Source organism: Hylobates moloch, unplaced genomic scaffold (assembly GCF_009828535.3).
Source record: "Hylobates moloch isolate HMO894 unplaced genomic scaffold, HMol_V3 SCAFFOLD_18, whole genome shotgun sequence".
In the NCBI taxonomy this organism is placed as follows: Eukaryota; Metazoa; Chordata; class Mammalia; order Primates; family Hylobatidae; genus Hylobates; species Hylobates moloch.
The window spans coordinates 59,508,088-59,650,723 of NW_026652293.1; the positions used below are offsets into that span (position 1 = coordinate 59,508,088).

The window sequence follows — 142,636 nt, forward strand, 5'->3', positions numbered from 1 at the left end:
CTCAGAGTCTATTTAAAGCTCTCCTTGGCAGGCCAAGAACATTTGTCTCACAGATAACAAATTCATGTCAAGCCACTTGCAAGGTGGGGTGGGGAACGTAGTCCTTCAGGTGGAGAAGATCCCAGCTGTGGAAGGGACTCTGTGGATTGGGAACATTCTTCGTGCTCTCATTGATTGACAGCTGCACTGGGGTTGAGAGGGCGGGACTTCCTGTCCCAACCAGCCCTGAGGGAAACAAACAGGAAAACGTGACAGGGTCCTGGTCAGCAGCGTCCAAACAAGCTTTCCAGAAGTACTTCCGCTCCACACAGCCCTTCAGGGGCTGCCAGGGAACGAGGAGGCAGGGGCGGGGGAGGGTAAGGGAGGCTGTCTGGGGAGAAGCCACTGACCTCCTTGCACTCCTTCAGAGCAGCTCCACTTTTGTTCTTGCAGACTGAGTTTTCTTGTGAGATTTTTGTTTAAGGAAAATGTTCCAGGGCTAAAATTAAAAGCTTTAAAACTACTCAGAGCGATTTTATCCATGAGAGACATTAAGTCAGCCGAAGTGCCCTGCTGCAGGTGGGGACCCTGCATAGCAGTGGAGGACGGGAGTAGGGAGGCAGCCCTCCAGGCCTCTGGTATTGAGGGAGGGCAGTGGAGGTGCTCAGGGTGGGGCAGGGCTGGGGCCGGGGCCAGAGTCAGCTCCTGCACCGAGGTGAGGTCTCAGGGTACAGTTTCAGGGGGCTTGGCCCTTCTTACCTGGGGGTGGCCCCAGGTCTATCTAAAGGCGCTAAGATGCCCACAGATGACAGAGCCAGAGCCAGGGATGCTGGGACGACCCCTCCTGGGGGCACTGCGGGAATGTGAGGGCACCAGTCCAGCTCCAGGTCTGACTGGAAGATCTAGAGTTCCCCTAGATTTGGAGCCCGCCCTACACTCCCGGCAGCACCCTCTCTGGACAAGCCTGGGAGCCCGGATCCTTTTGCTCCAGAGCGCCTGGCACGTCCTCAGTCCTCAGGGTGAGGCATCCTGGTGGCGTGCTGAAGGAGGATACCCTCCCATCTCAGCTTCAGGCAAGTGTTCTTAGGGCTTCAGGTCTAAAACACGACCCCTTTCCACCTCCAAACAAAAACAGAGTGGGGCCAGCAAGGTGGTCAGGATGGAATCTTTTGGACAAAACCAGTGCCCCCTGGAGTGAGAAGCAGACCAGTGTACCATAGCTGGAGCCTGTCTTTGGCACCTCCCACCTCCTGTTCCAGGACACCCTCCCCTCAACCCGTATATTAGTCTTCTATTGCTTTGTAACAGATTGTCACAAGTTTAGCAACTTGAAAAGACACCCATTATTCTGTGGCAGTTGGTGGGTCAAGAGTCTGTGTACGGCTTCACTGCATCCCTTGCTCAGAGTCCCCTGGGCTGTATTCCCCTCTGGAGGCTCACCTGGGGAAGAATCCACTCCCAGATTCACTCAGTCTGTTGGCAGCATTCACTTCCTTGCAACTGTACCAAGGGTGGGGTTGGGGAGGGTCCCCCTGTTTGCTGGCTTTGACTGGAGGCTTGCCCTCAGGTCCTAGACTGCCAGCTTCCTGCCACAAAGGCCTGGCCACTGACTTCATCTGCCCTCAGATGAGGCAGTATGGTATTTTTGTACTTAAACATAGAAAAGGTACAGTAAAAATATGGTATTATAATACCACTGACAGTCTCTGCCCTGAGGAGGGACCCAGCCCAGCCCTTCTCTTTAAGGGCCGCCTGCCTGATTAAGTCAGGCCCACCCAGGACAATCTCCCTTTAGATGAACTCAAAAATCAACCAATTTGGGACCTCAATTACCTCTGAAAGTCCTTTCATTTTTCCCATAGTCCACTGGCTAGAAGCAAGTCTCAGGTCCCACCCAAGCTCAGGGGGAGGGGGATATACAGGTTGTGAACGGCCAGAGGACGGGAATCCTGGGGGGTGTCTCCCACACTCCTCTTTTGGAGACCTCAGGATCCAGTACCCTAATCCCTTCCCTCACTTGTGAGGACCCACACCCTGTGCCCCCCTGCCGCCTGCCCCCACCGTGCACAACTCTTCCAGTCCAGACCTGCTTGTACCAGCTCAATTTTCTGTCTTATCCTAACACAAATTTTCTCCCAGCTGTCAGACAAGATAGAAATAATTGGATCAAAGAAGTCCCCAAAGGGGACTCTGCATGGTCTTTGGGGCTTCTGCCTTATTCCAAAGAAGTGACCGGGGGAGACATGTTAGGGGTCCATGACTAGTGAATCATAAAAATGGTTTACAGTTAAGTGTTGCTTAATGACAGGGATTATGTTCTGAGAGATGTGCCATTAGGTGATTTTGTCCTTGTGCAAACATCATTGAGTTTGCCTGCTATACACCTAGGCTCTACGGCATATAGCCTATTGCTCCTAGGCTACTAACCTGTACAGCATGTTACTGTACTGAATACTGTAGGTAACTGTAACATGATGGCAAGTATTTTTGTACTTAAACATACCTAAACATAGAAAAGGTACAGTAAAAATATGGTGTTGTAATCTTAAGGGACCAGTGTACTACTCTGTGTGGTATGTTGTTGACTGAAACGCCATTATGCTGTGAGTTCTCACTATTTGGATGCTGGGAAGGTGGCTCTTAATCACTCTGCTTAGATCACCACTTACTTTGCCACCCAATAGGGCCATCTTTAGTAGGATTTGGGGGTTATGTCTGCTCCTCCCACCACCCCAGAAGATGACTGATCTGATAAACCACCTACACTTTGTGTGTTTGCATTTTGCAGGGGCTCAGCACCAAAGGAATTGTCCCAGCCTCCTCTATAAAGTGTTAATAATAATGATCATGGTAATAGTTCCATTTATCGAGCACTTAACCACGTGTTGGTAATCGTGTTAAGCACTCTATGTAGTCCTCATATCAACTTGACGAAGAAGGTCCTATTTTAGAAATGTGGAAGCTGAGTCTCTGAGAGTCTAAGCCTCTTGCCCAAGGTCACAAAGTTGATGAGTGGCAGAAGTAGGATGGTCCCCTCCCTGGAATGTCAGAGTCCAAGCCCATGTGATACTGCCGCTCCTGATCCGAACACCTCCTGTCCTCAGTTGTTCGGTTTCCATGCCCTGCACACCTCCCTGGGCACAACCATGGCTGGGGCTTTCTGAGTCAGCCCCTGACTGGCCTGGGAGAGTATACAGGGAGGGGCTGAGCATGGAGAGAAAAGAATTGCCCTGGATACAGGCTGAGGGCCTGCAGGGAGCCCTTTGCCACATGGCAGCCCAGAGCCTCCCCTGAAGCCTCAGAGGTACTGCCATAAGTGAGAAACCAACCTACGCCCAGGAACCAAATGCCAACAGAGACCAGTCTGTGGTGCCTGCCAGAATAACAGAGCTTCATGTCCCCATGTGTCATCACAGGAAACATGAGACCACGCAACTAATGGGTGCCAAAGCAGCCTGGGCCCAACATGCTGCCTCGTGAAGCGGGGACAGAGGGGCTGGGGAGCTGGAGCCAGGCTAGCTGGGTCAGGGGTCCCAGGGCTGGGCCTCCCGCTTTTAGAGCCAGAGGAAGTATCACTGAAGGACTTGGAAACAGAACACTAAGAAGACACTGGGTCTTTGCTTTGGACCCATCTTTGCTGATTTGAGGATGTCCAGGAATGAAAGCACCTGCTTTCTTGATTGGCTTTGTTTTTGCTATTGTTTTGTTTTTTAGTTCATGACTTGTTTAGTTAAACTGCAGAGTAGGGAGTATAATGGCACATGACTCACCTCGGAGACCTAGTAAAGATGACCTTCAAGGAAAAAGCCATGATGTCTCTGCCTCTCTGTCTCGCTCTCTCTCTCCTTCTCTCCCCAAGTCCACTTCTCTCCTTTTTTCTCTCCCCTTCCTGTTTCTCTCTGGATTCCTCCTGGCTTCTCCATCTTCTAGAGAGTCATCAGTTCTGGGACTCCCACTGCTTCTGAAAAGACATCAGTGGATTGGGGGATGTCTGGGACAGCTGAGTAATAAAAATTGCACGTGGAGAGACAGGGATTGATTGGTGCCTGAATGAGTGGGCTAATTTGATTCACATTGATCGAACTCCCGGGATGTGCCAGCCTCTGTGCTCAGCCCTGGGTGTGGGCGTGTGTTGCAGGGAATTGGAGATGGGGGCTGGGGGAGGAAGCTACAGAAGCCTAACCCTGGCCGTAAGGATTCTTAGGAGGGCTGGAGGAAGAGTCAGCCTCCCTGCCTCAACCAGGGGTGCTTGTCCCAACTCCACCGCAGTCTCTGGAGAGGGGGAAGCAGAGGAGATTGATTTTCAGTTTCCAGGGCACTGTCATCCTCTGTCCTTCTTAGCAAACGCCTCCCCCACCATCTTTAGTCCCCTCTGTCATGTTCACTGCTGCCTGAGGTCCCCTTCTGTTTCTGTCAGAAATAACCCGAATCAAAGGCAGTCTCCAGACAAGTGAGGGGACTGACACCTCTCAGAAAGTCCTGTCCTCACCCACTTCTGTACCCAAGTGGAAGGAGAGAAACCTCATGAAGCTGAAGGAGGGAATCTCATTACCCAGGACCCAAAGGAGACGGGGTTTTCATGAGTGGGACGATTAGAGCTCTGGAAGTTCCTTGCCCACTTACAGACCCCGTTCTCTAGCCCAAGATTAGAGGTCTGTTCTGGTGCTCACACACTCTGTCTTGGGGCTGGGGAGGGGACTGCAGGGAGCCAGACATCTGTGGTCAGGGCCTGGCCACATGAACCATGGGAGAGAACAGATAGGATGTTTTGAGGTAACCTCATGTTTTTTCTGCTAGTCAATTTGGTTTATTGTTCAGATCTTCAGCTGTAATTACAGGGAAACCCAAACCTAATCCTCACCAGGTTTAATCAGGAGAGCTGATTTACAGATTGATTACAACTTAATAGATTTATTAGGAGCTGAGTGGGGCCAGCGTGTAATGGGCAGAGTGAGGCTGGCCTGTTGCACTGGGAGGCAGAAAAAAAGAATGAAAGCCAAAAGCCAGGGAGAAAGGGGAGGGAGTTAGGAGGTGAGCAGAGGGAGAGGTGGGGGAGAGAATCCAAAGAGAAGAGATGGGCTTCAGACAAGCGGAGGGGAAGAAGCAAGGGGAACTGAGTGAATGTGGGAAGAAAGCCTTTGGGACCAATCTTTCCAGCAATTCTCAGGAACTAGGCAGGGCTCATTGTTTAACTTTTCTGAGCCTCAGTGTCTTTATCTGTAAAATCTGTAAAACACGTAAAAATAATTAATACCTACCTCATAGGGTGCTTGTGATGATAAAATGAGACTGTGCATGCGAAAGAACTGGGTATGGTTCCTGATACCTGGGGTGGGGGTGTGTGTGCAGGGGTCAGTGGGATAAAAGGAAGAGGGAGGAAATAGGAGAGACAGCAAAGAGAAAGATGACAAAAAAGAGAATATTGGCAGCAACGGATTCACATACTATATATAACTGCCATGGAAGAAACTGCTACACGCCCTCCCCATCCATTCCCCCCTCCTCCATAGTAATGAGCTTTAAATATTTGATTTAGATTTTTTTTCTTTGAGACAGAGTCTCGCTCTGTCACCCAGGCTGGAGTGTAGTTGTGCAGTCTTGGCTCACTGCAGCCTTAACCTCCTGGGCTCAAGTGATCCTCCTGCCTCAGCCTCCTGAGTAGCTGAGACTACAGCTATGTGCCACCACGCCTGGCTAATGTTTTTATTATTATTATTTTTTTTTTGTAGAAACAGGATCTCATTATGTTGCTCAGGCAGGTCTAGAATTCCTGGGCTCAAGCAATCCTCCTGCCTCAGGCTCCCAAAGTGTGATTTAGATTGTTTATTTAACTTTTAATTTAGAATAAAGTTTCCTAGGCTCTTTTGTAGTTAGATGAGGCCAGTGGATATAAGTGGAAGAGATCTATGCAGGTCTAGGGGATGCCTTTGAAGGGAAAAGATGCACTCTCTCCTTCCCTCTTCCCAGTGGCTGGTGCACCATCTTGAGCCATGCAGACAACGCTTCCCGGCATCCTAGGAATGTCAGAGTGTCGTGATAAAAGGTTCCTGGGTCTGTGACTCTGTAGCCACCACAGGAGCATAGGCAGTCCTAGTGACTCTGGGGAATTAAGCTACTTTACTGACCTAAAATTTTAGGAAAAACAAAACAAAACAAAAAAACCATTATCTTGTTTAAGCCACTTTGATGTTGCATCTTTTTAATATGCATCCCCACCTTGATTGTAACTCAGAGCTGTCCAATCAAGCTTACTGAGATGATGAAAATATTCTCTGTTTACATTGTCCAGTGTCCAGTATGGCAGCCACCAGCCTCTACATGTGGACGTTAAACGTCTGCAATATGACCAGTGCGACTGAGGAAATGAATTTTAAGTTTTAATCAATGTTGATTAATTTAACTTTAAATTTAAGTAGCCACATGTTAATAACTACTAACTGAGAGGTTACTTGTTCTTCTCTGGAGACAACCCTCTTGCCCTTTAAGCGGCTTCTCCATGAAGGGAAGAGGCCTCTGGGGGCGTGTCCCCTCGGCTTCCAGGTGTGGTTCAGAATTCTGCCCATGTTTCAGCAGTGCACAGTCTAGGAGTCCTTGGTTCTTAAGAGAATGAAAGTCTGCCCAAGTTCAGCTGCTTTTAGACCAGAGAGGCCCCTGCTGGCTCTCGTGTTCTCTGTCTTAACAGCCTTCCACATTCTTCTCGATAACCTGGTCATCAGCCCCAGCCTTATCCACTTTGGAAAAATGTAAATAAAACTGTTGGCATAAGAAATGTGAGTTGCCAAGGTGAAGTGCTAGCTCTGAGTGTCTACTGTGGGAATCCTTAGATCCTAGACAGTAATCTCCTCCTCAGCCTTGCTAGAGCTCCTCTCAGCCTGTTTTTCTCAGATCATCAACACTTTAAATTCAGTGCGAGAAAGATTCTTCCTTGGGTCCTTAAAGGCTGTATAAGGTTGTCTAATAGTGACCCTTGTTCTTACTCTGGGTCCTAGGCCCCATCTTCTCCCACTCAGAGTGCTGTGCCCAAGCTCACCTTCCCACAGGTTGGATAGTTTCTGCTACCCTTCATCCCTCCCTTCTGACTTCCTGGAAGCACTAAGGTTTCCAAATACTTCTGTAAACAGCTGGCATCTAAATCTAGACTGCCTGACCTGAGTATTCCTCTACTGACGAGGTTGCTTTCCCTTTTTTTTTTTTTTTTAAAGAAGACTTACAGAGGAGAGGTCCCTTCCATTAGAACAGAGACCCACCCTGAGTCCAGCAGGGAATCCTGGCTCCAGCAGGCCTCTCAGTGGGAAGATGGGAGGAGAGGGTACTCATGCCTTCACTTCTCTTATCAATCTTGGCTTTAGAAGCATTCTTCTCCCTCATCATGTTCTTCTGCAAACATGATAGCATTATGGCTTCAGGGAACCAATGGGGAGGACAAATGTTACTATAGGAAGGAGGAGGGGAAGCTCTATCCAGAGAAGAAGCAGGAAATAAACCACCTGATCCAAAGAGCTGAAATAAAAGTACTATTCTAATTTATGATCTAATTCCACACTCCTGGTCCTTTGGAGTGGGAAGGGTGGGTGTGGAAATTCGTATTAAACAAATGGAGAATAGAGGCACAGAGAAATGACTTGCTCTGTCCACAGTCATGTAGCTGGGTGGAAGTGGAGGTGTGAGTAGACACCAAGCTGAGGCTCTGTCTTTAAGATCACATTTTGCACAAGTACGTTGCATCCAGAAAAGGCAACCAGAAGATTGGCTCTGGAAGTCAGCACGTAGAGGGAAGCCCAAACACGAGGCTCATGAAGTTCAAGACCAGTGACTTAGAAGATTCATTGCTAAGAGGTTCACTAGCTTCTCCTAGTAGACCTTGGTCATTACAGTTATGTCTGTCTAGCACGCATCCCTACACCCCTTTTCTGGTTGCAGTACCACCTATTTCTTTGGGAGTACTTCTATCCACTCCTTTAGGTGTGATGTGGGGTGTGAACCACAGAATGCCACCCATTACAGGCCATGTCAAACTCAGTACTCAATCATGGTACCCTGGCAACAGTGACTGATCCAAGAGCTGGGCCCCTTACCAAAGATGGAACGACGAGAACCACTTCCCTGTGAGAAAGAAGTCTCTTTCTGCTGGCCTTGTTTGGAAGGGTGTGATTTTGGAGTTTTCAGAGGCCATCTTCCTCACCACAAGGAGTGAGCCAGTCTGCAGACTGAAGCCACACACAGAGGGGAGCAGAGCCAAGAGCTGAGAGATGGGGGCGGGGAAGCGGGGAAGGGTGGAGATGGAGATATACATATAGAGATTAGAATATTTATAGACATAATTTGAGCCCTTCTATGGACTTCCCAGCCATGTAAGCCCATTGTATCAGCTAGGGTTCAACCAGAGAAGCAGAACCAGTAGAATAATATAGATAGGAGAGGGGGAGAGAGAGAGAGAGAGAGAGAGAAGGAGAGAGAGAGAGATGGACTTATAAGGAATTGGCTGGCGCAATTGTGGCTAAGCAAGTCTGAAGTCTGTAGGGCAGGTGTTCTGTGCTGGAAATGCACGAGGGGAAAAGAAAAGACGCACACACAAGACTTTTTTATTTTTATTTTTTAGACGGAGTCTTACTCTGTCACCAGGCTGGAGCTCAGTGGTACGATGTCAGCTCACTGCAACCTCCGCCTCCCGGGTTCAAGTGATTCTCCTGCCTCAGCCTTCCAAGTAGCTGGGACTACAGGTACATGCCACCACGTCCGGCTAATTTTTTGTATTTTAGTAGAGACAGGGTTTCACCATGTTGGTCAGGCTGGTCTCGAACTCTGGACCTCAGGTGATCCACCCTCCTCGACCTCCCAAAGTGCTGGAATTACAGGCGCGAGCCACCGCGCCCAGCCCACACACAAGACCTTTTAGGGGTAAACAACCTTTACCCCACGTGTATGGCAATATAGATATAATAAGCAAATGATATAAAATGCAAATTGCAGTGGAAAGGAGTGAAGGGAAAAGATATGTACATATATATTTACACCACCAGATTATGGAGGAAGCATCACCAGACTGGGAAGCAACAGCCTGGGCTCCAGAGTGGGCCGCTGGTCCGTGCACAGTTGAGGAGAGGTCTCATGGAGCTTCAGCGCGATCTGGGACCCTAGCTCTTTTGTAACGAGTTGTTTGGCATGAGGCCCAGTCATGAGGGCCCTTCACGACTGGGCTCAAGGAACACAAAAAGGTCTACTTGTTTTTGTGATTGTCTGTTGTTTCTCACTAACTAACGTACAGGAGCAGATTTCTCCGAAACATTGCTGGATGAATGCCTCAAGGGGCTCATGCAACCTGTTCCGGAACTTGGTGACCATTGTTTATGTCCATGTTCAGTTGAGTTCAAATTTAATATTTAACTTTTCCTCCACATTCAGCCTCAATTTGATACTCAGTTGTAAGATAAAATGTGTAAAGATACATGGGGAAGGCATAGCTGATATAGATTACTGACACAGGGTAAACACAGGAGAATTAAAAGCACAATTAATAAAAACCACACCCACCACGGCCAATGCCAATGCCACTTGGACAGCCAATTCACGATGGGGTGCCCATGGTTAGATTCTAACTGCTTTGTTTTTGCATGTCTTGGGCAAGGAGAGTAATATTGTGAGAATTGTCAGGGATATACACACAAGATTCTGCATGCGGTAAGGCGCAAACCCTTCCTTGGGCTGCTGAAAGCATGTCTAATGCCGTTTGATTTTGCAACACAACAGTACGCACCTGAGCAAATTCATCTGCTAACAATGTAAGTCCAGTGCTACTATCATTAAGAGCTTTTTCTACGTGCAAGCTTAATATTTTAATTTGTTGTTGAAGCGGGATTGTACCAGCAGTGGTATGGTACCACCACCAGGGAGTCTGGCGCATTTGTAACCAGCAATATTTGTAAGTAACTACATTACTGGGGAGGGGAATATTATCCCAGATAGTGAATGGAATTAATGGCCACCCCCAAGTGCATCTCCCTGTTCAGTTCGGCGGCAGGTATCACCACCCATAGGATCCGCATACCCAGAGGGCCCCCCAGGGAAGGGGAAGTGTTCTACTATAATCGTATTGCTGTAATGTGTAATTTAAATAACGAAGGTGCTGTGTTTCGTTGGGGGCACTGTTATTGATTTGGTGTATGTGCTGACAACTGTCTGGTGGGAAAAACCCCAGAGTGTCATTGGGGAAGCCATTTAAGGCTCCCAAACAAAGGGGGGAGCATAAGGAGTCCAGCTACCAGTATGACAGGTTCCCAGTAGATGCCGTTCCAGGCATATCAGGCAGGATACAAAAGCTTTTGACTATTGCAAGGGCGGATTTTGCCTTTTGTTGAACTTGGGCAAGAATAGACTGTTTTGTTTGGTTAAAAGAAGTTCAGGTTGTACTACAGGTGCTGTTCTCCCAACCCCATTGGTAGCGACATAACCACTTGGAAATATTAGCAGAGATTCTAAGGTAATTTATTCCCTGCAGCCTCTGGCAACTCGACACATACCCAGCACTGACTGCAGTTGACCTCTTTTGCAGCGGTGGCTACCCAGTTAATAAATTCATTCTAGGCCTCAGACACAAAGACACAAGTGGTGAACATCAGTAGATAGGTCATTCCCTGTAATAACAAAAGTGGAGGGGAACATGATATTGTTTTTTCATATTTAGGAAATTGTACTATGCCTTCATTTTCTGCTCCCATGGCTACAAGGTCACCAGCCTTAGGGGTGGGATCTGATGGACTCTGTACCCGTATTTTGGCTCCAGGATTTAAGCCACTAGTACCAGTGGATCTGAATAACCTGGTTCTGTATGTAGCCTCTGTTGGGGCAGAGATTTCCTACAGGGTTAATTGCTGACAAGGTACCACTAACAATTGAGCAACTGGTATCTGCAGTTTTATAGCAAAAGAATCTGGAGTGGTATTGTATAAAATGACCTTTAACTCTCCCCGGTAATCACTGTCAGTTATACCCCCGTGTACTGTAATACCCCGCATTGCAAGACCTGATTGGAATGTAATCCACCCGTAATGTTTACAAGGCATAATACCTATAATAACTCCTAAGCCAGTGGCTACCGTGTATGTACTTTGGGCGGGAATTATCCCAGGCTTTAAACTATATAATTCCAAACTGGCGGCTCCTCTTGTACTCCTCCATGGGAGTGGGTGGATTTTCCAGCATTTTAGCAAGAGAGATTGGACTACACCCACACACTTGGCAATTTGTAAGTGTAGGGTAAGCATTCGGCTCAGTGGGGTTTCAGATGTTGTTAATGGCTGATTATTTAAAATTTGTAGTATCTCAAACAGGTGATCCTGCCATTTTTCTAACTTACCTTGCCCTAACACCTTTAGCTGTTTTTGCAATAACCCATTCATTCTTTCGATTAGGCCAGCTGCCTGTGGGTGGCACGGGATGTGGAAAATCCATTCTATGCCATGTTGGGCTGCAAAGGTTTATACAGCCTTACCTTTGAAATGGGAGCCACTGTCCATTTGAATTTGTATGGGCACACCATAATATAGAATTAGGATGTTTAAGGTTTTAATAGTGTTAGTTTGGTTAGCATTAGCATAAGCGCAGGCTACTAGGAACCCTGAGTAGGTGTCTACGGAATTACATATATATTGGCACCCTTTAGAAGTGGCAAAGGACAAGCATAGTCCATTTGCCAAATTCATCCTGGCATTTTCCCCCTATGAATGTGCCCCAAAACCCTCTGAGGAACTGGCTTCAGAGGGTTCAAAGAGGGTTTGAAGAGGGTTCAAAGTTGTGTGAACCACATCCTGTGGTAATGATATCCCTCTTTGCTCTCCCCAGGCCACGGTTCCCTGGATGCCTAGATGTCCTCACTGGAGATGCACCCATTGCGTGAGCGCAGCCCAATCCGGTTCTTCCGGGCCTGAGTCTGCAGTAATAGTGGAAATTTTAGCTTGTTATTCTGCCTGCTGATTAGTCTGTCAAGAGAAAGCAGAGACGCATGAGCATCAACATGGAAAACGGTGATAATGGTGGTGTGTGCCAGGATCCAGATATCTTCCCAGTATTGTTTTCCCCAAACCTCTTTATTCCCAATTAACCATTTGTTTTGTTGCCACTGGGGCATCCAAGTAGTGAGACCATTTTCTACTGACCAAGAGTCAGTATACAAGTGACAAATCCTGAATAGCTCCAGCCTCCTCCTGAATAGCTCAGAGGACAGCCACCAATTCAGCCAGCTGGCTGCTCCCACCCCTTCCTTCAACAGAAATGCTTATGTTTTTAACAGGATTATGAGCCACAGCCTTCCAGCATTGGGTCCCACCAACGTATTTGGTGGATCCTTCAGTAAACCAAATGTGTTTCTGATTCTCTGGGTTTAGCTCTTTAAAGGATTTGCCCCATTGTAGGTGGCGGGGGTTGGGGGGGTGGCTCTTTCCCTATCTGCAGGACTTGCGGGGTGGTGTCCTGGGTTGGCAAATTTTGTACATCCTCATGTAAAAACGATAGCCCCTTTGGCCCCGGCTTAGCCCCACCTTGTATGTACCATTTCCATTTGATGATGCAACTTTTTTGGGTGTGCCCTATTCGGTGATTTCTGGGGAGTTCATGACCCAAGTCATAATAGGAATTTTGGGCCTCATAATGACATCGTGGTTGTAGCAGGGGCACTCTGTTTCTGGCAAAGCCCAACAACAAGCTAACAATTGCTTCTTGAAAGGGGTATAAGTTTTGCCAGCCTCTGGCAGTTTCCCGGTCCAAAACCCTGAAGGTACCCTTTTCCCATCTTGTTTCTGCCAAAGACTTCAATTAGCATGTTGATCTAGGACAGTTACTTGCAGTTCTTCTGGCCCATCCCGTATGGGCCAGAAGATAGATCCAGGGCCAGTTGCACTGCTTGTTTAGCATGTGAAAGTCATAGTGTTTTCTAGTGACTGCATGCAAAGGTTGTAAAATGTTACCCAAGTGGGGAATATGATGTCTCCAGAATCCAAACAAGCCAATAGATTTCTGGGCCTCTTTTTTAGTGGTAGGGGTTGCAAATTCTAGTATTTTAGCCTTAAACTTTGGTAAAATGGACTATTTCTCTGCATTCCATAGGACACCAAAGAACTTTACAGTTTGTGCAGGTCCTTGAATCTTACTAGAGTTAACTTCCCATCCTTGAGATAGGAGCTGGGTTTTTACCTGCTCCAAACCCCGGCTAACTAGTTCTTCAGTTTCCCCCTGAATTAAAATATCATCAATATAATGACTGATTTGAAGTCCCAAATAATCTAGGTCTGGCCTTGTAGCATCTAAATGCTCAGCAACTTGCCGATGGCAAATGGTGGGGCTATGTATGTACCCTTGAGGCAAGCAAGTAAAGTATATTGTCTCCTGTCCCATGTGAAAGCAAATTGGTCCCATATCTGAGGCTTTAAAGGGATGGCAAAGAAGGCATTGGCTAGATCAATTACAGCATACCATGTTCCAGGATGCTGTTGGACCAGTTCAACAATGGTTATTACATTGGGACAGCAGCAGTTAGAGGCAGAGTGACTTTATTTAAGGCCTGATAATCTATGGTCATATGCCAACTCCCATCAGATTTCCTAACGGGCCAAATAGGATTATTCTATTGAGTGGTGGTTGGCACTAAGACACCCACCGCTACATAATTCTGAATGGTTTCAGTAATTTACTTGTGTCCTCCCAGAATATAATATTGCTTCAAATTTATTATTTGAGTGGCAGCAGGAATATCTACCTCGTAATGCAAATTGCCTATGGTAACTGGGCAGACTAACTTTAAGGACCTTACTTCGAAGGAGTGTCGGTCATCTGGCAAGTAGAGAGTGCTCCCTTTTAGGATGTCAATGCCAGTAATATATTTGGGGATGGGTACAATCATAACTTTATGTTCTTTTCCATGGCTATTTCCTATTTTCATTTGTATAGCAGAATAGTAGGCAGGAATCTCTTTTCCTGTGAGACCAGAAATGACCACTTTGGGTGCATGAAATGTACTAGGGTTTCCATACATTAGAGTGGCCTCAGCCCCTGTATCAATTAGGGCTTTAGAGTAGTAATAGTATTGTTTTTCCAATAGATGTTAAGCTTCACATATGGTTGCATATCTATACACTATATTTGCAAAGAGGCCTGGCCTTCCCGTCATAGTCTAGCTAAAGAATCCAATAATTCTTGGTAAGAGCCTCCCAATGGCTGGGTTATGGGGGTACTCAATGGAGGCACGCTAGGGGTGACTCCCGGCCCAAAACTAGAGGGCTCACCTGTTGTTATTTGGCACACATTCCTCACTTTTTGTTGGTACAGTTTCCACAACTCTTTAGCTTCCTTGCCATCAATTTGTTCTCTGGGAACCCCTGCCTTTAATAAATCTGCAAACATATCCTTCCGACTAACCCGAGATTGGTCCTGGGTTTGTCTGCCCCGCTCCTTAATCCTCTCCTCCCCACAGGGCATCCGATCCCCCAAGTCCTATAGCTGACCTAGTTGTTCCAGTACCTCCCGTGTGGGCGTATCGGTATGGGAAAATAACAAAGATGTTAACACCCTTCTATAAGCAGGTGGAACAATCTTTAAAATCTTATTGCAGATTGTAGGACTTAAGGGTGTTGACTCTATGTTATCAGCCACTCCCAGTACCACAGCTGTTTTCATGGCCTCCTCCTTTAACCGCATAGCATACTCCTTAAGTGTATGCCAGGGCTTTCCCTCATCTGGCCGTGCACCCTTTGTGGAATATTTCCATCCGGCCACATTGAAGGCCAATTGCCACAAAGATATTTCATCTAAAACATTTCCCTCATCATTAGTAGGGTGGGGTCCAGTGGCCCAGTTTCAAAGAGCCAGCTGAATTTTGGGTACCCACGAGAGGGTAACAAACTTTAGAACATTCCCTGAGTCCACTCTAATGCCATTGGCACCCTGTTCATTAATTCGAACCAACCAAGTAATTACACTTTCCCCTCCCTTTTGTCCAAAGGTTTGTAAAATGTCTGTTATTTCCTGCTGGGTAAAGTCTTCTACAGTGCCTCTCCAGACCATCTGTCCGTCCCGCCCCCGCTCTACGGCCCGTGGCCACCTCCAGGGTCTGGCCTCAGCAGGTTCCCTTTATTCGTCAGAGGGGTAAGTGGTCCCTTCTTCATCATCATCCCATATATCTCCATCCCATGTGTCTGGGTCCCACTCAGGGCCTGCTCGAGCAAGAGCTACCTGTACCTTCTGCCTATCCACCTTGCCTTGCCTGTTCTTATACTTGTACCAGGTCACCCAGACAGCTGTTTTCAGCAATAGCCTGGTAGCTTTGGGCTTGATCAGTCAGGACATAGGCCTGGCATTGGGCCAAAGCCAGCCTAGAAGTTAAGTCAGCATTTTCCTTTTCCAGCTTACTTTTTTCTTATAGCAACCAATCCCTATCTTGACACATTAACTTATAAGCAGTAAACAAGCACCATCCACGCCAGATCTCCTTGGCATCTCCTTTGCCGACTGGAATCCCCTGCAGCACTTCACACACAGCCAAAGGTTCAAATTGCACTGATTTAGATTCCCAGTTCTCACAAGGCCAGTTCCCCTGGACCATTTAATTGCCAAAGGGGAAAACTGGGGGAGTTCCCATCCTGGGATATGGGAAGTCCCTGAGCTTCCATTCCTGTCCTTGCAGCCAAAAAGCAGCATACTTTTATTTTCGAATCCTGTTCGTGATGCCAAAAAATGTTTTGTGCAGGAAACGCACGAGGGGAAAAGAAAAGACATACAATACCTTTTAAGAGTAAGCAACCTTTATCCCACGTATATAGCAATACAGATATAACAAGCAAATGATATAAAATGCAAATTGCAGCGGAAAGGGGAGAAGGGAAAAGATATGTATATGTATATTTACGCTCACCAGACTATGGAGGAAGGATCACTAGACCAGGAAGCAACAGTCTGGGTTCCAGAGTCGGCCGCCAGTCTGTGCATAGACGAGGAGAGGTCTCATGGAGCTTCAGCACGGCCTGGGACCCTAGCTCTTTTGTAATGAGTTGTTTGGCATGAGGCCCAGTCATGAGGGCCCATCGTGACTGGGCTCAAGGAACACAAAAAGCTCAACTTGTTTTTGCAGCTGTCCGTTGTTTCTCAATAACTAACGTACAGGAGCAGATTTCTCCGAAACATTGCTGGGTGAATGCCTCAAGGGGCTCATGCAATCTGTTCTGGGGCTTAGTGACCATTGTTTGTGTCTATGTTCATTTGAGTTCAAATTTAATATTTAACTTTTCCTCTACAGAATGCAGCCACAAGGGAAGGTCACAAGTAGGCTGGAAGCCCATGGCAAGAGCTGAAGCTTGATGATGTCCTTCAGCTTCAGTCAGGAAGAAAGTTCTAAGGGGAAAGGAGAGCAATTGTTGACCCAGCAGCTACTTGGAGGATCTCCCTCAGAGAAGGCCCATTTTTAAGGAGCTTAAGTCAGGCCCACGCATGATAATCTCCCATTAATTAACTTTTTTATTTTTTTTCTTTTTGAGACACGGTCATGCTCTGTTCCCAGGCTGGAGTGCAGAGCCACAATCATGGCTCATTGCAGCTTCCATTTCCTGAACTCAAGTGATCCTCTTGCCTCAGCCTCCTGAGTAGCTGAGACTTCAGGCATGTGCTACCACACCCAGCTAATTAAAAAAAAATTTTTTTTTTTTTGGTAGAGATGAGGTCTTGCCACGTTGCCCAGGTTCCATTGATAAACTTAAAGTCAACTGATTGGGAACTTTGTTTTATTTATTCATTTTTTTGAGACAAGGTCTGGTTCTGTCACCCAGGCTGGAGTACGGTGATCTCAGCTCACTGCAACCTCTGCCTCCTGGGCTCAAACCACCCTCTCACCTCAGCCTCCCAAGTAGCTGGGACTACAGGCACGTGTCACTACACCCAGCTAATTTTTTGTATTTTTTGAAGAGACAGGATTTTGCCATGTTGCCCAGGCTGGTCTTGAACTCATGAGCTCAAGCAATCCACCCGCCTCAGCCTCCCAAAGTGCTAGGATTACAGGTGTGAGCCACCACGCCCACCCTGATTGGGAACTTTAAATCACATCTGCAGAATTCCTTCACGGAAACACCCAGATTTGTATTTGATTAGATACCTCAGGGAAGGTGTGTGAATACTACAAAATGGCTGCTGCCTCCCTTCTGTCTTCCAACTCTTGAGCAAGAATATTCCCACTGGCCCAACATAAGTGGAAACTAACTAGAAAGGGAATTCTGTGGGCTAGAGTTGAGCCTAGCCAAGTTGATACATCAAAAAGCCATTACATCCAAACTTTTTTCCCCATAAACTAAATCTGAGTTGTGTTCCATCACTTGGCATGAAAAAGCTTCTGATTCAGTTGCCGTTTACTTATTGAGTGCCTTATACGTATTATCTCACTTAATCCTCTTATACACAAATGAGCTAGGTATTATTTACAATTTTGAAGACTGAAGCTCAGAGAGGTTAAAAAACTTTTTCAAAGGCTCAGAGCTTCAAACAAAGTTTGTCTTTCCACTGCTGATGCTATGATACCAGTCTTTGCCAAAAAGGAGCCACTTGGTTGGAATATGAATTCCTCATGCAGTTTGGAAGCTGACTTCAGCAAATTTTTATTTTAGCTAAAAAATGTCCAAAACTTGATGTACTTTATTCATCTGATGACAGAACAAGGCCAAGAAATATATTTTTATCTTCATGAACCAATGCTTGGCCCAGATGTATTATTTGGCTGATGTAATGGACTGTTTGGTCTGTTTCCCCTGTTGCGTTTGTGTCTGATTTTTTGAGATGATCATTTAAGATTTTAACCTTTATTCGGAAGCCTCTTCCTCCCTGAAATACCTTAGATCTTAAACTCTCCTACAAACATCAGCTGCAATCACAATGTCAAGTAGATGCTGTATAAACCTCTTGCAAGAGTGGTAAGGAAAAAAGGAATGTACAGATGAACAATATCAGAAATGAAAGAGGAGACATCATTACAGCTTTGACAGACATTAAAAAGATAAGAGGAAAGTAGAAAAAGTTTTCTGCCAACAAATTCCATAACTTCCACGAAATGGACACGTTCCTAGAAAAGGGATACATAGCATGTGAGACATTTTAGCTAGGATCCCAGAGAGTTAAATCTCCCAACTGCCAAATCTAAGGGCACTCTTGGGGTTTTACCTTACCCTTCAGTGAATTTGACACTGCTGACTGCATCCTCCTTAAAATCTTCCTGTTTTGGCTTCCATGAAACACTGTTAGTGTTTCTCCATGTAAACCTCGTTTCTCTCCTTTTTTCTTTCTGCTTAATTACAGAAATTCTGTAACTTTTTTTTTTGAGACAGAGTCTCACTCTGTTGCCTAGGCTGAAATGCAGTGGTGCGACACGGCTCACTGCAGCCTCGACCTCCCCAGGCTCAGGAGATCCTCCAACCTCAGCCTCCTGAGTAGCTGGGACTAGAAGTGTGCACCGCCACGCCCAGCTAATTTTTGTATTTTTCGTACAGATGGAGTTTTGCCATGTTGCCCAGGCTGGTCTTGAACTCCTGGGCTCAAGCGATCCTCTTGCCTCAGCCTCCCAGTGTTGGGATTACAGGCATGAGCCACTGCGCCCAGCCTCTATGACTTTTTAAATTCCATATCTGCATACAGCGCTCTAACTACCATTTGTATGCTGATGGCTCCCAAATCTGCAGCCCCAATTGCTTTCTTGATTCTCAGTTTGACTCAATATCCAACTTTTATCAAGACAATTGTCTATGCTGGCCATTTAATCAATGAGTCCCCGCTACCTCTCGGATGTGTTCAGAACCTTCAAACTCATTTCCTCCTTGTCTGCTATTAATATCTAGTTTTCATTTGGGAACTGTCCCTCCCCCATTCTCAGTCCTTTTCAGTCAGGAAGAGTCCTCCTCCCCCTCAGCCTCTACATAAGCATGTGACCTGATTTTATCCTCCAGCCCATCTTCCACACTGTGAACAAATACATCTCATAATGGTGGTGGTTTTAAAGCCTAGGCCCAAGTCTTTGACACCCCTCCATAGAGAGGCGGGGTGTCCCCCATGAAATCTGGGCAGGCTTGTGACTGCATCGACCAGTAAAGCCCTGCAGAAGTGGCACTGTGTGACTTCCAAAGTTAGGGCAGAAAAGCCCACACAGCTTCCACCAGTCCTGCAATGTTCATTCTCTGGGGGCCTCCTCTCAGGAAATTCCCTCTCAGAAGCCAGCTGTCGTATTGTGAAAAGTCCAAGTCACATGGGGAGGCCATGTGTAGGCGCTTTGCTGACCCATCCTAGTTGACCCAGCTTTCAAGTTACCCCAGTCCAGATTCCTGAGACTCTTCTCAGAAGTGGATCCTCTAGCCCCGGCTGTTCCAGCTGTCAGCCATTTCAGTCTCCCGAGCTGAGGCTCCAGATACAAGGAGCAAAGAAGACTTATCTTGATGTGCTCTGTCCAAGCTCCTGACCACAGAATTTGTGATCAGAAAAAAATGGTTGTGTTAAGCTGCTAAATTTGGGGGTAATTTGTGACATAGTGATAGTAACTGGAACACTTATGCCACACCCCTGCTTAAAATGTTCCAGTGATTCTGCGTCGCCACCACCGAGATGAAGTCCAAATTCCTTTGCCATTCAGTACTAGATGCCTGTCCACCCCACCAGATCCATCTCCTGTCTCTGCCTACACAAGCCCTAGTGCCAGCCACACTGCAATTCCTGGAATCATCCCTACTTCCCTGGGCTCCCATGCCTTTGTATATTTTGTTGTGCTGCCTGGATGTCTTTCTGACATCCAAGATATTCAGCAAATCATCTGGAAAACTGGGGGATGCAAATCCACTGACTTCCCTGAAATCCTTTTTCTCCAGGAGGAATGATTGACTGGCCCTAAGACAGTTCAAGTGCTCTGCAAAAGAATATTCATAGAATGTGGGTTATTTTCTAGGTCTCTGAATAAAATAATGGTTATATAGAATTGATTCTGGAGCCAGATTGCCTGCATTCAGCTGCCAGCTCTACCACTGATTAGTGGGGGACTTTGTGCAGCCTATTTAACTTCTCTGTGCTTCAATTTCCCCATCTGTAGAATGGGGAAATAAATAATCCTTACTTTGTAGAGTTATGGTAAGGATTAAAAGAGTTAAAATGTGTAAAGGGTTTAGAATGATGCCTGGCAGAGAGTGCTTGGATAAATAAATGTTTGTTGAAAGTAAAACAAATCTGCAAATAGTTAACTGTAGTCATTGCTCAAGTCCCTTTGAGTATCGCCTTCTTTGGGACACCTCCCCGAGGCCTCCCCCACGCTAGCTGGCTTCACAGATAGGTCCATGTTGTCGCAGCACCTCCGGCACATCACAGCTGCAACATTCCTCACTGTTTCTGTAAGTCTATCTTTGTAGTTGTCAGTATCTCTCAGCTCATTTCTTAGATTCTTGGAGGCAGAGGCTGGATTTTACTCATTTCTCTCTCCCTGGAATCTAAGTCTTAGTAGGCCTTCAATAAGTGTGTATTAAATGGAATCTTGCTATGATTTTAACAAACACAGTAACTCCAGGCCCGAAAAGGCTAAGCGAGTTCTTCTAAGCCATACAGGTAATTAGTGGCTGAACAAAGACTAAAATTTTTAACCCTGTTGTTCTGACTGCCAAACCTAAGCTAATGACTCGTGTGTGTGTGTGTGTGTGTGTGTGTGTGTATGTGTACACATGCATGTGTGTGTCCATCAGTATCATCACTAACCCCTGGCCATTTGCTTTTAAAATTATTTTATTCAGAGACTTATACAATAACCCATGTTCTTTTAGCCTCTTCTGAGACCCTGGGTTGTTTATAATATTAATTACTATTATTCCTGAAGGGAGGCTATTGCACCCTTCCAATTATTCAGACGATTTGCTGACTGTCTAATTCCGAAGACTTGAACCCCTCCCTAACGTTAGAGGAGGTAACTTTCATCCGTTTACTTTTTCCAGGTGCGAAGGCGAAGGCAGCCTTATTCAGAAAATCGAATTCAAAACAGGACCTCAAGCTGCTGGCTATTGCTTCTACCAACTGCCCCATTATTAACGCCAGACGGCGCTGTGTCCTCACTGGCTCTTTAACCACCACGTCGGGCTCAAAAGGCTCAGGTTTCCTCCAGCATAGTTCAGGGGATGGTGAACGCTTCCCAACATGCCTGCAACAGGCGCATTTCTTTCTGCTTTTGGTGCGTGTGTGTAGGGAAGTGTCCCATCTTTTAACTAGTCTTGCGGAGACCTGGCCTGGTGTTTGAAAATCTGTTTCCTCTGTTATCGATCCGATCCCAGGATTGCTTTTTCTCTGACACTTGAAACAAATTCACTTTTTTTTTTTTTTTTTTAACAAAATAGAGCTGGGGGGGGCGTCTGGCTAAGTTGCCCAGGCTGGTTTCGAACTCCTGGGCACAAGCAATTCTCCCACCTTGGCCTCCCAAAGTGCTGGGAATACAGGCGGGAGCCACTGCGCTCGCCCCAAACAAAATCATTTAAATCTCAATGCACTGAAGGCCGACTACGTGTCAGGCGCCGCGCGGTCCCTTGTCTCCATGTCCCTGGCCAAAGGCTTACTCTAGATCAGGGGACTCAGCCTCGAGGCTTTCCCGACGGTGTCAGCCAAGCACACACTCCCAGTTCGCGGGACTTCGTGGTCAAGGTTCCTAGTTCACCTGTCTGGGAGGGCGAGGTGTGTCCACCCCTTCCAGCACCTAGGCAACCAGTTCCCTTTGCGATCCTCTTCCACTGCCTTCCCTTCGCCCTGATTTTCCATTCCTTGTGAGTGGTGGTTTTGGTTGGGGGGAGGGGGCGGGGAAGGGGCCTGGCGAGGAGGGGCGTCAGAGCGCTGTCACCGGGTGTCGCGCCGCCCTCTCCGCCCCTCCGCCGGGCGTGTGGGGACGCCGGAGGGCGGGAGTCTCCGCGAGCCGCGCGGCGCACGGAGCACAGCGGCCGCCTGAGCTCGGCGCGGAGCCCGGAGCCCGCAGCCGGCAGTCTCCTGCTCCCGTACGCTGGGCGCCAGCTCCGGCTGTGCTGCCCGGCTGCCTGAGAGCTCGCCCGGCCATGGAGCCCTCGCTCAAAGACGCCGAGACGGCGGCGGCGGCGGCAGCGGTGGCGGCGGCGGACCCCCGGGGGGCGTCCTCGTCCAGCGGGGTGGTGGTGCAGGTCCGCGAGAAGAAGGGCCCCCTGCGCGCCGCCATCCCCTACATGCCCTTCCCCGTGGCCGTCATCTGCCTCTTCCTCAACACTTTCGTGCCGGGACTGGGTAAGACACGGCTGCCTCGACCCTTGCGACCCGGACCCCGCCGCGGGAGGGCGTGGGGGGAGAAAAGGGCGCGGCCGGAGACCTCCTGGCGGGGCCGCGCGCTCCAAGTGCTGCGACCACGAGCGACCGCCCGCTCCTGGCGTCCCCTGGCAGGTGGCAGAAGCGCGTGGAGTGGGCACCCCAGAGGGGAGAGGCTGCGCTGGGGTCTCCGACCCGCAGGCGGGGCCCCAAGGAGCCGGAAACTTTGCGGCCAATGTTGGAGCCCGAAGCGGCGGCCGGAATGGCTCTGCCGGCTTCGGAGTAGGGCTCCCGTCCCGGCGCCCCGATTTCTGCTCCTTCTCTCCGTCGTGTGCATCCGTCCGCGAGCCCATTTCTCCGAGAGGAATGGGGTCGGGTCAGAAGGAGCTCTAGGGCCTCGGCGGCGAGGATCAAACTCCTGGGCGTCGAAGTCAGCTGAGCCGGGGAAAGGGGACAAGCCGGGCTAGATATACCTGCAGCCCCCTTTGGTTCGCGGAGTGCGGACCGCGTGGGAACGAGAACTCTAGCCAGAGTCTCCTCCGCCTCATTCTGGGGTGCCTGCACTTCCGCCAGCACCCCGCAGGGCGCCAGGGGGATGGGGGATGATTTTATTAGTTTGGATGCATGTGGCCAGAGATGAACCCATAGCTCCCTCGGATCCCTTCTGTTCCTGAGAAGTAGAGAGTGCGCCGATGTAATTCTGTGCAGGACTCTGGCAGCCGGCAGGGGTTCTGGTGGCATCTATGTCCCACGTTTTAAAGCAGAGGCCCCTTACAGAGATGGTGCGGGAGGGTGAAGGGAGGCAGGGAATGAGAAGTTTTCCTGACCCTCCCTCCCTTAACTCCACCCCCAGGTCTCTGCCTGCACGCCCCTCCCCTCCTCCAGCTTGGCACTGGCTGCTCCTGCGTGCTGGGAGGTGCCCCCCCTCCCGTGCCCGCGCGAAGAGGCAGGCGCCCCAGTGCCCTCTCCAGGAGAAAGCGTGCCCCTGTCGGCGAGCCTGTTGCCAACGTATAGCTCCAAGTTCCCAAGAGCAGAGGCCAGCTGGAAGGGGTTTTCAGTTTGACTTTGGCCTTTCTCACGGTCTCCTCGCTCTTCGCCTGCTTAACAGGGGCCTCTGCTGCGGTGATAGCCAAGGCCACAGCCACCCACGCAGGACCCGTTCACTTTCCCCTCCGAGCTTACTTGTCTTTCTACCCTAAGGGGCTGCTGCAGCCAGAGCAGCCTATCCGAGCAGTAAGTTAGGTGGTCTTTAGTTGGTCTTCTCTCTTCTGGGATGCCTCCAGCAGCCTGTCCCCCTGGCTGGTGTCATCAGATCAGCTCTCTTTGCACATTTAGACACTGCAAGGAGGCAAGCTGATGTTAATCTAGTTTTATCAGAAATTCTCACCTGCTGGAGTAAAAAGAGACTGCCTGCCCCTCCCTCTGGTGGATATGAAGATCCTCCTGAGCCAGCATGCATCTTGATTCACCTTTTTTTTTTTTTTTTTTTTTTTTTTTTGAAGTGGTGATGTAAACGCCACCCTATGGTCTTTTGAGGAAACAAATGCATTGGTGCCAGGTGAGAGGGGCTGCACCAAGTCACTGCTGCACGAGGAAACCACCTGGTGGGAGACCAGCCCCAGGAGACAGCAGCTGCCCACCCATGCACCTGTGTGTACCCTCCCTGGTCTCCCCTCACTAGGTGCCTTTCCCAGCCTTAGCCCTGCTGCATTGACAGCATCGGCTGCAGAGCATCGTCCATTCCGCTGACCCTGGCTCTTTGCCCTGGGGATCCAGCTTTTCCCTTTGTGAGATCAGAATCCTATGGGATTTTTGTGAAACAAACAAACAAAACAAACCATTATAAGAAATCAGGAGAAAATAAAGGGAAGATATGCAAACCACAAAAGTAATAAAACAGGTGAGGTGTAGGTGCACAGATTTCTGAATTTTCAGTGACATAATCCTGGCGCTTTTTTTTTTTAATTTTTGCTTTGGTTGCTATTGTACAGTTTACTGGGTGCACAGGCTCCTGCTCCTCTCCACACAGAATGAGGGATTCCTGATCCTTGGTGGTGGTTCTCATCTGTAAGTCAGGCACACCTGTCTCTTGGCGTTGCTGACAGGATGAAACATGATTACGTAAAGCCCAGTGTCTGGTGCATAGGAAACTCTCCCGGGGATGGTGGGTCCATCTTGCTCTTCTGCAGAGCTGAGCACTGGTCCCATCTCTGGGTGGGGGTCGCTGCAGCCAGGGCAGAACTGCCCTCTGGACCACTCAGAAGCAAAGGCTCCTTGAGTGCTTTTGATCCCTCTGCTCCCCTCTCCACCTGCAGTGGAGTCCCAGGCAACAAAGCAGCTCAGACCAATCTTGCAGGTGGTTGTATTGCCCCCCCTTCCCCGGGAGTGGTTTAAATGGCCCCAGCTCTTGGAAATCCGCCACTTGGCCCAGATCCACTTCTCCAAGGCCTCCTGGCTTATCTGAAACTCCTGGGACAATTGAATATTCATGGCTGATTCTGCTCATTGATGAAATGCAGCTTCTTTCAATTCACTCATTCATTTGACCAACACAGGCACCTACCACATGCTAGGCATTGACTGGGGTTGTGATGATGAATAAATCAGTCAGGATGTCATAGACTGTTGAGGAAAATTGAGGCCAACTTTGTCTGAATTTGATAAGTGCTAGGATGGCAGCAGGAACAGAGTGTTGTAGCAGAAATTAATTCTTCCTGGGGGCGAAGGAAGGGGGCTCAGAGAAAGCCTCCCTGAGGGAGTAGTGTTAGGTTAGAACTTGCTGAGAAAATCTATCACGTGTACTAAGCACTTGCCATCCTCACTAAACTCCCATTCTGGAAATTGCTCAGACCACTGGCCCAAAGATCTCTTCTTTTTTTCTGGAAACTTCCTTCCCTGCAAGTCCTCTCCTGGATTTTAGATTGGATGAGAGGGCAGTCTTTGCTGAATGAAGGCTCGTTTTTTATTTTTATTTTTTCCCTCTGATGTAGGTGTCTCAGGTCCATCCAGTCTGCAGGACCAGCTGTGGAGAAGCCCCATCCTTAAAATTCCCCAGTGCCTTCTCCATCCAAGCAACAGTGCTCTCGGGATAACACTCATATCATGAGTGGGATGTGCTCTCTCCTAGGGAGTGGCTGGAAAGGAGAAGTGATTTATGATCACTCCAACTCCTCACTGAAACAATGAAAAACAATTTTTACAAATGGACATTAGTAAAGAGAGTCACCTCTAGTCCTATTCAGTGAAACTCTACTAATAAAGACCACCACTGGTACCTTCATGTTCCAACAATTAGGGTGTTTATAAGTATATTGGCCGGGCGCGGTGGCTCACGCTTGTAATCCCAGCACTTTGGGAGGCCGAGGCGGGCGGATCACGAGGTCAGGAGATCGAGACCATGGTGAAACCCCGTCTCTACTAAAAATACAAAAAATTAGCCGGGCGTGGTGGCGGGCACCTGTAGTCCCAGCTACTCGGAGAGGCTGAGGCAGGAGAATGGCGTGAACCCGGGAGGCGGAGCTTGCAGTGAGCCGAGATTGCACCACTGCACTCCAACCTGGGCGACAGAGCGAGACTCCGTCTCAAAAAAAATAAAAATAAAAAAAATAAGTATATACACGATTATTCATACCTGTAATGAAAGTTCACTGTTATGCCCCGACATGGCCAGAGAGTTTGTCTAGTGGTCAGGGGTATCATTATACTTTTATATTTAAAAATTATATCTATCTTGATTTGGTGAAATGAAAATGTTGATATCTCAGTGACAGGGAAAGTCGAAGGGAGGAGGACCTCCACTGACCTTTAACCACTCCACTGGACTCAGGACATCAGATAGGGACAATCTATCCCCAACACACTGCCTACTCTTTGTTGCTGCTAAAGTCTTGCTTGCTCAATAAGAGCACCACAGGCCGGCGCTGCTTCTTCTCTCTCTCTTTCCTCTAGACCCAAGGCTCAAACTGATGATTAATCATGTCCTACCTCCTGGCATCTTTTGTATCACAGATTTTTTGTTGCTGTTTTGAGACTTTATTCTTTGTCTATCTAAGTAGATCTTAAATTCCTGGGGAGCAGCAACTATTTTAAATGTCTTCTTGAAAGAGTATATTATCCACAAATAACATATAGACTAGAATTATACTCCTGGAATAGGTATTAGAGATCATCTGGTCCAAAGCCTTTATTCAATATAAAAGTGAAGTAGGCCTGAGGATGCAAGGACCAAGGAAGTTTACAGCCTACTAAACCTTTTGAAAGAAGTTCCTGAAGATGTTTTTCAACAAAGTAAGGGAGTAAACCAAGAAAGGAGATATGAAGATTCAGGAAACAGTGAATCCTATACAGAGTAGCCATGAAAAGCAACCCCAGGATGAAATTGTTCAGCAGAACAAGCGAGTAGTTACTTTTCATTAGAGTGGAAGGAAAGAGGTCTCTGAAGGTGACATGAGAGAAGGACATTTCAGAGAGTAGAGAGTATTATTAGGACACTGCAAAAAATTAAGATTATAATGAAAAGTAGAAAGCAAGCCAAAAAAACCACCCAAACAAAACAGAAGGCAATTAGTAATTGCAGTAAAGACAAAGAGCCATGCAAAAGCATTAAGATCCAAAAATGAAGCAGCTTGCCCAATCAGGTCAGAAGGTCAGCGGCTTCGAAAAGAAAAAAAGAGTTCAAACAATAAATGGAGTGGGAAGAAATTTAGAGGTTATTAGGGATATGAGGTAGAAGACAAATATTTCTTCTATCAACAAGAAAAAAGAAACATATTCAGAAACTTCTGGAAAAACAAAAAATTTCTTATGAAAGAGATAGCCTAAATATGAAGAAGTCCAAAAGGTCCACATGTGAGCATGTGGTGGAATGTAAGAAAGGCTCTAAGCCATAGGGTCTGTCATTGGAACAGTGGTGCATGATATGGACTGTTTGGCTCTGCAGTAAAGAATATTTGCTTAGTCATAATAATGTAAATGCTGCTTAGTGGCTTTCAACTTCTAAAATCAACAACAAAGCACTGAAGGCTACTTAAGAATAGCTATAAAGGAGTATGTAAAGAGTTTCTGGCTTGACAACATAAAAGAAGTTGGAAAGTAGAAGGAGAGAGAAGAGGAATTGTGATAGATTAAATTATTGTTCCCAATTATTCACTGTTCTCCCTGAAAGAGGATTTCATACCCCCACCTGATGCCATATGGTTTGCCTGTCCTTGTAGGAGAATACTTCCTCCCCTGTCCACTGATATCCGGTTTGGCCACGTGACTCGCTTTGGCCCATTGAATGTGAGTGGAAATGACATATTCCATGCCGAACAGACACGTTAAGAGGCGGTGTGAAGTTCTGACATTGTTCTTTTCCCTGTCTCATGAAAATAGCAGGTCTCAGATGGGGAATGCCCTTCAACTAGTTCCCAGAATAAACAGCACATCAGAAGCAGGCCATGGCATGGCATGTGAATCAGAAATAAGCCTGAGTTGCTGAGATTTTGTGGTTGTTGGTCTTGTTATTGTCCCAGCATGACATATGCAAAGCGGATTAACAGCAGATGGTAGGGTAGAGACATCAATACCCCAATCATATAAAACGGGAGTCAAGAGATGCTGTCTGTAGTTAATAGACCAAGAAATAAAAGGCACCAAGGTGACCAACAGATGAACTGAAATAGTTGATGTGTTGGGACAGTGAGATGATAGTGATCTGCTGGAATCATGTGGGAACAAGAGTAAAAGTGCAATGAGGGGTGATATAAGCAAGCTGGCTTGTGTGTATTACAGCAGAAAGTGGATAGGTGATGTCTAAATTTGATAAAACATGAAAAAGCAATATAAGCGTACTCTTTGGAGACTGGGGAAGCATCAGAATTCCCAGTCTTTCTGGCATCATCAGTTTTCCTGTCTACTGGCTCATTCCCAGCAGCACACATCCATGCTGAAATTGTCTATCTTCTAAAAATAGCCTCTCCTGATGGAATATCCCCTCTGACCTGTGCCCGTTTCTTTGCTCCCTTTCACAGCAAAATGCCCTGAAAGAGCTGTCTGTATTTGTTGTCTCCAATCCCTCCTCTCTCATTTTCTTGTGAATTCACTTTAATCATGTTTTTTCCTCCATCACTCGCTTACACTGCACTTGCCAGGGTCGCCAGTCTCCTCCAGGTTGCTAAATCCAGTGGCTGGTTCTCTGTCTTCCTCTTCCTGGACCTATCAGCAGCGCCGGCCATAGGGGCTCACTCCCTCCTCCTGAAATGCTTTCTTTCCTTGGCTTCTACAGCACCACTCCCTCCTAGTTTTCTTTTTACCTCAAGGCTCTTTCTCTGCTTCCTTTGCCTCTCTTCACAACTTCTAAACTTTAGAGCTCCCCAGGGCGCTTGGTCTTCTTGACCCTGGTCTTCTCTTTTCTGCCTGTATTCACTCCCGCAGTGATCTTGCCCAGCCTCTGGGCTTTCAATTGCATTTTTATGATGATGACTCCCCAGTTTAGATCCCCAGCTCAGGCCTCTTCCCTGAACTCCTGAGTCACGTATCCAACTGGCTTCTCAGTGTCTCCACTTGGAAACCAAAAGGCATCCTAGACATAACGCATCCAAAACCAAACTCCTGGTCTTCTTCCCCAGACCTGGTTCTCCCTCCTCTTTCCCCATCTCAGCAAATGGCGGCCTCCCAGTGGCTCAGGCCAAAAACTGAGAGTCAACCTTGACTCTTTTTTATTTTAACCCCATGCCCAATCTGTTAGGAAGTCCTCTTGGTCTGCTTTCCAAGCCTGATCCGTATCTGACCACTTCTTACCACTCTCTGGTTCAAGCTTCCACATTCCCCTGTATTACTGCAGTAGCTTCCTACGTGGTCTGCTTGTCTGTACTCATGTCCCTTACAGTCTGTCTGCAACATGGCAACCAGCATGCTACTTTTTAAACACGAGTGAGTCAGATTGTGTTACTTTTGAGCTCAAAACTTTCTAACGGCTCCCATGTCACTCAGAGTAAAAGCTCGAGTCCTTATTATGACCTGTAAGGACCTAAGCCAGAACTTTCCAACAGAAATATAATATGAGTCACATAGGGAATTTAAAATTTTTCTAGTACATACCTATATCACAAAAAGTAAAAAGGAATAGATGAAGTTAACCTTAATAATATATTTCATTTAACCCAATATATTCAAAATATTATCAACATATAATCAATATAAACATTATTCATAAGATGTATTTTCTTTTTTGCATACTAAGTTTTTCAAATCCGGTGTATATTTTACACTTATAGCACATCTCAGTTTGGACCTGTCCCATTTCAAGGGTAATTTCAAATAGATGTGTTAACAGCATCAGAATTCCTTCTGAGAAATGGCAAGGGACCCAACTGCCACGGGAGTGGTCAGTTAACAGATGATACAGGGGAAGTTTGTGTCTCAATAAAGTGTAGATAGCTTGCTAAGCAGAGGAGGGCTGGCTTCTGAGTGCCTTCAGCAGCATTTCACTCTTAACATGCTCCTACTGTGTGCCAGGTCTATGCTCAGAGCTGAGGCACAAAGTCACAGAAGATGTGGTCCCTGCCCTCAAGGAGCTGACAGTCTAATGGGAAGGCAGACGCTAATGAATACAGACAGTAGTGTGTGCTTTAATGGAGGAAAGGATGGGCTACTGGGGCCTATTTCATCCAGTCTGCAGTGGTTAGGCAATGCTTTACTGGTAAACTTGGCCATCTGGGAGATGAGCAACAGGCTAAACAGAATGACCTGGATGGTCTAAATTAAGTGCCATTTCGAGTTCAACATTAGGTTCATGATGCCACAAAGCATCATGAAAAGGGAGATAAACTAGAAGCCAGGAGGCTTCAGACCTAATTCTAACTCCTCAGTAGCATGGAACCTTGAGCAGGTCACTTAGCCTCTCTGAACCTCAGTTTTCTCAGTTGTGAAATGAAAATAATAATCTCTGCTTGGGCATCTGACAAAGTCATGATGCACCATTAACTGTAAAGCACTCCACGGTCAGAAAAGGTTGTTGTTACCAATTAATGTTAGCAAAATCCCCTTTGCACTTTTAAACTGTAAATTGACAATTTCTAATTATATAAATTTGTGGGGTATAATTTATGAATACAACGTGGAATAATTACATCAAGCTAGTTAATGTATCCATCATCTCAAATACTTAACACTTTTTGTGGTGAGAACATTTGAAGTTTACTCCCTTAGCAACTTTGAAATGTACGATACTCTATTATTAACTATGTTTACCACACTGTGCAATAGAACTCAAAAAAGGGAAAAAAATCATACTTCTCCCATGATTTTGTACCTTTTGACCACCATCTCTCCATTTCCTTCACCCACCTCAGTGCCTGGCAACTACCATTCGACTCTCTTCTTCTATGACTTTGATTCTTTTAGATTCTACATATAAGTGAGAGCATGCAGTATTTGTCTTTCTGTGCCTGGCTTATTTCACTTAGCATAATGTTTTTCAGTTCCATTCATGTTGTTGCAAATGATAGACTTTCCTTTTTTAAGGCTGAATATACTCTATTGTGCGTATATACCCCCTTTTCTTTATCCATTCATCTGCTGATGGACACTTAGGTTGATTCCATAACTTTTGTGAATAGTGCTATAGTAAACATGGGGTGCAGACATTTCTTGGATAAACACATTTCAAATTTTTTGGGTAAATATCCAGAAGTAGGATTGTGGGTCATATGGTCATTCTATTTTTAGCTTTTTGAGGCATCTCCATACTATTTTCCATAATAGTCCTATAATTTGCATTCTCACCAACAATGTGCAAGGGTTCCCCTTTTCTCCACATCCTCACCGGCACTTGTTATCTTTCATCTTTTTAATAAAAGCCATTCTGACATGAAGAAGAGAAAATTATAGGCCCATATCCCTAATGAACATAGATGCAAAAATCCTCAACAAAATACTGGTGAATCAAATTCCACAATGCGTTAAAAGGATCATCCACCATGATTAAGATTTATCCCTAGGATGCCAGAATGGTTCAACATATGCAAATCAATAAATGTGATACATCACATTAACAGAACAAAGGACAAAAACCATATGATCATCTCATTAGATTCAGCAAAAGCATTTGACAAAATTCAACATCCTTTCATGATAAAAAATCTCACCAAATTAGGTATAGAAAGGTTATACCTCACCACAATAAAGGCCATATATGAGAAGCCCACAGCTAACGTTTTACTCAACGTGAAAAGTTGAAAGCCTTTGCTCTAAGATCTGGAACAGGACAAGGATGCCCACTTTTGCCACTTCTATTCAACATAATGGAAGTCCTTGCCAGAGCAATTGGGCAAGAGAAGGAAAGAAAAGGCATCCAAATAGGAAAGGAAGAAGTGAAACCGTCACTTCTGATGACATAATCCTATATATAGAAAACCTTGCAGACTCCACCAAAAAACTGTTAGAATATGTTAGAATATAATACAATTAAGTTGTGCGATACAAAATCAACACACAAAAATCATTAGCAAAATCCCCTTTGTTCCCAGGATCATTCCTGGGGTATTTCTGAGTGGCAACTGGGGGTGGACAGGGTGACTAACAAGCACTTCCACCTTTTTTCAGCAGCTCAGTTCCATGCAGCACATGGAGCTGACACCTAGGAATTCCCACTGGGCACCCAACCAGACCTCCCACACGTGACGTGCTGGCTTGAAGGGGAAGGGCACACGTTCTCCAGGGCTCAGTTCAACACACCAGCTGGAAGCTTTCTCCACTGTACTCCCCAAACCCTGGGCCTGTGCGAGGGATGTGTCTCTGAGGCTAACTTTACAGTTTGGTAAAAGGCTGTGGGGAACATCAAAGTGGTGACTGAATGTGTGTGTGTGTGTGTGTATGTGTGTGTGGGTGGGTGGGTGGATGTGCACCTGTGTGTTTGTGTGCACAAATGTTCCATAGACTTTACCTATAGTTATTTTACAATAAAAATTAGAGCATAGTTTAGTTTCTAGGTCTGGGTTTGAAAATCTCTGTGTCCATATACCTTTGAGGCACACACTTGGTGGTGGTTTATAGCACACTTGAAGCCCCACAATCTGGGGCAGGGTAGGGTAGCAGGTGTGTCTTTGGCATGGGAACTTCCTAGTGAGAACTGGGTTCTGGGTCTCATTGGCCCAGGCTGAGCACATACTAGAAATGACATTCCTAGGGGAAAGCGGAGGCAATGGGAAGGAGACCATATTTTCCTAATCAAAAGGTAGGACACGGGGATTCACCACACATTTATTTTATGACAGACCATAAATTACATTGATGAAGTAACTTTTCTTGAAAAGAATAAAATGAGATAAGGCCAGGACTGCCCTTGAACCTGGAATTTGTAGGGGCCATGGCCAGAGCCCCCTGTTGAGCAGAGCACTCAGTCCAGCTCTGGTCTCTGTTGTGTGAGAAGTTTGACCCTGAGGCCAAGAGCAATTTGCTGTTTGTGGAGAAGAGCCTGTCCTGAAACCTCAACAATGAAAATGGTTCAACTTTCCAAGGGCCAAAGAACTTTAGGGCGGCTGCAATACCTTCAATTTACAGACAAGAGAAGAAAGGGTGAGCCTACCACGTGGAGGCTCTGACCCACAATCTCACCATCAGTTACCCTGGCTTCGGGGCCTCCCTGCCTGTCACAGTGCCTGGCTTGTCCTGGAGGGTTAATTCATATTTGTCCAGTTGACTGAACACACCACTGTTAATGAAGACCTGGTGAGGACTGTGGAGGACAACTGCACAGCCACATGACCTGTCAGTGACCACATCAATGCCTGCCACCAGGACCCTTCTCCTCACTGCTCCACCCTTGCCCCTCCAGAACAACGTTATTGAGATATATTTACATACTACACAAGTCACTCTTTCAAAGTGTATGATTCAGCCCGGACCTGATGGCTCACACCTGTAATCCTAGCACTTTGGGAGGCCAAGGCGGGTAGATCACTTGAGGTCAGGAGTTCAAAACCAGCCTGGCCAACATGATGAAACCCCGTCTGTACTAAAAAAAATTGGCGGGGCGCAGTGGCTCACGCCTGTAATTCCAGCACTTTGGGAGGCCGAGGTGGGCGGATCACGAGGTCAGGAGATCGAGACCATCCTGGCTAACATGGTGAAACCCCGTCTCTACTAAAAATACAAAAAATTAGCCAGGCACGGTGGCGGGCGCCTGTAGTCCCAGCTACTTGGAAGGCTGAGGCAGGAGAATGGCATGAACCCGGGAGGTGGAGCTTGCAGTGAGCCGAGATTGTACCACTGCAGTCCACCCTGGGCAACAGAACAAGACTCCATCTCAAAAAAAAAAAAAAAAGAAATTAGCCAGGCGTGATGGCGGGCACGTGTAATCTCAGCTACTTGGGAGGCTGAGGCAGGAGAATTGCTTGAACCTGGGAGGTGGAGGTTGCAGTGAGCTGAGATCACGCTACCGCACTCCAGCCTGGGTGACAGAGTGAGACTGTCTCAAAATAAACAAACAAAACAAAAAAACACACAAAGTATATGATTCAATGGCTTTTAGGAAATCTATAGCCTTTTGCTCCTTCCTCAGCCCTGGCTTCCGACCTCACTACTTGACCACTTTTCTTCCAGAACCTTGGAAGTTTGATGCGACAGGAACACCTTAATCCACGTGCTCTTGGGGAAGGGTGATCGTTTGGGAAGCTTTTTGCTGTTGCTGTCTCCAAGTTCTGCCAGTGCAGGAATCCACATCTCAGAAGACAAAGCTCACATTAGTGTTGCTGGTTGGCAAGACGCGAGCAGCCTCCAGGCTATGGAACATTGTTTCGGTGATTGTCATCTTCTATTTTCTGTTTCGTTTGAAAAAGAAGCATGTCACCAAGCAGAAAACATTCTCAATGAAAATGGAATAGCACAGAGCCAGTGGCACAAGTTGAAATGTGGGGCATGTTTGTGATGAAGTGAATCACTCTCTCTGGGATGGATAAGTTCTGGCCCTGGTTGGGGATGTTGCATTGGTTTCAGAAGTGTCACTCTTAGGCCAAGCTGCAGAAGGGAGCGCCTACGGCAGATCAAATGGAAGTGGGTCCCCTGGGTCACATCTCAGAATGGCTGTGGTATAATGCTCCCATTTTGATTTTCTCTGTTAGCAGATTAAGCACATTTCTATTCATGTCTCAGCTCTGATCATCAGATTCTCCTTCCTTGAAATTCTTCAGGAGCTCCCCATTGTCCACTGAACCAAGTTCACATTCCACATTGGACCCACGAGGGTCCAGTGAGCTTCACCCATTCTTTCCCTCGCTTTATGTAGGCCTTTATTTGGGAGCATCATTGCTCCTGCTATACCCTCTACCTGGTACACCTTCCTCCATCATCGCTGTCTAACTCCTACCCAGCCTTCAAGACCCATCTCAAATGCCCTCTTCCGAAAGCCTTTCCTGACCATGCCAGTGAGGTGGGCTCTTCCTTCCTCAGAATGGTCAGGTCACTTATGACGTTCCTCTTGCTCTCCTTGAGATTCTGGTTCTTTGGTTGTCTTAATCCTTTTATGAGAAATCGTCTCCTTGAGGGTAGGGGCTGTGCTTTACTTATCTTCTATTTCCAATCGCAACTAGCACCTTTGTAGTAGGTGTTTGCTGGAGTGAAGGTACGTTTGCATGTTAACTACTGGTAGGAAATGTGGAATCAAGATCAGGTCCTTGTTCTTTTAACCTAGTGGGCCCTTCCCCAGGAGACACAGGCTTTCCTGTCACTTCTTGGCCTTCCTAGCTCAGAGTTCTCAGGGCTGCATGCAGAATTAGGGCAGATGTGTTGTCCTGCAGCATGTGTGTCTCTGAGGAGTCCTTGGTCCCCGACCACTCAGGGAGGAACTGGAGCAGAGGAGAGATGTTGCTGGGACAGATGGCCTGGTCTGTGGGGGACTTGTTGAAGCAGTTATGATGTTACTGAGAAGAGTGGGGCCACCATCTCTAATTACCTTGTGAACTTTCCAGTTGTGTAGCTAACCACTGATGAGTGTCAGAGGAGTGGTGGAAGGGATCGATCTTAGTAAACCTTGTTAATAAAGATTGGTTTGGTCAATAACCATCAAATCTAAGTCTAGGGGAAGTTGGATGAGGAGCAGGATATTTATTTGCATGATTGTGAAGTGTCTACCCTTGGAATGCTTCTAACTTACACAGGGAACATGACAGAGTGCAGGAACCAGATAGCATCTTGACTGAGTGAACACAGTTAACATCATCTGAACCCTGAAAAAGTGTGCTAGGTGAAAGAACTCCGTCACAAAAGGCCACGCATTGTGTGATTCCACTGATAGGAAATTTCCACAGTGGGCAAATCCATAGAGATAGACAGTATGTGGGGTGGGGGGTGAGGTTGCGGGGAAGTGGGGAGTGACCATTAATGGGTATGAGCTTTCTTTTGGGGGTGATGAAAATGTTCTAAATGTTCTAAAATTGATTGTGGTGATGGTTCCACAAAGCTGTGAATATACTAAAAGCCACTGAATTATTCAGTGGGTGAATTTTATGATATGAACATTGCATCTCTGGCCTGGTGTGGTGGCTCACTCCTGTAATCCTAGCACACTGGGAGGCCGAGGCGGGTGGATCACCTGAGGTCAGGAGTTTGAGACTGGCCTGGCCAATGTGATGAAACCCCGTCTCTACTAAAAATACAAAAATTAGCCAGGTGTGGTTGTGCATGCCTGTAGTCTCAGTTACTCGGGAGGCTGACGCAGGAGAATCACTTGAACCCAGGAGGCGTAGGTTGCAGTGAGCCGAGATTGCGCCACTGCACACCCTCTCGAGCCTGGGCGACAGAGCAAGACTCCGTCTGAAAAAAAAAAAAAAATCGTATCTCAATAAAGCTGTTAAAAATTAACATCATCAACAAGGGGCAGACATCATGTACCTACTGATATGATATCCTGAGAGGAACACAATATCACTTTTGTTGTCTTTTAGCCAGGGGTTCATAAACTGGATCTGCTCATGGGGAAACATCAGACAAACCCAAATTGAGGGGTGTTCTACAAGGTACCTGGCCTGTATTCTTCAAAAGCATCATTGTCATAAAATATTAAGGTAGTCTAAAACACATGACAGCTATATATAAAACATAATCTTGGATTACATCCTGTACTGGAAGAAAAGAGAATCACAATAGGACATTATTGAGACAATTGACAAAAATTAGAATACAGATTGCAGATTAGATGAAATATTGTATCAATATTTAGCTTCCTAAGTTTAACTGTGCTATGAATATATAAGAGAATATCTTTGTTCTTTGGAAACACATTGAAATATAAAGAAATAAAGAGCCGTGATGTCAGCAGCTTATTCACAAATTGTTCAGAAAGAAACAAAAAGAATGTGGAGAGAGAGAATGGCAAGACAAATGGAGTGAAATGTTAAAAGTTGGGAATCTGGGTAAAGCGTAGACCAGAGTTCTTTGCATTATTTTTGCAACTTTTCTGCCAACTTGAAACTATTTTAAAATAAAAAGTTAAAATATTTGGCAAAAAGCCAAACACACTCATACAGTTCAGATATAGTGATTGCACCTAAATCCAAACTACTCTACTCTAAGCCAGTCACATCCTCTCTCTTATCACTTCCATAAGGTCTACCAGCCATAAGTAAGTCAGGGGCTATCTGGGGACCACAGGAAAAAAGTCAGGGCACAAGGTTGCATTGATTTGCAAGGCCCAGGCCCCCAAAGGAGATTTTTCTAGAGATCCTTACTATTAAAACCCTAAGGGCACACAAAAGTTTATTGCAGCTATTTGGGAGTATGAAGAGTTTTTCTGCTCCATCAGCATAGGCTTGATGAACTAACTCAGTTAAAGTGAGTTTTCCAGGAGGCTGGGGTCGTTGTGCACACCCGATTCTCTTCAGTGGCCCATGGATCTGACAGGCTGCCTTTGCAGGCTTCCTTTGGGGCTGATCAGGAATCTGAATGCTTCAGCCAGAGCAAGAGCAGATCCCAATGCTGCAGAGCTATTTTGGAGAAGTCTTCATTTTCTTCGTTATTCCTCTTTTTGACTTAGTGTGGAGTCCAGAAGTTGTCCATGGACCTCAAAGAAACCACCTCAAATCAACAACCAGTGACTTTGCCATGCCGAGAGGGCATGGGAGAACTGCCCCTTTGCCTTGGCTGCTCTGAGAGGTCATGTGGGTTGAACGTGCAAGTGGAATCCTTCCAGGAATTGCCCTGTGGCCTGACTCAGAAGGGAAAAAAGTAAACATTACCATCTTAGGCCCAGATCGCTGGGGTTCTGAGGCTCAAGGCAGAAAGGGTGGCGAGCTCTGATGCACCCTCACTCACAGGTCAGGCTTGGCCAAAAGGCTCGGGTGGTCTTGGGTCCGACTGCCCATGGCTGAACTCTGAGGCTGATACATCCTGAGAACAAGGGCCTCAGTGCTTGGGAATTGATTTGGGCTAAAGGGAAAGAAAACTCAGGAAAGTCTTGAGTCTGGCGAGATACCTAATTACTTGGGCCCACTCTTGGGTGGGCCCACAGTGTGGTTTATTTTTGCTTCTAGTTTCTCTTCTGAGCCCAATACAACTCATGCCCCAGGATGTTCTAGATCTCTCTGTGTGAGTTTCCCTGAGGACTTAGGAGCTAGGTTACCCTGTTTCAAGATGTAGGTCCTCAGGAAATGCTTGGAGGTCAAGCAAAGCACTTCTTGAAGGAGGACTCAGGGAAGGGAGTGGGTGAGTGTCTTTGTCTCCCAGGCCTATTTCCATCTCATTGTTTCTTATTATTCATGGGGTTCCCTTCCCAGCATCATGGGAGTGGCACTGCCACCAATCATGGGGAGAAAAGAGTGTGATTCTTAACATGCGTCTGAAGACAGTCAGCAATGGCTGGGGTTGGTGGTTGGGTGATGGGTAGAACGTGCATTAGAACCAGGCATCTACTCTTGGATTATCTGGTCTACCTGCCACTCTAATTTTGAGTTTTCTAACTTAGCATGTGGGTTAGTCTTATCTCTTTGATTATACCTTTTTTGTGTGACTTCCTCTAGTGGAGGGCCCACTGCAGGGCACCCAGTAGAATCCCAGCCCTACTTGCTGAGTGATAATGAGCTGGGAAATGTGCCCCTTTCTCAAGGAGAGTGTGGCTTCTGCTGGCTGAGATCTGGAATCCCGGCTTCTCATTCCAGCTCATCCTGTTGATGGGAGCCTCAGCACTTAGCCTGATGCATCTCATGCATTCCAGTTCTGAATGACTAAGAAGCCTTGCCCTAGCAGAGGTGGGCAGGGGAGGAGGCTTGACAGGTAGGCCAGTGGCTCCCACTCCCCTGCCCTCCCCCATGCATTTTCTGCTCTTCCCTATCCTGCTCTGGACCCGAGGAGGCCGACCTCTACGGCCTGCATCACCAGCCCCCTTGCCCTCTGGCTTCCGGGTGTCTTAGCCAATGGGAGGCACTGGTAGGGATGGAGGAAAGGAGGGAGAGTTTGGGGTATTGGTTTCTCATTCCCTCCAACTTCCTGTCTGTGACCACGAATTCCATTCTACGGCCCCCTTCCACTACCCCAGCCCTCTCCGCCCAACAACAGCCTTCCCTCTCCCTGCCCCTCAGGCCCAAGGGTGAGAATGGCCTCCTACTGTTGCTGGGCACCAGCATTTCAGCCTCCCATCCTGCCCAGACCTCTGTGTATAGTTCCTTCATGAAGACCCTGGCGGTGAGAGCCTTTGCTTCCTGCTGGGACCCCCTGGTCACACAGAGATGTTTGTTTTTAGCACCCCTGACTAGACTGTGGGGTCCTGAACCACCAGCCTTGGCACTACTACTGCTCCCCCACCCTCCCTTCTCATCCCCACCCACCTCTACCTGGTTTTCCTAAAGATGTTGGTTTCTAACACAGTCTTCCTCCTAGAAGCTCTGGAACAGCCAGTACATGGAGCCAGAGCTTCCTGCCATCTGAAAAGTGTGGGTGTCCAGCTTGCAAATGGCTCTAGTGCTCAGGAGATGCCTCAGTTGGGGGAGGGGTGGAGACTTGAGAAGGTGCTAGGCGTGACTCCCTGCCCGGCTCCTGCCTGGGTAGTTCTGCATACCCCCCAATCCTCCCGTCTCCCGCCCACGCTTGGCTCAGAGATCTCTGGGCTGTACCTCCTGCCCAGAGGATTCCCCAGCAGCAGAATCCTGGTTCTGCCTGCTCTCCTCCCAACAAACCCAGATGGCTGGAAGCATCGCCGCCTTCCCAGAATGTCATTTCCCTCTTTCACCTGGAGCCTTCATTTTGGAAGGTGCTACAGCTGCCCAGCCCATTGCTTGTGCCTGGGCTTACCAGCGATTCCTCCTTACTCTTTCTGTGATAAACAGAAGATATTGAAAGCAAGTCACTACTCAGTCCAGTGTACTCCCCTCTCCCTAGGACCCGTTGTTTTGCATTTTTGTCCCCCACCACCCTTTCTTCTGTTCCTCTTCCCTTGAAGAATGACACTTGCTTAGGAATGGAATCCTCAGTTGCGTGGTTTGATTTCTCTTCCTCCATTCACAGAAAGAACCTTCACTGTTTGAAATGTCAAAGCCCCCAATGATTTCTTGTTATGAGAAGTCATCAAAATACGCCTATTATGTTTTAAGTCTTTACAAAAGACACCAAAAATTAGTGCATCATCTACTTGAAAGAATCCCTTTTGATAGCCATGCCAATTACATTTTTAAAAGGCATAAAGGTTCTAGTAGGGTTCTTCTGATTTTTTTTCCCCTCTTGTGTGATTTGTGTGCAGACTTCTGAGAAGCAGGTTTTATAATAGAGATTCAGCCAGGCTAAATCACAGCGGCAGAAGCTTATGCAACTGCTAAAAACCTATGAGTTAAAAATGGAATAGTCTTGCAGAGTGGGGAAGGTAATAATATCAGTGATGAGAAAATAGAAAGTAATAAGTTAGTATTTCAGCAATTCAGGTCTCTTACCCACATTTTTTTTTTTGTACCAGAAGGTCTTGGTGCCATTTTTCCAGAATAAGTTCAAAGTGCAACCTCTTAATAGAAAAAAATCAAACTTTGCTTTCACTAATTCAACCCTCTGTCCCAATTAATCCAGGATCAAGAGCCCTTTTAACTGACTTTTTGCCACCATGTCACAAAACACATCTTTATATTTGCTGGACCTTGTATGATCAGTAATTCCTATGAAGGAACAGATTTTAGATTTTTATAAGTGGGTTTTGTTAATTTGCTATTTTAAAAATACTTGTGAGACCTTTACAGTTGCCATGGCAATATAATTTCCATAAACATGATTTTTGTGGGGATTTTTGCACATTGAAGGCTGAGGTTGATATGCAGTGTTGGGGGGAAGGTAGGTGGTGAATTTGGCAGCAACCCCACTGCTGCTTCCTGCAAATGCTGCAAATAAGATTCCAAGAATCCATGTTAGGACAGAGACCTGGATTTCTCAACAACACACTTGACACAAGGGGCTTCTTGGAAGTAGATCTGGTTAGGGGAGAAGAAGACCAGCCTGTTCCTATGATGAAGCCAGTGGGGTGGTGAGGCCAGGGCACCTGCTCTGCTAATCAACAGTCCTCTCCAGGCCAGACTGACCTGAAATCTCTTCCCAAGCCTTGCTTTCAAAAAGTCTTTGAAGACTGTCCATCCTGGAGCTATCCAACGGGTGGTGAGGGCCCCGAGGGCTCTTTTCTCAAACCGGATTGGTTCAAAAATCCCATTTACCACACTACACTGCTAAAATGCTGAACATTTGCAGTGGAAAATAACAGAAAATAGAAACACAACAATATTAGCCATTAAACAAAGTAAGGAAACATTGAATAAGAAATATATTCATCCTGAATGCCAGTGGTTGAGGGAAAGCAGATTTAATGAGAAGAGGTAGATGGTCCCGATGGCCCTAAACAGCGTCATTTTTATCAGTGATGCCAGACATTTGTTATGGCTCAAAAACAGGGGCTTGCCAGTAAATTTTATTTCCCAGAGAATGAGCTATACATCAAGGGAGGAGATGAACAAGTAAGACAGAGAATTTTCTAATAGCCAAACACACGTTGCAGAATAAATGACAAATAAAAGCAGTTAAAAGTGGAAGCGTACCAGCGTGAGATGATTCTGCCGAGGGGTCTCTAGTGAGCAGGTGATGCATTTGGCACCAGGCGCTGCCTAATTGAACACCTGAACACAGCTGAGCGGCTTGAATCATGTAGAATTATGAATCATAAAGAATTATGAATTACTAGAAAGCTATTGGGTTGACATTATTATTTATGTATTGTCAGAAATGCAAACAGGGCACCCCGAGGAGGAGGTACCAGACTACCTGTCTGGCTGAGCACTGATCTCCATTCCTTAGAAGCCAAACCTGAGACGCCCGGGAGAGGTCATGTGCGTGCCCGGGAGTCTGCATACCAGCATCCCACATGTGCCTAAGACAAGTGCACATCCAGAAGTTTGCACAAATCAGAAAAACTCAGAGCACCAGCTCCACTATGCACAGTCTCACACTTCACACCAGTGGGAAAGGTCAGGAGACTGTCCATTCTGCAGGCTCTGGCAATGGCCGGCAGCTGCTGCTGATTTGTGATTTGTCAAGTGTGTTTATTGAAAAAGAAAGAATTTGTGCTTCTAGAGTAGTGAGGTTTCAGTGGGCCTCATTCCGAGGGGGCTGAGGGCTGTGAGTCCCACTGCGGGTTCGGGGCTGCCATCAACCCTAGGCGGGGTGGGTTGTTCAGGGCCCATCAGCGCGGATCCAAGGGCTTCCCAGGCATTTTTTCTTTGCCCTGAAATAGCCCAGAGGAATTTGGCAGGGACAGCTTCAGGAATGTGGTTCATCGCCCCATCCAGAGTGGGAATTGGAACCAGAACGCTGCCTGCAGCACAGCTCCAGCCTCTTCCTTCAACATACATTTGATTTTAAAAAAAATTTTAAAGCATCAGTAGCAGGCAGCTTGACTGAGGCTGGTGGGCGGCCAGGAGGAGAGGGAAGGAGCCTGCTGAGCAAAGAACGGCCAGGTCTGGTGCCTGGCTGCCTGCTGCCCCCTCTGGCGGCCACTGTCCCAGCTGTGGGGAGGAGCGGGCATGTCCCTTGTCCCTTGACTTTGGCTTTGAAAGGAGGCCCAAGGCATGAAATGTAGTGAGGAGCTTCGCCCCTGCGACGTTGCTTTCTGGAGGACACCTCATTGCTCCAGGGACAGACCTTGCTCCTGGTGCCAGGAATGAGGGTGGCCTCTCTCATTCTCTAGAAGCAAGGATAAACAGAAGCAGAACCGCCGACCACACTGTTAAGAGGAGGTGGGGTGGGAGACAGAGGTCCTTGTAGGGTCCCCAGCAAAAGGGCATTTGAGGGTGGGCAGTCAGGTCCCAGAATGCTGGTGTGCTGTATGTGTGCCCACACATGCATGCTTCCCCAAGTTTTGGTGTCTCTTTTCTGGGGATAACTTTTTTTTTTCTGAAGGAATACCTCCTGGATCCCACACTATCACGTGATGGCTGTATGACCTTAGGCAGGTGACTTAACCTCTCCGTGCCTCAGTTTCTTCATCTGTGAAATGGGATAATAATCATACCTATCTCATAGGGCTCTCTTGAAGATTAAATGTTATTACATATAATGTCTTAGAATAGCACTTTGCACATATATATAGTGAGGCTTACATGTTGTCCTTATTATTATTATCCTTAGAATTTGTCCTGGGGTGAAGCCAGCCCTCCCATTCCAGCTGTGAGAGGCCCAGTGCTCTGTGACCCAGCAGGGCCACTAGGCTGTGGGCCTGTTGAGCACAGGATGAGTCTTCACTCAGCTCTGCACGTCCATGGTTGGTACAATACCTGGCTCATAGCAGGTGCTCAGTAATTTTGGGGCCAAATAGCTCGTCAGGGACATGGCTGATGTGCGGTCCCACACTGCAGTTCTCAGACCTCAGAATCCCCTGGGAAGCTTGGTAAAAATGTAAAACCCCAGCTTCTACCCTCAGAGAGATTCTGACTCAATATTAGCAGAAATGGGGTGGGGGCAGATAACTTGCATTGTTTGAAAAGCACCCCATTTGAGAAACTCCTGGGGAAGCTCAATGTAACATACCCCCAAAGCCTGGGATTGAGGGACAAGAGGGAGAGTCCGGAGTGGCTACTCCCAGCCGTGGCCTGCCTGTGTGACCCTCTTCTGCCTTCAGGACTGGGAGGGGATGGTGGGATCTGCACTGTCTGGTAGAAATACTGAAGAGGGTTAGAGCCTTGCAGGGAGAGAAGTTGGGTTAGATTTGGTTTGAAGCATTTTTAATCTGGAGCTGCTCTGCAGTAAGGTGAGGTCAGTGGTTCTTAGAAATACTAAAAAAGAGCCCCCAAGACAGGCCCACAGCTCACTCATCCCTCGGGGTGACTGCCACACATTAGGGCTCCTCCTGTCCTCAGCTCTGTCCCCAGCCTGAGCCCCGCCCCTCCTTGGAGGCCCTCCTTCACGAGCCCCCTGCTGGATGTTTGCAGGGCGCCTGGCTGGAGTGATGCCCTCATTTCTGCTCAGGGCTGTCACCCGGAGCTCTGGTGGCTCCTCTGGGTAAGCAGAACAGTCAGTGAGATTTCCTTGAGGTTCAAAATGTGGCCTTTGGAAAGCAGCTGTTAGTGTAACCCAGCAGCCCAAGAAAAGACATAATGGAGTTGAGTCAGGAGGCGTGTGCTTTTATGGAGCTGTGTGTTTAAAGATACATCTGAGGTTTGTTTCTTAGCAACAGGGATCATCCAAAGCACATTGGCAGTGTCAGAGCAACCAGTGATGCCCGAAACCACCCTGTAAAATACAATAGAAATCTACAGAGTAGGAGGGAAGAAGCTAAGCACAGTTCCTCCAACAGGTGGAGAAACTCAGAAGGCTGAACAGATGCAGTCGCCATTGTTTTAGACTAGACAGCACCAGGGTGAGAGAAGTTTCTACCCCACAGGGGCCAAGCCACCTCCCTCCACCTGGCTTCCTTCTGGCCAGAGCAGCCCTTTCTTCAAGCAGCGTCACGCGGAGAGCTCTTCCCTCTTTGGGCTCCCTGCTTCCCCGGCACCTGGAGCCACAGCATCCAAACAAATGATCATTTATCCTTCATATGTGAAGGGGTGAGGGCCGAACCTGGGAGAAGATATTAGAGACCTAACTCCAGAGGTTCTTAACCTTGTTTTTGTGCCATTGGACCCTTTAGCAGTCTGATGAAGCCTTGGACCCCTTCTCAGAATAATGGTTTTTTTAAAAATGCATTTTTAATGCATTTAATACATAGACTTTAAAAGCCCCAATGATATTGAAAAATACTTATTAAAATATTTTTAAAAGCAAATTGGTAGGCCGGGCGCTGTGACTCACACCTGTAATCCCAGCACTTTTGGAGGCCGAGGCGGGAGGATCACTTGAGGACAGGAGTTTGAGTCAAAATGATGAAACCCTGTCTCTACTAAAAATACAAAGATTAGCCAGGCATGGTGGTGGGCACCTGTAATCCCATCTATTTGGGAGGCTGAGGCAGGAGAATTGCTTGAACCTGGGAGGTGGAGGTTGCAGTGAGCTAAGATCACATCACCGCACTCCAGCCTGGGAAACAGAGTGAATGAGACTGCCTCAAAAACAAAACAAAACAAAACAAAAACTATAGAAAAAAATTTGCATATAGAAACACTGTGCTTCTGTATTGATGTATTAAATAAGAAGATCCAGTGGAGGATCTAAGAAGTACCATAACTTCGAAATAGTGATAAGTGCCAATGATATTTTGAGAAATTGACTTCTTGACCGTAGCAGGAATATCTATGGTTTCCATTTGGTGATGAAGACCAGATTGTGTTAATATTACTGTGGTTATTGTCTGCATTCATAATAACAGGGAATGCTAAAATTGAGTTCAAGGTTAGTGAAAATTAAGATGCAAATTTTTCAGTTATAGTTCATGGATGCCCCAGGGGGTTTGTGGACCCCAGGGTTACCCCTTGGAACCTTCTCCCTTCTTCTTTTTTTTTGAGACGGAGTTTCACTCTTGGTGCCCAGGCTGGAGTGCAGTGGCATGATCTTGGCTCACCGCAACATCTGCCTCCAGAGTTCAAGCGATTCTCCTGCCTCAGCCTCCTGAGTAGCTGGGATTCCAGGCATGCACCACCACCCTCAGCTAATTTTTGTATTTTTAGTAGAGATGGGGTTTTTCCATGTTGGTTAGTCTGGTCTTGAAGTCCTGACCTCAGGTGATCCACCCACCTCGGCCTCCCAAAAGTGCTTGGATTACAGGCATGAGCCACCACACCTGGCCCCTTCTCCCCTCTTTATTCTCCTGCTTTGCACTTCTGAGTGCCTGGAGGCCTCTTGAGCAAAGTTGCTTAAAAACCTGTGTTGTCAGAGCTGCTACACTGGCAAGGACAGGTGGTCAGAGCAGAGAGGCAGGAAGACACTGTTGAACAAGCACAGTCAATAAACAAGAATTAAAGGGCATGACAATGATATAGGCTGCTGTGAGAACCTGTCACCCTTGACGTCAAAGAAACGGGCACCATCACCTTCCTCCACAGAGGGGCATTCACAGCACAGGTGTTCTGGGTCAAGGTCATTGGAATGTAATTTGACCTTGGAAAAGTGAGAGCCATTGACTCTGAGATTCTCAGGGCTTTCTTCAGTCTGTTTTTCTAATACCTACTGTGTTCATTTAACAACTTTCAACAAGTATGCGTTGTTGAAAGTAGGCACTTGGCCAAATCCTGGGTCTACAGTGATACTGTCATGAAGCTGGGCTTCAGTGGAAACCAGGAAACCCAAGGTGGGGGAGGTTAAGAGTCCTGTGCGGCTAGATGCCTCAGGGAGATGGAAAGGGGAAAGTGGAGCTGGTCACAGTTTTACGATGAGCAGACCGAGCAGAGGGGAGCACGCTTTGTCTAAGAATTCCCAGAGGGCAGGGCCTCCTGTTGGATTAAGCAGGCCAGGGAAGCCTCCTGAGTTCCCCAAGTCCCTGAGTCGGCCTTTGGGCAGCATTCCTGGGACTCAGGTACTCTGGCTGCTCTGCCCCAGGGAAAGTGCAGTTTTTATTCTGTATCTGGCTTATTTCTCTTAGCATGATGTTTCCCAGGTTCACCCACGCTGTTGCAAATGATAGCATTTCCTTCAAAAAGAGGGCTGGTTTCCCTAACTGTCCTGTAAAACTCCTGGAGTTGAATGTCACTGGCCCGGCTTGAGTTATGTGCCCTTCCCTGTGTAATCACTGTGACAGGGCAATGAGATGCTTGGATCGACCAGACCTGTATCATGTGCCCACCTTGGGAATTGGGGGCCAAGGTCAGTTCCACCCAAACTTCATGGCCTGAGCATGGGGGAGAGGAGGACCCCAAAGGAAGCTATGCGCACTGTTTCCAGAAGAGGAACTGATGTGACGTAGGCCACAGTGACGGGTGAGTGGGCCTGTGAGAGATGTGGTGACCTCACATAAAAAAGTGCACTTCAGGGAGCCCGAGGTGGGGACGTTACCGTTGCCAACTCTCAGAGTGGAGACAGCTTTGCAAGAGAAGTGACAGGACTCCTGAAGCCCAGAGGGCGTGTCTCGAGATCAGCAGGGCCCCAGGGCTTTGGGTCTCACAACCCCTCAGGGAAAGGCCCACCCCAACTCATGGGGAACAAGCAAACCGCAGGTGTGGACCGTGGTCAGTTCTGAGCAGGGCCAGGGTCACATGCCTGGGCTCCCTGCTGTCCAGGCTGCTGGCTCCATCCCAGAACTCTACATATGTGGACTCACTGGCTGCTCACAGCAGGCCTGTGAAGTAGGCGCTAGTGGGAGGAGAGCCTTGGGCACAGAGAGCCTGATGGACCTGCCCAAGTTAGGAAGGGGCAGAGCTGGTGGGCTCAGGTAGTCGGGCACCAGGAGCCATTGCCTGACCACTGCCCTGCACCTCAGGGATTTGTGAGGACTAGATCAGGCCTATACGGAATGGGCCAGGACAGCAGAAGCCCTCAATAAGGTGAATGCTGTCACGCTGCCCTATTGCACAGATAAGATAGTGTGGTGGGAATGCAGAGAAGTGACTTCGCAACCAAAAGTTGACAATCAGCTCCAGCTGGAGGCTGAAGGTTCCCAGAAAGGCAGATTGGCCTGGTCTGACGCTCCAGCAGGCTGCCCTCCAATCCCTGCCAGCAGGCAACCAGGGTGGGCGAGGCAGGAGGCCGGCGATGGTGGCTGGCCAGGTCCATGGACTGGGCCGCAAGGCCTGTCTGGGCTCTGGGTTGTGGGGAACAGAGTAGGGGGTGGCTAAGTGGCAACAGGGACTTTCTGAACAGGGTTGGGGAGAAGACAGGGCAAAGGCCCAGGCCAGGGCAAACATGAGGGTGTTTCTTGGTGTTGAACAGGACAAGATTTCCTAAAGTGCTGTTTCTGGGAGGACAAAAATAACCAACACCATGTCATATCTGGTCACCCATTTTTCACCTCCTTTTAGGCATGTGGAAGCCTGCGGTGGATAGTCTGAACCACCAAAATATCAAAGGCAACTGCACTCCAATAGATATTCAGGCTTTCACATCCGCAGAGCCTTCTTTCCCTAATAGGAAATGTCTGCTGGCGACTTTCTCCCCAGAGACTGCGTTGGCATCAGGCCAAGCGCTGAGTCCTGCCCTCCCCATCTCAGGGGCTGCCACCCCTGTCATTTTCCTGTTTGTTTAGACTGCTAGAAAGAGACGTACTGCCCTAGGTTGCAAAGCCTCAGTTAAGTCTCCCTGCACCTAATGAGTTCTGCTTTGAAAATCTATCAGCCTCAGACGCGGCTCTGTCTGACCCTGTGATTCTTTCCTTGGCTCAGTAATCAGGTGGGGACCACCAGAATGAAGCACGACTCCTCTTCCGGCCGCTCCCTGGCAGGTGGAGTGATGGTCTGTCCTTACTCCAGGTTGCAGGAGTGGCTCATTAGAGGGAGTGACACACAGTCTCCCGGAGCTGCTGGCTGGGGCTGCTGCTGGGCAAGGGGCTAGGGGGACAGAGCTGGTATTATGGGCCTGGGATGGCCAGGTATTCTGGGGTTCCCAGCCAAAAGTCTCCGGCAAAGCCAGTAGCCCTGATTCACAGCAGAAAAGAAAAAGAAATTCTCCCTATTCTCCAAAAGCCATGATGAAATGAAATTCATTCGTGGAGAGATTACATGATCGAGGCTCCCAAGTGGCTGCTGTGTGGAGTGTATGTGTCCCAGGTAAAGACCCATCTCTTGCCAAGGTTGCCAATGACTAGTGAGTTAGTGGACATCCAAAAGGCATTTTTTTTTTTATTGTGGTAAAATGTGCATAACGTAATATTTACCATTTCAGCCATTTTTAAGTGTAGAGTCCTGTGGCAGTAAGTACATTCACAATGTTTTGCAACCATCACCACCATCCATCTGCAGGACATTTTCATCTTCCCAAACGGAAACTCTGTGCCCATTAACATGAGCTGCCCACTCCCCCCTCCCAGGCCCTGGCAACCACCAGAGTACAGGGCAGCAGAAAACCACAAACACAGCTTGTCTAGTTCTGGAGATCTATTCGTTTAATAAACCCTTATGAAAGGCTTGCCATGTGCCAGGCATTGCACTGGCACCTAGAATATAAAGGGGAGTAAATGCAACCCTACTTTCTACAGCAAAAATAGCTACACACACACTTTCTTAGTGACCACCGCTGCTCTCTCCTGTTCTAAGCACCAGTTACCCCCTCTACTGCTCACAGCCACACACAGAGATAGGCATTACTGCTCTCATTTTCAGATGAGGAAACCAAGGCACAGAAAGGTTAGGCGACTTGTCCAACGTCACACAGGTAGGAAGTGGCAGAGCTGAGGCTCAAACCCAAGCAGGCTGGCTTCAGCATTGGTGTCGGTCTTCTTGACCTCTTGGTAGTGCTGCCTTGAAGGGCTCACAGCCAGTGCAAGGGAGAGAGTGTCCCTTCTTGGGACTGCTCTCCCTTCAGGAATTGTCCTCATTGTGTCTGGGTGACGTGATTCTAGTAAATAGGAAAGCAAAAAGCAAAGCAAACCCGGTTAAAAAAAAAGTGAAGTTGTACCCAGAAATCTAGTACAGCTCGAGACCATGGAGAAGACCAGGAATGAAGCCTCAGGAAGTCTCCAGGGCTGTGGGAGGCTATCTGCTGTCTCACTCACCCTGCCAGCTCTTCACACGAAACAGTATCTCTCACACACACACACTCATACTCACACACTCAGGCACACACAGACTCATGCACGCACACACGCCAGGGACTGATGATGATGGTTGAAAGTCCTTTATCTATGGTGCACTTCGCTGCCAAAGGGAAAGCTGACAGCCCCTCGGGCCCCAGGACCATCGTCTTCGTGGGAGTAAGGGCAACTGAAAGGGAGTGGGGGCCGGCAGCAGCCGCTCTTACTGTGACAGCATGCACTGCTTTTGGAGGCTTTAGTCAGATTCCGATTCAGGGGCTGCCCTGCAGTCTTGTCCCCAGAGAGATGGGTTGTTCTGTGGGGTGAAGGAGACAGAAGCTGCACAGAGGAGACAGTAGGGCGGGGGAGAGTGAGTGCAAAAACCCAAAGTCACTGCCTTGCTTCCACCACTAGCCCAGGCAGGTGGGAGGGCCTGGCCTACCCTTTTCTTTGGGGGAGGTCTGCCCCCTCAGCCTCTTCCCTGACATGCAGCCTTACTTTTTCATTGTAATGAGATAGTATCATGAGAGGCGGCCCCCGACTGCCCTCCCCGTGGGCCCAGGACGCTGGACCTTGTTGGACCTTGGGGGAGGATGATGCCGTCAAAAAGACATTGCTGTTTGTCACCTTCTCAACATCTCACCATCTTGCTTCTATGTGCTTTCTCAAAATGTCTTTACCCATCATCATGGTCATGTAGTCTCTTTTCAATTTTTTCTTTATTTTTAATTTTAAAAATGTTTTTTAAAAACTGTGATAAGGTCTCACTATGTTGCCCAGGATGGTCTCAAACTCTGGCCCTCAAGTGATCATCCTGCATTTAGTCCCCCACACCACCCCCCCGACCCCCAGCTTTTTTTTGAGAAAATGTCTCGCTTTGTCACCCAGGCTGGAGTGCAGTGACACAATCACAGGTCACTTGCAGCCTCGACTGTCTGGGCTCAAGTGATCTTCCCACCTCAGCCTCCAGAGTAACTGGGACCACAGGCATGCACCACCATGCCTGGCTAATTTTTAAATTACTTGTAGAGACAAGGTCTCATGTTGCCCAGGCTGGTCCTGAACTCCTGGGCTCAAGCACTCCTCCCACCTTGGCCTCCCAAATTGCTGGGATTACAGGCATGAGCCACTGCACCCAGCCCCAATCCCTTTTTAAAAAGGCAGCCATAACTGGGCTGAGTCTGACTCGGTGAAGGCCAAGTTTAAAGCCCACAGCCACCCCTGCAGCGGCTGCTTCCCTGGGCAGAGACAATGAGTGCAGCTGGGCCTTGGAAGGCCTCTCCCCTCCCATCCCTGAGTCTTGATCAGCTGCCCCTCATACCCCAGGGTTTTCTCTTGCTGATTTCTCTCTCAAGCAATGAAATAAAAAAAGTCACACTGAAGTATTAGGGATTTAATTGAAGATAAATTTGCATTTTGAAGGAGAATCTTGGGGAGCTAAAATTTCTTAATGGCAAGACGTGAGTGCTGCGGCTGGAATTTCCTATTCCAGTGGGGCCCATACCTCCGCATGAGGAATCTTCTGTGCATCCCTAAATTTGATCAGGTTCATGATGCACTTGACCTGTATGGATGGTGGGTTCTCGCCTGGCCCATCCCAATGCAATTTCTTAGGGTCTGCAGCTGTGAAGCCGGCTATGTGCACTAATTCTTTGAGAGAAGCGTGGTGTCCTAATCTCACACTGTCCCTTTGGCAAATGATAGAAGGAAACTATCTTATCTTGGCAGCATGGTGGAGAGAATCCACTGTGAGGCATTAGCTGAGTGATGGGGGAAGGATGGGGTATGGGGATGCCAGGCCATCACGATAAGGGATACCAACTCCCAACACATGAGTGCAGCCTTCATTCAGTTCTGTGCCAGGTGCTGGGCTGCGTGCTGGGAATACAGTGGCATCAGCAAAATTTACTTGGTCCCTGTCCATGTGGTGCTTCCTGTCTCTTAGAGGAGATAGACATTACCTCAGATAATCCCACCCACAAGTGTGAGATGAGGAGGTCTGTGAAGGAGAGGCATTCAGAGCTAGGAGAGTGAGGGGCCATGGGGGCCTCCCAAGGAAGACTCACTGGCCAAGAAAGAGTGCAGTGAAAGGCAAGGCTGGGGTGGGACAGATCAGGGAGACCAACTTGGGAAGGCCTTATATCTTTTTTTTTTTTTTTTTTGAGACAGGGCCTTTTTCGCCCAGGCTGGTGTGCAGTGGTGCAATCATAGTTCACTGCAGCCTTGAACTCCTGGGCTCAAGCCATCCTCCCACTCATCCTCTCTAGTAACTGGAACTACAGGCACATGCCACTGCCCCCAGCTAATTAAAAAAAAAATTTTTTTTTTGTAGTGATGGAGCCTCCCTGTGTTGCTTGTGCCTCAAGCAAGCCTCCAGCCTCGGCCTCCCAGCGTGTTGGGATTTGGGATTACAGGCATGAGCCACCCTGCCCTGCCCCTTTGTTTTTATTCTATGAGCAATGGGAGCAGCCGAAGGATAATCATATCTGCATCTTGAAAACATCCCTGTAGCTGTTGTAGGCAGCACAGCTGTGGGAGACCTGTTAGGAGGTGGCAGTCCAGGCAAGAGTTGATGGGAACTTGAACTAGGAGGCGGCGTTAGCAGAGACAAAGTGGGTGGAGGTAAGAGACATTTAGAAGTAAAAAAATGGCAGATTTGGTCTCAGATGGGCTGTGGGGGAGGAGGAGCCATGGGGAATCCTGGGTTCTGGCTGGTGCAGATGATGGGAGTGGGTGTGGATCTCTGAGATGAGAAAGAGCCAGGCTTAGTGCAGGGACAGGTCAGGAATTTGTTCTCGTACTTGTTTTCGAGAGGGTTTTGAAATATCGCAGAAGAGGTGTCAAGTAAGCCATTGTCAGTGGTCTGGAGCTCGGAGGCGAGGTCTGTGCTGGAGAATGAAGTCTTCAATCAGGTGCCCTGGGTGGAGGGGAGAGGATCTTAAGAGAGGCTGTGTGCTGGGGAGAGGGGAGGTCTAGGGCTGAGCCTGAGGGCTTCAACATTTCATGGTTGATGAGGGGGAGGGCAGAGGGGGACAAGTCATACCTTAAGTGTGCCCCACTCTCCCTGGCATATATCCCATCTTTTCTACTTGGAACATTCTTCCCCCTTCCTAGACTCCCCACTCACCCTGAGGTCTCTCCTTCCTCTCAGAAGCCCTCCTGTGCTCTTATGCCTGGGTCAAGTGCTGCTCTTGCCCCACTGCTCCCTATGCTGCCCCCCTCACAGCCTTTATCACATTGACCAGCAAATACCCAGCTGTGTGTCTGGATCCACCACTAATCGAAGGGTTCTATGTCTGGGTCACCATTGTACCCCCAGCACCAACGACAGTGTCTGGTGGATCTGTAGTTAGAGTAGAGGCTCAGCTGCTATAACAAAGAGACCAGAAACACAGTGGCTTAAATGCATTAGAAGCCCTTTCTCTCACGTCAAGCTATCAGGCTGTGCCAGGCTGGCAGGGCAGCTCTCTTCTACGAGGCCATTCATTGGAATCATCTTAGTGAATAGTCTTCTGCCAAGGTCCAGGGTGTGGCCCTAGTTCCCATGGTTGAAGTTGGGTTACCGCCATGTCTTCTTTCCAGCCCATAGGAAAGGAAAAGAGCAAAGTCTGGGGAAAGCAGCTGGATTTAGTTTGGAGATGACCCAGAAGTTTCACACATGTATCACTTTTGCTCATAGCTCATTGTCCCAAACTTAGTCTCATGGCCTCTCTTGGTTGCAGAGGAGGCTGGGACATGTAGACTCTAGATGAGTGGCTAAATGCCCAGGAGTCAAAGGGAAGGGATTTGGGGGACAGCTAGCAGTCTTCCTACTCACTGGGCAAAGAATATTGAATGGATGGACAGACAGTTGGTTTGTTGGTGTCTTAGTCCATTTTCTGTTGCTATAACAGAATACCACAGACTCGGTAATTTATGACAGAATGAAGTTTATTTAGCTCACAGTTCTGGAGGCTGAAAAGTCCAAGAGTATAGTGCCAGCATCTGGCGAGGGCCTTCTTGCTGCATCATTACATGGCAGAGGGCATCACATGGTGAGAGGGCAAGAGTGTATGAGCTTAGCTCTCTCTTCCTCTTATTTATTAATTTTTTTTTGAGAGGGAGTCTCACTCTGTTGCCCAGGCTGCAGTGCAGTGGGCAGGAGTACACACAGAGATGATGGTAGGGGAGGATGGACAGCCAGGTAGTGGGTGGGGAGAAGAACTGGAAACCAGCAAAATGAGCTGAGAAGAGTCAGTGGATGGGAAGATGGGCACGTCAGGGAGGAGCCAGTGGTGAAGGACCGCCATCCTCTTAGTGGATTTCATCCTGAGCCAGGCCTGGCCTAGCCGGCTTGTGTCACTGAGATGCTCTCATCCTTCAGGGGGACCCATTCCAGGGACTTCCTGCACCCATCCACTGTGGAGTGTTATAAGATAAGTCCTCTCTGCAGCTGCTGCAGTTTATCTGAGATTTGACTAAAATCTTCCTTTCTTCCATTTCTAACTGCAGCCTTCTGCCCTGCCCCTCATTCACACATCTGGCCCTCCCCTTCCAGCTCTCCCTCACTTAGTCACCCTGCAGCCATGCTGCTACCAGAGCTGTCCCCAGCCTCCTCCTGGAAGCCCTGGTCCCAGGGATCCTGACCACAGCTCCACTGATACGGAGGCAGACGCTGCTGCTGCTGTGCCAGTCCCCGCCCCGGGAAAGGTCAGTGTCATCCTTCACCATTGGGATGACTGGTTTTAATCCTTGGTTCTTTCCTGAAATCAGTTTTCTTTTAAAAAGTAGGTTTCTCAAATCCATTTGGCTCTTTGCTCTTTTAAGACACTAGTATGGGCTGGGCGCAGTGGCTCATGCCTGTATTCCCAGCACTTTGGGAGGCTGAGGCAGGTGGATCACCTGAGGTCAGGAGTTCAAGACCAGCCTGGCCAACATGGTAAGACCCCATCTCTACTAAAAAGTACAAAAAATTAGCTGGGCGTGGTGGCAAGTGCCTGCAATCCCAGCTACTGGGGAGGCTGAAGCAGGAGAATCACTTGAACCTGGGAGGTGGAGGTTGCAGTGAGCCGAGGTCACACCATTGCACTCCAGCCTGAGCAACAAGAGCAACATGCCATCTCAAAAAAAAAAAAAAAAGAGAAAAAAAAGACATCAGTATATGGATCCTGAAGGGTCACCCTAAAGTCAGTCTCATCTGAAAGCCAGTGCACAGGAAGCCAGGCCACTTTTGTTTGGCTCTCAAAGTCCTGAAAAGGTTTTCCACAGTCTCAGGGTAGGCTGTCTCCTGAAGCCCCAGTACCCGCTTTCCCTCTTGTTCTCTGATGGAGCTGAGGGGCCACAGACCTCAGGCCTCTCCCTCTCCTTTCCTGGTAACCAACAAGTTTGTGAAAACAGGCACTGGCTGTCTCAGTTAGCTTTTGCTGCATGACAAACCTCCCTAAAACTTAGTGGCTTAAAACAATAGTGTTTATGGAGTTCACAATTTTGTGGGCTGGGTTCAGGAGGGCATTTCTTTGGTCAAGCTGGGCTTGGTTATTCTTAGCTGGGATGGCTAGATGGCTGCGGCCATCTGCATGTGGTGTCTCATCCTCCAACAGGCTAGCCAGGGCTTGTCCATGTGATGACACTGCAGAGCTCTATGAGTATGGCCTCAGCTCAGGAGTGGCACAGTGCCACTTCCCCTGCATTATATTGGCCAAGGAAAGTCCCAGGGCCAGCCTGGATTCAAAGGATGGGGAGACAGATTCTGCTTCTTAATGGGAGGAGCAGCAAAGTCACATTGCAAAGGCTATGGATACAGGAAGTGGAGAACTGGGGCCATTTCTGAAATCTGCTGCTGTTGGTTAATGTACCATTCATTCTAGGCCTGTTCTTGTCTGTTAAAAGAGAATAAAGACTTGGGATTGTTGTAGAAATCAAGTGAGGAAATATGGTAAAATGCTAGCTTCTAATGAGTGCTCAGTGCATTACAGATTGATTATAATGATAATGGTTTTACCTTTGCCAGTTGAAAGGCTGGGAAGGTACTTTTTGCTAGACAAGCAAGCACACATGTCTATCCTACAGGACAGCATAAAGCAATTCTGTTTTTCCTCCTCAGTGCCTTGTTAGTCCATTCCTGTCCACCTAGAAAGGTCCTCAGGGAGCTCCTCCTCACTGGCCTCTTCCTTTTTCTCTTTCCTCACAGCTCTGTGTCCACTAGAGTCCTCCTCTCTGTCACTGGCTATCTTTTGATAATCTTACATACTTCCTATAGCAAGGCTGCAGTGCAGTGTTATCCTAAGAGACTCTCTGACTCTTGTCAGTTGTCCTGGCTTGTGGGGGCAGGGCTCTGGGAGGGGGGATGGGAGTAATTGCCCCTCTGCCCAAGAGCCAAACAGTACATGCCTTTAGGATTCTAGATGCTCAATGATTGCTGTAAAAACCAAACATCCTCGCCCACTCCTTCTACTCTTCTTCCCCCTCCATTGACATGTTGCCCAGTGACACTCTTGTTCTAACTATCTATTGTTGTATAGAAAACAGTCTCAAAATTTAATGGTGTGAAAAAAAAAAAAACCATAGTATTATGCTCATCACTTCTGTGGGTAGGAATTTAGACAGGACACATTTGGGATATCTTGTCTGTGCTCTATGTTGTGTGGGGCCTCAGCTAGCAAGACTCAAAACCAGGGTGACTCGATGGTTGGGGACTGGAATAATCTGGAGGCATCTTTACTCACATGTCTGGTAGCTGAAACTGGCCATCAGCTGGAACCTCACCTGAGCTGTTGCATGGACCATCTACACGAGGTTTGTCCCTGGAGTTTCTCACATGAGCTAGCGTGGACTTTTTTACAGCATGGTGGCTAGGTACAAGAGTATGCAGCTGAAGATGCAGGAAGTGAAATCCAGCAGTTTGTTAAGGCTTGAGCCAGGAAACTGGCACAGTGCCACTTCTGTTATATGCAGCTGGTTCTTAGAGAGTTCAGTTTTAAGAGAAAAGTATATGGGCCCATCTCTTGATGAAAGAGTGTCAAAGAATTGGGTGCCGTGTTTTTTTGTTTTTGTTTTTGTTTTAGTTTTTTTGAGATGTAGTCTTGCTCTGTCACCCAGGCTGGAGTGCAATGGTGCAGTCTCAGCTCACTGCAACCTCCGCCTCCCAGGTTCAAGCAATTCTCCTGCCTCAGCCTCCCAAGTAGCTGGAATTACAGGCACCCGCCATCACACCAGGCTAATTTTTATATTTTTAGTAGAGACAGGGTTTCACCATGTTGGCCAGGCTGGTCTGGAACTCCTGACCTCATGATCCACCCACCTCAGCCTCCCAAAGTGCTGAGATTACAGGCATGAGCCACCATGCCCAGCCTGGGTGACTTGTTTTAAAGCCACCACACCCCCATTTGGAAAAAGATTGTTCAATTGATCATTTCTATGCTTGATTTAATAATGCAGTTATCCCATTAGTGAATATTACTGATCACTTACCCAGCATCATTTTACCCTCTTCCTACTTCCCAATAAAATCCAGATTTTCACTCAGGTGTTCATGTCTCCTTTATGCTACCTGGGCTTTGTAGGAGAAGCTGACTGTATTTCTTCTGCCAAATCATTGATTCAAGAGTGGACAAGTGAACTAACCAGTCTTATCTCAGTAAATCTCAGGACTCCTACTTGGAATGCTGAGACAGAAATGTTCTGTCTCCTCTGGAGATGTGGTATATGGATGTGAACCTGGAACTGCTACAATAATTTTGTCACCATGAGAGAAGTTGGCCTTGTGATGTAACTCACACCATGGAAGACAGAGCAGAGAGATGGAAGACATTGGGTTCCTGATGAATCATTGAGCCAAGGAATCAAACCAACCCTGAATTCCTGTTAACAATAAACATAGCAAACAGATATTAGGCACTTAATATGTTCTAGGCATTTTAAATGCATAATCTCTATGAAGCCTCATACGAAACCCTGGATATGGATACTAGTATAACCCACAACTTACAGATGAGGAAATTGGGCTGAAAAGGTTTGATGAGGAGATAGACCTCCAGAGGTAGAATAACTTGCCCAATTTCACTCAACCAGTAAATGGTAAAGTCATGAATAACACTCAGCAGTCTGGCCCTAGATCCCATCTTCCTAACATGACCCCACAGTGCCCTTCTAGTTTTGTTTTGTTTTCCAGTTTGTGAACCAATTTCCCTTTGTTTTTGTTTTTTTGAGACAGAGTCTTGCTGTCATCTAGGCCTGTGTGCAGTGGCACGATCTCAGCTCACTGCAACCTCCACCTCCCATGTTCAAGCAATTCTCCTGCCTCAGCCTTCCAAGTAGCTGGGATTACAGTCATGCACCACCATGCCTGGCTAATTTTTGTATTTTTAGTAGAGATGGGGTTTTACCATGTTGGCCAGGCTGGTCTTGAACTCCTGACTTAAGATGATCCGCCTGCCTCAGCCTCCCAAAGTGCTGTGATTATAGGTGTCAATAGATCCCTTTGTGATTTAAGCCCATTTGAGTTGGTTACTTCCAAATTAAAGACCACAAGGGACAACTCCTTCCTGCAAGTGTGGTACGTCCCCATGGCATGAGCAGCAACATCACCTCCCCATGGAGAAAGCCATCTTGAACTGATTCCATGTGCCCCAGGTAGGAAGTTGTCCCTAGCACTAGGGCACATACATGGGCCACCCAGCAGGGCACAGTTCCAGGAAGGAGCAAGTGTGTCTGCCAGGCCTGTGGGGAATCACCAGCTGACAGGGTGCACCTGAGCACAAGCCCCACACAGGGCTCCTTCAACCTCCTCTCCTCCCTTCCTGGTCCTCCGAGAGGCTGGGTGCCAGCTCAGTCAAACCACCTCCTTGTCCACTGTTGTTGTGTTGTGACCGCCTGAGTCTACAGTGGCTCCTGAAGGTCTCTTGGGACTGGAGTCCTTTCCTGGCTTCCAACCCATAAGCCTCAGAGTCTGGCCTCTCATCTCATCTCTAGCAGGTGAGCCCAAGCCTGCCATTTGGCTGAGAGCCCCACTCTGCCTGGTTAACTGGGAACAACAACATAGGATTGGGAGCTGCATTCCAGGGGTGTTCCTGGAAATTCAGGGGCTTCTGTCACAGCCTTGCAGAGTCCCATGGCATCATTTAATTTTTTGTGTTAGATGTCTGCGTGCATCTGTCCCCTAGTTTACTCAACCACTCCATTGCCTTCTCTGCAGCTAGTGAGGAGCTAACTGATAGTCATCCTTGAAGAGTTAGATCTCAACAAGTTGCCTAAAACTTTGTTTTAACCAAGATGAGAATTTGTTTTTGAAAAAAAGAGAAAAGCCATGGCAAAACCATTTTTACAATATTTTGCTTAATACACTCCAGTCTTTGTCCACATAAATAAATATTTTAAAATAGTCCCCCACACAATATACTTTCTATTTATGTAACCTCACTCGAAGCACTTGCCCATCTTGCTGTGTAGTCATCGCAATTATAATTTTCACCGGCTGCATCACACTGCGGCATAGGGATGAGTGCCTAGCCTCAGGCTTCGTGAGGCTGACATGGTGAACTTAACAATGATAATAATTTTTTTAAAAGGTGGAGTGAAGAATAGTGCCATTGGCCACAAGTCAATGCGAGAGCAGGATTCACTGAGATCTTCAATTTTGTTTTCCTAGTCATAATTAATAATTCCTATCTGCCAAGATTCTGCTCCAGCACTGCCTCCTCAGAGGACAGTCCCCGTCATCCTCCTTCCTACTTGATGTGGGGCCCTCCTCATGCCCCAGCTAGGCCTTATTGGTTTCGTGCTGTGTTCTAAGTACTTTACATGCATTAATTTAATCCTCACGTTTACCCTTGTCTACTATCATTGTGCGTTTCATAGATGGGGAAATGAGAAGTGCTGTTATCTGGAGATGAGGTCTAGAGAAGTGCCCTCATTTGTCAAGGTTGCACAGCTTATCTGTGTTGCAGTTGGGAATCGGACCCTGGCATTCTGACGCCAGAGCCCACCTTTGTATTCACAGTGTTATCCTGCCTGCCCCGCCTCAGTCCCCACTCAGAGGACTGACCACACAGCATTGCATTCTGTGGGTTATATGCCTCTCTCACTGCCCCGTGGGATTCTTGAGGTCCAGGACACTGAAGCACTCAGCAGGTACTTCATAAGTGCCAGCTGAATACATGGAAAAATGAATGAATGAAATGAATTGGGTATGATTTTAAGGAGGGGACATGACTTAGTTCAGGCTGCTATAACAAGAATACCATAGACAGGGTAGCTTAAACACCAGACATTTATTTCTTACAGTTTTGGAAGCTGGGAAATCTGGGACCAGTACACCAGTGTGGTTGGGTTCTGGGAAGGGACCTCTTCCTGATTTTCTCACATGGTGGGGAGGGAGAGAGAGAAAGAGCTTGGATTTCTTTATCCCTCCATAAGGGCATCAATTCCATCATGGAGACTCCAACTCCATGACCTCATCAAACCTTTGCTCAATGGAATGCAGTCTTCAGGCCTAGTGACCGGAGATGTTCTGCTATTACCTGCTATGTCAGAGGCCCACTGAGGCTTTTGCTTCTGAGAGCTCAAGGACTTAAGGGTTCAGAGTGCACTGTTCTCCCATATGCCCAGTGTGTGTAGCCACAGCTCAGGGGACCTGGGGACAGCTCTTCCCAGCACTCCCAGGGGTCACCCACGCCTGGCTATGAGCTCCCACTGGTGCCTGGCACACGTGAGCTCATGCACGCTGGGCTGCCGAACACCCGGGGCAGTCTCGTTCCCAGGTTTGCGTTTGGTAAGGAGAGAGTGCCTCAGCTTTAACAAGCTCGATGCTGAGCACATGGTGGGCACAACATCCGTGTTATTTGTTATTTGGGCAATCAGATGAGGTCCGGGCGTTAGCCTGCATGTCTCATGTCTTAGCCTAGGGCCTGTGGATTAGTGGCACCATTATGGCAAGGGGTCAGCTCAGGGATCCCTGTTCTCAGTTGCTGCAGCATCCCCACAAGAGCTCCTTTTGGGTCTCATCCTGTTGTAGGCTCTCACCGCCTTTGATCTCAGACAGGCTCTCTGGCGGCTGCTGCAGCCTTGGGCAGAACCCCTCTCTGTTTTTAATCTCCGTGTCTACCCATCCATGGAAATGTCATCTTGTGAGGTTGCAAATTCCAAGGAGATGGTAGCCGTGTTGTCTCCTGTAACAAATGTCGCCACCACTGCCCTCACCCATCTTTCCACCAGACTGGCCACCCTTAACACCGACCTGCTGGAAGGTAGGAAGGGCGAGGCTAAGCCCTCAAGGGCCACTGCATTGTCCTGGGCTCCCCTGCCCTGGCCATTACACAACCACCCTTCCCCGTCCCATCCCCATCTCCTCAGTTCACCCTCTAGCACTGAAGCCTAGACTCTGTCATGGCAGGCTTGCAGTTAGGCAACTGAGAAATTCCATGTGGTTAAATTTCTGCTCCAGCTTAACATCCTGGGAAGACCCCTGAAGAGACCTGTGGTATCCAGTTCTGTAGCACAGTTCCCCAGCCCTGCCACAGGGTGCCCAGGCTGGGAGCACATCAGAGGTCTAAGAGGGGGCGGGCAGAGGGCAGAGGAGGTTTGCTAATAAGCACAGGGAAGCTGATGCACGCCCGGCGCCACTAAAATTAATTATTAGCTCCAGTCGCCCTCACCCCCAGCAGGATGAAAACTGATGTCACGGTCAGGAGACTGAGGGGGATGGAAGAGGGAGCTGGTCTCATTTTCCTTCTGTCCTCGGAAGGAGGGACACCAGATGGATGTGTGGCATCCAAGAAGGCTCCTGTCTTCTTTCCTTTATGCCAGTTGGAAAATCAAAGGCACACACTAACAGCTGCAGCCCACCTGATGCTGCAATACACCTGAAGACTGTGACTTACCAGGGTCTCACCTGCACACCCCTTGTCTGCCTGAAGACTCGCACCCCACTGTGTTCCCCCGACCCCCTCAATCCTCACAATCCCAACACATTTGCCCAAGACCCCTGAGCATTTACCCGAGACCCTGGGAGGAATGAAGAGGGTTTGTCCCAAGCTGGCACTTTCTGACTGGGGAGAGAACAGAGGGCCTCTGGATGTGGGGGAGCAGCTGAGGCTAAGGGGGAAGTGGTTCAAGATGCCATACACCTTCTCTCTGCTGGGAGACAGAAGGCCACCTGTCCACTCTTCCTCATTCTCTTCCATGAAACCCATGCATGGAAAGATTTAAGCCATAATAAATTCACTCTCCCATCTCTAGTTGATCAAAGGTGGGTTATTGGCCACTGGGAACTGCCGATAGCAGGAAAGACCCTGTAGTTACTGCACTGAAATGATGGGATCACAGTGAAACGCTGGCAAGTTCGGCTTTCCAATGGGCAGTGTGACCTCACTAGGGTGTCTGTGCTTTCTCTAATGTTGAAAGCCACTCACAGACCCTTTGCTGCCCCAGGATAGAGGCATCAAGGGCACTGGCAGATTCGTTCTGCAAAAGTGTGTGGATGTTCAGGATGATGAGGATGCTAGAACTATTCATGTTTTACTCTGCACTATTCTAGATTGGTTTTATGTTCTGAGTCCTCCTTGCAAATTCCTTGCTGGCCAGGACATGAGGCTGCACACAGTGCTGGGTCTACAAAACACTTTCTGGGGGAATGACTCAGTGCAGTTCCAGGGGAAGACACAGCCGCTCCGCAGACCTGCTCAGCCTCAAGCCCTGCGCTGATATGCCCTTTGGTTGACACCTTCCTCTTCCACCTAGTGTGGCCTTCTTGTGCTCTGTTCTGGAGTGGCCGAGCTGAAAGGATGCCACTGCCTTCCCTCAGCACATATGAGCACATGATATCCCAAATCTTCTGCTCCATTTCTTGAGAAAACAGAACCCAAAAGAGTTGCCATGAAGAGCATCTGAGTGGCCCAGGACCCCGGCCTTGCTTTCTGCAGCCTCCTCTGGTTTACTCAGGCCACAGCCATATAGGCCCCGTTCACATTCAAGGCTACACTGATTCTGTGTCCCTGGGACTTGTCCAGAAGTATTTGTGAACTTGTAGTCAGTTCTCTTTCCTTTCCTTTTCTTTCTGGTTGAAATAATTGCACAACGAGGCGAAGATGATGACTAGACCTCCTGAATCAGAATCTTAGGGTGGCGGGGCCCAGGAAGGTGTATTTTTAGCAATCTCTGATTTTGACCCTGAACATAATCTCCCATTTAGCTTATTCTGGCCTTGAACTAGGCAGCCTTTGGCAATGGGTCCTGTTTCTTAGAGTGTGAAGAACCTGTGTCTGTGGCTTTCAAAATCAGCTGTACATTTCCTTCCTGACCCCCAAAGCTCACATTCAGGGTAAGGCCTTGAAAAAAGGCCTTGCTCAACCAACTTCTCCGGAGGAGTGAGGGAGAGTGTCCGGGTGTAAATCACAGCCACTGAGGAGCAGCACATCATAATGACTGCAGAGCCAGCCGGAGGTGACATCTGGGATCAAACAACTTGCTGGCCTATGTCCTGGGGGCAGTTTTTACTCTGCAGGAGCTGCCTCGGAAGACAGCTCTGCCCTTCTCCCACCAAGTTCCCAGAGGCTTTAAGATCCCCTCTCCAAACCCAGCACCTCCCAAAGCTCCCACGTGAGTCATGCGAAAAGCTGAACTGGGTGAGAACTCAAAGGACACTTCCAGCTCCCAGGCTCTATCTCGTGGGAGCAGAACCACCCCCCTCCTGATGGGAGGCTGTACCAGCCCACTCCTGGCTGCTTCTCCTGACAATCAAGCTCCAGGAACTCTCCCCTGAGGACAAGCTCAGAGAATCTCTTTGGGGCTTCCAGGACGGAAGTGGGGGGGGGCCCTTTTCCCTCCCCACTGCCTTGTCTCGGAGCCTGAGCCTGGAGCTCCCTGGGGAAGCAGCAAGTACAGAGACCACAGTGATGGCAGCCAGTGGGGCTGTGCTTACAAAGCTCGGCTCTGCTTGTGTTTTTGCTGCAACTCTCCGTAGGAGGACTTCCCCAGGCCTCTGCTGCCTGCCTTTCTTCCCGGGATCATGGTAGGACGTGCAAATCACATGTCTATGCCTAAGTCCCAGGTATCTTACAACACATTGATTTTGGTGGTTGACAATACAGTCCATCACCATCATTTTCCCTGGTGCCAGTTAGTGTTAGCTGGGACCTCCAGGAACAACATGCCCAGGGCCAGCCTCAGCCTCCCTGTCCCTGCTGCAGAGGACTGTCTCCCCGCTCCAGCCCTGAGTCATGTGGGGGAAGCCGCTGGACAGAGTGAAAGGCCAGAATCGTGGACTCATTTCTGATGAGGTTGTGTGATTTTCTCGTTCTGTATCTGCCAGGCTAATTCCTCCACCCATCAGAGCAAGGACTGGTATCAGCTGGAGGAATGTATATTTTTTTCTTAAACAAGCAGTTCCTAGATCCATCCCTGTGCCTGTGGCAGTCTAGAGGTGGGGCCTTAGAATCTGCATATGAACCTCAGTTTGAGACGTTTGATGCACACACTGCTTCGGAAAACTTTGCTTTGGATCCCCTCCCCCGATCATCCCCTTCTCATTTTACGGAGAACCTTGATGTCCACTTATCCCCTACCTGGTTATGTCTTCACACTGTCCCCTGCCCCCTCCCGGCAGCTTCTCCTCAGCAGATAAACAAGCTTAAATTTCTCCCACTTAAGGAAAAGTGGTCCTCACCCGCGCCCTGTAATCCACACCTCCGTTCTCTCCAGGCCCCCTGACCTCCTGCTCTGAGCCCTGCCATTCTCCCGACTGCCTGCGGAGCCACTCTTGGCCTAAGCGAGTCTGTGATTGCACGTGGCCCCTCTCACTGAACCTTGCTGAAGCAAGTGACCTGCCCCAGCACCTCTTCCTCCAGACAGTTATCTCCCGTTTCTGGGATGCCCTCTCCTAGCCACTCTGATTGGACCTCCCTGTCCCCTTTGTGGTCTTCTTTTCCCTTTTTGCTCACCACTAAAATCTTGGTGTCCCCCAGGGTCTTTCATTGAATTCCATGCCCTCCTGGGGTGACCTCATTCACTTCCAACCACTACTTGAAATTGACACCTCTAGAGTCCTTGTCTCTGACTCAGCTCTCTTCAATCGGTGGGCATTTTAATCTCCGTGTGAACAGCCAGGCCAGCCTGTCTCCAGATGCACTTCCCTCCTCTGAGTCCAGTCTATGTACCACTGAGCTCCGGACTGTGCATCGCTTAGCTCTGGACGGCCAGGACGGCCTGTCTGCAGATGCTCTTCTCCTCCTCCTTCCATGAGTCCCCATCAGCTTCCCAGCTCCCTGCTCCATCGCCTGCTCTCCTGTGAAGTCTTTCCTGCTATGGCCAAACAGAATTCGTCACTGTTCCTGGTGTGACCCAGTGTCCTCGCCAGAGTGGGAGCTCCCGGGCGGGGGTGGCAAGTTCCCATCACCTGTCTGGGCTCCCATTCCCAGGACTCAGCATTGGCATATGGCTGGCGCTCAATAGAATAAATTAGAACCAACACATTGCTGTTGGGTAGAGCGTTTTATTTAACTGGTAAGACTCATTTAAAACAATTAACACCTCTTCATAGGAAAATGTGCTAAAACCATTTTTTAAATTTACTGCTGAAGAGATTAAAACAGTTTTTATATTATAAATCCATTCACTTAATCGCCACCTTTTATGGCAAAAGGGACCTGTTGTCATAGTTTCCTTATTAGTGATATCTGAGTTCACACAACTGGACAATAAGCATGCACACGGTAGAAGTCAGTATGTGTATAAGGTTATAGTTTTACATGACTTAGAGTTATCATGAGTGTGTCAACATGAGTAAAAGAAGGAGCAGAGACCAAAAATCCCTCCGACACCACACACATGCTAAGGTTGTCTCCTCCTTTAAATAAAGTGTGGGCCAGCCCAGCTTTTCCTAACATATAAGCCAAAGCCTTTGCTATGGATCATTCAGTGTGCACAGCCCTGCTCATCTGCAGAGCACTAGGCTCACCAGGCTTTCCCTGCTCCACTGAGAACAGGCAGGTACTCAGCCCACTGGCCTCTAATCACTTTGTCAATTCCACTGAGATTTCATCCTTTGGCAAGAGATGGGCTTGACGACCTTCTGACTCTAAGAATCTCTGAGTTCAAGGACAAAATTTCCTTATGCTCAAAACTTTCATATACACATTAGGCTTTTATTATTCAGCTGTTCTTGACCTGCAGAAGTGCCAATTTCATATGGTTCAGCCTAATAAAAACATGAAAGAACACGGAGCGCTGTTCCCATTTCCTAGGCTGAAAGAGTGAGGTTAGGCCACAGCCACAAAGAGGGTCACTGGGTCTCAGCTCCCACCAAGTCAGGACACTGCAGCCCAGAGATCACAACACCATCCAATTCAGGCCTTCCATAAAGGACACAGGGACGGGAAGGAGTGGGTTCAAGGATATTTGAAAACCATTAAGCGTGAAGGTTCTTTCCTTATTATTATTAATTTTTTGTTTGTTTCGAGATGGAGTGTCACTCTGTCACCCAGGTTGGAGTGTAGTGGAGCATTCTTGGCTTACTGCAACCTCCGCGTCCCGGCTTCAAGCGGTTCTTCTGCCTTAGCCTCCTGAGTAGCTGGGACTACAGGCATGCACCACCACTCCCAGCTAATTTTTGTATTTTTGGTAGAGACAGGGTTTCATCATGCTGGCCAGGCTGGTCTTGAACTCCTGACCTCAGGTGATCTGCCTGCCTTGGCCTCCCAAGGGTGCTGGAATTACAGGCTTAAGCCACCACGCCCGGCCTTTTTCCTTATTTTTTAATGTAAGGATGCAACACCCTAGACTGAAAAGAACTCAGCCTTCTAAACTAGGCAGACTGACTTTAAGTCTGGGTTCTGCTGTGAGGGCAGGTTGTTTAGCCTATCTGAGCCTCAGTTTCTGTATCTGTAAAATGGGGATAATAATAACTACCTCCAGTGGTTTTAAGAATAAGAGGTAATGTAGGTAGAGAGAGGGTTGCACAGTGCTTAGCATGCTATAGGTTTGCAGTAAATGGCACCTATGTTATTTTCACTTCACATTTTCCACACATATTCTTATTCATCTTCAACCATCTTTCCATTTCTGCAGCGTTCTCTTTTGTAATAGTGTCCACTTGTGTGCATCTCCTGTCTCCCACGCATGATGTACTGGCAGAAGCAAAGGATGGTGGCACACACTTCCTAATAGTCCCTGAGTCCCCTGCATCTTCCTATGTCCACCACCAAGCCCTGAGCCCACATCTCCTCCATTCCTCAGCTGTAGCCTTCTCATCCCAGTTCATCTTTCCCATCTCAGACACTTTAAATCCACCGTGCCACCTGCATGCGGTGGCTCGCGCCTGTAATCCCAGCACTTTGGGAGGCCAAGATGAGCGGATCACTTGAGGTTAGAAGTTTGAGACCAGCCTGGCCAACATGGGGAAACCCCGTCTCGACTAAAAATACAAAAATTAGCCGGGCATGGTGGTGCATGCCTGTAATCCCAGCTACTTGGGGGGCTGAAGCAGGAGAATCACTTGAACCTGGGAGGTGGAGGTTGCGGTGAGCTGAGATCGCACCACTGCACCCCAGCCTGGTGGACAGAGTGAGACTCCGTCTCAAAAAACAAAAAAAAAAATCCACCCTGCTGACAAATTAATTTTCTTTTTTTTTTTTTTTTTTTTTTTGAGACGGAGTCTCCCTCTTTCACCCAGGCTGGAGTGCAGTGGCTCAATCTCGGCTCACTGCAGGCTCCGCCCCCCGGGGTTCACGCCATTCTCCTGCCTCAGCCTCCCACGTAGCTGGGACTACAGGCGCCCGCCACCTTGCCCGGCTAATTTTTTATATTTTTAGTAGAGACGGGGTTTCACCGTGTTAGCCAGGATGGTCTCGATCTCCTGACCTCGTGATCTGCCCGCCTCGGCCTCCCAAAGTGCTGGGATTACAGGCGTGAGCCACCGCGCCCAGCCCAAATTAATTTTCTTAAATCCCTGCTTCCATTGCATTGCTCTCCTGCTCAAAACTCTCTGCGAGAGCTCCGTTTCCTGCAGGTTGGGGGCAAACTCTTATCCATGCTTTCAAAGCCTTCCAAAAATGGCCGGAGTCAGTCCTCCCTCTTCATCCCCATCACCTTCCCCTTGTCACCACCCTGCCCTCTGCACCATCCTCACCCTTCTCCTCCCAGCAGGAAGAGGCTAGAGCTGAAGTCCCAGCTCCATCACTTTTACCCTTACAGGAGCCCTCAGCCTCCTTCTCCTCTATCAGGTGGGGTGATGAGTTTGCCCAGTACACTGTGAGTTCTTGAGGGCAGGGGTCCAGTTAGGTTCCTGAATGAGTCTCTACAGAGACTCCAGAGTTGCACCCCAACCTCATCCCCCAGAAAGGAGGCTCCAGCCAACCCTCTGTGCCCCTAGCTGGCTGTCCATCTGGTGAGAGTAGAACAGCTTTGCCTCTCTGGATCTCCCCCAGGGCCTCTGGGGCTCTGTGCCACGAACACAGTGGGGGTAGTTAGCGAGTTGCCTGATCTTGAATCCGTGGTTTTCACACTTTGGTGAGCCTTATCATTCCTATTCCTTGGAGAGCAGGGGGGAAGCTTGTTGAGAAATGCAGATGCCGGGTCACCCTTTAGAAATTCCGTAGATCTCAGGTGAGACCCCGCATTTTTAACAAATGCCACAGGCAATGAGGCAGGTGGTCGGAGGAGACACTTGATGTTGGGCGTACTTCTTTGAATGCCCACAGGCCACCTACTCTGTACAAGGCACTGTGCAAGGGGCTGGAGGGATGAAGGTGAATGAGATGCCGCCTGAGACCTCACATCGGTGGCAGTGGTTACGATGAGGAGGAGGAGAATGAGGCAGGGTCAGTTTCAGAAATCAGCATGTGGACTCAGGCTTCAGCCTTGGATCTGAAGCACAAAGGTGTGGGTGAGAGCAAAGGCCACACCTGGAAACTGTAGGAGCCAGCGAGTTGTGCAGGGAAGGGCCAGAAACCAATGAGATGCAGCCTGGGACCTCACGTTGGTGGCAGTGGTTAAGATGATGAGGAGGAAAATAAGGCATGGTCAGTTTCAGAAACCAGCACGTGGACTCAGTTCAGAGTGGGAGGCAAAATAAAAAACAAGGCAGCCTCAAAGAGCAGGAACCGAGAGAATCAAACATGAGGAATGTGACAACGGTCACCAGTCTTTTGGTCAATTTCCCAAATGCCCTGCTTTCTGGTCTGGGCCCGCTTTTAACAGGCCATCTACACCTGGGAGGCAGTGCAGAGGGGCGTGGTGTTGGCATGTGACTCTGGTGGGTTCAATGCCCACCTGTCATTGTGACTTTGGACAAGATGCTTAGTTCCTGAGAGTTATTAGTCAGGGTTCTCCAGAGAGACAGAACAAGTAGGATATATGGAAGGAGATTTTTTTTTTCTTTTGAGGCGGAGTTTCACTCTTGTTGCCCAGGCTGGAGTGCAATGGCACGATCTTGGCTCGCTGCAACCTCTGCCTCCTGGGTTCAAGCGATTTTCCTGCCTCAGCCTCCTGAGAAGCTGGGATTACAGGTGCCCACTACCACATACTGCTAATTTTTGTATTTTTTAGTAGAGACAGGATTTCACCATGTTGGCCAGGCTGGTCTCAAATTCCTAACCTCAGGTGATCCGCCCACCTCAGCCTCCCAAAGTGCTGGGATTATAGGCATGAGCCACTGCACCCAGCCCTGGAAGGGGATTTGTGAGGGGAAGTTGGCTGACATGATCACAGAGGTGGAGAAGTCCCACGATAGGTTGACTGTGAGCTGCAGAGCTGGAGAAGCTAGTAGCTGGCTCAAGCAGGCAGCGTGGCACAGTCCAAGTCTGAAACCACAGAACAAGGGAAGCTGACAGTGCAGCCCCCAGTTAGTCCTGAGAGGCCCCCAGGGGGCCGCTGGTGTAAGTTCCAAAGTTCAAAAGCTGAAGAACCTGCAGTGTGATGTCTAAAGGCAGAATAAGAAAAAGTGTCTCACTCTGGAAGGAGGAAAGGAAGCAGAGAGGACAATCCCCTTCCTCTGCCTGTTTGTTCCTGCTAGGCCCCCGACCCATTGGATGGTGCCCACCTACACTGAGAGCGAGTCTTCCTCTCTCGGTCCACTGGCTCACATGTCAGCCCCCTCTGGAAACAGTCTCACAGACACACTCAGAAACAGTGCTCCACCAGCCGTCTAGGAACCCCTCAATCCCATCAAGTTGACACCTAAAATTAACCATCACACTGAATCTCTCTCTCTGTGTGTAAGAGTGTAGTAAGCCAAACAGTGGCCCTTGAAGATGTCCACATCCATATCCCCAAACCTGTGAATATGCTACTTGATGTAGTAAAATGCACTTTGCAGATGTGATTAAATTAAATGGATGGGGAGAGCATCCTGGATTACCCAAGTGGGTCCTGAATGCTATCACAAGGGTCCTTACCACAGGGAGGCAGCGAGAAGACATAAAGACAGAAGCAGAGGTCAGGGAGAAGGTGCTACGCTGCTGGCGGTGATGATGGGGGAAGAGGCCACAAGCCAAGGAATGTAGGTGGCCTCTAGAAGCTGGAAAAGACAAGGAAGTGGATTTTCCCCTGGAGCGTCCAGAAGGACTCATCCCTGAGGACCCATTGCAGACTCTTCTAACCTTCAGAACTATAAAAGAATAAATTTGTGTGGCTTTTAACCATGAGGTTTGGGTAACTTGTTACCGACACTGTAGGGAACTATGACAGATATACAGAATGCTAATTCTCTGCACGGTTGTTGTCAGGGGGGCTCAGAGCCCATGTAGGAAAGGGGCCTAACTCGATAAAGGTAGTGATGTTACCCACAGGGGCTGAGTCTTAGACAAGGTGAAGAATGTGACCGCACCCACCACGTTGCTTGGCACTTTGTGGATGCTCAATAGAGCTTAGGCTCCCTGTCCCTCCCCTTACAGGTCAGGGTGTCTAGGGGAACCCCATCAGGGAGGGGCTCTGGGACACCTGTCCTAGTCTGTGCCCTCTACACTGCACAGTGTACTACTACTACACTGTAGGCTCTTGGCTCCTGTCCCTTAGCAATCGGCGTGTGTGCCGGGTGGTCATTTCCTGGCCCTTCCCCTCTCCTGAATTTACCTCTGAGGTTGCTTCTGTGTTAACTCAGACACACCAGCTTCCACCTCAGAACTCTTTGGCTCTTGGAATCTTTGCCACATAAAGTTGCCTTTTCCAACTGCCTGTTGCCCTTGCAAGTGGCTTCCCCATTGCTCCTTCCCAGAAGGGACTGCTTGTCCTGTGACTTCCTTGTCTCCCCCAAAGGTTCCAAGACTGTATGGGGCCCCTGGCAGCCCCATGCAATACCTCCTCCAGGTGGCCCACTGACCTCTCCAGTATGGAGATGAGAGGTGGGCCAGGGTCTGGGCAGGGGTGCCACTCAGAGGACAGAGTGCCAGACATCGGTGGTTCTTCCCTGAGTTCTTGGAGGGTGGACAGCTGGGCCCCAGGCCGGCAATGAGCACACAGACCCCTTTGTCTCCCAGCACCCTCAGAAGGCTGTCCCCTCTGGCCTCTCACAGGGACATTCGTCTCGGCCTTCACTGTGCTGTGCGGGGCCCGCACCGACCTCCCGGACAGGCATGTGTGCTGCGTCTTCTGGCTGAACATTGCAGCAGCCCTCATCCAAATCCTCACTGCCATCGTCATGGTGGGCTGGATCATGAGCATCTTCTGGGGCATGGACATGGTCATCCTTGCCAGTGAGTAGCTGTCGGTGCTGTGCCTCCTGGGGGTGGGGGAGTGGCCAGGGACAGGAAGGACTTGGGAGACCTTCATGTCTGGCCGAGGTCCTGCTCGCCTGCTAAGCACGGGCTCTGGATAGGGCTTGCCCATGTCCTCTTCACAACTCCCTGGGCTGCTTGGCACTGGGGACCCTCCCCACCAGGCCTGGCCCAACACCTGCAGGGAATTATGAGTGGATGGCAGGAGAGTTCCATCATTTAATGCAAACTTGATTCAGACACAGAATGGTTTTGTGAAAGGGTTTAAAGTTACAAAATCAAGTTTACCAAAGACAACTCAGTTACCCTTTCTAAAATAACCTAGCAAAGTCTTAAAACAGACACCACCCATTTTAAGCAGCTGTGCATGTCTCCCATACCACCATCCACGTTCCCTGTATTTTCCCATGCCCATCTACATGTGAGGCCACAGTTCCTCAATAATTGACCTCACCTCTCAGGCACTTTGCCTTCACTCCATACCCCATACCCCTCATTGTGTCCTATACCCCCCAAAACCATTCATAGCTGGGATCGTCAGTGTCAGAGGTAAGCTGAGCCAGGTAAGAGTGGCAGAGGCAGAAGGGGAAACTCAGGGTTCAGGGGCCCTAGAATTATGTAGAATGATCTATAGTCAACTCAGCCTGAGTTCAGGATCCTGTGAATATCCAACCCAGGGCACACACAAATGGCAGGACCAGGGTCAGTGACCAGTTAGGCCACCGGGCCAGAGAAGATGCAGGTAGATGCAGAGCCTGAGGGAGATGCAGTGGAGTGCGGTCAGATGGGCTGCCCGGAAGTGGCTCCCCCAGGAGCAGAGATCAGGGGAGGAAGTGGGTCAGCTGCACTGCCAGGGTCTCCCAGAATCAGAGCAAACCAGGCAGATGCTGGCAACCAGGGGCAGCCAGAGCAGGGGAACCCCAGGCTGGACCAGAGGCTGAGCAGCGAGCTGCCCCAGGGAGGGATGAGCTGGGAAGCGGCAGGGAAGCTGCTCCTTCCTCCTGGGAGGGGTGTGCTCAGGGCAGGGGCTGCCCTGTCAGAGGAATATTGTGAGGTAAGCCCAGCAGGCAGGCCCTTGCATCTCCTTCATGGAATCTCATCCTCTGGGCATGTCCAGGGGCCACTTTCATTTGTCTGGAGAGGTGAAGAGCATGACCGATAGGAAGGAAGTGCTGCCAGCCCTTGGGTGACTCCTAAAAGTTGGTCCCAATTCCACAGAGGAAATTTGCTGCTTCCCCAGGAGCCTGTGGTCTGCGGGCTCCTGACTCCATTCCCAGCTGGAAGCTGGGAGGTGCTTCTGCCCTCGGAAGGTTGAAGGCTGCCCAATTTGTGCAAGATGAGCCCCTCTTACTGGCTCATTCTCTCTCAAACTGAGCATCTGGCCAGGCACTGGGGACCTGAGTAAGGAACCTCTGCATTAAAGCGGAACATAACTGTGGCACAGGGTAGGTCTCAATAATGTATGTTGATGCCTCATGTGATCTCTAGAGCTTTCTGGTACACTTGTCTTTGATCTCCTTAATACCCAGGAACGAAGAGATTGGAACCTTAGAGATAAAGAGCTCCCTTCATCATGCCTAGATGAGGCATTGAGGCCCCAGAAGTGCAGATGGGGATCCAGTCACTTCCTCACTTTCCATTGCCCCAGGCTGTTGACTTGGCCAGAATCTCCTCTGCTGTGGCTGGTGTGGGGCGCTAACTGGTTGGCAGGATAAGCAAGTGCAAGAAGCTGCAGCCCCCACCTTTGCCACGCAGCCTTCACTGGGGGTCAGTGTCAACCCTTTGATTGTCTGCACACTGTTTCCAGGGATGCTGTCTTTGCATCAGACTTTTGAGAATGCTTTTGGAGGGTGTATTAGTTCATTTTCACACTGCTGATAAAGACATACCCAAGACTGGGAAGAAAAAGAGGCTTAATGCACTTACAGTTCTACATGGCTGGGGATGCCTCACAATCACGGCGGAAGGCAAGGAGGAGCAAGTCACTTCTTATGTGGATGGCAGCAGGCAAAGAGAGTTTGTGCCGGGAAACTCCCATTTTTAAAACCATCAGATCTCGTGAGACTCATTCACTATCACAAGAACACTGCAGGAAACACCCATCCCCATAATTCAATCATCTCCCACCAGGTTCCTCCCACAACACATAGGAATTGTGGGAGTTACAATTCAAGATGAGATTTGGGTGGGGACACAGCCAAACCATATCGGGGGATAGACTTGAGGGCTGCATACAAAAACCAGTCACACCTCATTCTTGCCCACTGCCTGACTGCCAGACTCATTCGCCCATCTCAGCAAGGGAAGCCTTTGCATGTTTTCCCCACAACTAATCCCACTCCCAAAGGGTGAATGGTTGCCACTCATGAGATGGTGCAATAGGTGGGATCACTCCCAGCAACCATGGAACTTGTGTGTCTGAGAGTGACTCCTTTGAAGGGAATAATCACAATGGACTTTCCTATCCTAGAAGACAGTTGGATAGGGGACTCTTCTTTCTGGTGTCACTCCAGCCCCTTGCTATAAAAACAGAGGAAACTTTTCAGTTGTAACAATACACCTTGGCTTTTCGCATGGCATTGTCTGGGGTGTCATCAGCAAATACACCATCATGAAAAACTCCTAAGAGGGGAGTCAGAGAAATCTAGATGACAGTGGGAGTTAACATCAGGAAGTTGCAAGCATGTTGCTTGATTTATATGAATAACAACAAATAACAATCAACAACACCCTGTCTTGGTCATGAGTCAGTAAATACTTGGTAGCTCTATGGTGGGCTCTTTCTACTGCCATGCCCATGGCAGACATTGCTAATCAATCAAGACACTTTCTGCTGACCAGTCTCACATGTTCTCAGCACAGGGCTTCAGGCAGTCACTACTAATTGATCCAAGAGGTCTGCAAGATAAAACCTGTTTGCCACCCTCTGGCCTGGGTCTTCCCCAAAGTGTTTTTATATATGTGGCTCCTCTCCATAGAAACGGCTAAGCACGTAGCTCAGACAGAGCCAGTATGGGGCCAGGATGGGGCACACTGGCATCTTTAGATTGCTGTAGTCAAAGCTCTAGCTGTCCAGGAGCTGCCACTCCTCGTGTCCATCTGGAATTTATCTGGAGAAAGGCATGAGCTGAGGATGAAAAAAAAAAAAGGCTGGGTGCTGTGGCTCATGCCTGTATCTCAGCATGTTGGAAGACTGAGGCAGGAGGATCACTTGAGGCCAGGAGTTTGAGGCTGCAGTGAGACATGATCACACCACTATACTCTAGCTGGGCAACAGAGTGAGATTCTGTCTCAAAAGAAGACAAGAATAAAGAATGAAGGCAGCAGTGAGGGCATGGCCAGGATATGGAGGGCTGGGGAGGCAGTGGACCGAGCTCCCTGGCAGTGTGAGAGCCCCTCGCTGTGCCCCTAGCCACACCCACACACCTGGTGGGCAGACCGCTGGCCACTGTGGCTGTCACCATGAGTATTGAGCACTCTCTGCCTGGGGATGGCGTCCAAGAAGCCACTGGCATGGCCCCTGTCCCATCTCCCAGGCCTCACTATGGATCTGCTTTGTTTCCTGTGCCAAGCGTTCCCTGTGGCTCTGTTTTCAGGCTATGTTTTCTCTTCTTCTCTCTCTCCTCTTCCTCCTGCTGCCTCCCACTCTGTGCTGCTGCAGTTTCCCAAGGTGAGTCTGCGGATGGACGTGTGGGCCTCGTGCTGCTGCTTGGGGCCCTCCCCTCCCCCGAGACCCCCACTCTTGCACACAAACACCCCACCCACTCTCCCAGTGGGTAAATGGGCTTTTACGTTTAGCTTTAACTTTTGGTTTGGAAAATGCTTAAACATAGACAAAAGTAGAGCCCCTAGTAAAATGAGGCCCTAATGCCCACACCAGCCTCAGCCGCTATCAATTCATGGCCAGCCTCCTTTCTTCTGTCATTCGCTACATCTTCCCTACCCCAGCATGGGTTTATTGGCACCCAAAATTGAGAAATACTCTGCTAAATGAAGAGAAAAAAGCAGCTCAATACACCAAAGCTCCTCTTCAGACTAAGTTCACTGGCTAATAGGAATAACCACTCAGCAAATTCTGCTCATGTAATAGCAGCTGGGAATATTTCAGTAGGTATTTTTTTTTCTTCTTTTGAGACAGAGTCTTGCTGTGCCTCCCAGGCTGGAGTGCAGTGGCGCAATCTCAGCTCACTGCAACCTCCACCTCCTGGGTTCAAGCAATTCTCTTGCCTCAGCTCCCGAGTAGCTGGGACTACAGGTGCGTGCCACCACACCCAGTTAATTTTTTGTATTTTTAGTAAGACGGGATTTCACCGTGTTAGCCAGGATGGTCTCAATCTCCTGACATAGTGATCTGCCCGCCTCGGCCTCCCAAAGGGTATCTTCTTAAGAAAACAAGCACAATACCCTTTCACACCTAAATAAAACAGTAACAATTCCTTACTATCCACAGAGCTCACTTTTTCCCAAAGGACTCGGATCAACAATATTTTAAAGGTTTAACCTTCAGGCGCCCTTTCCCGCCATAACCGTCCAGCAGGTTGGACGCACACAGGGATGGCTGCTCCCCTCTGTATGCCATCTTCCTCCTTTCTTCCTCCTTCCTTCCTCCTTCCATCCACCTATACCAGATGCCCAACCCTTAGGGAAGCCTGCCAGGCACCTGCTCCCAAGGCTCTGCATTGGGAAATCACTCCAGACCAGTCTGTGAGCAGCTTCCAGATGTGGGTTCAGGAGCACATCGATAGCCTTTTAGCTCCCACCCCAAATGCCCGCCCATCATACATTCCCAGTAGACCCAGTACTCCACATTTCCTGATTCATTCTTTTGTTTCCCATTAGAAAGTCAAAGCCCTTGGGAAAAGTCGTGTTCTGATGGTAGCAGTTATTTGCACCTTAGTATAAACAATGCCTCCTGTGTGCATTCTGGGCTAGGGGCACCTCCTGGAGAAATCCTGAAGGAAGCAGGTGTCTAACCATCTCCCCTTTGCTTTTTCCTCACAGGCTACAAGGAGCAGGGCATCCCACAGCAGCTGTGAGCCCACGGGAGCCGCTGGGGAGATCCAGGGGGGCCCTGTGAGGGCTGCACCAGGCAGCTTTGGGCACAAGGACCTTTACATGTTCTCTTCTACCATTTTCTGGACTGGGGGTGGAAAGGGGGTATTTTTAAAAATATTATTTATTTTGAAAACGCATCTGCTTTTCTCAGCAGGTTGTGAGGGCTGCCAGCCCCTCCTGCTCTGGAAAGCACTGTGGGCGCAGGCACCAGAGCATCAGAGAGTGGGGTGGAGATGAGAACGCCCACAGAGAGGCTGGGATGCTCCGGCAGGCTCCAACCAGCCTTGCTGTACCCACTGCCCACTGCAAGGGCACGCCACAGCTGCTGGGCCGGGCCACACCGGGCCCTGTCTGGGTGAGCAGGGGCTCACCAAGGGGACAGGACTGTGGTAAACCTATCCTCTGGGACCCCACCTGCCTCAAAATCTGGTGCCCCAAGTGTTTACTGTGTGGTCTCCTGGGGGCAACACCAGGGTGGGGGTGAGGATGGCCCAGCTCCAACCTAGCGTGGAAAGGCCCACTGTGCCCACAGCCGGCCTGAGACCTCGGGGAGAAGACCAGTCCCACAGGTGTCTCCTGGGCCTGCCTCCCTGACTGCACCCCCCCGCCTCCTCACAGCTGAAATCTAAGGGCTGGGTGTGTCGTGACCTATGTTTTCCTGGGAAGGAGAGGAGTGGCTCCTTCCCTGGGGTGAAACTGCCAGAACTGCCAGATGTTTATACACTAAGTTATTAGACCGAAGCAAGAGTGGGCAGACTAGCAGCCTTTCACCCAATACTTAACAGCATTTCTGGCCCACATTCCTTTTTCTGAAGTCATTGGGGCCAGATGTGTCTCCGAATTGAGAAGTTTTAGATTTGAGAAAGACAATGCGATCCATTTATCGTACACTTTCTAACTTCCCGGCAGAGTGTGGAACATCTCGCCTACCATCAGGCACGTGAATATTTCTGCAGAGAAACATGTGACCAGTCCCATTAATTGGGAGCTATACAAACTGTAAATAGCCTCACCTCAGTTCAGTCTAATTTTGCCACTAAGTAACTTAGGGAAAAACTTACCATTTGAGAGCTTTTAGGGTTTCAGAATTGCAAGAACAATTGTATGGGGTTGTGGACATGGATCTGAATATCCTACTTACAAACAGATGCATTAGAGGGTGAAATTGTCAGCATTACACGGGGACTCCTTCAGTTGCCAAAGGACCACGGGCCTCTTTAAGGAGCCCCTCTGTAAGTGATTGGGACAGGGCTAGATCCCTAATGAGGGCTAGGGGTGGGGAGAATCTAGCAGAAGTTGTCCGGGATACTGTGGATCAAGTATCAATCTGAAATTAAGAGAAATTATAGTAAGAGGATGGACATTTACATGTCTGTTTCCTTTCCTTTCATTTTCATTCTAACATAGGAAATGCTAACAGGTGGGGCTGGCCCAAAGTCAAGCTTCTGACTCCACTTGACACAGTGCCATTGGGCATGTCCCTCTTCGAAGGGCTTGTTTGTCTATCAGAGACTGTCAGAACTCCATGAGGGCAGGAGAAGGGATTTTGCAGGATGAAAGTGCTTGGGAAGCAGTGGCCACCATTCTGGAGGTTTCGGCCCACCTACCCCATCCACTGGGCTTTCTAATCACAGTCCTGCCTGAGAAGCCGGCCCTGCCGCCCACCCCTTAGCATGGATCCCTCAGCTACTGTCCATCTTCCATTGCCGCCTGGGGCTGGGCTGCCATTTTTGAACACCTGGCAGTGTCTTTGTCGCATCCTGTCCTCTCTTCTTACAGACCCCGACCCAGGCCTTTGCCTTCTTCTCTCCTGTTTGGAAGCCTCTGTATCTTCAAGGTGTGGGAACAGATTTGGTTTTCTCTAAAAAGCTAGAACCTTCTGCTGTGTGCAGCGGGCATCCTCCAGGCTGGTGCTCGCTGCTCTCGAGGAAGCTGCGTCAGAGTGGAGCCGCCCCTCCACTCAGATAAAATAGCTTCAGCTGCAGGAAGCCGCCCCCTCCCATGCCCACCAGCCCACAGCCCTTCACCCCACACAGCCCCCAGAGTTTGCCCGACACCCCCTGAGTGATGACAGGTCTCAGGAGGGGGCCGCCCCCACACATGGGAGGGAGAAGCTTATTTTCCCCGCTTGGGCTGGGGGCGGCTGCTGAGGGGGTGAAGAAGAGATAGCAATTTGTGTCGCATGTTTAGTGACACAATCCAGACTCAGGTGGGACTTTCTTGAGTGGCAGGTGTCAGCCTGGGTCCTGTGTGGGACGGCTTAATACAGGGATTTGTGTGTGTGTGTGGAGGGTCATTGCGCCCCCAGATCCTCCTCTCCCCCGGGGGCTGCGTCTCTAAACCTGGGAACACATCAGCCTCAGAAGGAGGCCCCTTTCCGGGTAACTGATGTGTGGGAGAAGCCAAGAGGCCCCTGCCTGTCTCCTGAATGAGGCTGTGAGGGTTGCCACGTGGGCGGGACCGGTTCAAAATAGCACCCCCGCCCCTCTAAATTAGACCGTGGTCTCATCATGATCATCTTCAGTAGATAAGGGACAGTGGCTGATTTACTCCAAGTAGTTCCAGCTGGCCATGCAGACCAGGGCCAGAGTTAACTTCTCAAACACCAGCCAGCTGAAAATTAGGGTTCTCATGCTGGCAAGTGCTTGGTTGACACACAGCCCTTTGGTGACAAAGCTGGGCTTTGCCTGGATAGTGCAGACAAGGCTGTTGGTTCAGAGGCTGCAGGGCACATTCCAGGTTGGGGCCTTTTGTCAGTCGGAATTCAATAGGACGCTCCCTGGCTGTGGGTGTTTAGTGCAGGAATCACAGGCTTGCAGAGAAAGTCAGAGGCAATGAGATGCTCCCAGTACCCAACTGTGCCACTGGGATCAGGGTGGCCATTCCCTGATCTAGGGTCAGAGTGGGACCCTAGAGCCAGAGTGAGCTGTGGGTAGCCTGGGTGTGTCCTGCAGACGGTGGAGACTGTTGATTTGGATGTTGAGCTCTGAGTCAGTTTTAGAACCAAGGATCTCAGGCTGAGAAGGCCAGGTCCCCATGGGAGCGGCAGGAGTCTGATGGCTCCTGGCTGCGGTACCAGCCCCCAGCCCGCCTGCCTAGCACTGGGGCTGCAGGGCGGGAGCTCTGCTGCTGGGGCCCACCCCAGCCTGCCACGCCACTGGCCTTGCCATGGTAAGGAAGGGGCAGGCAGCATGGTTCCCAGCCTCAGCTGCCCCAGACCCACGCATCCAGCCCCAAGAACAGCCTCACCCAGGCACGGTGCAGGGCATTTTAGCTCCTGGGAGGGGAGATGCTTTTGTGAGTTTCAGATGTCAGAGCAGAAGCTCCAAGAGAGAGTAAGCCGTATGCCCCCAAACACTCGGCTCCTAAGTGGCAGGACAGGCAAGTGGCCAGGTTGGGCCACCCCCACAGCCTGTGCCGTCCACACACTAACTACAGCACTCCCAGAAGAAGGAGCAGAATCACAGGCAGCCCAGAGCAGGTCCTGTGGAGGGGTCCTCGCCCCTCAGGAGTGATAGGGTGATTATGTCACATGTTTAGTGACACAATTCCACCTGCGTCTGGATTGTGTCACTAAACATGCAACATAAATTACCATCTCTTCTCCATCCCCTCAGCAGCCGCCCCCACCCCAAGCTGGGAAAATAAGCTCCCTCCCATATGTGGGGGCGGCCCCCTCCTGAGACCTGTCATCACTTAGGGGGAGTTGGGCAAAACCTCCTAGGAAGGTCCTGGACGCCTCCACCCTGCCCCACAAGGCTCCATACTCCCACCTGCCTGGGCAGCCCTCACACCCATGCTACCTCCTTTAGGCAGGCCCAGAAGGGCGCCCCTTCCTGAGGGTGTCGGGGGATGGCAGCAGAGAGACAGCTGGTATTAGGAGCTTCCCCATCCTAATATGCAGGACCAAGTCTCCCGCTCTCGCAGCCAGGGGCTCCAGCCATGCTGGCACAGGCATCTCAGAGGTGTGAGATGAACTCAGCCTCATGCAGGATGCCCAGGGTTAGGGAGCAGTAAGGAGGATGCTACAGAAAGGAACTGCAGAAAGAAAAAAAGCCACATGGTTAACTCTTCCCCTGGAGGGCAAAGGGGTCCGGCTCTCAAAAAGAAAAGCCAGGCACAGATCCCAACGCCAAGTGTAAGGCAGCGCAAAGTGGGGCTAAAACCCCAGGACCGGGTCAAAGGCCCTCCGAAGGCCCGAGGTTCTCGAGGAGGAGGGGAAGCTGGTAGGGCCCTGGTCCTTCTGCACCAGCGTGGCTCTTTAAAATACAAAACACCCACGAAGCCAAAAACCCTGAAACATGTTCTTTAGCTAACCCCTTCCCTGCCCAGATGCCTGCAATTCCGAGAATTCACTTCAGTTTTGCCGGGATCCAACCCTTGGGCCTGAGGGTGGAGAGCCGGGCCTCCTCAGGGTCCCTTCTAGGCTCCCAGGCCCACCTTAGGCTTTAATTGCACTGGCTGTTTCTTACGGTGTTAGTGAATTTTGCAAAGAAAGCCCAGAGTATTGCATAAATGCTTGGGGGCGTGTCATTTAAATGGAAGTTCTCCAATAGTGGCTGAAGGTAGTTTACTGTTATTCCTCCCTCTTGCTGGCTTTGTTGGAGGGCTTTTATTAGAGGGATTGGAGGTGGGAGAGCACTTTTAAAGTGCACCCCACCCCCTGCACCTGAGCTGCACCTAAGCTTCCCAGAGACCATGACCTTGTATGTGGCTGGAGGCCTCAGGCTTAGGGAGCAGCGTGAAGCCTTTGCTGCCAACCCACCCAGGAAAGAAGCCGGGCCTCAGGTTGAGGAAAGACAGGGTTTCCTCTCCAGGTAGTGGCCTCAGGCAGTCCTCACCAGGGGGACACCTCCCTGCTTTGCATTAACTCATCAGCAAGCTCAGCGAGAGCTAACGTGGGCCCAGCGGTCCTGTGCTTGGAAATGATGCCTTCACCCCCACACTCCTGCCTTCACCCCCACACTCCTGCCTTCACCCCCACACTCCTGCCGTCCCAGCCTCCGCAGGTGAAGCTGCAAGGTGAGCAGAGGCAGGAGTGGGGACACACTCTTCAAGGACAGCACTGCCCCTTCTCCCTCCAAAGAGCTCTGTGCGCTGGGTTTGGGGATGAGGTGCCAGCCTGGTCAGGGGAGGTGACTGTGGTCCTTCTGACCGGCTTGGATCTTGAAAACAATCACCAAAAAGCTCAGCCCGAGCAGGTGGGTGCAAGGCTCAGGGGCCTGTGTTTTCATCAGTTTTCTTCCTGCAAGATTCTTAGAGCTGGATGTTCACGGGATCATAGGGGCACGGAGGTGGTCACGCTCAGACAGTCATGCACTGCCCTAAATCCCACACCCTGCAGAGATAGGAAGAATCCCAACCAGAGTGACCCCAAACATTCCCTTGTGGCCCAAGAGTGAGTTCCGGCCTGAGTGCTGTTATGACTGCCGGCGTCTCTCCGACTGCCTCTCACCTCAGTTTAACCATCTACAGGTTAGGAACAAAGAAGGGCTTAGGCAGCCATTGTTTCCCCATTTCTGTCAGAGCCAAGGGCTTGGAGGGCCAGCCCCATCCGGGCAAGGGCTGTCCTCTCCTGCCCAGACCTCACCTCCTTGCTGCAGCTGGCAAGATTCTTTGTAGCAGAACAGAAACACTGGCCCCCAATTCCAGTCTCCCCTCCTGATGCTACCGCAGAGGGCAGAAAGGTGCCCTGTAGCGTCCACTGTGTGTGTGTGTCCTGAGTTTCCAGTGCAAGTCATCTAGATTTGCATTTAGCTAGGGAACCTCAGCCCTCAAACCCTCTCCCTCTCTGCCGGAATTTGCCAAAATGCCAACCATCCAGGCAGGTGTGGATGCCACAGTCCATCCCCGTTGCATTTCACCCGCACATGGACAACACTCACACACATTCCCAGCACCTTTGACTGCTGGGGGAAGCAGGCCAGGGTCTGCCTGGAGCCTCAGGATTGGGACTTATCTCCAAAGGAGCCCACACCCCCTCTTCCGGGATGGGCGCTGGCTGGCAGCACTTTTTTCCCTCATCACATCCCCGACCCCTGCCCAGCCCACATGCACATGCTGCTTCCTGTCTCTAGGGCCCTAGCCTGTGGATCTCTTGCTCCCATGCACTCCTAGGGTGAGTGGGCTCAGCACCAAACCTGGCTGTGCCCATTCCCCACAACCCCAGCTTGGCCTCCTGTGGGAAGGGGAAGGCGGACCTGCCCAGAGGGGAGGGGCAGTGTTCCCACCCACCTGCTCCAGCACAGGAACCAGGGAGGAAAGAAAGGAGAGGGAGGTTCCATTCATCGTTTTCTGGGTTAGCACTTGATTGGATGTTTCAAGCAAGGGACAAGGTGATGGTGGCTGTAACAGGCTCCTCGTGGGCACCGTCACCCCAGAAGGCCTGGGCACCCATGAGAACCTGTGGCCAGCCCTTTTCATTGGCTAAGTTCCCTGCTGTTGTGCGTGGTGCCATTTTTTAAAAAAAACCAACATATATAAAAACAAAACAACTGGTTCTGTGTGTGTCAACCTAATTTACATACGAATGAGTGTTGTGTTGTGATTTGCAGTGTTTTGACACCGTGATTGGCTTTGTTTGGGTCTCTCTTCTTTCTCTGAAATTAACTGCTGTGCGTTTTCACTGTTCTTAGAGAAGACTCTGAGCTCCTGGGGTTTTCTTGTCTCACTTCTACCCTGACCCGCTGGGAGCCCACCCCACCCCAGTCCAGCCATGAGGGTATTTCCAGCCTATTCCAATGACTGGAACACTTCTTGGAAGAAAACGTCTAATGTTGGGGACCTAGGGACACTTCCAGACTTGCCCTGGCCGGAACCCTGCAGCCTGGGGCCCAAGCCCGCCTGCAGCTCAGCTTTCCCCAACACCCTCAGGACCCAGCCCCAGCAGACCTTCCCTGGGAGCTGCTCAGGGGTCTCCACAGCGCCCTCTAGGGGCCAAGCAGGGTTCCAGATTCTCCAGCCTTCTGCCAGCTTTAAAACCCTTCACTCAAGCAGCATTACTGTACATGCAATGAAAAATACTATATATGACAGTCAAAACCTGTGTACATATCTCCATGTACATATTTATACATACACACACCTTCCTATTATAAATATATAAAGCATGACATCTCTTTGGCATTCCAAGTTTGTGTTTTTTTAAATCCTTGGAAATATGGCTTTGGAAACCTTTTTCTTCCTTTCCCTCTTTTCTATGTTGTAATAAACATTCATGTGACCTTTCCGGTAGTTTCTCAAATCCCTGTGTCCTCCCGTGTTCCTAATCGAACAGATCTCTGACTGGGACAACACGCCTTCCTCCCCACCTCTGCAGCCTTTGCCATTGGTTTGCTTTCCGTTATGAGGGCTGTCCTCCCCCAAGGCAGGTCTTGCGTTCTTTCAGACCTTTTTCCCGAATTCCCTTTCTTCCGAAAGGCTTCTGCAAGTGACTCTTCAAACAGCCTCATCTTTGATAATCTGATCCCTTTGCAACCAGGAATTTGCATGCTAAATCAAGCATCAGGCCCCAGATTGAGTTTACCAAGAATAAGTGTACAGATGCAGCTCATTTCCTGCTCTTAATTGTTAGACTGGTTGATGAGGGAAATGTGGGCAACATACATATTTGACAAAGACTTCTGAATAAATGAGAGTCCGGGTAAGAGTGGTTAGGAGAATGTATAACTACCTGTTCAGTTACAACGAAGGACAGGTTGCACCTGGGAGAGAATTGCATCCACAACCCAGCCAATGCCTTCACTCATAATGGGATGAAGACCTACAGAACCTACTAAATTTGTGGATAAGGAGAAATAAGTATATTAGATGAACAAATCAGAATCCCCAAATATCCCAACAGGCAGAGGCAATCTAACGCGATGAAATCTAATAGCGTTCAATGAAAGAGTTGCGCTTGACATGAAGAAAGCTCCGTGCTTTCCTTCATCCCTGGGGAGTTACCCAACAGGCAGCTCAGTGTTCATCACGGCATGCTGGGGCTGACTACACAGGCCACCTGGTTTCAGATGCACGAGGAGCTGCAGGCTGGGGTCTGGAATGAAACCGCATCTGCAGCGTTGCATTCAGTACTGGGTGCCGTGGGGGGGCAAGTGCTCTGACAATGAGTGTCCAGGTGTCATTCCTGTCACTCACACCCAGGGGAAGGGCCCCGCCTCCTGCCATTTCCTCAGGCCAGCCCAGCACCCTTAGGGTCCACTTACCCGGGGAGAGGCTGCAGTCTCAATGGCCTCAATGCTGCTTTTGTCCAAAAGAGTGAATCATCTTCAAAGCACAACCTCTGGTGAGACTTGATGCTCTACTGCAATGGCCCCTCCAAGGCCCCAGAAATGGCATCTGTGCCTCAGGTTGACTTCAGTTGCTGCTAAGACCAGGACCTAAAGCTCAAGGCAGTACAATGACCAAGGCACTCTCAGAGTCCCCCAGACACTCTAGGGAGCATTTTGTGATCATTTGCATTGTCCAAATACTCAATGTGCTCAGATTAAACTGGAATGCTCCTGGCTGGAGGATTCTTCTGCAGTCACTCAGTTTCAGAGGGGCTCATCAGAAGGCACAATGGGAGATAAAGTTAGCTCCCCTTCCAGCACTGCCAATAGAAGGGAAGACACCATTTGAATGTACTAACATTCCCTCTCTTCTCCCAGCACCAAGCCTCTTAATCTCAGGAAGGGTGACGTGGATTGAGCCAGCCACTGCCTCTCTGCTGGGGGGTGACAGAACTTTGACAGAGTTCTCCTCAAACCCAGAAGGAAAGGGCTGTGACAAACATGAAGAAATCTGCTCCCCACAACTCCCTACACCCCAGACCCTAGGCCCTGGGAGAGGCTCGTGCTTGCCAGTGGCCAGTCACAGGAAGGGACACATGAGGATGTGCAGGGGACGGGGGGCTCGAGGAGGTGGGAAGGCAGTGCTTGGGTTTGCGGACGGGGTTGCTGATGCATTCCTCAGAGGAGGAGTACAGCCCAAACCTGGTGCAGTGAGAGTCCCAGGTGGGGGACCCTGGGAGGCACATCAGTGCAGGCTGCATGTTGGGCCACTGAACCCAGAGGATGGGTCTTCATTCCCAAGAAGACCAAGACGGACATTTCTGGGCTCCTAATACCAAGTCAGCTTCTGAGTAAAGCCTTAGGGAAGGGTCATGGGACCCAAGATTCAGTGTATATAAAACACGTCAGGAACAACTTGGGGTGATAAAGTTGCAGGACTTTTCCTTAGTTCAGCCATGAAAATTCAGGCTCAAGGACAATTTGAATGGAGAATGAGACAGGGTTTTATTGGGTGAAAACGAAGAAAAGGGGGAAACGGAGTCGCGCTAGGCCAGAGTCCTTGCTAGAGCGCTTCCTGCCCACAGCTTGAGTCCCAGGTTCCACACCGAAAGGGAGGGCGAGGCTCCTCCCTGCTGCAAACGTCATGAACTTCCCGAAGCTCCATCTCACTGTGCAGGCCGGTTGGAGTTTCTGCAGGGACCCCCTCCCACCTGGCTGTCTCATTCCCCCCTCTAAAGAAGTCCATCTAACTGCCCTTAGGTTAAGGATAAGGATGAAGACCGATCTTAACTGCTTCCTGATGACAGGGGGCACTGTTTTTGGGAAATGGCAGTCAGAGCTCCCTCAGATGCCTGTCTAAGGGTTCCCAGCAGAAGAGGCCATCATCAGAGGCTCCGGTTGCACGACTGTTCAGAGTTTGATGGCCTGAAGGCAAGAACAGACAAACGGGGTCATTAGAAAACATGTAGCAAAACAAAACAGGCCGGGCACAGTGGCTCACGCCTGTAATCCAGCACTTTGGGAGGCCGAGGCGGATGGATCACCTGAGGTCGGGAGTTTGAGACCAGCCTGACCAACATGGCGAAACCCCATCTCTACTAAAAATGCAAAAATTAGCCGGGCATGGTGGTGCACGCCTGTAATCCCAGCTACTAGGGAGGCTGAGGCAGGAGAATCGCTTGAACCCGGGAGGGAGGCAGAGGTTGCAGTGAGCTGAGACCAGGCCACTGCACTCCAGCCTGGGCAACAAAAGCGAAACTCTGTCTCGAAACAAAACAACACAAAACAACAACAAAAAAACAAAAACAAAAACAAAAACCCAAAAGGAAACAAGGGGAGACAAGCGGAGGGGTAAGGACAGCTCAAAAATGTTGAGGCCTTTTACCAGTTTGTACAGGGAGAGGGAGGCCAAAAGCCCAACTGGCAAAAACTGGACCCTTTTGCTGGCATGTTGGGCTTCTGAGTTCCCTTCGCCTGAGCCCAATCCTAAGCCAACCAGTTTAAGGTTTGGGAAATTAACTGTTTCCAGTTTGGAGGATGCATCTGAGGGAATTGTCCCATAGTACGGAGACACAATGACCTATCAGTGAAGAGAGGACAGAGGAGAAGAAAGGAAAAAAGAAGACACCTTCTGAAGGAGTCCCAGGGATTCAGGGTGCATTTGAAAGGGGTACAGACTGCAGATGAATTGCTACCCATCTGGAAAGAGGGGAGCAGGTGTCCCTGGTTCACTTCTCTTCCTAGCAGATACCCAGGGTACATGAGAGAGAGAGAGAAAAGAGCGTCCTCTTTCCCTCTCCCATCCTTGCGTCCCGGTGACCTTGGCAGGTGCCGCCATGAGTGCCAAAGTGGCTTGCACCCATGAAGCAGGGAGGGCCTAGAGAATAGGAATTATCCGCTCTCACCTATGCCTCTGTCTCCTACTGTCAGTAGCCTTGGAGTTCCCTAGATCTCATTTATGCCATGGATATTTGTGCCATGGGTTTATCCATGAAACAAGAAGCTTGGGGTTGGCTTAATTGGCAGGAATGAGCCACGCTCACCTGCACCGTGCCTTTTAACCTCTGTTGTCATTTGTCTCTGGATCCCTCAGATCCAGTTTTCCTTCCTAGGACTTTGACCCAAAGCTTGGAATTGAGTTTGGGACAAAAATGTGTCTCGGGGGGGTGCATGGACTCCTTATCATAAGCCAAATGCTAAGGTGAGACTGTGGAATGGAGTCCTCCTCCAACAAGGGAGAGAAAAAGATGTCTTGTGACACAACCGGATAACTGGTGGCTATAGTTATGCTTGCGAGGGTTTGGGTGCATGGTCCTTGGCTTTGATTAGCTTTCTTGGTCTAACTTCCCCAAAAAGGAAACCTCCAAGTGATGGGCATCCTATTTATTCCAATCACCTAGCAGGACTTGCAGGATAATTGCCCAGAGCTAGAATATTGATCCAGATTTCTACATTACCCATCCCTTTTGTTCTTTCTGAGCTGCAGCTGGAGATTGCTGGTTGGTTCACAAGAGCAAGTAGAGTTAGTCTAAAATTAGGTGAAAACTTAAAAACAACCAATGAGTTTAGAATTTAATGACAAATATATAATAAGTTTTGAAACATGATTTCTCTCTCTCCAGTCCTCATTTTTGTTAAAAAATCATCATAGGACTGAATGGTTTGCAAAATAGACTTTAGTCTTATACTTGGCCTGATTAATTGCATAAAGCGCAGCAAGAATAATTATTTCTACATAGACCTTTTGGATTGGCTTTGATGCAAGTTTGTTCCACAAGGAATCTCAGATAAGACCGTTTAATGCTGAGCCCAACCATGGGTTTGTATCCTCAAACAACTGTGAGTTTACCTTAAGGTCCCAAGATAAACTTGGAGCTCCCGGACCTGTTAGAAAGTGACATTCTTTACTTGTAGAGGAGAAAGAATCCTGTACAGGGACTGCGTAGGCAAGGGTTTGAGGCCAGTTTCTTCCACAGGGCTTTTATCAGCTCTGCAAGTCAAGATTGACTCCTTAAAGGGAAGCATACCCTTCTAGTCAAAGCCTTGGTAAAATAACCACTTTCTCCAATTGTGTTCCGTTGCAAAAGAAAAATGGATTCTTATTGCACTGATGTAAACAACCATATTACCGTAAGAATACTCACAGATAGTTTCCAAATTCTAGAGGAACCAGGCAGAGAGAAACAAACATGCTCCAAATTTTTGTTCATAGGAGTAAACCTTACTCAATTATTAAAGGCTGTAAATAGTTCCAAGTAAGTTTCCTTAACTATGAAAAACAAAACAAGAATCAGCAATATTCCAATCAAAAGTCAAAAAGGTTGCTTCAGCTTTCTGAGTTCAGTTCATTTAGTTAACTCTTCTTTTGTCTAATATTTGTGAACATTTCAGCTCTTCATGAGTCCTGTACATTTTCCTTTATTCTAATGTTACAATCTCCAAAGTTATCAGAAGCCTGTATATGAGAGCGCCTGTTAAAGTTCTATAGCTTATTATAAACTATCTTTTGAAAAGAATCAAAATGAGACAACAATTGTCTGTGAATAGCAAAATGTCCAGGGTAGTTACAGTTAGAAACACAATTGACGAAGTTTTGTTATCTTCATAGTTTACAATCACTTAACATACCAACCTTAATTATGATTGATAGCATATACTCAGACATTAGAATCTTAGAACTCTCATACAATTTTGGAACATATATTAGTATTCACAAAAGTATAGCCTAAAGAAGACTGAAGATCATTTTGCAATCCCATGAACCTAAACACGCCAAATAATCCTGTTTGCCTCTTTTTTCGGGATGTTTCAGGGGTCCTCTGAAACATCTGAAAAGCCAGGTACCAGAAAAGACAATTTTGAAACTTAAGTTTGATTTCGAGAAGCCTTTTAAATACGTTTAAAGCACCTGATACTATGAAATAGAGCTCCAGATTACCACAAACTATTTATTTTCTCAAAATCATGACTCAGAAATTTTAAAGAAGCAAAAGCTTTTTATAACCCTTTTGCATTTAGTTAATATGTTCACACAGAGAACCTCTTCTGCAAGATTAATTTCCACAGCTTTTCCACCACTTGTTTGAACCTTCAGCTTTCCCTATCTAACTCAAAATAATCCTTTAACCCTAGGCAAAAGTTTACATTTCCATGCCTTCTTATAACCTTTTACATAAAAATCCCATTTTACTCTTGTTACACCCCTTGCATGTAAATCTATTTTCGGTAGTTTCGATTACATGTCATAATTGTAACTCCTAGCAATTTTTAACTTTAAGGTAAAACTTGGTAAGTTGAATTGTGCGCTAACTGCAGCCAATGTTTGCCTTCTTACTTAAGGGCCTAGTTAGTTCCACATGTCCCCAAGCCTTACCAGTTATGAAGCCGGCAAGTCAAATAGTTCTCAAAACCCAAAAAGCAGTTTGTAACCTGAAAACACTTAGCAAACTTTGCATCTGACCTGCATTAATAATCTTCACGGCTGTTTTTATTTCTCAAAGATTAAAGTCACCTGAACTAAAAGGTACCACGGATTTTATATTGCCTTTAAAAAATATTTGATCCAGGCTGGGCACGGTGGCTCACGCCTGTAATCCCAGCACTTTGGGAGGCTGAGGTGGGCAGATCACCTGAGGTCAGGAGTTCGAGACCAGCCTGGCCAACATGGTAAAACCCCATCTCTACTAAAAATACAAAAAAATGAGCCAGGCGTGGTGGCGTGCGCCTGTGATCCCAGCTACTCAGGAGACTGACGCAGGAGAATCACTTGAACCCGGGAGGCGGAGGTTGCGGTGAGCCAAGATCGTGCCACTGCACTCCAGCCTGGGCAATGAGAGCAAAACTCCATCCCCCCCCCAAAAAAAAAAATTTTGATCCGAGCGCTTTTCTTTTTTTCTTTTTTTTTTTTTTGAGACGGAGTCTCGCTCTGTCGCCCAGGCTGGAGTGCAGTGGCGCAATCTCGGCTCACTGCAACCTCTGCCTCCCAGGTTCAAGCGATTCTCCTGCCTCAGCCTCCCGAATAGCTGGGACTACAGGCACACGCCACCATGCCCAGCTAATTTTTGTATTTTTAGTAGAGACGGGGTTTCACCATGTTGGCCAGGATGGTCTTGAGCTCATGACCTCGTGATCCGCCCGCCTCGGCCTCCCAAAGTGCTGGGATTACAGGCGTGAACCACCGCGCCCGGCCTGAGCGCTTTTCTTTAGGCAAAATTAATTAGAGCTCTTTTTGCAGACATCACACACAGTACATACACAGATAGGCACAAGAAAACCCAGTTGCTGGGTGGGGCCCTTTAAGGGACAGGACTAGGAAACATGAAGATATCCAACCAGAGACGGTCATCCCCTAAGGCAGGATTGTTAAACAAAGCCTTGCCAAGTGGTTACTGGCCATGCCCCAGGATGTAAAACAAGATGGAGGCTTGCAGCACAAACCATATAGACCTGCAAAGCACACCAGATTGGCCACAGCCCAACACTAGCCCCACAAATCCTTTTTCACAATTAAAGCTTTACAGAGAATATAAACAGGGATTTTTATCATTCCTAGCCTAGCAAAATGTCTTCTAGAAAGAAAGAAAGAAAAAAACCTGCTTAAACTTAACTGCTGACGGGGCGGATAAGAGGAAAGAAAAAAGGTTTAAAAATCCCTGGGGAAGAACCTCTTATTCTTATACAAGTGGTTCCTCCATCAGGGAGAAAAGTTTACTGCCCAATGAAGCTGAACCCCTTGGCTGGGGAAGGGGACGGCTGCTGTGGTGGTGCGTGGCTTGGAACAAGCCAGTCAACTGTGTACGACCCTTGGGCCATGCATCCCAGCTTCTGCACAGAGGGGAGAGGGAGCAAGGAGCCCCCGCTGGCCTATCCTTCCCCCAAAAGAAAGGAAAGGACCTTTCTTCTGATCTCCGGAGCCCCCGGATTTGGGGGCATGTTTTGCCCACCTTCAGAAGTTCGAGGATTAAAATGCTTAGGAGCAACAGTGAGAGGTTTTGAGTCCCCATTTCACTCACCACTTCTCCAGCCCCCAAATGGGGTGCCAAAACTTTTGCAGGACTTTTCCTTAGTTCAGTTAAAGATGGGGTTCTTTGTCCCATGGCCAGGAAAATTCAGGCTCACAGACAATTTGAATGGTGAGTGAGACAGGGTTTTATTGGGTGAAAAGGAAGAAAAGGGGGAAACAGGGAATCGCGTTACGCCGAATCCCTGCTAGAGCGCTTCCGTCGCAGCTTGAATCTCAGGTTCCACCCAGGAAGAAGTGGGGCCAGGCTCCTCTGCTGCAAACATCCTGAACTGCCCGAGGCCCCACTTCAGTGGGCAGGCTGGTTGGAGTTTCTGCAGGAACCCCCTCCCATCTGGCCGTCTCAATAATAATAATAACCATTGCCATTTGTGTCATGACATATGTTTACAAAGCACTTTCCTCCATCAAGAAGAGATTGCAACTGAACCTGCATTTATTGAGTGTCTACCACATGCCAGGAATGTTCATCTGTGCTATTTTATCTTCCCAAATAGATAAGATGGTTGAGACTATTGTCTCATTAATATTTGAAGACACAGTCTAAGAGAAGTTAAGCAACTTGTCCAAAGACTCACAGCTGGGTAGTGGTGGAGCCATGACTCCAAACCCACTCCTGCCTCTTGGCATCCAGCCTCTTATGTCCCATGGGGCTTCTCAGTCAGGGACTCTTCCTCCTCTCCCTTCCTGAAAGACACCTTCTTGAATCCCTGACCAAAGATGCTTCCAGAAATGGTAGTAGAGGTTTCTTGGCCCCCTTTGAGGAGAGGATTAGGTGGCTCTTTCACCTGGAGCACCACCTGCTGCCATAAGTACCTGCTCTGGGCATGTGGATGGACCTGCTTGAGGTAATAGGGCGAAAGCAACAGTGGAAACCATGCACATTCACTGAGCCATGGGGCCTGGATATTCCTTCATGCCCACAATCAAGAACCAGAAGGAGGGACAAGAGGAGCTAGACTCTCTCCACGTACGCATAGCTGGGGAGCTAGGACAGAAGTGCCATCCCCAGGCCCTGCCCTCATGTTTCCTCACTGCCTGCTAGAGAAACACAGAGCTGAAAGTGTCAGTTCAGCCACCGCAATGTCACTCAACCAAAGCAATGGTGAGCCTTTGCCCAGGAAGCAGCAGGCTGGACTGCTCCTTGAGCAGGGTAGGCGTGTTCCCTGCCTGGGCTCCCCTCCCCAGGCCCTAGCCCCCGCCCGCAGTAAGCAGGCAACCCCTGAGGTGCTGGGATGAAAAACTGCCCAGTGGAGGGTGGCTGTCAGCTGGGTCATGCAGACCTTCTCACATAGTGGCTGCTAGGGGCTGAATTGTGCCCCCTCCTAATCGTTGAAGTCCTAATTCTCAGGACTTCAACATATGTGGCTGCATTTAGAGACAGGCTCTCTAAAGAGATAATTAAGTTAAAATAAGGTCATTAGGATGGCCCTAATCCAGCATGACTCATCCATATAGGAAGAGATGATACTTGGGAGGCTGAGGTGGGAGGATCACTTGAGTCCAGGAGTTTGAGTCCTGCCTGGGCAACATAGCAAGACCCTGTCTCTGAAAAAAAAAGAAAGAGAAGAGATTAGGGCACAGACATACACAGCGCACAGATAAAATACCAGGCCAGGTGCAGTGGCTCATGCCTATAATTCTAGCACTTTGGGAGGCTGAGGCAGGATGATCACTTGAGGCCAGGAGTTTGAGACCAGCCTGGGCAGCACAGCAAGACCCCATCTCTAAAATATATATATATTTTAATTATGCAGGCATGATGGCATACACCTGTAAGTTCTCAACTACTTAGGCGGCTGAGGTGGGTGGATCTCTTGAGCCCAGGAGTTCGAGGCTGCAGTAAGCCATGATCACACCACTGCACTCCAGCCTGGGTGACAGACAACGACTCTGTCTAAAAAAACAAAAAACAAAAACAAACAAACAAACAAACAAACAAACAAAAACCATGTGGAGACATAGACAGAAAACAGCCATCTACAAGCCAAGGAGAGAGGCTTCAGAAGGAACCGACTTTGCCTACAACTTGATCTTGGACTTTTGGCCTCCAGAGCTGTGACAAAATAAACTTCTATTGTTTAAGCCACGCAGCCTGTGATTCTGTGTTGTGGCAGCCCTAGCTAACTAACACAATGATGTGACGCAGGGATTGCTGATATGTTCACTTGGCAGGCAGCAGGAGGAGAGGGGGATCCCGAAAGCAAGATAAGACACAGCATGGCAAGTCACCTGAATGTGGTGGCGCTTTCACGGCTCAGGGCAACAGCATCTCCTGTGCCCTGGGTTGCCTCAGATACTTCTAGGGCCCACTTGCTTCCTGGTTGTTGGGAGGCATGGCTGTGCAGCTGCTCCTGGGACCCTCACCCCCGCCAGTATCCTTGGGATAACCAGACCTGAGTGGCCAGGGGAGGCATTGTCTTCACTGGGACGTAACTGGCCTGTGAATAGCCCCTTGGGTGGGTGCCTCCTGTGCCTGCTGGACCTGGAGTTCAGGGCCCCCAAAAGGGACTCAGTCTGGAAGAGTTCTCAGAGGAGGGGGAGGAGGCCTATCTGCGCTCAGAGCAGGAGCCTACAGCTGTCTCGCAGTCAGAGGGGTGGATATTTATATTTTCATCAAAAATAGCTATGCTAAAAACAAAAAACAAAAAAACTCTAGAAAGCAAAGAAATTTCTCAAACTAAGAATGCCATTAATAGAGGAAATAAGCACTTTCAAATTCCCAGAAGCTACCGCATCTTCTGAGGTTCCAAACCAGGAGGGGAGCCCCGGAAGTCAGGGGACAGAGGATCCACCTCTGCTGTTGGCCTCTGGGAAAACTCGAAACCCATCCAGAATCCTTTGAGAAAGCCGAGGTGGTGATGTATGGAATTTATTACAAAGAAATCTGTGTTGTTGCTTTGAGCACCCGGTCCTCCAGCATGACAGTGTCCCCACAGTCTGCACCTGCTGTCCCCTGAGTGGGATACAGCCCTTCGCACTTTCCCACCTAAACCTTGCCCGGCTTCCAGGTCCAGCCTGAGAGCCATGTTCACCGGCGTGAGACAAGGCTGGTCTCTGCCCTCCACCCCGTAATCCAAGAGCCAGTTCCTCCATCATGAGCCCCATGGTGTTCTTGGGGAAGCTGCTGGTCCCAGAGCCCACCCCTCCCTCAGCAAATGTGGGCCTGTGGCCCAGGCCAGGCCAATAGCATGTCCTTCTTGGTGAGCTAATATGGAATGATCGGGGTCTTCAATGAGATCTTTCTAACTGGTATTGTGGGAAAACGATTTTTCCTCCTGAATCTACCCATAACCAAGGTTCCCAACTCACACAGCAAGAGGCCAGCATGCAGAGGAGAGCAGAAATGAGAGATGGAGGGACAATGTCTCATGATGTCATCCCCAAGGCCAGTGCTAGCCCTGTTCCACCCAGAGTTTAATTGCATGAGCTACCTGCTCCTCCCTCCACAGTTTTGAAAACTGACATCTGAAGAAGATTGAGTCTCCTCATTCATGACCATAATTTATCGCCCCATATATTTAGCCCCCCTTTGATTTCTTTCATAAACATATTATAGTTTTCAGCATACAGATTCTACACATTATTTTGTTAGACGTATACCTAAGTATTTTATGGCTTGGGGTGCTATTTATTATACATAATATTGTCTTGAAAATATCAATATCCATTTGCTCATTGCTGGTATATAGGAATATGATTGATTTTTGTGTATTTACTTTGTATCCTGCAACCTTGCAAAGCTCGCTTGTTTTAGTTGCTTTTTTTTTTTTGTACAGTTCTTTTGGATTTTCTAAGTCGACCATTATGCCATCTAAAAATAGAGAAAATTTTACTTTTTCCTTTGCAATATGTATTTTTCATAAAAAGTTCTTTTTTTTTTTCTTATTTCAGTGAATAGAACCTCCATTACAATGTAGAATAGGAGTGGTGAGTGGAAATATGTTTTCCTTGTTCAGATTAGGAGGAAAAGAGTTAATCTTTCACCATTAAGTATAATAGCAATGCAAGTGTTCTTGCTTTTGTTTTTTGTAGAAACTCTTAGCACATTAAAGAATGTCCTTCTATCCCTAGTTTATTGGCATTATTACCATGAATGTTGCATTTTTTTATTTTTATTTTTCGAGATGGAGTCTGGAGTCTTGCTCTATTGCCCAGGCTGGAGAGCAGTGGCGTGATGTTGGCTCACTGCAAGCTCCACCTCCCAGGTTCACGCCATTCTCCTGTCTCAGCCACCGGAGTAGCTGGGACTACAGATGCACGCCACCACGCCTGGCTAATTTTTTTTTTGTATTTTTAGTAGAGATGGGGTTTCACCGCTTTAGCCAGGAAGGTCTTGATCTCCTGACCTCATGATCCACCTACCTCAGCCTCCCAAAGTGCTGGGATTACAGGCATGAGCCACTGCGCCCGGCTGCATTTTTTAAAACACATTTTCTGCATTTATTAATATCATATGTATTTTTTAAACTGTTGATATGATGAATTACATTGATTAATTTTCAAATCTGGAACCAGTTTTATATTCCTAGGATAAACTCCATGTGGTCATAAATTATCCTTATTACATGTTGCTGGATGTTATTTGCTAATATTTTGTTAAAATTTTTTATTTCTATGTTCATGAAAGATACTGGTCTGTCATTTTCTTATAATGTGTTTGTCTGGTTTTGGTATTAGGATAGTGCTGACCTCATAAAATGGATTGGAAAGTGTTTCCTGCCTTCTACTTTCTGGAAAAATTGGTATAGAATTATATAGAGAATTATATTATTTTTTTCCTTCAATGATTAGTAGAATTTATCAGTGAAGTCATCTGGCCCTGGTGTTTTTTCTGTGGAAAGATTTTTGACATAAGTTCACTTTCTTTAATAAATACAGAACTATTCAATTCATGGATTTCTTCTTGAGTGAGTTTTGGTAGTTTGTGTCTGTGTCCATTTTATCTGAACTGTTAAATTTGTGAGCATAAAGTTGTGACTAATATATCTTTATCATTCTTTTTAGGGTTGCACTGTTATTCTTATTGATAGTCACCATAATCCATTTTAGAATATTTCACCGCCCTAAAAAGAAACCCCATAACAATTAGCAGTTACTCCTCATTTCCTCACAACCCCCCCAGGCCTAGGCAACCACTAATCTGCTTTCTGCCTCTATGGATTTGCTTATTCTGGACATTTAATACAAATGGAATCATACAACATGTGGTCTGTTGTGTCTGGCTTCTTTCACTAGCATAATGAGTTCTAAGTTCATCCATACTGTAGGATGTATCAACATTTCATTTCTTATAATTCCCAGATAATATTCAATTGTATGCATATACCAGTTTTATCTATCCATTCATTAATTATTAGATATTTGGGTTGTTTTCACTTTTTGGCTATTATGAATAATGCTGCTAGGAACATTTGTATACAAGTTTTTGTCTGAACATCTATTTTCATTTCTCTTGGGTATATATCTAATACTCGAATTGCAAGATCATATGGTTATTCTGTGTTTAACCTATTCAGGAACTGCAAGACTGTTTTCCAAAGTGACTGCACCATTTTATAGTCCCACCAGCGATGTATAAAGTTGCAAGTTCTCCACATCCTGGCCAACACATTGAACTGTCTTGGCACCCTTGTCAAAAATCAATTGAACATAAATGTGAGGAATTATTTTTGGATCCTCAATTCTATCCCATAAGGATATACATTGGTCTATATGTATATCCTTATGCCAGTACCACTTGATTACTGTAGCTTTGTAGTAAGTTTTGAACCAGGAAATGTAAGTCCTCCAACTTTCTTCTCTTTTCAAGATTGTCTTGGCCATTCTGGGTCTTTTTGTTTCCATGTGAATTTTAAAAACAGTTTGTCAATTTCTGCAGTGAAGCCATCTGGGATTCTGATAGAGAATATATCAGACTTGTAAGTCAATTTGACATATATTGCCGTTTTCTAACAATATTATGTCTTCCAATCCATGAACATGGGATATCTTTTCATTATTTAGGTCTTCTTTACTTTCTTTCAATAATGTTGTATAGTTTTCAAAAGTAAGTTTTGCAGTTCTTTTGTTATATTTAGTTCTAACTAACAGCTTCATTTAAAGAATAATTAACCCCATTTTATCACAAATTCTTCCTACAAATACGAAAGGAGGAAATGCCTGCCTCCTGCAAGAAGGAACTGGTCTCTGCTGTCCTTGGGCCCATAATGATCTATCCAAGTCAGAGGGTCCACCCAGTACCCTCCGCAGAGTGACCCCTCATCCAGACCACAGGACACTTGGCTCACTCTCATCTTTGCTCCTGTTCTTTCCTTCTGGAGTTTCTCATAGACCTGAGCAGGGCTGGAGACTCCTCAGCCCCCAAGTGGACCCAAGCACCACTCTGCCTGCTCTATTGCTCTATGCCAGCCACACAGAGGACATCAGTGGGGCTGATAACCCCCACTCCAGTTGGTAACCTGCACTCCAGTTGGCGACAGCCCAACTGATCCACCCGCCTTGGCCTCCCAAAGTGCTGGGATTACAGGCGTGAGCCACCATGCCCAGCCCATCTTAACTTTCAAGAGAATCGGTTAAGATACAACAAACAGGCTGGGCACGGTGGCTGACACCTGTAATCCCAACATTTTGAGAGGCTAAGAGGAGAGGATCACTTGAAGCCAGGACTTCGACACCAGCCTGGGCAACATAGTGACACCCCCCATCTCAACAGAAAATAATTTTTAAAAAATAGCCGGGCGTGGTGGCTCGCACCTGTATTACCAGCTATTGTGAGGCTGAGGCTAGAGAACAGCCTGAGCCTGGGAGGTTGAGGCTGCAGTGAGCCATGATTGCACCACTACACTCCAGCCTGGAGAGAAAAAAAAGATAGATACAACAAACAGTTGTGCTGCTGCTAGAGAATGAGAGAGGTTACTCCTTTTTTTTTGAGACAGTCTCACTTTGTTGCCCAGTCTGGGGTGCAGTGGCACAATCATGGCTCACTGCAGCCTCGACCTCCCAGGCTCAAGCAATCCCCTCACCTCAGCCTCCCAAGTAGCTAGGACTACAGGCTCACCACTAAGCTCAGATATTTTTAACTTTTTTAGAGATGGGGCTCTCACTATTTGTCCAGGCTGGTCTTGAACTCCTGGCTTCAAATTATCCTCCCACTTCGGCCTGCTTTGGCCTCCCAAAGGTTACTCCTTCTGAGCAGAACTTTGTTTGAAAGAGGAAAACATACCACTGATATACAGTGGTTTACTATACATCTTTGGCTATAGCCTGTGATAAATTTTGTCTCACTACTATTTATCTTACTCTATTAATTTTTTCATAAAGGCATTACCTAGAGGTTTGGTACCAAACTAAAAGGAACAGAAGGACCCAGTTTGGCGGGAGGAACTCCACCTCCTTCCTCCCCAATCCACCGATGGGTCTCCTTTCCAGAAACAAGGGTCCTTACTAGAGAATTCCTCGCCATCACAAACTGTTACCAACCTAGCTTTTTTCCAGTTAACAATACAACCTGGGGTGTGCTCCTTCTCAGTGCTGATAGCTGCGTGATTCATTTAAGAGCTGCACAAGGTGGAGGTATGTATTTAACCAGTCCCCACAATGACACAGAGGTTGTCTTCAATCTTTTACTGTCCCAGAAAGGAGCATTCTTGTACCAATGTCATTTGACATGTGGGCCATGGTATCTGCAAATAAAAACCTGGAAAGTTTTGCTGGGCCTGTGAGTATGTGCTCAAAAAAGTCTGGAATGCTGGCCGGGTGCCGTGGCTCACACCTATAATCCTGGCACTTTGGGAGGCCAAGGTGGGCGGATCACCTGAGGTCAGGAGTTTAAGACTAGCCTGGCCAACATGGTGAAACACGTCTCTACTAAAAATACAAAAAAATTAGCCAGGCATGGTGGCAGGCGCCTGTAGTCCCAGCTACTCAGGAGGCTGAGGAAGAAGAATCACTTGAACCTGAGAGGCAGAGGTTGCAGTGAGCCGAGATTGCGCCACTGCACTCCAGCCTGGGCAACACGAGCGAAACTCTGTCTCAAAACAACAGCAACAACAACAAAAATGGAATACTTATTGCCAAATTGTCCCTTACAAAAGTAGCATAGCTTTTTTAACAAGCTCATTGATGTATGTGTTGATATATTGTTCGTTATTGCTCCTTATTTCATGAGTTTTAGCATTTACAAATAGTTAGATTTGTTTTTTATAAACAGATTTTACTAAGAATTTGTGAGCTCCATAAACAGCAAGTTACTGCCCCTGCCCAAGCCCAGGTGCTGTTCTAATCCTGACAAGGGCACTGTCATGGATCCTGGGTGGTGGGGGATGGGGTTGGTCCCAAGGTCTCACCTGCTCACTGGGGTACATGGGCTGTGGTAGGCCCTCTAAGTTCTATTTTTGCTCATTCAACTAACATTTTCCAAGTTGCCACTATGTACCAGGCCCCAGGCTGCAGCTGGGGATGCCAGGATGATGACAACTCACAGTGTGGAATAAGTGCCAAAAGAGAAGGGCTCGGGGACACGGAAGGGGAGCCCATGTCTGTCAGGAGGATTCCAGATGACTGAGTCACAAAGCAGTGACTAGAACAAAATCCTTATGCATGTACACACTTCTGATTATGAAAGCCAATTACGTTTGTTGGGAAATTTTTCAGTAAGCAAAAAACTGTAAGGTAGAAAAGAAAAACCTTTGGGAGGCCAAGGCGGGTGGATCACAGGAGGTCAGGAGTTCAAGACCAGCCTGACTAACATGATGAAACCCCATCTCTAATAAAAATACAAAAAATTAGCCAGGTGTGGTGGTGGGCGCCTGTAATCCTAGCTACTTGGGAGGCTGAGGCAGGAGAATCCCTTGGACCTGGGAGGCAGAGGTTGCAGTTAGCCAAGATCAAGCCACTGTACTCCAGCCTGGGCAACAAGAGCAAAACTCCGTCTCAAAAAAAAAGAAAAGAAAAGAAAAGAAAAGAAAAACCACTCATTATCCCATCACTCAAACCATTCTCTGTTAATAATCTGATGTTTTTCTTTTAATTCTAAAACTTCAGGACTCACTGGCACATTCGCTTCTAAATTCTGCATTTCTCACTGAGTGTGGCAGTGTGTGTCTGCCTGCCTTGCTGCACCCCAGCAATCCTCTGATGCTATCCCCATGACTCCTGCCCAGGTCTGGCTCCTGAACTCCAGGCCCACATGTCCAGCTGGCCTCAGATGTGGATGTCCCACAGCCACCTGTAACTAGATGTGGCTCAACTAAACTCATTCCCTGCTCCCCTGCTCTCCAGTCCTGCCTCTCCTCCCATGCTCCCAGCTCAGCGAGGGCCATCCCCATGCTTCTGGCCTACCAGCCAGTCATTCTCGGGGCGCCCAGGCCCACCCTGTTACAGTCACAGTGGAAGGGCATCCGTGCAACCTCATTGGCATCTTTCCTGCTCATGGCCTTGACCTCACTTCAGGACCCCATCATCTCTCCTCTGCTTCACCTGAACTCCTCCTAATGAATCTCCTCGCGTTGTCTTCCTTTCTTCTAAGCCACAGGCAGCCAGAGTGACCCCATCACATGCAAATGTGATCTCATCATGCCCCACCTTGACAGCCTCCAAGGACACCTGCTTGTCACTGCAGGAAAGTCTACGCACCTCACCCTGGCTCCCCAGGCCGTGATCCAGCCCCGACCCCTTCCCCAGCTCCACAAGCATCCTCTGCTCCCACTGCCTGGAGCGACTCCAGATGAAGCACGCTCTGGAGGTGTCTCTGTGACTTTCATGTTCTGCTCCATCCTCCAACCTCCTGGTGCCACGTCCTCTGCAAAGCCTCCCTTGAATGACCTTCTTGTCCCTCTCCTGGGTCAGGTCTCCTCCGTACTCCGTGGAGCCCCATGTTTGCCCCACCACGGCCTTCTTCACACTGCATGCCATGTGCCTGCGAACCTGACCACTGCCACGCCATGCCCTATATCTGGGTTCTAATCCTGGCTCTGACATTCACTAGCTGTGCAACCTTGGTCAAATTATTCAAACTCTCTGAGCATGTTTTCTAATTTATACACGTATTTATGATAACACTAATTGCACCCCCCTCAACTGGCTGTTGTACAGATGAAATAAAGTCACCTGTGTACAGTGTGCACCACCCTGCCCAGCACACAGGAAGCCCTCCCTAACCTTTGGTTTTGGTGATTTCTTCATCATTGCCATGGTCACTGCCTTTCTGCCAGGGCAAAGATGTAGCTAGGCTGGGAGAAGCCATGAAAGAAAGGGAGGTTTCTCTTCTCCAGGGCGTTCCTGGAGATACAGGATTGGACGTCGCTGAGCTCCTGACCCGTCTTCCTTTTCTTCGGGCACCTTGTAATGCACCTGACCGTCCAGAAGGGGGCAGCCTCTGCAGGCGGCGCCAGGCTATTTCAGACGCCTTTGTAGGCGGCCGTCTTGATCTCACTCCAGCACGTGTTCTCAGAAAGCATGACTAAAATTGGGCTTTTTTTTTTTCCATTGAAATAAAAACAGGGCTGCTGTCGACAGCAAGCTGGCTCTGTAAGATACTGTTTGTCCATAATTTGCAGAAGCTATTTTTAAAATAACCCAAACACGTGTTGCCACATTGAAAGCCACAGAAATTAGCATCGCACTTTTTCCCCCCAAAACTGCTTTACTCATTCACAAGTTTGAAAAGGTAAAGGTTGGAAGCTAGAAACCGTCCAGGATGTTAGTTAGCAACAGATGCAGTTATCGACTGAATGTTTGTGCCCGCCCCTACCCCAAATTCAAATGTTGAAGCCCTAACCCCTTGTGTATTTGGAGATAGGGCCTGTGAGGAGGTGGTAAGGGTTGAATGGGTCATAAAGGTGAGGCCCTAACCCAATAGGGCTAGTTGCCTTATAAGCAGAGGAGTGTGCTCTCTGCAGTGTGAGGACGTAGTGAGAAGGTGGGTGTCTGCAAGCCAGGAAGAGTTCAACCTACCGTGAACTAGCCTGGCTTTGATCTTGGACTTCCCACCCTCCAGACCTATGAGAAAATACATTTCAGTTAAGCCATGCAGTGTGTGCTGTGTTTTTATGGCAGTCCAAACAGACTGAGACAGGTGTCTGATAGCACTTTGGCCCTCTCTTGTATTATTGTTGTCATTATTACATCAACTCATTATTTTCTTGTTTCAAAAAAACCCTGCAAGCCCTCACATCTTGCTAAAGCATGAAATCTATCTTCTCACTCCTGGTTTGCCATTCCCTTTCTCACTTGCTTGTTGAATTTGTCATCTCAGGCCCATGCATGGCACTTGAAATGCCAGGAGCAGGCCACAGCTGCTGCAGTAAAACAGCAAGAAAAATGACTTGTCCACTGTTTCGAGGTGTTTGTGGGAACTAGGATAATATTCTGTGTTTCTGTGGGAGGGCATGGGAGCCAGCCTGTGAGCTAAAGAGTAAACTTGGTTCTGCACAGTCAGTCTGCTGTGAGGAGAGAGAGGACTGGGGTGTGAGGGGTGCCTAGGTTGTGCTCCCCTGAAGGGTTACGGGGAGCCCAGAACAAACAGTGCCTGCTTAGAGAGACCCAGGGTCCCCACCTGCATTAGTACATTTTCACACTGCTATAAAGAACTACCTAAGACTGGGTAATTTATGAAGAAAAAAAGGTTTCATTGACTCACAGTTTTGCATGGTTGGGGAGGCCTCAGGAAACTTACAATCATGGCAGAAGGCAAAGAGGAAGCAAGGCACGTCTTACATGGTGGCAGGAGAGAGAGAGTGAGGCAGGGAACTGCCAAACACTTTTAAAACATCAGGTCTTGTGGGAACTCACTTATTATCATGAGAACAACATGGGGGAAACCACCCCTATGATCCAATCACCTCCCACCAGGTCCCTCCCTCGACATGTGGTGATTACAATTAGAGATTTGACGGCGGGGGACACAGAGTCAAACCCTATCCCCACCCCACCCCAACTCCCCCAGTCCTGCTGGAGAGCAAGTCCTGACAGTTGATCTTGGGGGCTAGAGTCAAGGGTTGCTGCAACTCAGCTGTCCATACTCCACAGGGCCTGGCCGGGTCCCCAAACCAGGACTCAGCTTGACAACAGCTGTCTCAGTAATCCCAGAATAGTGCTGGTGCCGGGGCAAACCCTGCTGCTGTGGAGACCTCCTGGACTGCTCAGGAATAGGGTGCAGAGTCATGGAAAGGTTTTGAACCCTGTTTCAAAGCCTGCATCTGTTGCCTACCAGCTGTATGATCTTAGATGAGTTACTCACCCTCTCTGTGCCTCTACTTTCTTACCTACAAAATGGGGTCGACGAAGCTGATCATAGAGTTTTTTTATAAAGATTAAACTACTTAGCTTTAATCACCTGGTATGGTGCCTGGCACAAAGCAATCCTTAATTGCTACTGGTTGCCATTATTCTCAGGCAGGAGTTGGCAAAATTTCTCTGTATAGGGCCAGACGGTAAATATTTTAGGCTTTGCAGCCGCGCGGTCTCCATGACAACTACACAATTCAACTCTGCTATTATAGTACTAAAGCAGTTACAGACCAAACATAAATTAATGGCATGGCTGTTTCCAACAGACTATTTAGGAAATCAGGTGGGCCATATTTCTAAGGTGACACCTGTTCAGAAGCTGGGCGGTTAAGGGAGTGGAAAAGACGGGGCCAGGGGCCAGGCAGGTCTCTGATGCACAGAGATGTCACACACTAGAGGGAGCAGGCGAAGGGGCCACTCGTCCATGATGTCTTACTGGGCAGGGTTATTACAAACCAGGGCCCATACACCACCTGGGCATTTACCAATGGACTTTGGAGGCTGGGGGTTGTCCGTGGGTCCCTAAATTTACATTTGAATCATTTGTGTACATGTGTACATAGAATCATTTGTGTACATGCATATGAGTTGTTCTGGAGAGATTTACAGCTTCCTCTAAATTATCTAAGGTATATGTGACCCAAAAGGTGAAGAACTACCATGTTAACACAAGCAACCATCTGGACGTCAGTGAAGACCTCCCAGAGATTGTGGTGCCCTAGCAGATGTGGGGAGGAAAGGTCACAGGCCTGACCTGGCCCACAGCTGCTTAGAAGCAGGCATCTCCCAGTGCCTCTCCCAGGGTCTTCCCCTCATCATCAATTCTCAGACTGGTTCGAGGAGTGTTGTTCTGGTGTGCCCTGGTATGGAGACGGCCTACCCTCACCAACACCGCTGAGCACTCCCCAGTCAACCTACCGTGGCACCCCGCGGAGCTCCTTTATTCTCATCTTCTCTCCCCTCCCCATAGGACTGGGGGGCAGTCCCATGTGACCCCAGCCTCCTGCCCAATCGAGTAAAAGGGTGAAGCCCTCAGTCGAGGACATACAAGGGGCAGAGAGGACCGGCAGGGGCTGGGGGCTGGATGGATGCTACCCTGCTGGTGTTTGCTGGAAAAGGTCCCATCCAAACTTAGTTTACACAACGTGCCAGACTGCAGCCACCCAGCCATGGCCGGTACGGTGCCTGTGGTCTTGGAGCCACATCACCAATGCTGCCACCACCGCAGGGACACTCTATGGGGATGTGGCATCTGTGCACAGGTTCAGGGGCCCCGTGGTTACTGGAGAGGCTGACGGTGCCACCCCAGAAATCACACCCTCTGGGAAGACTGACCACTGGGAGACAGAGCCAGCGGGAGCTGCCACAGATATTTCTATCCTTGCCTCCCCTAGGAGGACTGTCCCCAGACACGGCAGTTCATGCAGTGTCTCTGAAGACATCCTATGAGACTAAGGAGTCAGTCACACTTGCTGCCAAGCAGTGGCCACAGTGACCTGTTTCTAGGGGGCCCAGGCTAAGGCAATTGGTGCCAGCAGTGGTCCTGGAAAGGAACTGGTGACTGACCATCCAGGTATGCAAGGACACATATGGGACAGCTGGTCTCCTTACAAAACAGACCACAGGGTGGAATTCTGCAGTTGGATGGCCCACCTGTCTGAAGGCAATAAAGGGCTCCATTGCTGGACATTGCTTGGCACCTGCAAAGCTGGTTGCTGTGGCATCACCAACAATACCATGTAAGTGAAGGCACAAAAATCTGAAGGAAGCAGTTACCACATGCCAGCCTGTGGAGAGCAGGTGCAAAGGCCCTGTGGCTTTCCTCATCTGTACTCACAGCCTATCACTTCTCAGAGTGATGATAAAGAAAGGATGCAGCTGGGCGCGGTGGCTCATACCTGTAATCCCAGCACTTTGGGAGGCTGAGGTAGGAGGACTGCTTGAGGCCAGGAGTTTGAGACCAGCCTAGGCAACATGGTGAAACTCCATCGCTACAAAAAATGCAAAAAATTTAGCTGGGCATGGTGGCGCATGCCTGTGGTCCCAGCTACTCAGGAGGCTGAGAAGAGAGGATCACATGGGCCCAGGAGGTGGAGGCTGGAGGCTGTAGTGAGCTGTGATCATGCCACTGCACTCCAGCCTGGGAAACAGAGGAAGACTGTTAAAAAAAAGAAAGAAAGAGAGAGAGAGAAGGAGGAGGAGGAGGAAGAGGAGGAAGAGAGAAAAAGAAGAAAGAAAGAGAGGGAGGGAGAGAGAGAGAAGGAGAAAGAAAAGGAAAGAAAAGAAAAAAAGAAAAGAAAGAAAGAAGGGAGGGAGGGAGGAAAGGAAACAAGAAAGGAGAAAGGAGAAAAAGGAAGGACCTCCACCTCCAAATAAAGAATTCTGAGTTCTGCAAATGAAGCCCCCAGCAATCCAGAGCTAGGGAGAGGCCTAAAGGAAAGTGCACGTTAGCAGATGGTGAAACCATCAAGATGTGTGGCAGGGGCTTCGCCCCCAAAGGTCTTTTCTGGACGCCGCAGCCAAGCAGCCATGAACTAGTTCTCCAGACCCTCCCTGGGCTGCTACCGTGTGCCAAGTCAGGGGCTTAGAGCCTGGGATCTGGGACAAAGATAAGACAAGCTCTCTGCCCTCCAGACACTGCTCCCCACACCTCCTGCCCCGCCAGTTAGGAGGATGACAAAATTGGTTTTCAATCAAGGTACATTCTAGATTCAAATCCTTGCTCTCCACTTAGGTCAAGTTGCTTCATCTAAACCTCAGTTTCCTCATCTGTAAAACAGAGACTATAAATCTTTGTTCAGGGAATTGATCCGGGTAAAACGGGAACTCCGATGGGCGCGTTCAGCCCCAGTCTAGCTTAGAGTAAGGCCCCAGAAGCGATCGCTGCACTGGAGACCCCCGCTACTTGGGGACAGTGCTTCTTGGTTGATGTTCTAGTCTCTGAGCTACTATTTCAAAGTTTCATGAGGGTTGAAAAGACTTGTTTTGGAGAGTGGTTTATATTCTTTACAAATTAAAATGTTACCCAATCTGACACCCACTCCCCTAACAGCCCCCATGTGGGCCCTCTAGCTTCCTGACTCCCCAGCCTGCCCCTCAGCCGGGTCTCAGGGCTGGGGGCCAGAAGGATCACATCACAGACAGCGCTGGTCTCCAAGGCTTTATTCAGGAAGGTTTGCATCTGTTTGACAGGCACTGTGCAGGGGGTTTGTAACAGTTCAGTTTTCTCCAAGGTCCCATGGGGAGAGGGGTGCAGAACAGGAAGAGAGCCTCTCGGCAGGGGCGGGGGTCCTCTCCTCCAGAACAAAAGGCACTGACGAGGTGAACACCCCAGAGCCAGAGGCTGGGTTATATACACATGGGTTGGACGGGTGCAGAGAAACTCAAAGCTAAATACAACTGAAGGATGAAAGAGTCCATCTTATGGGGCCAGGGCTGCTTCTGGGCTCTTTCTACCAAGTGGGAAGGGAAGTTCAAAACAAAGACAAAGTTTTCAAGGAGAAACAAGAGTCCAGCCTTTCGGTCTTAGTGTTCTGTGCAATTTTAAAACCCAACAAAATAAATATAACTTAAAAATGTCTTACATGACACTAAAGGCAAGCCTGGGAAAAGCAAGCAGTTGAGGAAACCTTCCGAGAATGCTAAGCAGTGCTGAATGCCAAGAACTCCCGGGCGCCCCCCCGGAGGACAGGGCAAGAGGACCCAGCACCTGTTCACCTGGGCACAGGTACACAGAGTTTGTCCTGCCTGCTGGCACCTGCACTGCCAGGACCCAAGGAGTCCCTGTGGCGCTGAGGGCTGGGCAGGCACGGTCTTCCAGGCTGCCAGGGCACGGGTTCTGGGAGATTCCATTTCAGAATCCGTCTATCCCACTGAGACAAAGGGAAGGGCCAGGTGGCAGGGAAGCGGGCAGCAGAATGGCTTGAGAGACAGAGTAGGTGTGGAAGAGAACTAGCATGGTAAATACAAAAAAAGAAAAACAAAACAGAAAACAAAAACCCTAAGTAACAGAATAATCCTAAAATGATGCTATTTCATACTACTTTCACATATTTAATGTAACCCACAGCCAAGTATTGCCAATAAGAGGCCCCATGGGCCTCCTTTAATAAGCACGTTATTTGCATATTAGCACATTGTTTGCAAACAGCTGGTGTCTGCCTAAAGTGCTTGGAACATTTTGTTCTCTTAAACAGGTCCCCTGTAATTTTCGTTCATATCATGATTTGCTTTAGCAAACTTCTTTCACAGATGGAATGAGGATAATTTTTGGCCAGTCCAGTCATAGAATCTTTACGTCTGAATTAATGATGGCCCCTGCCCTGCAAACGGCTGAAGCACAGACCAAGGTCCCTTCTAGCCCAAAAGTCACTATAGCTCCAGAGGCCCAGAGTTGACTTTGGCTCCCAACGCCCCCGTCCTGCCTGCCTTCCAGATCACATGCTGCCACGAGGTCTCTCGTGCTCCACCGGGCGCATGTGTGACCTTTAGCAAGTCAGCCCACACAGGAGCCCACCACTGTTTTAAACAGGAGCCAGGAAGTTTAAGTGATTTCCTTTTTTAAAATCTGTACTTATACATCCTCATGTGTCCCACCCTCCACCCCCACCAAGTGTCACTCACACTTCCAGCACAAAAGGGGAAATGTACATGTCCCGTGGGCAGGTTGACAGTTCCCCAGAGACCCCGGGGTGGTGGGGTGGGCAGCGGTTCCTCCAGACACACACGCCTTGGTCCACAGTCTCCCTCTGTGTCCCTAGCTCCTGGACTCTCCCAGCTCCTCTACCTCTAACAGCAAAGGAGTGGGTGGCAAGCCCCAAGGAGCCTGGGGCACAGAGCTGGGGGTTTTGTTCTTAAGAAGTCATGCAAATTTTACATTCCCTTCCGTAACAGACTCACTGGCTTTCAGTTAAAATTGGGCTTAAATAGGTTCTCCACGAATCTTCAAACGCAGAGACTTCAGGAAGAGGTGCCTGGAGCATGGCCTGGCATCCACCACATACCCTGCAAGATACCCACACTACACTGGAGAAGCAGGAATCTAAGCCCTCCAGGCGGTAAGGCTTATTTCAGAGGCAATAACAAATCAGGCCAGGAGGCCACCACTGCTCTCTGGAAGCCAGAAGCCTGCCTTCTTTCTGCCTGGCGCAGACCTGAGCTCCTCCCCTATTTCTATACCTGCAAGGGACTCTGGGCCCCATGGCAGGAGCCCATGTATGCAGGCAGGGTTGACCAACTAGCACCAGGTAGGTGAGGTGGGGCCAGGGCCCAGACTCTATAGGTCCCATCTTCCCCTGGTAGCACCCTTGGAGCACAGCATGGCAGAGTGTGCCTTCTGAACTCATGGGTTGCAATTCCAAATGGCACAGCTTCTGCTCGCCTCTTCTGGGAAGGCCTAGATCAGAGAACACAGCCAAGCTGGCTTCGGCCTTCTCCTGGCTCCTGGGTCTGGCCTGGAGCCAGCAGGTTTCCATACCAGATGGGTGGGGGGCCTTGCCTGAGCAACCCTGGAGAGGCCACCAGGGCATCCCTGAGGCTGCTAATCGGAAGACACTTTGCTCACAGTCAACATGTGGTTCCCCGATGGTTTTGTACCCCAACTACCAGAAAGCCCTGCTCCTAGCCAGGCACTAGGAACCCGGCCGGCCCCCTGGGCTCTCCGGTGAGGAGCCCTGGCAGTAACAAGGCTGTGCTTGGCGCACTCTAACAGCACTGGCCGCCAGGGGGCAGCAGGCCTCCGCAGGTGGTCGGTCCAGGCTGGCGCTTCCTAGGGAGCTCCCAGAGGCAGGGCTCATCTGGTAGGGTCCCCTCAGCAGCCAGGGACCCCCTCCAGCTCTACACCTGACCCACCTCTCGGACTGGGCATTTCTCTTCTAGTAGGTGACCCTCTCTACAAAGAGCAGTGCAACACCACCTCCAAGCCCTGAAGTTAGGAAAATGACTAGAAACTCTCATCTCCTCTTCTACAAAGTGTCTTGTAGTGCAGTTCAGGAGGGTCAGTCAGGTGTAAGTGAAGGAAAAGTTAGGAACGAGAAAGGAAGCACAGGAGGAGGAAAGGAGGCCCAGGCAGGGGCCAGGGAGGGCGTGGGCAGCTCAGGCAAGTGGGGCGTCCTGGGACATTTCAGTCAGGATGTCGATGAGGTTATTTAGCCCCGAGAGGTAGCCATCCTCCCGGTTCCCCTCCTGCCAGGGGACGTCATGCTGCAGGGTCTGGCCCTCAGGCAGGGGTGTGGTTTTCCCAAAGTCGATCATCCACACTTTGGCCTGTTCCTTCTTGTCGTGGATGAAGAGGAGGGAGCTGCCAATGACCTGAGGGGAACAGGGGGGTGAGGGGTGAGCTGAAGCCCCGGCCTCGCCCTCCCCACTGCGGACTGGGGCCTGGGTGACCGGGTGGGGAGGCTCGCTCAAGCCGGGCAGTCCGGCACCTGCAATTCCAATCCCCATTTTCAGCCAGGCAGCAGAGCTGGCCAAGAATGGCCATGCCTGGGTAGATAGCATTGGGTTCCAGGGTCAGCGACCACCCTTCTGTGTGGGCAGCAGCAGGCACCCCTTCACCCCCTGCACACTTTCCACTCCTTCCCTCCCTCTTTCTTTCCTTCCTTCCTTCCTGCCTTCCTTCTTTTCCTTCCTTCCTTCCTTCCTTCCTGCCCTTCCCCCCTCCCTTCCTTCCTTCCTTCCTTCCTGACAGGGTCTTACTCTGTCCCCCCAGCTGGGGTGCAGTGGTGCAACCTCAGCTTACTGTAGCCTTGATCTCCTGGGCTGGAGCGATCCTCCTACCACAGCCTCCTGAGTAGTTGGGACTACAGGCATGCACCACCATGCCCGGCTAACTTTTTGTTTTTTTATTTTTGTAGAGACAGGGTTTCACTATGTTACCCAGGCTGGTCCCAAACTCCTAAGCTCAAGCCATTCTCCTGCCTCAGCCTTGGAAAGTGCTGAGATTACAGGCATGAATCACTGCACCTGGGCAAACTTTCCACTCTTTCTAGACCACAACCAAACCTGGGGCCTTGCCCTTCCGCCTCCTAGAACCTGACTCCTCCCGAACACTCTGGAGGGAATTGGAGTGAAAGGGAAGGTGCCCAGGAGAGTCCAAACTCTCCCGGGGGGGGGGTGGAAAAGAACCCATTTCAAATGCACACAGCACCCCCACCCCAGCAGCACAATCTCCTGCAGATTCAGGGTGGACAGACCCTATAGGGCCTTCCCAGCCTGGCCCAGGGACAGTGGGCACCAAAGAGCCTGCCCCCCCTAGGTGAGCTCAGAGCCTCTGCACGGGAGCGAGGTGCTTTCCCAAATATGGCCACACATACCCCTGCATCACCTCAGTGGGGCCAGAGGAAGGCCGGGGGCACAGAAAGGGCTGAGGTGACATTCCAGCTTCCAGCAGTGCAGGGCAGGTGGGGCCCCTGGCGAGGCTGAGCCCAAAAAAGGGGCTTCCTCTTCCCAGGTGGAAAACAACAGACCCGAGCTGATTTGGCCTCTTTCTAGACCTTAAGCGAGACTCCAAAAAGTGTAGAACAAAATGCTTTTCCAAGCAACAAAAGCAGAAGTGTTGAAGAAGGGTGGGAACGACTTTGAGACAGAGCTCTGTGGCCTGAAGTCCTCCCAGGCTCGGCCCCTGGGGTCAGGCAGCCAGGCAGCACCCCCATCCTCCAGAGACGCAGCTGGGGCAAAGGGGCTCTGGCAGGTGGCACGAGGATGCTTCATCAAGTGGAAAGGAGAGGCCACAGGAGGAGCTGAGGGTCTGGGGGATGAGGAGGGCAAAGAACATTCTGAGAAGGACCGAACTCCCTGCTAGGGGCACAGCAAAGCCTGAGTCTCCTCTCTGGGTGTGCCACCCCCTCCTCACAGCCATCCTCTCCAGGTGCCTCGCAGGGAATGACATCCAGGAGCAAGGTAGACCATCTGCCTGAGGAGGCCTGGTGGTGTAGTTTGCAGAAAGATGCACCGCCCTGCTGGTGCCCCAGGGCTGACCCTATGAGTTCCTCCTGCTGGCTCCGCAGCCTTCTCCGTGGGCACAGGCTGAGGCTGAGGCCACCTCCATATAAGACCCCACACAAGAGGGCCTCCACAGGAGAGTCCCTACGAGAGGGGCTGCTTTCCTGAACCATCTACGCAGCTGCAGAGAGCCACAGGATCCCACTTCACACCCACCCACCCATGGGATTAGCCAGCCCCAGGACTGCAGCTGTGTGTGTGTGTGTGTGTGACTGGTAAAGGCATGCATGTTTGTGTATGAGTGGGTGTGCACACAAAAATGTGTGTGGATATATGAATACATGTGTGAGTATGTTTGTATATGTATGACTTGTGTTAATGTGTTGTACGAATGTGTGTGCATGCATGTGATCGTGATTTGCATGTGTGTGAATGTATGATTTGTGAATGTGTGTGCATGTAGGATTTGAGTGTGATCTGTGAATGTGTGTGCATGTAGGGTTTATGAGTGTGATCTGTGAATGTGTGTGGTATAGGATTGATGAGCGTGGGATCTGTGAATGTGTGTGTGAATGTGTCATGTGGCTGGGGACCTGGACTCCCCATGTCAGGGTTTCATACCCCTCCAGGGAACCTGCCAACACCTCCCAGAGCCTCTCTCAGGTGTCTCAGTTCCCCACCTGCTGCCTGCTGCCCCTGCCAACCAACGTATGCAAAGTTGGGAGGTTCCAGCCCTGCCCGAGAGTGGCACCTGAAGACCTGCCTGCCCTCCTCAGGGTCTCATCTGAAGATGTAGGTGGTGGTCGGGGGGTGCCCGGCTACTCTAGCAGCTCAGAGAGCTTCTGCCCTGAGACCACGGGGTGTGTGGGATAGAAGTCCTGCCACCGCTGCCCAGAATGGACAAGACTCTGGAGCTGGAAGGACAAGGGAGGAGAAAGGGGGCAATAGCCAGGGGTCTCAGGCAGGACAGCCTGTGTGGTCACCCCAGGGAGCATTAAGACGCAGCTCCCCTGTGCAGCGAGGGGCTGGTCCCTGATGGCCTGCCTCTGGCTGCACCACCCTGAAAATGTCCAATGCCCCAGGCTTCTGGAAGGAGAAGGAGAAGGCCTATCGGCACGCACAGCATTCTGCTCAAGAGGGCAAAAGCCCAGTATCTACCTCGTGGCACTTGAAGAAGGGAGAAACTTCTAGAGTGGTTCGAATGGCCTTCAGCCGGTCCCGATAGGCGATCTGGGAATAGAAAGAGGACCAGATTTTTAAACACTGCATGGGGAAGGGGTGGATTTTAGCCCATTTAGCTCATTAGAGTCACAGACTGTAGAAATGGCAGTGACCTTACACCCTGATCACTTATTCCAATCTCCTTATCTACAAATGAAGAAACTGCAGCCTAGAGGAGGGGTTGCAGCTGGGCTCCGCTCCCGCCCTTTCTCCCACCACCCTTTCTCCAGGAGCAGGCGGTGCCAGGAAGGGCAGTATCAGAACACCCATGCGGCCTCTAGTGGTTCCTCCCGTGAGTGTGCTTTACACCCTGAATGCCGGACATCTAGAGTCAGCTTCCTGCGAGCAGGGCTGCTATGGCGTCTTTCTCAGCATAAATGTCAGGACCTTTGACTTTTGAAAGGACAGGGTAAGAGAGAGAACCACAAATAACTCTCCAGTGCCCTCTCCATGGAGCCCTATAAACTCGTGTCAAGCTTTGCTGGCCTTGGGGGTGCCCCATCTTCCCCAGAAGCCAGCTCTGTTGGTCTCACCCCCGGGCTGCCTTGGGAAGCCCGTCATACACAGGTACACAGAGTTCCTCAATGCCTGCTAGAAAGCAGTGACAGCTGGCAGGGCCAGCCGAGCAGCCCCCTGGAGTGTTCAGCACCAGGAACAAACCCCAGGCATAGGAGGCATGTTCCATGGTGGCCACTGCTTAGGGGCTGAGATCCTCCCCTGCAGGGGACTCAGGAATTGGAGGACTTGGGCTACGAAACAGTCAGGCGCATTCCCCCTGCCTGCAGCCTCAGAGCTTGCCAGGAGCCAAGGGAAGCCTCCCCAGCTGGAAAAGGAAGATTTCCCAGTTCCAGGTGGTACTGAGTCTCCTTGGAGAAAGGGCTGCCTGGTCTGCCCCTACTTGCTCTGCAGCTGCTGTGGACTGTTCAGAAGGTGCCATTCACAGGGGCTCCAGGGCCCGTGTCCCAGATGTGCCTGGATCTCTGACTGTCCCAGGGAGCCGTGCACTTGGGGCACAGTGGCACAATTATTTCCTGACTCAGTTGGAAGGGTCAGTGCTCTGGTCCCAGTGGGCAGAGCATCTATCCAGTCTGCGGAGCCGCTGCAGCAGCAACACATAAGACAGAACTTTGTCATGAACTTGTACAACCCACGCTCCTGGACTCGGAGACAGCTCACCAGCTCTCGCTGGCAGGGGGCAGTGTGACCTCGGGCACACAAGATGGGGACAAGCAGGTCTACCCACAGCAGGTCTGCTGTGAAGATTTGCTGCATGCTTGGCATGACACCTGGCAGGTGGCGGGCACTGTTCTCTCTCTCAGGGCATGGGAAATGCTCTCCCGAGCTATGGGGCCGATGGCTAAGGGAGAGTCAGTGAGTGTAAGCCAAGCTTCCCCGCCTACCTGCCGCATGCCAGAGACAAGCACATCACCTTCCTCTTCACTTTCCAAGCAGAAGCCTGGGGCCAGGATGGATCCAAACCTTCCTGGGTACTAACTTCAGTGCCCTTGACTTTTTTTTTTTTTTTTGCGACAGAGTTTCACTCTTGTTGCCCAGGCTGAAGTGCAATGGCAAAATCTCAGCTCACTGCAACCTCTGCCTCCTGGGTTCAAGCGATTCTCCTGCCTCAGCATCCCAAGTAGCTGGAATTACAGGCATGCGCCACCATGTCTGGCTAATTTTTGTGTTTTTAGTATAGACGGAGTTTCACCATGTTGGCCAGGCTGGTCTCGAACTTCTGACCTCAGGTGATCTGCCTGCCCTGGCCTCCCAAAGTACTGGGATTACAGGCGTGAGCCACTGTGCCCGGCGTGCCTTTGACTTTTGAAAGGGCAGAGTGAGAGAGCCACAAAAGTCTCTGCCAGTGGCCTCTCTACAGAGCCCTACAAACTCGGGGTGGGGTGTGCTGTCCCTGGGAATGCCTTATCCTCCCCATAGGCACCTCCAGAGTAGACACAGTTGTCCCTTCCTGGCTGGCTGGAGAGACCCTCTCTGGAGGTGCTAGACTCACCAGGATGTTACGGTTTCCTTTAGTGAACTCTCTGAAGGCCTCAGTGACCTGCTCCCTCGTTTTGGTCTTCTTGAAGTCCCGGTTCACGGTGCCGTCTTCTTTCTGAGAAAGAGAACACCCCACCCAGGAGGGGGTCAGCAGGGACCCTCGGGCAGAAACTGTTCTCACCCACCCAACACCACAGAGCAGGTGAGCCCCATCTGGACCTGGGGCAGGGCCAGTGGAGGCACCCAGGTGTCCACATATGGCGCATGGAGGTGGTGTGCACAGCAGAGGGGAGCCTGCCCTGCGCCCAGACACAGGAGAATGCAGAGGGTGGCGCTGACATCCCCAGACGAGTGAACAGTGGTAGGAAAGGCCCGGAGGTGTGAAGGGCATCTGGGCCGAGGATAGAGAAGCATGGCCTGGGGCTGGCCCGTCCTGAGTGCAACAGCAGGGCCAAGAGAGAGGGTCGGCCTCGACTTCCCACTCAGGGGCCTGGGCCCGGTGCCCAGAGGTTTCCTGCCCGCCAGAGGCACCTCCCCTCAGCACAGGCAGGAGAGACTTTCTCCCACCCTGAGCTCAGCTTGACTTCCTTTATAATCTACCATTTCTTCTTTCAGGTTTTCTGAAAGCCAGGATCCAATACAGCCCTGCCCATCTCTGCTCCCTCGCCCACCCCACTCGCATCTTCTGGGCCCCAGCACTATCTCTGTTCAGGCTGTCCTGGGCCCTCATGTGGGGCTTTGCTGACCTATGAGGAAATCTGTTCTTTAGATTTCCTCTAAATCAAAGGGAATGGTCCGCCAGGAGTCCCAACAGTGGGCCGTGTCTGCCCTCAGGCTGGAGATTACTTCATCTGTGTCCTCACTGTGGCTGCCTTTGACAGGACTGGCAGGACCTGGGGCCGAGGGAGCAGCCCTGGGTGCAAGAGGCGCCGAAAGCCGGGGGCAGTGGGCAGCGCACCCCAGGCAGAGCGGGGCAGGCAGGTGATGGTGAAGACAGCTGGCTTCTCTCTGAGTGGGAAGACAGGCTGTCGGCTGTTCTGACGGCTGGACAATAGACAGACCAGGAGCACATCCTGCTTGAGAGGGAGAGGTGAGGGGAAAGTGGATTGTTTCGAACAAATAAAGAAAGGAAAGTGAGTGTTAAGGAGAAGGTGGAGGGGTACAGAATTTGCATCCAGTCTCAGAGCTGGTTGCAAAAAAGAGGGAAGGGCTGGTTTCAAAAGACAAAGAAGGGGGCAAATGCCTTTCTCAGCCCAGAGCTCGCAAAGCAGCTGTCCCAGGGGAAGGTAAAAACTTCCCCCACATGCCACTGTGGGCAGCGAGCCACTGACAGCTGCGGAAGCTACGTCTAAATGCCATCTGAAAGGAGGCTGAGGGGAACCTCCCAGCAGGATGATCGGCTGCCCAACCCGGACTCCAGGCTGGACACTGGAGATGATGCAGACCATGACTGGTCAGAGAATGGGAGACCCGACAACCCCACAGAGACCGCCATCTGCTCGAGAGGGACAGCTTCTGAGACCCTGAGGGGCCGGCACCCCAAAGCCCCGGCTCTTGCGAATTTAACAGCAAGGGTAGACACAGGGGCCCAGGGACAGGGAGATCAATCCAGACAGCGCCAGTGATCAATCCAGACAGTCATCAATCCAGACAGTGCCAGTTCCCCGATTTATTCTGGGGACAGTAAATCAACATTTGAACATAATCATGTATAGGAAGCTTCTGTGTGCCCATAGCCAGAGCTAAGAACTTTTCTGCCAGATGCACATAGGTACAAAGGGATAGAAGGGAAAGAGCCATCATTTTGTAACCACAAACACAAAGTAAATATATTAATTAGGGAAAAATTACATTCACTTATAAAGTTTGTCATGTTGTTTCTTGGGGGCTTATGTTTCTATTTCTGTTCCAATAAATATTTTGAAATTTCAAAAAAAAAAAAGAAGAAGAAGATCGAAGAGCAAAGAGGAGAGAATGCAGTTTCTGAGGGACGCTGGCTCCAACATCAAAGGCGGTCAGCATGCTCCTCCCTTCCCCGAATTGTCTGCCAGTCCCGGTTTGAGGCCACGGCAGAATGAACCAGCTCCCCCACAGGCATCCCGCAGGCGGCTCTCGCCTGGTTCCCGGTGCCAGGCACCGTCTGGACTAAATGGAGAGTCCTCGGCAGAGGGCTGACAGCTGGGCAGGGCTAGAAGCCCTACACAGCCATCCCGCCTAAGGAATACGCTGATGTCTCCAAATGTCTGGCCTTGGGGCGGGCCACCCACACTCTGAGCCTGTGCCTGGAGAAGCTTACAGCTTCCAAAGGGCCCTAAGAGAAGCCAAGCCCCCCGAGGTGGGCACGGGTGGGGCCCAAGGCTGCCCTCACTCGCCGGCCTCACCTTGATTCCCTCGATCCTGAACCCCAGGGTGGCCGTGGAGCTGATGGTCTCCCGCCACTGCATGTACCGCGGCTTGGTCACAGCCCGCTGTGCTTTCTCCTCCTCGGTGGGGGCCTCGGGGTCCACCTCGATCATCTTCTGGTACATGTCCTTCCGCAGGCTGGGCTTCTTCCGGGCCTTCGTGAGCTCCTCCTCCAGGTAGGTCCTACGTGGGAGGGAAGGCGACATGAGGGCCGCGGCCTGGGGCAGGGCTCACCAGCAGCTCCTTTCCCGCCTGGTGGATGAAGGTTTGGGGCGTGTGTTGCCCGACAGCCGCAGTCAGCTCAGCACCCTGAGTCAAGACACGTCTTTCTGAGGGGGCAGCAGACTCTGTTCCAGCTGGGGCTGGCTCTAATTTTTTTTGTTCTTTTTTTTTAGACAATTTTTTTAGTAGATAAGGGAGTCTCACTATGTTGCCCCGGCTGGTCTCAAACTTCTAGCCTCAAGTGATCCTCCCACCTTGGCCTCCCAAAGTGCTGGGATTACAGGTGTGCACCACCACCCAGCCTGGGGTTGGCTCTTGATCCAGGAGAAAAGGGGCAGCCTCACTGAATTGGACAGCCTTCACTTTCACTCCAAGCCCATCGGCTGGCCTCACAAAGCCCAAGGAGCTCCTCCGGGAGACCCCCACAGGAACCAGCAGAAGAAGGAAGACGGAGGCAGAGCAGCAGCGGGGGTCGGGGGTGGCTTGTCCTGATCCTGCTGCTACGGTGGAGCTGAGAGAGGGGACTGGGGGCAGGGTCTACTCAGGGCCCCACTGTATCCCCTTGGCTGCCTCTGCCCTTCCATAAAGTGAGGGCTTCCAAAGCCAGAACCTGTCCTGGTGGGAGAAGTCGTCTGTCTTCAAGCCCCATCTCTGCTGCTCTCAGGCAGCCTGAAGGCTGAGCCTGCCCATAAGTGTCTCTGGCTCTTTCCAAAGAGGGGAAATCTTCTGGAGCACAAGTTCAGGTCAGAAGGTGGCCTCGGAAGGGGTCCCAGTGTGGATGGAGAAGTCCGTATTGTGGGGGAAAGGCAGGGGGCTCCCTCAGCCTCTGCTCATCCCAGAGACATGCCTGGCGCACCCACCCCATCGACACCAGGCCTCCTCATAGGTGAGCCCCCAGCCCAAAAAGCCTGAGAAAATGCTTCCAACTCAACTGCCTCATGGCCCTGGCCTCCACACGAGCAGCTCCTGCTGAACTGGCAGGGACCACCTAGACGCTGGGGAAGGTAACAGGGGCAGGGACAGCAGAGCACTTGAGCAGCCGGGGGCTGAATCGCTGGCCTTGAGCTGCCGGGACACACCACCTCCCCCAGCACACACCTCTGCGCTTCTGCCTTCTCCAGAGCAGAGGTTGGGTGAGTCATCCCACCCCCGCTCCCCTGCTCTCCTTTTAGAGCCCCAGTCTCCCTACACAACAGGCTCAGAGGCTGCCCACAGCCCTTGAGAAGGCAGAAATCAGCAGTGTCAGTTGCAGGATGGGGAAGTTTTTTCCCCTTTGCCCTGTGTGTGTGGGAGCTGCCCACACAGGCCCCGCCCACCTGCCCTCCACCTGGCCCTCCACTCTTCCCGCATCTGTCTCCCAGGCCTCGTTCCAACGCTGCCCACCAACTTCTCCAAGTTGCTGGTTTGGGACCCAGAACAGACTAAACAAAAACTACAGCATCTTAAAAATGACAGGCTTTAGAAACCACTGTATTAATTGAAATTTGCACGGAAAGAAAAGGGAAGAAAAAAACAAATCCTTTGGATGTGAACTTAGGCCTGGCTGGTTAGGACCTTCTAGGAGGTGATGAGGGCTGGAGGGGGAAATCAGTAGCTTTGGGTTGGGCCCTTGCATGCACACACACCCATGTGCGCACATACACACACACATGCTCATGCACACACATGCACATACACGTGGACTCCTGTGCACCACTGCACACACACAGGTGCACCCATGCAGGACACACACAGAGCATACCCCTCACATGCAGAGCCAGGTCAGTGGTGATAGGGGCACTGAAGCAGGGGCTGCCTGTGCATCTGTGTGTGTACCGTGTAGAAAAGGGGCAGTCAGGCTGGGGGAAGGACGACTCCTGAGGGTGCTGTAGGGGCCCGCATGGTGGGTGGCTGCACTTCTGCAAAGAGCTCTCAGCACCTCCTTAAACAGGAAGCAGACCTCAATGTGAAATCCCTTTTCACATGGCCTTTCTCCAAAAAGGGCCCCCGTAGCTCAAAGCAGGCAGTCACTCACTGCCCAGGAGAGGAAAGGGGCTGGGGGGAGATGCCCACAGGGGGTGCCAGCTGGATGGTGGGGCGGGAGACCCACAGGAAGGTGAGGCTCAGCCCCCTCCCCATACTCCCCTGCCTGCCCGAGACAAAGTCGAAGCTCCAAGCCATGCAGGGAAGCAGAGACCTGCTCGCCCACTCACGGGAGGCTGAGGGAGGAGGGGACTCGAGACCAGGTGGAGGAAGTGCTCCTTTGAGACAGGCCAGCCCAGGGAGCCAACAGGTGGCAGACAAAAGCCACCTAGAGCTCCTAGGTGCTAGGGACGAGCTCTCACCTGCACTCCCCAGGCCGCTGGTCCCGATGTCAGGAAGACAGTGTTGACTCTCCAGGACAAGTCACAAACCTCAGAGCATGCCCCAGAGCCACTGAGCACGTCGGTGGGAGCCAGAGTCCCAAGAAGCCCCGAGGTGCAGACACCACCAGCAACTGCATCACATTCTCCCTAGTGCCACCCCTCTGCCCCCACCATGCCCAGCATTGTTTGGTGACCAGCCCTTCCCTTTCTCTGTGACATGTCTCAAACCCTCTTGCCCTGGGACTCAGCATGTGAGGTAACCCTGGGCTCCAGCCTCCTCACCCTGTCATGGAAAGGCCACATTCCGGAGGTGACCATGAGCAGCCAGTCTTGGGAGAGGCTCTGCAGCCAAGGGTTCTGGATGAACGCATTTGGGGGAAGGCACAGTCCACGGCCCAGATGGAACTAGTCCGGCATCCCAGGGAAATGCCATGGAAGCTGGGTCCCACACAGCCCCCTTGGGAAGGGCTGGGCTGCAGCTGGGGGCTTGATTTGCAGTCAAGCAAGCCTGGTGCAGAACTGCACCAAGTTGCTGCCTGGCTGGGTGGCCTAATGAGTCACTGAACCTCCTGGTGACAGAACCTTCCTGCTTACACTGGAACATGACCCATTTCCCAGAATGGCGGTGAGAACGCAATGGGATAAATAATGGAAGCATCTAGTGCAGCCCTTGGAACAAGAAGGGTCCTTAGGATTTGTGTGCAGGAAAGATCGGGCTGGGTGCACCCTGCTTCTGGGGAGACCTTCCTCTTCCCCTCCACACATACTCCTCTCTCATCCTGTTCCCTCTGCCTGCCAAGATAGGTTACATGGGTACCAGCCACGGTCACTCTAGATCTCTCCTGAGCGCGCTAGGGTGCAATCAGAAGCTGCGGAAGTCAAGCGGCTGGGTGGGGGCAGCCCTGGGGCAGGAAGAGGGGCTCCTGTCCCCAGCAGGAGCAGGCAGGTTCTGGGGCAGCCTGACTCTGTGCTTGGCTGGCTGTGTCCTTGGGACAGCCGACTTCCAGAAATGCCCAGCCAGTGTTCTTCACACAGGCCATACTTTTTTGGCCAGGTCTGAGTGGACACCAGTTGGATTATTCTCCATGCGGTTCTGCGAAGTCCTGCTGCTGTCTGGGTTGGAAGGAAGGGCTGGGCCTCCCCTGAGAGGGCACATTCTGGTGCACCAGGGGACGCCATCCGGGGTCAGAAATCAGACTCAGGAAAGCAATGGCCTCGGGCTGGCTGGGGGCATGTTCTGTCTCCTCCCTGCCCTATCCCAGATCTCTGTGGGCTAAAGATAGTAAGGAACTTGGATGGTGGAAGGGAGGTGGCCAGGGATGGCACAAGAGCAAAGAGTGGGGCCTGTGCTTCTCTATCCCCCATTCTTTCCCTGTGAGTGATGGCGAGAGAACACAACAGTCGGTGGCAGGGTCTGATTTTAGGACAGAACTCAAGAGAAGGAAGGAGAGAAACGCTGGCTGGCTTAGCCCACTTCTCTCCTGGCCTGTGTCTCTGTCTCTCTCTCTCTCACACACATACCCCTTTCTCAATCTGCTCTTATGAGAAATAATCCGGTTAAACCAGTCACAGTGGACACAGCCTCTGCTCTGAGCTCTGAGTCTCTGTGCCTGGCCTCCCAGACAGCCCTGCAAGGCAGCATGGAGGGGCCTGGCATCTGGCCGTCCAGCCCGGGTGCTGCAGCCAGGGCCAGGCCCACAGCATGAGCACCGCAAGCTGGACACCATGGGGGCCGACAGCCTTAGGGAGGTTCACCAAACCTGCACAGGGGAGAAGGAGCCGTACTGTGGATGTCTCAGGGTGGAAGGGCCACAGTTTGAGAGGTAGTGAGAAAACCCGGCTGCCTAAAACTGAGCCCCAAGATCACGGCAGCGGGCCTCAGGCATCCCCGTCTGCTCTCTGCCCTGCCTCCTCAAGCCCCCTCTTCCTTTCTCCTCTTCCCTGGAGTCCTCTCCAGGCTTATCCCCTGGGCAGGTGTCAGGGTGAGGCTGAGCCCCTGTCAGGAACCTGGGGGTGGGAGCCAGTTCTGCACACAGGCCCAATGACTGCTCCGGGCTCACCTCGGGCCCTGCGGTGCCCTGCCATGTGGGTTTCTTGAGTTCCGTCAGGGGCTTCCTCCTCCTCTTAGGCAGATACAGGTCTTTTTTGGTAAACCAGCATGTTCTACTAGCCACTGTCTCTTCCCACTCACCAGGGCTGGGGAAATGGAAAGACCTAGATTCCCATCTCCCCTGCAGCTCACACAGCAGGAAGTCACCATCCTGCGACCTCCCTACCTGGTGCTCCCCGCACCCCCAGCAATCCCACCTGAACCAAGGGCAGCTCTCTCTTCCTTCTCTCTAGGGTGACTTAGAACCCAGCCGCTGCCCATTTTCTGGTTCTGCCAGCCCCTGGCTTCTGCTCATCGGAGAAGGAAAGGGGCCATCATGGGCAAAGCCCAGGTCCTGGAACCCTCTGCACATAATGGGAGATGCCTGGGGAAGGGGAGGCTCTAATTGGTCCAACACCCTCCTCAGCCTGCCCTTCCACCTGTGAGGCCTCCTGGAAGCCCTGAGTGCCGCGCTGTGCACCTGCCATGTGGTTTGCACTGAGGCAGGCATGTGGGCTGCGAGAAGCCTGGCTCACCTGATTCCCATCTTGCAGTCCATCACACAGGGCGAGTCGAAGTCGGCCAGCAGGTCGTCCATCTGGTTGTAGCGCTCCCCGTCCTTCACCACATCCCCGTGGTAGGCAGGTACGAAGGGCCTCAGCACATCCACCATCAGCCGGTCCAGGCAGCGCTGCTCTGACTCACAGTGCTTCTTCAGGATCCTGCCATTGGCAGCTGCCTTGAAACTCCCTGCAGAGCAAGTGTAGAAGGTTCTTGGTCCCCGGCTGCAGGTAGTTGGCAGAGGCACCATCCCCGCCACAGGGCCTGGGCCTCCCTGGGGATGGCTAAGCCTGGGGCTGAAGGTGTGCCTATCTCCCTGCTGTGGACTGAGCACCTTAAGGGCAGTGGGTTCAAGACCCAGTCTCCCACTCACTAACTGTAATCCTGGGCTGGTTCCCCAGCTTCCTTGACTCCAGACTCCTCCTCACCAGTGTTCCCTCCTGGAAGGGTACAGAGCTGGGTGAGAGACTGAGGTGCCATGACCCAGTCACTCCTCAGTGTTGCTATTTGCATCCTCACCTCCATCATCAGCCCTGCTTCTCGGCAACGAAGGTGTCTCCTGGACTCAGCAGAAAAACCCTGATTGGACAGGATTCAGAGCCAAGGTGGGGAGATACAGCAGGCTGAGAAGTGGGGGGTCTAAGGCTCAGCCCACCTGGGCGGCACTTCTTCTGAGCCAGACCCAGTAAGTATGCACATAGGCTGTCCATCCATGTGCCTTGGGTTGGGCCAGTGTGGCCTAGGAGGTAAGCAAAATGCTGGACCCTGTGCTGGCCTGATAAGGACCCACAGGCTGGTGAAGTCATGAAGGCCAAGTCCACAGGCAGCCCCTGACATGTCTCCAGATGACAGTGCTTCCAGAGGGTCTTATGTGTGGGCTAGATGGCTCTGGGGCCTTGGCTCCAGATGTCCCTCCTCCCTAGCACTGCCTGGACTCAGCTCCTGGCCACCTTCCACCCAACACCGCACACCGCCCTGCGGTTACGGGGTGGCTTGGCTGCATCTTCCACCAGCTGCAGGCTCCCTCGGGGCAGAAACTACATCTCCATTAATGCCGCAACCCCCAGGACCATGGCAATTTGGGCACACGGTAGGTGCTCAATGAAGGGGTTAGCTTTGCCTCTTTGTCCAGGGTGACAAATGGCAGGTAAGCTATAAAGACTGATGGCTTCATCTGTCTTATTGAATACAATGGGAAGAGAGACAGAAAGAAAGAGACTGGAAGACACAGAGATAAGAGCCAGAGACCGAGGGAGGGGAGGATGCGTGTTTTGGAGGAAGGGGGTGACACAGACTCCAGAGAGGTCAGTTGTCTATGGCATTTACAAGGCATTGGTAAGGCCGCAGCCTGCAAGTGTGGCTGCGATTTCAGACTGGAAAGTCTTGGAGGGAACTTGCTCTGGAGCTTTGATCCCCAGAATACAGCGTCCAGGCCACCTCCCCAGAGGTGCCGGGAAAGTCCGGGAGAGCTGTGTCTACCTGCATGTCCCGCCAGCTGGATCCAGGGGTACTTCTTCTTGAAGGACATGACAAAGGGAGACCAGTGCACCATGTTTTTTATTTTCCTCCATGATTTGCTCTAGAAACAAACAAACAAAAAGCTCTACATTAGAAAGACAACCACTAATTTCTGGTTAGGACAAATTCGAAGCAAAGGCCCTCATTGCCTGTGGCCACAAGATGGGAAGGGCCCTTGGCGGGCTCTGAGGACCTTGCCACCACCATCACCGATGCGGCACATGGTGGGAGGTGGCTTTACCCCATTGAACAAACAGCCTGAGCAAAATGCTCAGGGGAACTCCCCTCGTCCCAAGAACAACGACCCCTCCAAGGAAGGCTGAAGAGGACACGATCACCCAGCCGCACCACGTTAGTTCATATTCAATTCGTAGATGCGGAGGCAACAGAGGCACCTCTTGCCTGCGAGTGGTTTGAAGAGAGACTTCAAAGGAATTCCTCAGAACAGAACCTGCACCGATGGCTTCAGGTCACACAGGAGGGAGCAAGCCCATAGCTCTCTCCTCTGCACCACACTCCGCCCTCTCAGGATGTTTCTCTGGTGAAAACAGCCAGGGCTGGGAGTGTGCATGTGTGTGTGCGTGCATGTGTGTGCGTGCATGTGTGTTTGGGGAGAGCAGGCCCTTTGGGCAGAAAGGAGAACTAAGATATATTGAGCATCTTCTTATTTTATTTTCTTAATGAGCATGCAAGTCAATTCTTTCTATTTCCATCTGGTGGAGCCTGAGCCTCAGAGAGGTAAATGACGAAGCTGGGATTTAAACATTCATCTATACAACTACTTGAAAATAAATAAAATTCTTTTCTTCCCCAGCAAAAAACAAAAAAACAAAAAAACAAAACCATATTTTTAGAAAAAATATCCTTAAATGAACTTTAATAAGAACAGGCTGCGGAGATGAAGATCAAGTGTCCCTAAAATACACCCGTCCTCAGCGGGGCGATGAGAACCTGAATGAGAAGCATTGTGAGTTCCTGAGAAAGTGGATCCTGAACCAGCTAAACCAAGGAGAGCAGAAGCCATGAGGCTTGCAGAGGAGATGAGGGTGGTCCCCCCTGACAGGGGGACACGCTGAAGATGTGGTCCCCACTCCTTGCCCCGAAGCGCCCAGCTGCAGCCCCCAGGGGTCAGTGGCGGCTGCTGGGTCCCCAAGGTGAAGGCAAGGTGAAATCAGCCTCCTTTGTTTTTTCTCTTTGCTGAGACTCAGCTGCTTCTGTCATCAGGTTTTCAAGTTAAAATCTATTTAAGGAGAGGAATTCTTCCTTACTAAACCTGGTAATTTTTATCCCCATCCCAGAAACTCTCACCCCACCGCCAAGACCAATTCTATTCTTAAGAGAGGGCAGCACCCCATGAGGCCATGTGACAAAAGGGCCGAGGTTTTACTGACAAGGGTGTTTTTCCTAGATCCTTCTGATGGCGATCACCAAAGAAGGCTAAAGCCAGCAGAGGCATTTCTTATCTAAGCACACAGAAGGCTGCATAAACAATCAGGGCACACAATGCATGAGGGCAACAATGGAAAAACCTCATTACACAAGATGAGCCCAGCAGTGGCTTGTGGGGACGCCCCTGCTCAGCGGGAGCCATTACGGTGGGTCCAGGGGGAAAGTGCACAGCTGGTCACCACCTGTGGGCACATCCCCACAGCAGAGCTCAGAGAGGACAGGGGCTGACAGGCTTCGGGGGTGGTGTGGGAGGGGGGAGCCCAGAGTGGTCTCAATCCAGGGCTCGCCCTAACCCATGCCATGTCCCCATCAGGGGAGAACCCACATCGCACTGTTTCACAGTCCCTCTTGGGGCCTCAGTTGCCTGTGTCCGGTGAGGGACAGATAGCTGGCATACCAGGCTCTTTGGATGGATGGACACTCTAGGGCCCTGGAAAGTGACCTTCCCTCATCCCAACAGCAATGGCCCCTCCGAGGAAGACTAGAGAGGGCTACTGTCTCAGCAGCAGCGTGCCAGTTTATATTTTATGTATACAGGCGGAGGCAAATGAGCACGCCTGGAGGAAGGGTCCCAGGACCCTAGAGGGCAGCTCACTGTGGAGACGGAGGGAGCTTATGGAGGCTGCACCCACCAGAGACAGCTGGGGGCCAGACTCAATGGAGAGAAAGAGAAGACTACAGCTGGCAGCGGGAGTGTGGGGACAAAGGCCTGGGGACTGGGACTGGGAGTGGTTGGGAACCAGACCTGCTATGGGCATGGGGGCTGCAAGCAGAAGGAGACAGGTGAGCAGGCGAGGCCTCGGGAGACCGTGGGGCGTTGAGGCAGGCCAACCTGGGCCCGAGTCCCGGCTCCCCTTTTCCTCCTCAACGACTGACCTTGAACAAGTTCTTAGTCCTCGTTTGTAAAAAGAGTGACACATAGATTCCCATTCTCCCAGGAGATAAAGCTGTCAGGAGATGCGGGTACCAGGGTGTCTGTGGGAGGGTCTTTAGCCCTCTGTGTTCAAGGAGGAGACCCAGGTGTCTCTGAAGTTACTTCAAGAATGGTCAGTCCTGTGCTAGGCGGAGTTGCTGGCCTAGGTTCTGAACAATAAAGACCTCGGAGCCTGGGGCAGGGTCATGCCCACCCTGTTGGGGTGCAGCTCTCCAGAGACCCACAAGACACAGTGAGCAGGGGGCCTGTGACCCAGGAAGGTGAACAGATGCTGGGCGAGACAGTGTGGCTTAGCCTCTGCAAGGCCATTTGAAGCTAAGAAACTTCCAGTTCTTGGACCTCTCCCAGAGGCTAAAGACCAGGGGTCCAGAAAGGAGGAGGTGCTCCAGGGTGGGGGTCTTCTGACAGTTCAAGGGATCCACAAGCCTCTCACATCGCTGAGCTCTGACGAAACCAGGCACCTTTACCGCTTGGCTCCCCTCTGCCCACACCTCCTCCATTTCTTCACCATGAAAATAGGTCCCACGTGGCCAAGGCCCTGAGAGTCCCCCGATCCCAAGACTGCTCTGCCTGGATGAGGGCCGTGGAATATTCCACTTGTGAGAATGCCATGCACTTGCACTGGAGACCTCTTTTCTCTCTGCCAGTAGCAGCACACAGGGTTTCCCCGTGGTTTTTAAATAGCAGCACCCAGGCAGTGCCTAATGTCACTGCCAAGCAGTAAACAGAAAAAGCCATTTCCAGGTCCAGGCTGGGGGAAGGAGGGCTGCAGGGTGACCCCAACCACCCCAGCCCAGCCCCTAGGAGCAGAGATAAACTAAAGGATGGGAGGAGATTCCAGAGAATCAACGTCCTTGTAATGGTCAGGGAGACCACAGCATCCGCCTCAGGAACCAAATCCACTCCAGGCACACTCCACTTTCCAGGAGCGGACAGGCTAACAGCCCTCCCTCCAAGCACTGGCTGGAGGAAGCCCCAGTCCTCAGAAATGGACTCCAGGCCTCATCCCCCAGATAAGACAGGTAACAAGGCAAGAAAGGAGGACAACCCAGAAGACTCCCACCCATCCCGCGCCCCTCTGGCCCTCCCCTGTGGGAGATATTCAAGAGTGAGCTTTCCACAGCAGCCTCTGTCTCTTATCTGAAATCGGACCCAGTCCCAGGTCTCCAGCCTCTCGAGCCAAGCTCTAGGAAATACAAAAGTGGTCTTCAAATGCCTTGAACGTGGTGTGGCAAAGGGTACCTGGTCCCCTGCCCAGGGCAGAGCTGGCCACCTGCTCCTGCATCACCTCCCAGTCATCAGGGGAATCGAGACATCCCTTGTGGACCCCTCCCACAGTGCTCCCAAAGCTCCCTATGTGTGGCAGGTCCCTGCTGGCCTCCTGGGGCTGTGAGCCGCTCTTTGGCAGACCCAGGGCAGGTGGCCAGCTGACTGTGGCCAGCTCTGCTGTGACCCTTACTTCCTCACATGCAGATGTGGGGCCGGCCTAGCCAGTGGATGTACTGTGTTTCTTCCTAAGCCGGCTGAGTAGTACTGTGCAGGGGGACTTGCTGCTGGCCAGCATTGCTTTTGTTATCTCTCGGGGAGATAGGAGGGCCCATTTCTGCAGACGTGCACCGGTACCATGGCACGGTGTGCGCACTCATATCTGTTACCATTTGTGGGGCTCTCACTATGTGACAGGCCCTGGTTAGACAGTTATGGCCTTGTTCCTCTGTTCTAGTTAGGAGTATTTTCTCCATTTTACAGCTGCAAGAGTCTGAGACTCAGCAAGTTAATTCCCCCAAGTCATCCCATTCTATGCCCTGTCAGTAGGTACCATGCACATGGGGAGCCTCCAGCCAGTTCACCCACTTCCATGCCCATCAACGAGTGAGGGCCCACCTCCAAGTGCCCCTTCCAGTCTCGAGACAGCAGGATGAGGGGACAAGAGGCAGAAGACTGGACAGGAAGGACAAGATCAAGATTCCTCCAGGGCAGTTCCCCTGGACAGCCAGGGTGCCAGCCCACGGAAGTTTTCTGGCTGCTCCGTTAGCAGAGGAGCCCAGGGCCTCTGGTGCCCCTAAAGCTGGCCACTGAAACCCCAGATACATCCCTCTCTGGGGCTGCTGAGGTGCCGCTTCCGGTGCAGCTGTCAGATGACACAAGGTTTAAGCTCTCCCACGTGTCAGATCAGAGCAGCCAGACACTTCTAGACTCTGTGGATGGAGTTCTGCACTTGTGATGTTCTTGGGGACACTTTGGTGGAAAGGAAAGCACCACGACGCAGGGGTGCCCCTGGGCAGGTAAAGGGCAGTGGAGTGGGCTGGAGACACACGGCTTTTACTTTGATTCTGGGCGGGATGGTTAAACCAACTGAAGACCAGGCATGATGTCATTCAGATAACCCCCGGCCTCACAGGCTTGGATGCAAACCAGCTGGGGAACTCCCAAGGTGGCTGCACTCCTGGTTACACGAGCACTGGTCTGAGCTTTGCTTAGCTGCTCCTCTGCAGGCAGGGTGGGCAGTGCCTGCTGCTAACATTTGTCACCCCTGCCTGTTGCAACCTGGACCCTGCTCTGTAAGAGTCTCGTGCTGAACTCCAGAAGCACAGGGAAAGATGGAGCTTCAATTCACTCAGAGAAATGTGGAAAGAAAGGATCAGAAAACAGCCAGACCAGGGTGAGGGAGGGGTGGTGGTGAGGGGAGTGATTCTTTAAAACTCAGAGAGGCCTGGAGACCTCTGGTGTGGTTTTGTCCCCTGGCACCTGACTTGAAGGAGCTAAAATATTCAGAGAATGTGGAGAGAGATTTGTAGTGGGAGGGAAAAAATCTGACAACAAAACCCCAACCGTCTTTGTGCTGGAGGAGACAGGAAGTCAGAGGCAAAGGGAGCTTGAGGAGCCGGCAGACAGCAGCCGCATTCCCCTGCAACAGAGAGAAGCCTGCCCCAGCTCCTGATTCTGCTCCCCATGTCACCTAGGAGTAGGAAGCCCTCGCCTTGGGGAAGCTCAGGGCACGCCACATTTTGTCTCCCTTTTCCCCTTTTCCCAGAAGTTCCTGGTCTGAAGAGCAGATGGGAATCTACTCCCTGGGGGCCAAGACCTACACAGAACGATCTCCTCCTGCTCAACACACAGAGCCATAAAACAGACCCAGGGTTCTGTGGCAGGTGGGTGTGGAGCCTTCCTGGGCAAGCAGTTCCTCCTCCCCACCTCCAGCCCATGCTTGGAGCTGCTCCGAGCCAGTGGGGCTGCCTGGGGAGGGTCTGATTCTGTGTGTTTTTCTGGATCAAGTTCCAACCCTCCCATGATGCTAACAGTTCCTGGGCAACGCCATCCTCCCCAGGTCCTTCCCATCAGTCATCCTCAGTCATGCTGTACGGAAACACTGCCTTCAACAAATCAGAGGGCAAACGGGCATAACCTCCAGGTCTAGCCTTTGTCGTTCGTAAGACAGGCAAAAAAGGACTGCTGGGTGCAGGGGAGGAGGAGGAAGGAGGAAGACGAAGAAGAGAAGAAGAGTGAAGAGGGGGAGGAGGAAGAGGAGGGAGGAGGGAGGAAGAAGAGGAGAGAGAAGGGAGAGCAGGAGGAGGGTAGGAAGAGGAAAGAGGAGGAGGAAGAGGAGAGAAGGAAGAGGAGGAGGTGGGGAGGAGGGTAGGAGGAAGAGGAGGGGAGGAGGTGGGAGGAAGAGGAGGAGGAGGGAGGAAGAGGAGGTGAGGAGGAGCATAGGAAGAGGAGGAAGAGGGGAGGAGGAAGAGGGAGAAAGAGGAGGGAGGAAGAGGAGGGAGGAAGAGGAGGAGGTGGGGAGAAGGAGGAGAGAAGAGGAGGAGGAGGGGAGGAAGCAGAGTGGAGGAGGAAGAGGAGGAAGAAGAGGGAGGAAGGAGGGGAAGGAGGGACCCAGGTCTACCCTACTCTAGGCTGTGGGGATGTGTGGGCCTCTGGCCACCCCACTTACAAAATGCTTTAGCTATCATCAGGATCATCTACATAACGTGCAAAATGAAAATGAGGGGCCCCTTGTCCAAAATTCAGTAAGAATGGCATGATGGGGAAAGCAGAGCTTCACCAAGCTCGGGGCCCTTCTCAGGCCCTGTGACTGCTCAGCCAGGAAATGGGCCCTGCCTCTTGGGGAGGAAATGGCCCCCATTAGGAGACAGCAGGTGACCCCAGGCCTGCAAGCCTCTGTGGCCTGCTCATGGCCAATGACCAGAGGCTCCTCAATCCTAGGGCAGGGGAGGGCTCAAGGCTGCAGTCACCCGTGGCTCTCTTTTCGGGGCTCAGAGAAGTCCCCTGGAAAGGCCTGGCAGGAGAGGTGAGGATGCAACCAGACCTCAGCCTTCTGCATGTTCTTCAGAGTCTGGCCTTGCTTCCTGTCCCTGCAGTGCTGTCTGAGCCGGTCAGCAGCCACCTGCCCAGCCCAGCCTTCCCCACAGGAGGCCAAGCCACCCAGGGCCAGCACTGTCTGATCCTCAGCTCAGCCCACATGCCCCCTGGGGTCTGCTTCCTATCTTCTTTCCAGCCACTTCCCGCCCCTCCAAACCAATGTTATATTTCTCAGTGCAATTTGGGGTGGGTGGGAGAAGAAAGGGTTGTGACGCTGGGGGCAGACACTTGTATGTCGTGAGGACTGCAGGTCACTGGCAGCCCTGGCGACCCCCACCCCCATCCACACATGGCACCATCTGCAGCGCACCTGGGCTCATATTCTCTCAGGCCTGTGGAGTTCTGCAGGCAACTTCTTGCTCCACACACCTGTCCCCACACCACCTTAGGCCCGCAAGGGTGTCAGCTTCTGCTATTAGGGACTTTGCAGAAGAATGACTGGGGATGCTCAGGACTTAGCTCACTCCTGTGTGGATTTTAAAATGCAACCCAGATACCCTCTTCCCAGGAAGCCTTCCCGTTGCCCCTCCTGGGTGCTTCCAAAGAGCCCTGGGCATGCCTCCATCCCAGTTCTTCTCTTTAACACAAGAAAGGGACCTTGGTTTACCCTGGTGGGCCCTCAGAGACACCCAGCAGGTTTCCTGAGTGCCTGGCTGGGCAGGTGCCAAGCCTCACAGCATCCAGGAGGAGGGAGATCAAACTCAGCAGGTGTAGGAGGGGCTGCACTTGCCCATCGGGAGCCCGGTCAGAGGCTGCTGAAGAAATTTCATTCTGGGCAGGTGCGGGCTCCACTCCATTTCCTTATCAGGGCCCTGACATTCCTCTCCCGGAAGCCACAGCTGTGCTGGGACAACTTCAGAGAAGCAAGGAGGACTTCAGGAAGGCAGCTCCTTCCAGTCCCAGTGTACCCCAAGACAGCTGCCCTTCCTCCAGCCCCTTCTTGCTGATTTTGCCAGGCCCACAGTGGTTTCACCACCTTGCAAATTAAGGGCTGAAGCGACATACATACTCCTCTCCCCCTCCATCAAGATCTTAAAAGGCAGCCCATGGAGTTGGATGTTGTTCTAGAAGGCAGGATGATGACGCAGAATGCAATTCAGGTGTAGAGGTTGGAACGAACCTTTGTTCTGCTGCCTTCCAGCTGCAGCATGGGCAAACCTTGGTGTACACTGGGCACAGCAGGTATCAATGCACATACCCTGCCCTCCCCATGCAGTCACCGTGAGAGCCTGAGCATGTGACAGGCACAAACAGCTGCTCTGTAGACTGTCACGGACAGGCAAACCTTCCAGGCTCACTTTGGTTTTTTGCTTCTGTGTCTATTTTCTTAAATTGAAATGATTTTTTCCTCCAAGGCATAGCAGATTGGCAAGCATCCAACTAGGCACTTTCAGAGGGCCTGATCGTGGCCAGTGGCGATCAGATGAGCTAACTGTGTGATTAATTGCTTACAAAGCTTCCCGTCCCATGCCCACGGCAGCTCCGGGAACTCATGGGGCAGTTCCTTAGGCCCCCAGATGTGTAACTTGGAAAGAGTCAGAGTCCAGGTGAGTCAATATCAGTTTCTGGTTCAAGTCACTGACGTTGCAAAAAGAAGAATGATTTCCCAAAGCATCTTATTTCACATATGTGGAACCCTGCTAGGCACTGCCAAAGGAAGATATTTTCAAGGTGAATAATAAGATTGCTTGGCAAATTTCATTTTCTAAAGGGGGTTTACATTCTCTTCTTAGCCTCTCTCACCTGACTTGTTCCCCCAATTTGCTACTTTTTCCTCCGGCACTTCTCTTTTTATTTAAATAGTTTGATCACTTGGCTTTTATCTTTAGATAATCATAAAGAAAGAGTCTCCGTTTGTTGTTGTTGTTGAGTAAAAGAGATGAGGGGACATGTCTAAAATATCAGAAACGGGACATGATCTCTGGACCCTCTAACACTCCGAAAACAGTATTGCCAGCCTAACTCTGCTGTGTGTGCGCAAAGAGATCACGTTACATGTCTAACACAGTGTTAGATACTATGCTAATAGCTCAGGTAACTCTCACAACACTGATATAGTTGTCTCCATTTTGCAAATGATGAAACATGTTGAGAGGGGTTTAGTAACTTGCAAAAGGTCACACAGCTTCCAGGTTTGTGCCACTTAATTCCAAGGATTTTGTTTCAGCCAACAGGCTTACTGGGCTCCCATCATCTCTCTCGGACCTGGGGCTCTCTGCTTCTCCCCTAGCTATAAAATAGCCTCACATAAACAGCAAGGGCTTTGTCAGAAGAGTGACCTTTCAGATGGGGGAGGCCTGAACAAAGGCCTACTCTCCCCTCCCTCCAAGTCTGTTCCCAGAACGTCCTTACTGACACATGCTCAGGGAAGGCACATTTAACAAAATGTCGAAAGTGGATGAAGAACGCCCCTGCCCGGGGAGAATTTGTTCTGTGTCAAAGCCTTTGTTCTGCTCTTGCAAAAGTCTGAGTGAGAGTCATTGAGTTTTCCATGTTTGGAAAAAATCCTTTTTTCCTTCCTTCTTCATTTGGTCTTTCTAAAAAAGCAGTTAGGGTTTCCCTAGTGATCATTATTTCCTTCACTGGGGAAAAGCCTGGTGCTTCTCCTAGGCTGCAGAGTGCAAGCGGTGGCCAACTTTGTTCATTGTATTCCCCCTGGCAGGGCCCAGCTGGGTTGGAGGCAGCTGGTACAAGCCCAGGCAGGTAGGGGCCCCTGGCTCAATAGCTCCCTCCTGTAGCCCTGGTTAGAAACCTGGCTGGGGCCAAAAGCGAAACCTGCCCCTGCCAAAAAGGAGCTGGGAGGGAAGGAGGGGAAGGGCTTTCAAAACCAAGACACCAAGGATCGGAAAAATTAAGCCCAAGGACTTGGCAGGACAGGTAGCTCCAGCTAAAAATAAAAGTCTGGATTTAAGACTAACTGCCTTTCCCCCTTTAACAAACAAGGAAATCCCCCTAAATGCCAAATGCGAAAGCACTTTCAGAAAAGACCCGAGTAAGGCTTTATTTCATCTCCCGTCTCCACCCCCCGTGTGATGTTCCCGCAGGCTGGATGGCACAGAACATCCTCCACAGCGCTGCTCACCAGGCACGAGGTTCTTCTCCCCTGCCCTTTACGGAACCCATGAGCGTAGTGTAGGGATTACTGAATGCTGTCGGGTTGGTGAAGTCCCTCCTTCAGAAGCAATTGCTGGGCCTAGGGCAGGAGAACGAGGATGGTGGGTCCTTACCAGCCCCTGCAGACCAGGACCCCCTGCAGGGGCTACACAAACCAGCTCAGTGAACTAGCTAGCTAAACTAGCTCCAGGTGAGCGCTCTGTCCCCTCCACACGCAATCAGGCTGCGAGGGCTGCCGGGCCCCTGGTTTGCAGTGCGTAGACCTGGTCAGGCTGAAGGCTGGAGCTCCCCACCTGGTTGACCCTTTTTGAGGGATGCCACCATGGTCACTCGACCCCTAGCAGCACATTCTGGCCAAAGCCAGGAAAACCCTGAGTCACTGCCCAGCTGTCTCCTGATTAGCTGCCTTCTTCCTGTTGCAACTAGAGGCCTAGTTTCTAGGCCAAGGGCGGCACCCAGACTGGCACCCACGGGGCCTCCATCGTGGCCACTCTTCCTCTTCCACCATAAGCCCTAAACCCTGCCAAAGGAGGTTGCCCAAGGCCCAGCCGGCAAGGACAGGGCTCCAGGAGCAGCCCAGGGCCTCACCAAGGCTCCCTGACCACCCATAAGAGGGAGCAGGGTCCCTGCGGGATACAGAGCCACCCCCAGATACTGCCCCACACTCACTCTCTGGCGTGCCCACTCCAATCCGTCAGGGCAAGCCATCCCATACCTGCCCCACCTCCAGGTCTACTGTGCAGGTGCTCTGCCCAGAAAGCTCTCCCTCCATCCTTCTGTGTATCCACATCCTACCTCTCCTTCCAGCAGATCCCCTGGAATCTGCAAGCTGGCCCTGCCTTGTCCCTGAAGTCTCTCAGGCCACTCTAGCCCCACGCCACTCCTGGAATCCTCCCTGAAGCTGGAGGGAGTTGCAGGATGTGGATACGCAGAAGGGAGGAGGGAGAGCTTCCTGGCAGGGCACCTGCACAGCAGACCTGCAGGTGGGGCAGGGAACGGAAAGGAAGCTGGAGTGCTTCGTGATTCTTGTGTGCCATACCATGTCTCCCAGTGGCAGGAAGGCTCCTGGGGAACTGGGGATCTGTCCTGACCTTCTGTATGTCCCCCAGGCTGGAGAGCCGGCAGCAATCCAATACTCCCGCCATCTGGCTGATAGGAGGACCCTGCGGGCCCAGCACATGCTAAGGGCCCAGGCCTGGAAGATAAAGCACACCTACACCAAGGCTCACACTGCTTTATGTTCACTTGCTCACACCTGGATTTTTCTAGAGACTTCTCCAAGTAGCAAGAGGGGGCATATTTGTGGGAATTTCCTGTTTGGTCTGCCTGGGTTTCTCTCCAGGACCCCACGGCTGGCAGCCTGGCTGGCCCTGGGACCCAGGGGTCTTTTTCACTCAAGGGTTTGGAGGGCAACCTTTCACTCAGGTTAGTCACTGTTTGCTCACTCTCCCATGCCTCAATCTGTGATGCCCTTGCTGGCAGGCAGGGGACATCTCTTCGTGGGTATCCCCAGTGTCCTGCAGGAGTCAGGGACACTGGAGACACCAGCAAAGAATGCTCTTCCTTAGCGACTCTTTCAGGTCCGCACTCCTTCCCTCATCCACACTGTATAGGAGCTGGCATCAAAGGGGCCTGCAATCTTGCTAAACCAGAGTCTTTTTTTGGTTACTCAAGAATCGAGGTGTCCTTCACCCAAAATGGAAATGTTCCTAACCCTCCTTATTGGGCAGGGCCCAGCAAATAAATGCTCCATCTCTGGTGAGAAGGTCATTAACTTGGCTCTTCCCTCCTCCTTTCTCCTGGATTCTGTCCTCTTAAGAACTAAAAATAATGAAGGGCTAGAGGAGAGAGGCGAGAGAGGAAGAAGGCACAGGAAATGCTGTGCTAACAGAGGCCTCGCAGAGCTCACACCAGGGGCCTCTCCAGGCCTCAAAGGCTGCTGGGCCCGGAGGCTAGCAGGGGACCAACAATAGGAGGAAACAGGGAGTGGCCAACGGGGCTGGGGAAGAGCACGAGGCGGGTGGGCAGCCTTTCGAGGCTGACTTCCTAATGGATAAAGCTCAGAGGACAGAAGGACTCAGACTTTCCTCTGGGAAAGAGCGCCTGGGCTCTGCCCAGCTGGTTAACGGCCACCCCTGAAACACGCAGCAGATCCTCTCCCGCCCTGCGCTCATCCACTCCTCCCCAGAGATTTTATTTTTACTTTGGTAAATGCAAAACAACAAGGCCAAGTTACAGAGGGTGGAAATTTACCGAAGGCCTTCACTGATCGGCAGACAATTGGCACTGAAGTTCTGGAACCTCCGAGCACCCGCAGAATCCATCTTGGGCCGCTCTCTCAGAGGCGCCAGCGAGGGGACTCTGCCTCATCCCCACCCCCAACACACCTTCTTGGGAACAGCTCCCTGGTCTGGGGAGCTAGAGTTGCTTAATCCTTCCCTTATAGCCCACAGAGAGGTAAGGCAGGGCAAGAGCGCAGCCCATAGCATGCGAGCTGTTCTAGTGCCAGTTCAAGAAATAGCTCTTGTGCTTACCAGAGCCAGACACAGGGCTGAGTATTTGCTATGTGTGTGTGATAAGAGTCTCTCAACCTATCACAGAGGTGCTGTCACTGTCCCACTTCACAGATGGGAACACTGAGGTACAGAGTCATGAGACAACTTGCCCAAGGTTCTGTACATGTGTAGTCAGGCAGGCTGGCTGCAGATCCAAGCTCTTCATCACTCTGCTGGGCTGCCTCATTCCCTGTCATGTGGAACAGGTAACATCATAGCCAGATAAACTCAGATTTAGATCCTGCCACTCCTGGCTGGTGGCACTAGGCAAGTTACCAAACCTCTCTGAGCTTCAGTTTCCTCATCTATAAAATGGAAATACCATGTATCCTAAAGTATTGTTTTCAGGGTTAAATTAAATTCTCTGTGTGCAGTGCCTGGTACATACACAAGAGCACTCAACGAGGCAGATACATATTGCATACCTCTTCCGTATACTGTCTGGTCTGACCCCCTCAAGGTCAAGAGCCTATGGATCGGATGAACTGTATGGGAGACAGCTGTGTATGAGCCCAGCAGATGTTAGCAGTAGGGTCTGACCACCTCCTCTTCTATCCCTAATCCCAGCCTTGAATCCCACCTTTCCACAAGGAAAGGGCAGAAGGTGAAGGCCATAGCTAGGAGGAAGTGGATCCCCAGTGAAAAGTCCTATTCCTTGACAGAAACAGAGTCTTTCTGGAACTCCAAAATGCCCAGGAGCTACTTTCTAGCCAGGTGTGAGAGGGAGTGCACGGACGATGAGGCAGCCTGGCAGGGGAGCCACCAGAGGCTCTCGTGTTTCCTGAAAATCCCCCCATCCAAACCTCCCCCAGGGACCTGGGATCTGAAATAAGTAACTTTTGCCTGTTCCCCGGGAGACTGAGCTGAGCAACAGGGACACAGGCAGCTCTGCCAGGTGGCCACAAGTGGAAACAGACTTCTTCATCCCATGCTGGAGGATGACATTTACAAAGCCGGGAATCTAAAAGGAAGTTTTCTGCAGAAAGTTCAAGAATCTAAAATGCCATCTTCTCTCCCCAAAGCTCTCCCAGGCACAGCCCTGCTAAAGGAAACACACTTGCTGTGTGAGCAGCTCTTTGTTAACCCCTGGTACTTTTTCAGAGATTCCTGAGATTGAAAAAACTTCAGGTTATACATTTTAAAACCTTAGGATACTACTGGATATAGTAGAAGGGACAAGATTTCCTCAACCTCCAATTGCTAAAAGTTTACCTCTCTGGGCCAAGAACATTAATGGAAAAAATACTGCCTTTTAAGTAGTTTCTGGGAATGCAAAAAAGACTTTGTAAGAGATTTGGTTAAGGGGGTCATCCTGGTCTAACTCCAAAGCCAGAGTTTTGGGAACTCCCACTTAAGGAATTTCCAACAAGGAAACTTTTGAGGAAGGACTTGAATACCACATGACGGCTTATAAGCAGTTATCAAGCTACACTGGTGCAATTCATTTCTGACAGATAATGCTGATTTGCCTGTGGCTAAATGGCACTCAGTGAGTGAGAATGCAGACTTGCAGAGAACCAGAAACCCCAAGCTGCTTTCCAAAGAAGCGTCTGCAGCCATGCCCCAGCGGTGGCCAATGTGCAGCTCTGAATTCTGCTATGAGTCACCCAGCTTCCCTCTCCTGACCAGAGCTGTTCAGGGTAGAGACCCTGTGTCTCAGTTCAGCAGTCATGCATCTGTTCACGTGCAGACCTCTGGAAGCACAGGAAACGGGTTGCCAAAAAGGGACACCAGAGAACCCCCAAGTATGAGCAAGACTCATCAGCTCTCAGGGCTCAGCTGTCCCCTGGGTCATCTTGACGGTATGTGTGACGATATGTGTGATTTTCATAAACAGATTGACTCATCGCCCTTCCCCATGCATCTCTGTCAACCAGGCTCTGCTAGTGGCAGTGGGTGCTTACTTAGCACTTTCCCCACGTGACAGGAGCCTCCCAGGGCCCCAGAAAGGCAGGCACCAGTCTCGCCTCCTATGCCCAGAGTAGCAAACGGGGGCAAAGCTGTGCCCCTAGGTTTGTGTCCCAATCGGGGCAGACCTTGGGGTCTTGCCCAAACTCCTACCCTGGAAGCCTGCACGCCCTACTGCAGCCAGGTTCTCTCGCCCACCGGGAGCAGGGACACCCTGAAACTGTTTCCTTCACTTCTTGCTTTAGGCTACAATGATTCAACATTTCTTTCTTTTCTTTTTTTTTTATGAGACAGGGTCTTGTTCTGTCACCCAGGCTGGAGTGGAGTCAGTGGCGCAATCACGGCTCACTACGGCCTTAACTTCCTGGCTCAAGCAACCCGGTAATCCTCCTGCCTCAGCCTCCCTAGTAGCTGGGACTATACGCACATACCACCATGCCTGATAGTTTTTGTATTTTTTGGTAGAGATGGGGTTTTGCCATGTTGCCCAGGCTGGTCTTGAAGTCCTGGACTTAAGGTGACCAAAGAAGTGATCCACCCACCTCGGCCTCTCAAAGTGCTGGGATTACAGGCGTGAGCCACCACGTCCAGGTTAACATTTCTTTTATATTGAGGTCCTTTGCAGCAGCTTTTGGGATCATTACAGACAGCATGGGTTTTCACAAAAGTGAGGTGAGGATCGCCTATGAGACAGGGGCAAAGAAGAGCTGCACCCCAGGTCCTCCCTGTCTACTCCCTCTGATTTACAGAGAAGCAAAACCAAGAAACAGAGCATCAACATCCGTAGAGGCTGGTCCAGTTTTCTATCTAAGGGATCTTAAAGCTTGGACTCCACGAAAGTCACTCTCTTGCCTGCACAGCTTACAGAAGGCTCCTGGTTCTCTTAGACTTGTTTCATCTCCTTCCTACTGAGTTAGAGGAAATGAAACATTATTGAGGGAATGCAAGCGGGTTATCTGAAAAATTTATTCTGGAATGGTAGTGGCTGAAGAACGGGCTTAAATGACCTCTGGGAGTCATTCCAGTCAGTGAGCCTGAACACAGGCATGAGAGAGGCCCTTGGAGGAATGGTCTGCTTGGTGCAGTCAGGATTTAGGTCTCACCAAGCTTGGGGCCTCTAGGCTCAGGAGGCAGGAGCTGAACGAGAGCCCGTGACCATCTCCGAAGAGAGCAAACCTCCTTTGCAATGTCCATCTGCTGTGTGCCAGGCAGTACATGTATCCTAGTGGGACGAGGGAAGAGCCTTGGGGACTCTGTCCCAGGGAGAAAGACTCCAGACTCTCACAATGACCACAGCCCTCTTGCAGGCTCAGCCCCTCCAAGGTCTCCAGGGAGTGCTCACATTTAGGAACTGTAACATCATTTCTAGGGAACAGAACCAGCTGGCTGACTTATTCCCCTTAACTTTCAATGCTATTATTAGAGCACATCTGTCTCGGAGTGAAGTCACCAAGGAAAAACCCAGCTGAAGAAAATATTTTCAGGCAGTCGTCATTTGAATCTTCGGAAAAGGAAGCGAGCGGATAAACTGCCAAAGAGCCCCGGGATTCAAGGTGGCCAAAGAGGCGCATGGAAAGTATTTGCCTTGGGAATGTGGGCAGCTGAGCTATTTACACAATGTGTGGCCAGCACGACGCAAATGGACCAGAAGCTCCTAGAACTGTTTCCTCTTCCCTTTCCTTTCCCTCTTTCCCTTAACAGGAAAGCCAGCCAGCAGAGCCTCCCCATAAACCTGAGTCAGGAGGAAAGGCCGTGCGTGAGTGACCAGCAGCCAGGTGATGTAGGGCAGAGGTCAGCAGACTCACTTTGTTTGGCTACATTTTTTTTTTTTTCTAAATTAGCTGCCAACATTTAAAAATCAGATTCCACACAAAAATCCGAATTCCCAACTTCTCTTTGAAATCCTGGGCCTGCAATCCCGGACAGTGGCCCCTGCCTGGGGCTGAGCAGCAGCCACTTAAGATGGGGCCTTCTCTTCCCCTGTCACTGGGTCCCGCTGACACAGCTCACCTGCCTGGCCCCTGGTGGCATTTGAGTTTGAGCCGCTGGATTTAGAGACATAGGGTAAGTGCTGAGGAAAGCCAAAAACCTCAACTGTAGTCTACTCACTGGCCATGTCAACGCAGGCAAGTCACCTACTTTGCTGAGCTGCTGTTTCTCCCTCTGCAAACAGAAATGAAAATGCATAGCAAGGCCTCATCCCCAAAACGATAGGGAGGACTAGGTAGGAAAACAAGGGACATGCTTGAAAACCTGAACACACACCATGCAAGTAAGATGTGGCCCTTCGGGTCTAAAAGACGAAATAGAACATCAAGACAAAATGGGCCTCTCTGATGAGATGAGTAGCGGAGGAAACGACAGGACACACAAAAGCTACCTCGGTGGTCTGAGATGGAAGCCAGGATTTCTAAACCACCCAGCCCCACCAACCTGGCTCCGCCTTTGGTACCACCTCCCCACCCGGAGAAGCGGAACATCACTGTGGTCGTGGCTGAGCAGTAGCTGACTCTGACCAACCTCTGCCTCTAATTAGTTAGAACACAATTTAAAACCGGGGATGGTTGGCATTTGGGACTTCCAGCCATGGCCCAGCCCGGGTGAGGCGAGGAGACTCTCACGGAAGCATCTGTGGTGGGGCCAGGAGGAAGCCTAGCATCTTGGCAATGAAACTCAACACTCAAAATGCTAGGAGCAAATCACAGGGCATGGTGGCCTCTGAGGATTTCACAGTGTAGCGGCCAACTGCATTTTGAGGGGTGACCCAAAAGCTCCTGGCCATCTGTGGTCTTCCCCACCAGCCTGCCTAAAAATGAAAGAAATGACAGAGGGCTAGCTACCAATGGGCTTCTCAGAAGATAAGGAGAGGTTTAAATGATAAAGGCATCAGTCCTATATCTGCCCCAAAGCCCTCCCTAAGGCCACATGTGGAGAGTGAGCAGCTGTGATACCAGAAGGGAACACATGGCACGGTGGGATCTGGTGCCTGTCATGGCAGCAATGACTCAGGCCACCCAATCAGGGCATGACTCAGCAAGGTCTGCCAGCTCCCATCAAGCCAGAGGCGCTCAAAGGGAGAAGCTGTAAGTGCTTGCTGCTCTCAGGAGCAAGAGGTCATCTTGCTTCTTACCAGCTCCTTACCAAAGCATCATACGATAGAGCATGTGCAGCGTCATGCCCCGGCACACAGACCCCGCAGATCTAATGGGACCATGCTGAACATATGAGGATCACAAATTCCATGGGAGACCCTAAGATCTACCCTCAGGGACAGCTAAGGAGATTCTGGAACAGGGCTGCCAAAACATCCAGTCAATCATTAAAGTTCCTAATTTACCACCCTGACAACTCTCCCTATGGCCAGCACTCCTTGCTCTTCCTGTCTCTCCAGGATCACAACAGCCTGTCCTGCCTTGGGTGTGCCTCCCTGCAACCCACTCTCCACTCATCAGCCTTGCAGACCTTTCTAAAACATCAATCTGATCATGCCAATTCCATCATGTCCATCCCCTGCTTTAAACCTTCCGTGGCTTCCCTAAAGCCTGCAGGACAAAGACCACAGACCACACATGGACTCTCAAGGGCTCTCACCTCTCCCCACCAATGCATCCCTTCACTCCCTGGGCTGTTGCAAAACTGATCTGGTTGTGTTTGCCAACACACACCACACTGCTTCATGCTGCTGAACCTTTTGTGCTGGCCCCCCTGGCTGGAAGACCTTTCCCCTAACCTACCGAGGGAACTCTTCTTCATTCTTTACCATGCGCAATTATCACCTCCTCTTTGCACTTTTTGCCCAATGCACTCAAAAAGGCTAATCACTTCTCCCCTATACCTCACACATGCATCTGCTTCTCTGCTGAGAGCACATTCACGAGATCTGGTGATGACATGAGTGTTACCCCCACTAGAGTGAGCATTCCCTGAGGGCTGGAAATGGCCAGTTCATTGCTGAACCCCTAGGCCCTACCTGGCACACTGCTTTCCCAGGGTTGGGAATCGATAAATACAGGCTAACATAAACATGTGGGAACCCCGCCAAGACCCAAGAGTCTGGTTGAGAAAGCGGAAGAGTGCTCAGAATGCCTAGCCCTTACTGTGGGGTCTGGCTTAAGGGTGGGGTTTCTGAAGCAGAAAGGTAAGTTAAGTAAGGGTTGCCTCACACCCAGAGGCCAAGAACCAGAGGCAGCAGCCTCCAGACTCAGCGAAGTCCCACAACCAGGGCCAGCCCATCAGGGAGAGAGGCAAACAAGAGCTCTGGAACCAGGACCCAGGCAGGTAACCTGGGCTGGCTCCTGGGCTCCTTCATCCAATCGGGCCACCCACATTTTCTGACATCAGTGCTGTCCCTGGATGCACTGGACACAGCTGGGAGCGCTTTCTCCTGCAGATCTGGGATAGGGCTACAGGAATTCAGAAGAGGAAGCTATTACTTTGGGAGAGAAAGGGAAAAAATTAAGGAAGCTTCATGAAAAAGGTGACATTTAAGCTAAGTCTTAAAAGATGAGGAAAATTGGGTGTGTGTGTGTGTGTGTGTGTGTGTGTGTGTGTGTGTGTGTGAAGTGGAGGTTGGTATTTCAGGATTGAGAAAAGCATAAGCAAAAGCCTAGAAGCAAAAAAGCACCAACAGCACAGCCAACAGCTTGGCTCAGCTCGGCTCAGCTCAGCACCGAGGGCCTGGCACAGAGCAGTTTGCCCCAGAGGGAGGCAAAAAGAGGGAAAATTGTCTGTAGGGAATTTAAAACAATACTGAAACTGATGGGCTTTTTATCACGACCATAAGCTGGCAATTCTGATTTAAACATAATCCAACACCCCTCCCCCCACAACCTTTTGTCTAATTCTAAACAAT

At 50.0% G+C, this 142,636-nt stretch overlaps 2 protein-coding genes across 4 annotated transcripts in view; one reads left to right on the forward strand and one right to left on the reverse strand.

Moving 5' to 3' along the window:
• The first annotated feature begins 21,895 nt into the window (after window positions 1-21,895).
• STUM (stum, mechanosensory transduction mediator homolog) lies at window positions 21,896-78,119 on the forward strand. Its single transcript, XM_058430626.1, has 3 exons — window positions 21,896-22,254; window positions 70,828-71,007; window positions 76,030-78,119. Exons 1-3 carry the CDS (start codon window positions 22,053-22,055, stop codon window positions 76,062-76,064), a joined length of 417 nt encoding a protein of 138 aa, XP_058286609.1. The 5' UTR covers window positions 21,896-22,052; the 3' UTR covers window positions 76,065-78,119.
• Window positions 78,120-106,311: 28,192 nt separating this feature from the next.
• ITPKB (inositol-trisphosphate 3-kinase B) overlaps window positions 106,312-142,636 on the reverse strand; it is a 226,506-nt gene continuing 190,181 nt past the window's right edge. For all 3 annotated transcript variants that reach the window (XM_032136227.2, XM_032136225.2, XM_032136226.2), the window contains 6 exons: window positions 123,421-123,520; window positions 121,917-122,130; window positions 116,703-116,907; window positions 114,335-114,436; window positions 112,264-112,335; window positions 106,312-109,473 (listed from right to left, as the gene is read on the reverse strand). In XM_032136227.2, coding sequence (XP_031992118.1) covers window positions 109,258-109,473; window positions 112,264-112,335; window positions 114,335-114,436; window positions 116,703-116,907; window positions 121,917-122,130; window positions 123,421-123,520 — 909 coding nt within the window. In that variant the 3' untranslated portion in view covers window positions 106,312-109,257. The remainder of the gene's footprint in view (window positions 109,474-112,263; window positions 112,336-114,334; window positions 114,437-116,702; window positions 116,908-121,916; window positions 122,131-123,420; window positions 123,521-142,636) is intronic.

Coding starts and splice junctions, on each gene's coding strand:
- STUM (XM_058430626.1), top strand. CDS start 22,053: ATGGAGCCCTCGCTCAAAGACGCCGAGACGGCGGCGGCGGCGGCAGCG. Junction 22,255..70,827: donor CACTTTCGTGCCGGGACTGG/GTAAGACACGGC, acceptor GGCCTCTCACAG/GGACATTCGTCTCGGCCTTC. Junction 71,008..76,029: donor GGACATGGTCATCCTTGCCA/GTGAGTAGCTGT, acceptor TTTTCCTCACAG/GCTACAAGGAGCAGGGCATC.